The 144,179-nt window shown below is 40.6% G+C and overlaps 1 protein-coding gene and 1 pseudogene across 1 annotated transcript; one reads left to right on the top strand and one right to left on the bottom strand.

Moving 5' to 3' along the window:
* The first annotated feature begins 28,484 nt into the window (after positions 1–28,484).
* ANKRD55 (ankyrin repeat domain 55) lies at positions 28,485–119,074 on the top strand. Its single transcript, XM_061187808.1, has 11 exons — positions 28,485–28,542; positions 56,752–56,874; positions 63,489–63,619; positions 67,672–67,781; positions 77,261–77,321; positions 87,686–87,814; positions 99,486–99,670; positions 105,041–105,208; positions 108,398–109,038; positions 116,591–116,683; positions 118,953–119,074. Exons 1-11 carry the CDS (start codon positions 28,485–28,487, stop codon positions 119,072–119,074), a joined length of 1,821 nt encoding a protein of 606 aa, XP_061043791.1.
* On the bottom strand, positions 38,944–39,355 carry LOC133089506 (protein FAM104A-like; annotated as a pseudogene).
* Positions 119,075–144,179: the final 25,105 nt, after the last annotated feature.

The following is a 144,179-nucleotide window of genomic DNA, read 5'->3' as shown; positions in this document are numbered from 1 at the left end:
TTCCTTAAATTTTTAAAACTCTTCATCTGTTTCTCCTCTGGAGTGGTAGATATTTCTACTGTCATTATATTGTGTATGGATTTCATTTTGTTTGATTAGAAAATGAACCAAGAGAAGGTTTGAGGTTGTTACCTGTGTGGTTGGTTTTGATTTCTCTTGTTCTGGTCCTTTGGGTGACAAACACTAGGCCTTCCTCCTTTGTTTATAAGAAGCCCTTCAGCTACCTATCCTGGGTTGCCACCTGAGCCCATGTTTTCTCGTTGTCTCTCTGACAGAGCAAAAGCACCAGCCACAGCAACAAAGTAGGCAGAGGCCAAGCCCTAAATCTCTGTAGGAAGCCAGGGCAGTTAACAAAACCCCGGGCCAGCGGACCACAAAGCCCAGTCCATAATTAGGATGCTGCATCTATTGAGCACGCTTGAGTGTCCAATTCCATCCATTCACTTTGGTATTTCTATGGTACCTCTCACCATGGTACCTTGGTAATCTGACTCACGAATTAGACTAGACTGAAGCAAGCTGGGGGAAAGGCAGAGTGCTTGTAGGTGAGGAGCACGCCTTCCAGTGGGTTTATCCGAACAGACTGAGCAGTCTCTGCTGATTTCTGATCTTGCACTGAAAACCAACTACAGCTGTACATTACAGGTATTCCTCAAAGGAGATTTTTCTTTTTCAGTACTCTGTATTAAATTAATTTTTATGTTTGGATTGAGACCCGAATCCAATTGTTAATCCTTTTTGTGGAGGGAATCTTGTGTTGCCATTGCTAGCTCGGTCTTGTCTCCTCATTTTATACCATAACCCAAGTACGACTGCCCCAACCAAACAGGAACATTCTTGTCTCTCTATGTATTACCTTCAAAGACAAAATTCAGGGTTTCTTATCCCAAAGAACTGTTTTCTGCTCTTGTTTCCCACAGCCAGCAGAGGGACCCCAGGGTAAGGCTCAGACCCAGTGTGAGATCAAGCTACTTTATTGTGGTGAAAGATCCCCTAACTCTCTAGAGAAGTGACATTTCACCCTAGGGTTTCCCAGCACACATACAAAAGGCTTGAGAAATGGAGCTGAATCTCCTGAGACCACAGGTACAATCATCTTTATTTGGGGCTGAGAAGAGCTTTGCAACCATATCCACCCCTGGCAGGGAAAGAGAAAGCAGTTTAGTGCTTCTTTTGAGAATCCTGGAAACTAAAGGAGAAAAGCAGCAGAATCCTGGACCCGGGCCATTATTCATCACTGACATCACAAAACCCCAGAGCTGGGGTGTGGGGAAAGAAGATATTCGACTCAATCTCATTATACTCTCTTGGTAAACTGTACAAATATCCTATTCTTCATCAATATCATTTGGTCACTTGTCACATTTTTCTCCCTTTTCGTTTCTTTCCTATCCTACAGATAATGCCAAATTGTGTAGAAAATAATCTCTTTGCTTTAATAAAATGTATAGTACAGTTATACAGACTGCTGTATGGATTTTGAATGGCCAGTGTCTCATGATCAGAAAACTCTGTAGAGATTCTTGGCATGTGGCAATGGCATCTTCAACCAGTATCTACGTGGCTTTGCTAAAAGTTAACTTGAGGATCAGTTTTACTTCTTACTATAAGGTAAGACTGACTGAGCAATAACAAGTTGTGGTACACCTCTCTTGTTTAGGGAATGCACAAGGCAATGCCAGGGCCACAGAGAAACATAAAATATGGTCCCTGAGTACAAGAAGCTGACTGTCTTCCTAGGAGGAGGAGGCATAATCCAAAAAAGCAGTAAAGAAATATCAAGTAATGTATTTAATGATAATAATGGTAATCATAATAGCTACTGTGTATTGAGTCCTTACTCTGTTCCAGGTATTGTGCCAAACGCTTTATATACATTATCTCGTTAAATCCTCAAAACAGCTTTATGAAGTAGGACTATTATTCTTCTTATTTTAAGGGTAAGGAAACTGAGGCACACAAAGTTTAAATAACTTGGAGGATTTGATTCCAGGATGTTTGACACCAAAGACCATGTCTTTAACTATTCAGTGACCTATACTGCCTCCTAAGAGCAGTGGGGGTTCTAAGGGGGGAGATCAATGTGGGCTAGAGGAAGCCTTCTTGGAAGAGAGATCATGAAGAACGAGTGTGGTTCGGGGGGAAAGAGAAGAAGGAGAGGGAGTGAGAGCACACACAGGCAGAGATGTGAACATGCACAAGACAAGCTGGGGTTCCCAGAGTCAACCTGCTGCAGATGCTCTGTGCATGGACATGAGTGGGTGGGAAATGGTGGTCAGAGGGGAAAGCAGACTGAAGCTAGGTTATGGGAGGACCTCCTGGAATAATACCTTTAGAAACTTGGATTGAGGAAGGTAGAATTGGAGCCAGGACAGACAATAAGTATCAGTAGATCACTTCAGTGATTCTCCATGTTCAGTGATGAAGATAAGTACTTGAGCTGTGGGCAGGAAATGACAACCAGAGGTGAAATGTCCCCAGTGGGGTCTGCCTAAATTCTGGTTCCAGGCACTTTATATTCTAATCCCTATGAGAAAGTATCAACCATTAATATATTTTACAACTTTGCCCGGTCACCTAAAAATAATAACTATCTCTAACAGGTGCTTTACAAGTCCTTTTCATATGCCTTTCATTCTCACAACAAGTGAGCTTAAGAATTATCATCATCATCATCACCATCATCATTATCATCAGTGTGCTGCCAATGAGGAAACTGAGACTCAGAAAGCAAATGACTTACTAAGAGCCTCCCAAATAGGAAATGATCAAGTCAAAGCTCAAACCCAGATCATCTTACTTCAAGTAATTCACAAATGTACTCTACAAATACCCAGCACGGTGCCTAGTGTTGGGTGCCCAAAGGTAAGTAACTCATACCCTCTGCTTTAGGAAGCTCATAGCGATTAAGTGAATAAAACAATAGAATTGAGAACAATAGCTGACAATATCTGTCCTAAGCATCTTAACATTTGTAACTGGGATGAATGTGTATAAAATATATGAGAGCACCTTTCAAAAGTAAAAAGGTTAATTCAAATGCAGGTTATTTCATCCCTCACTTCATACATGAGAGCAGCTGAAAAGGGTCAGCTGCTCTTCCTACAGAGTGGGACCAAAAAGTGATGAGTCTGATTTCTACAGTTTTCCAGGAAAATCATTCTCACCCCTTTAGTCGCTTCCCCACAAGTAAAGAAGGCAAGCACTGAATGATACCAACCTGCCACCTGCTGGAGCAGAGCAGAACTAACCCAACTTTCCAGGGCAGCTTGGTGACAGGTGTGGGCCAGCAAACAACAGACAGCTCTTTCCTGCAAATCTTAGAGTGTGCATTGACACCTTGCAATGGCGCCCAGCCACTCCTTTTTTCAATAGACTAAGCTTGGTGAAAGAGAACACCAGGAAGCTTTCAGGAAAGGAAGTCATAAGAGAGTTGCAAAGAGTGGAGTCAGACAGACCTAAGCACAAATCTAATTTCTCCACTTACTAGTTGTGTCACTTTGAATGTTATTCAACCTCTCTAAACCTCATTTTCATTGTCTGTAAAATGAGATTACTGGCAATCAAATATATGTTGACTGAGAGAATGAATGAAGAGCATGCATGACTACATTTTTGTTGGCAGGATTAGAAAAAATATATGTAAAGCACCTATTGTATAATATAGCACCTGAGATATTATCAATACTGTAGACCTTACACCAAGGAAGAGAGACTGTTCTACCCACTTGACTGTATACACTTTGATAGGACTTGCCATCCATTAGTGTGCGTCTATGAGATACTCAGAGACTTTAAAAACAAGTCTTGGGGGAATTTTTGGAGAAATAATCTATGGATTATTGTATTTAATCCTTATAACAACCCTATAAACCAGATGCTATTATTCCCGCATGTTGCAGATAAAGAAAATGAGGTTCAGCAAATTTAAGTGTAGTGGACACCAGTGGTTGTTTACCCAATAACCTCCTTCCTTGTTGGCAGAGTTTAAATTTAATTCAAATGTCCATCCCTCCCCAGGTGGCTCTGGCTTGTACACAGATTCGAGAGGAACCCCATTCTCCTTGCTGGGGCTTGGCTTAGGTGGGAACAAGTGACCTAGTTATGTTCAATAATTCATGAGATGAGGTCTCCTGGAGGCCTTCTGGGAAAGGATTACTAGCTAATAAAAAGAGATAAGCAGGAAGAAAATTTTCTTTTTCTTCCATCAGATGTTGTGTCTGGATGTGACTCAGGGAACCAAGAAAAGTAGCTAAAGATGATACTGATACATAAAGATGACAGAGTAGAAAGATGGAAAGAAGATAACATCTTCGTGATGTTATCGAGACAATTAACCCAGTCTAAAGATGTTGTAACTTGCACTTCTTATTATTTAAGATAATAAGTTACTCTTCTTGTTTAAGCCTTTGAGACTTGGTTTCCATTTACTTGCAATCAAAAGCTTCTTAACAGATTCATTAAGTAACTTGGTGAAGGTCACAATCCAGTAAATGGCAAATCTAGCTCTTAAATTCCACACCCTCAGTCCAAGTCCCCTTGCTAACAACAGGCCTGGGATCACAGGACTGGGAACCCTGAGTAGCATCCGGACCCTAGGTGCCTTGGGAGAGTCACTGAGTAGAAGGGGAGGAGACACAGAAAACTGGATTGGATCATCCCTGGGATGACTCTTATAGCCACTCCTGTTCCCTATATCAATGTTCTTCCAGATCTGAGAAACCCACCACCTTAAGAATTTCTTATCTACTCTTTTCCTTTCCACTTCACCCCCCTACGTTGCTTGTACAAACTTTCTTGCCATACTTCTGAGTTCTTAAGAGTTAATTGTTTTAAGTAACTTTTATCTCAAAGTTTTAGGTCAGTTATGGTTATATGTGCTTTTCCTTTTAACCCCCATTGAGCCCTGTGAATTTGCCCAACTAAAGTCATGACAAGTTATTTTTTAAAATAATTTTCAGCAGAAAATGCTGGAGCCACATGTGGTTTCATGTTTTTCCCTTTGAAAATGAGTATGAAGAAGCATGAGTTTGATTCATTGTTATCAGGGTTAATCCTTTAAATTTAATTTTCATAATGTTTTCAAAGGTTAGAAAGTCATTTATATACTGCCTAAGCTTCATCCTGAATGAATAATAATTTATCTTTTCTTCTTTCCCCTTACATCCCACCCTAACCTCAGATCTTAGATGAATTGATGTATCTGAAAAAGGGATTTAGGGCAATTTTTGTTATATTTTTCCACAAAAATAGTCCTGCAGTACACAGCCATGATGGAATGGCTGACATCATACTAACCCTGACTTCAAAAACAACTTAGTGTCAGACAAAATACATAAAACAATTGTCTGAAGTCATTGGAGACAACAAACACAGACAAGACTTGAAGGAAAGGCCACATTTATCTGAGATATTTCCCTGAAGACATTTATAAATTGAAAAATGGGGGTATAGAAAACAACAGTCTTACTGGGCTGAAGAGGCAGAAGTCAGAGTTTGGAGTAGTTTAGAGTTTGCTACTAGAAAGCAAAGTCCTGGAAAAATGAGAACATCAGAGAAGGAACCTAAAATTCTGCATACACATTTCCCTAAAGTGATGGATGCCTAAGCTGAGCTTGCACAGGGTGAAACTAAAAGGCTGGGGGAATGGGGTGGGGGGGGGGTGGGGGGAGGAGAAGAAAGCACCTGGATAGCTAAAGAGCTGATCCAAGATTTCAGTAGTACCAGGGAAGCAGAAGTCATAATTAAAGCCTTGCTAAGGGGGAAGTATTTTGGTAAATATCCCAGGCTTTGAACTGAAACCTCAGAAGGGTCATGCCCTAAGAGTAAAAGCCATTCCTTAGGAATAAAAACCAATATATAAAAATAGGGGAAAATTGAAATAGATTAGCCCAAAAAAGCATAAAACCAAGTTTTCACAAGATTTGTCTATTTGCCTACAAGAAGAAAACAACCTTGGAAGAAAACATCAACTCAAGTCTATAAATTTTCATTTATGACATCTAGCAGTTAACCAAAAATTTCAAGGCATGCAAAAATATAATAAAAAATTTAAAAACTGAATTACTGAAATCCAAATGAAAAATATATTTAATGGAGAAAGATTTATAGGCAAGTTAGATATTGACATGAACTGACAGGGAGTTTAAAATAACCATGATTAATATGTTCAACAAAATGTAGGAAATGTTAGTCAAAGTAGAAGAAAAGTTGAAGAATTTCAACAGAGAAATAACTCTATTTTTAAAAAAGCAGGCCTAACACAACACTGTAAATCAACTATACTCCAATAAAAATTTTTTTTAAAAAATGAAGCAGGCAACTAGATAGTAAAATTTTGAAAGCACCAAAAGCATCAATTATGTCGAATAAATCAAATGAAAGATGACCAGAAATTCTACACTGAAATATACAGAAAATTGCTGAGGAAAGTAAAAGAAAACCTAAATAAATGAAGGAATATACCATGAACATGGAATTCAAAGATGTAAGATTTTTAAGATATCAGTTTTCTCCAATTCGTCTATAAATTCAAAGCAATCCCAATAAAGATCTCAGCAGTTTTTTTTAATTGGTGGAAATTGACAAGCTATTTGTAAAATTTGTATGGAAATACAAAGGACCTATTATAACTAAGGCAATCTTGAAGAGGAAAAACAAACCAAATATCAAAGCTAGACTAATTTTAAAGTGTGGTCTTGGTACAAGAATAGACAATAGACCATGGAATAGAATAGAGTTTAGAAATAGATCCATACGTATATGATCAATCACTTGATTTACGACGAAGACATTACAGAAATTCAGCGGAAGAAGGATGGTCTTTTCAATAAATTGTGCTGGCTCAAATGGATATCCATATGGGAAAAAAAGGAAACTTGACCCTTTTTCGCACCATACACAAAAATTAACTCAAGATGGATCATATACTTAAAAGTATAAAGTAAAACAATAAAGATTCTAGAAGAAAACCCAGGAAATATTTTCAGAACTTTGGGGTAGGCCACAGTTTCTTAAACAGAACACAACGAAATAATGATAAGTTGGATTTAATTGATAAATTAAGAAATTCCATTCAATGAACGACACTATTAAGAGAAAAGAAAAAGAAAACTTGAGACTGGCGCGTGCACATGCGCGCACACACACACACACACACACACACACACACACACACATACATACACACACCTGGCAAAGCATTTATATCTAGAAAATACTCTTCTTCAAAAATTCTACACAATTTTTTAAATTGGGCAAGAATCCTGAGCAGGTACTTCACAAAAGAGGATACCAAAATGGTCAGCATACAACTGAAAAGATTCTTGGCAACATTACTCATGAGGGAAATGCAAAGTAAACCACATCTTGATACCATATGTTGCTGGTAGTTCAGAAACATCAGTGTTTCTCCTAGAGAAAGCAATTGCAAAACCACAGCTCTGAATACCAGAAAGTGAGTTAGAGCAGGTGTCAATAATTATAAACAACCTAGTTGAATTTGAAGAGTTAGGTTTCTGTTAAAGATTTTCATCATGCAGTGTAATGAATTTTAATTCCCCATTGTCGTTATGTCAGTTACACTTGCCAGCCTAGTACAAAATGTGAAAAGCTATAACAGAAACCTCACTCTTGGGATTAAACATTACTGTTCACAATTATTGAAATATGTCCAAATTCACTTTTTGATATTCAAAGTTGTGGTTTTACCATTGCTTTTTCATGAAGGAATATTAGAGAGACAAGGCCACACAATCTTGCAGAATAACCTCTCCAAGGTGCAGGAATTTAGTCCCATGAGATGTGATAACATTGCAAGAATGTGTCTATTTAGTGAGCAGTGAGAAGGTCTGTTTATTACAGAGCATCAAGAAGAACTAGTATGTGGAAATACATAGCACAATGAAAATACATATGGAGGTTCCTTAAAAAACTAAAAATAGAACTACCACATGACCCAGCAATCCCACTACTGGACATATACCCTGATAAAACCATAATTCAAAAAGACACATGCACCTCAATGTTCATTGCAGCACTATTTACAATAGCCAGGACATAGAAGCAACCTAAATGTCCATCAACAGAGGAATGGATAAAGAAGATGTGGTACATATATACAATGGACTATTACTCAGCCATAAAAAGGAACGAAATTGGGTCATTTGTAGAGATGTGGATGCACCTAGAGTCTGTCATACAAAGTGAAGTAAGTCAGAAACAGAAAAACAAATATTGTATATTAATGCATATATGTGGAATCTAGAAAAATGGTACAGATGAACCTATTTGCAGGGCAGGAATAGAGACGCAGACATAGAGAACGGACATGTGGACATGGGGGGCAAGGGGAGGGTGGGATGAATTGGGAGATTAGGATTGACATATATACTACCATGTGTAAAATAGATAGCCAGTGGGAACCTGCTGAATAGCACAGGGAGATCAGCTTGGTGCTCTGTGGTGACCTAGATGGGTGGGATGGCGGAGGGTGTTGGGAGGGATGTCCAAGAGGGAGGGGTTATATGTATAAATATAGCTGATTCACTTCATTATACAGCAGAAACTAACACAACATTGTAAAGCAATTACACTCCAATTAAAAAGAAAATACGTAACATTTACACTCTCTGGGACGAGACATTGGGTTTGGAGAGCTCTGGAAATGAGAAGCAGTTTGCACTTACATCCACTTGGCTTCCTACAACTCTGGCCCCTCTGTGCCCACTGCACTTCTCCTCCATTGTCACTGGTTCTCAAAGTGGCGATCTGTATGATGTTATTATGACCTGATAACTTCAAAAAGAGACTTTTTCCATTACCATATAGCTGGAGACTACTTGTCAAGTTCATTAGTACTGTATAAGGCGACATGCATGGGACTGAGAAACTGAAGAGCCAGCAGAAGCATGGGTTAATTCATTGTGCATCATTTAGCAAGCCATTACTCTGTGCCTAACTGTAAAATGGCTTAACAATATCTGCTCCATCCTGGCACGTGCTACAACATGGTAAACTGTGAGGAACTTGTGCTAAGTGAAATAAGACAAATATTGCATTATTCCACTTTTACAACATACTTAAAGTGGTTAAATTTATAGAAAAAAAAAAGCAGAATGGTGGTTGCCAAGGACTGAGAGGAAGGGGAAGTGGGAGTTAATGTTTAATGGATATAGAGTTTAAGTTTTGCAAGATGAAAAAGTCCTGGAGATTTGTTACACAGCAGTGTGAGTATGCTTAACACTACTGAATTTTACACTTAAAAATGGTTAAGATAGTAAACTTTATATGTTTTTACTGCAATTAAAAATAAAAGAAAAATGTGATAAAAAAATATAATATCTGCTCCCTAGGGTCTCCAGACCACAAGTGATTTTTCCTTCCTTTAAACCACTTGAGTTCTTAATTTGGGGCTCAGGATCCCCTGAGGTGTTTTGAGGAGATGCTTGAAACTTGAATGGAAAACTATTTTCACTAACCTCTAACTGAATGTAGCATTTACTTCAGTCACAAATCACAGTGGCAGTAGATGTAATGTGACTGTCACCAATAGAAATCACAAATATTTTCATAGTTTCTTATAGATATCTCATAATACTGTTCATGCTCAGCCCTACTTCAAAATTACTGTAGTTATCAAAGCTACCACTAAATCATGCTATGTAATGTGTTAATACAGACGCTTATATACTACCATATTACAACATTTTAAAACTTTTTTTTTACTATATTGTTATATAATTGGTTTTCTTTGCAATTGTACGCTTGTTATTTTATGCATTTATCCTAATAAGGAGTCTATAGGTTTTACTAGATTGCCACAGAGGTCCCTGGCACCAAAAAAAAAAAAAGAAAGAAAAGATTAAGACTCTCACCATAGCCTGTTATTGACTTATTGTTTTGTCATGCTCATCATACAATGTGTCGCTGACATGTGTTATGTAAATGTCGAGACACCTCATCTGGACTGGAAGCCCCATCCTTCATAGAGCCTGGCTGAATATCTTGCATATAGTCAATGCTCAAAGTGTTTTTGTTGATTTATTAATAGTACGATTCAGAGCTTTGGTCTGGAGTTAGGCTACCTCTGTTCAAACTCTGACTCCTGAACCTTGGGCAAGTGACTTAACCCCTCCAAGCCTTAATATCCCCATCTGAAAATGGAGCTATTAATGCTACCTATCTCTTTGGGTTCTTGTGAGAATTAAATGAAACAATACTCATAAAGAGCCTAGCATAGCCTCTGTCCCATCATAAACTCTTAATACAAATTATCTGTTCTTTATAAACATATTATTATCCATGGGAGTTGTGAGTGAAATCATGAAAGCAAGATAGCAAGGGGGGATCATGGACATTAAAGGGAGGTGAAAGGTAGGGGAGAGGCAAAGATTTGGATTGGTTCCTTCAGAGATTATTCAGACTTAGGGGGCCAAGCAGAGCAATCAAGGCTTATAGGGCTGACTCGCACCTGGTGGTAAACAGATCTGTGTGTTCAAAAGTGTAATAAGTGATTTGTGTCCCCTCATATTGCCCAGCTCTTAAAGTCACAGGTCCTTGGCTAAGGTATCATCCCCAGAAGTCACCTGTGATAATAAACTAATGTTGATTTCCACTCACAGAGCAAGAGGCCATAGGGAGCAGTGGAGAAAGCAATGGCCTGTGTCAACACACCTCTGTGTTCTTGGTTTTCTCCCTTCTCAGAATGTGGGACTGTTTGCCCTTAAAGTTCCTTCTACTCTAAACCTCTGTAATCCTCTGAAGGAATCTGTGCTTATTTGAGAGGATGATTGTATCCACAGAGCTGGGTCTTAGAATACCTAACCACTGCCATCTGACTCACAGGTGCTGGCCTGGAAGGGTAAGTATACCTGTCCAAGGGGTAGGAAGGCTTCTGAGCACACAGGACTTGTTCTGGAAAGTGGTCCAGGGAGGTCAGAATGTGAGACTCATGAGCCAGCAGAAGAGGTGAATAAAATTGAAAATAGGACATCAGAAGATGGAAGATGGACAGGGGGCGACCAGAGACAGAATGTATACTTAATTTATACCTATCCATGCATACAAAATTGGATTTTTAAAAAGAAAAAATATTTCTCGTTTCTGATTATTGGGGGGGGTTAGGGGTGTAGTAGGTCATAGAATAGCAGCTCATTTACAAAGCACGTTGGGATAGTGAATCAGGCCAAGCACTCAACGAGTGCCCAATACCCACTTATTGATCAGTAGTCAATGAATGATCTTCTCCAAGTCAGCTATTTGGTTTTTCACTAAGAGAAGAACTTAAGAATTCTGATTTGGATCTCTATTTGCACATGGCAAGCATAGAATTTAATACACATGAGTCTGTCTCATGTAAACAGCACTTAAAGAGGCTGATTTCCTCTTGTGGAAATCTTCTATCATTGCCAGAAGGGGATTCAGAAATCACCAAAGCCACCTCTTGTTCCCATCAAATATTATTAGTAGGCTAATAATGAAAATCGCTTCCCTCATATCTCAGCCTATCAGGCAGATAGCTAAAGGCTTTCCCAGTGTGTTTTTTGTATCTTGAATTATAACAGAGAGAATATGACAATAAAATGACAGTGATACTCCTATGCCCGTAGAATTTCAGTTTGTTTATTTAACTGGGTGAAGGAAAGCTTTAGCCTGTTACCTGAAGAGTCAGAGATGAATTCAGATGTAGCCCTTGAAAACAAGTGTTTTGTCTCCCTAAACCTAGCCATGCCAAAAACTTCATGCTGCAAATTGAGTTCTCCTTTCCTCCTCATATCTCAGTTTTGGTTTCAATACAGTTTCTTTCCCTGAGGGAAAGAGAGGGAAATGTCAGAATATAAGCTCTGGAAGCTTAAATCCTGCTGATAGGTGAAATATTCCATCAAGCTAAACTTGCCTAAAGGCTGATCTATTGCTGCATGTGTAACTCCTTCAGCAAATTTCTCACAGACAAATAGGACAAATTAGGCCAAGGGAGGATTCAGGCATTGTTTCACCCAGAAACATATGAGTTGGGTCTGCATGATACCAAAAAGATGGTCATGTTAGGGACCCAAAGCCTGTCATCAAACAAGCTGTTTAACATAATGTAGATCAAATAAAATACACAATGGCTGACTAAAATTTTAATTTTCTGCTCTGTAAGCTTAATATAAATCTGTTCACCCCAGCACTATTTTCAGGGGGAAGAAAATAGATTTTTTAAAAGTTGTGTCTTACAAAAAGACTGTGAAATCAAAAAAGGGATTGCTGTTAACACACAGCATTTCAAAACTTATCTGGCAAAACCTCATGTGAAAACATCCTTTTGGACAGGATATAAAGGAAACCGCCAAACCCTTGATGTCATTAAATTGTTGATGCTGTATTCATGCACCGCAGTGTCGCCTCAACCAGCCAGGCAATAATCCAAACTTCCTTATTTTTCTTCCTACAAATAAAAGAAAAATGTTTTCTCTGATGATTACTGGTTTAGTTATCAACTCTCTGGTTCTGTTTGTAAAAGAAGGATGGTTAAGATAGCTTTTTGTTCTAATCTGGTTTATGCTTCTCTGGACAGTGAGATTTCTTTTTTTCAAGACATATGACAGGAAGAATTCAAGAGTTAAATTTCTCCCGAGAGGAAAAGGAGATTAGAGGCAGAGCTAGAGAGAGAAGAGATACATAAATGATACCTGAGAAATGCCAGACTGGCTTCAAGCAGGAGAGGATTCCATCTGAACCCCATTTCTCTATTTAAGGGTGGAATCTGGGTCCTGTGGCCAACTTCATCAGCCCTTCATCTCCCTGCCTTAATCTCCTTCAGAGAGAAAATCCTTTTAAAGCCCCTGGGTTTATTCATTCCAGCATGTAGAGGCCTGAGTTACAGGTCCAGACATCCAACCTCCGTTCAAGCTCTGTCAAGAGTCAGACCCAACCTGGACAGCTGGTGTATTAGCATAAAAATAAGAAGGCAAGAGTCCTGAGTGATTTGCTGAGCAAATAATTCATTTCAGTTAAGTACTGACAGAGTATCTGCCATGTGTACAGAAGAAGGAGAACTTGAGCCCAGGTCTTGTGACAGCAAAATTCACCATTATTTCCACCATACAACATTGCCATGACTAAACTGCCAAGGTCCCACCTCCACCCCTAAAATAATGCTGATGCCTAAGTGGTAAAAGCCCTGAGATTTGAGGAAAATATTATTTGAGCCTATATGTTTTTCATAGCAGCTGTTCTCAATCAACTCCCCCAGCCATTGGAAACCTAAGTGTGGTCACTGGTGAAGTAGATCCTAACAGGTCCGTCAGAACAAGTGCTTATCAGTGCTTATCTGCACAGCAGTGCCTGCGCTCAGCAGCTATAGAGCTGAAATTGGACCAAGGAGAGATAGGGTAGTCAGGAAGGAAAAAGCAAATGTAGGCTTTTTTTTTTTCCCAAAAGTATATCAGGAAAGGAAGAATAGACCTGTTTGAAGAAACATCACAATTTTGTTTTATATTGTGTTTGTTTTTAAGAATTGAAAGATGTGAGCATACATATAGGCTAGGAAAAAGAATCTTGAGAGAAAAGGATGAAGTTGCAAAAGAGATGGAATAATTGATGGAAATAATAATAGTAAATGTACAAGAGAATTACTATGGGTAAAGCATTGCTCTCAGAGCTTGACATATTTAAATCAATTTAATTCACTCCAAAATTTTATGAGAAACTTGCTAGTAGTATTCTGATTTTACAGATGAGGAAAATAAGGCATAGCTTAAACAATGTCAGGTTACAAGACTGGGGTTTAAACCCAGCATTCAGGCTCCAGAGTCCATACTCTTAATGGTTGTGCAAATCTGCTTCTCTAGGGAAAGTTTTTATGTAGGTTGAGGTGAACTAATGGTAGCCTAGCAGAAGGAAATAAGGAGAGCTAGGGGAAGGAACAGAGAAATTTAGAAGCATAGGAGAGAAAAGTTGAGGGCATTCACATTAGATGGCTATGCTGATTCTTAAGGTCCCTTATGTTCAAAATCAGGCTGTCAGCACAAACACACAGAAGGAAATCACCTCCTCACCTACTGTGACAGGGTTCATTTTCCAATTAATCTACCAGCTACAATTATTTAGACAAATGTGTGAAAACTTGTGACTGGGCCACAAATCTAGTCTATAGAACTCATATATATTCTGTTCCTACCTGTTCTGATTCAGGCATACTTATCATTGGACATATTTTGGAAAGACATTAATATCCTGGGATCTACCCTGAGATTGTTCAGTTTGTTCTCTGATGTTTCCTGTGGAGAGGATCAAAGCTGTTAGAGCTATGTATTCCAAAAGTTCTGAAAGTATGCTCAGTGTTTTCCTTGGAGAGGTGAAAGAGCAAGGTGTTGATCAATCATGGGATGTGGCAGAATATGGTCACACCTTTGAGAGACTCTAACTCTTGAGAAGAACTCAATTACAGAATTTTTTAAAGAAGGGGGCTGGCATGGAATATCCAGTGCTAAATGATGTGTTTCAAATGACAAGTGCTGGAGGAATTCAGAAAAGGTAGCTAAGATGGTAGTAACTTACATTTATTGAGCTCTTTTAGGTACTTTACACAGAGTGATATGCTGGTAAATCAGTGCTCAAAAAAAAAAAAAAAAAAAAAGAGGCCCCGACTTGTAGCATTTGCCAGTTCCCATGGTGTAAATACTCCTACCACAGCCAATTTCAAGCCATAGAATTCCTGACTGTCTCTCAGTCAGCCGGTAGGAGCCGGTAGGAGCCGACTCCAGCACACCATCATTTTGTTATCCCATTTCATCCTCACAACAACCTGTTAAGGTGGGTACCATTATTATCTCCAGTGTACATATTAGGAAAAATATTCAGAGGTTTCATAATTTGCACAGGTGCGCAGAGCTACAACGAAGCAGAGCTCTGAGGGAAGCTCAGACTGTGTGACTCTAATAACATCTAGCCATAGGCCTACCCCTTCTTTACCCTAAAAATAGCATGGAGATTCAAGGTGGTAATGGCCACCAGTCATTAACCAATCTCCACCTCTGGCTCACTTCTGTTACAGGTAGATTTTCTGAGACCCCTTGGGGACTGAGTTTATATTTCTAGGTTTTTACTGTTCAGTAGAGAATCTCTGGGTAAAAGCCCATAAGTGTATATTTTACTTAATATTTGAAAAATATTCTAGCCCCTTGCTACACAAAGGATAAACCAACTACCAGCATCATCTGGGTACTTGCTAGAAATCCAGAGTCTCTGGTTCCTACCCAGATCTACTAAATCAGAACCTGCATCTTAAGACAATCCCCAGGTGATATGTGTGCCTGTTAAAATTTAAGAAACTTTAGCCTACAGGATCATACTGGGGCTTTCATGTACCAAGAGTGTCTCACATTATATGCTGTTCTTCTTGCAGTTGGCAGGGATGGGCACTGATACAACAATACACTCGATCTTGTCCTGTCCCTTTTGTGGCTGTTAAGGGTACAGTCTATGGTCATAAAACAGAGTGACTCTATCGAGTGAGACTTCGGCCTCCTTAGCAACATTTCTAAGCAAACAGCCAGAGGTTTCTCTTCCATTAACCTGCTTAGTAACCTCAAATTTTGTTTTTCTAACTGTACAAGAAACTTTGGAGAGCCAAGTTCGACTAAATTTCTCACAAGGATTTCCTCTCAGAAAAATTAATGCAATGAAAATTATCTTCTAAACCCTCCAGAGTCTGCCAGGACGGGGAGGAGGGGAGCAGTGAGATTGCTGGAGCCAGGCCTCTATGACATGTGCCAATTTAATTCAAACCACAGGGCTTCATTTGAACTTGGCCAATAATTCATGAGTTGAAAATAGAAGGAAAGGGTATGTGGCCAAAGTTAGAACTTTTTAAAAGTATTTTTGAGATGTTCAGCAAATTCACCATCCACAGATATTTAAAAGCACTGTGGGTTGGGCTTGTATCAGATTTTCTTTTCTGTATTTTCCCAAATCCATTGCATTACTGAAGGAGTGGCCACAATCCAGATGCAACTGAATGTAAATCCTCACTCTTTCCAGTTGAGGTGGAAATCTAAAAACAAAACAAATGCAATTCAGAGAACGAAAAAATTTCAAAAATATCAACTCTAGATTTCAAAAGTAAAGACCAAAATTATTCTAATGTGTGGACACCTATGGTAAGAGCAATGTCTACCAGCTAATACTAGCTTAAATAGATTCAGCTGGAATAACAGGGTGAGGAACCCCTTTACATTTTTCATCTGGGCAAGGTAGGCTAGAAAACCTGCCTCTTAGAGAGGCAGGGAAGAGGGATAAAAGGAAGAGCATTCTCTCTGCCCAGTTATGGGGAGGGTCTTAACAGATGTTGGTCATTCAGAGATATTTCCTCAGGCTTCTGGTGACCAAGAATAGCATCCAAGGACTCTGAGATGCCAGAAGACCACAGAAGAAGGCCTCCTAAATCTCCCTAAACTGAAAGCTTCTTATGAATGGGGATCACATCTCTATTTCGGTTACCATCATATCCCCAGCACCATGACCATTGCCTGATACACAGTCAGCGCTCATTAAATATTTATCATATGACTGATGAATAAATAAAGTCATTGCTACAGATTAACCTGAGCATGGTAGAAATGCCTGATACTTACCAAATTCCCATCATGATATGCATGAAAATAAAAGTTTATAGTAGCCTGAAAACTAAAAATAAAAGGAAAACATAGGACAAAGTCAGAAATGGGGGTGTCTGCACTAACCAGGAATGGGATTGTGCAGACTGGGAAGGGGAGGAGGAAAGGAATACTCACTGTGGAGCCAGAAGGCTTCCATCACCTACTTCACCATTTTGCCAAAAGTTGGATTTGTCCATTTGGGCACTTGACATTTAGTGTTTAACAAACCAGTATCTGTTACTGGCTACTGACTATATGAGTAGCACTGTTTTGGCACTGTGAGAGACAGAAGACCTATCTTTCAGATCACACCTTCTGGGAACCTAAAACTTGGTGATGGACTCCTGGGTTATATAACAATGATGGTAACGATGAAAATAATGATAATGGCTTCTCTGGGTGCTTCAGTATTCCATGCTCTTCAGTGTGGCCATGCTTCCTTTCCTCCTCCTCTACCCTCTTTCAAACTGTGCCCCATCAATCCTGCTGAAAGTAAGGAATAAGGCTCAGCCAGTCAGCTAAACAGCCTTTCCTAAAGATCACTCCAAGATCCTATAAAATAGCACGGTACAATAGAAATAAAATGCAGGCCATGTGTGTAGTATTAATTTTTCTAGTAATCATATTCAAAAATAAGTAGAAAGAAACAGGTAAAATTAATTTTAGTGATATACTGTATTTAACACAATATGTCTAAAATATTATCATCATAATATATAATTAACATAAAATTTATTAAGGGGACATTTTGTATTATTTTTTTCATACTAAGTCTTCAAAATCCAGTATGTATTTTACACTTAAAGCACATCTCAATTTGGACTAGCCACATTTTAAATGCTCAATAGCCACATATATTAGCTGATAGCTACCTTATTGAACAGTACAGCTCTAGAAGCTCTGAAATGACCACTTAAAAGGATCCAATTAAAATCTCAAAAAAAAAGTCTTTGTAAGAGCACTAATCCTATTTATGAGGGCTCCACCCTCATGACCTAATTACCTCCCAAAGGCCACACCTCCAAATACCATTATACAGGGGACTAGGTTTCAACATATGAATTTCGGGGGAACACAAACATTCAGTCTATAGCAAGCACTGTGGAAACATGAAAAAACCTGAATTATTTAAAGCTGGTATTGATTAAAATGATAATTGAAATTAACATATCATGAATCTTAATGAAAAGTTTTAAATAAAGAAGATATTGACCAAACTACTTTGAGAATGCAAAGTACTGTTTAGTTATTGGCCTTTACGTCAATTTTAAAATAAGAAGGTTCAAAAAAATTATGTGCCAGTTACCATAAAATTTAAATTTAATCTACACTTACCTGTCACCTTAGCATTATAGAGTCTGCTTGATAATGGGAAAAGCAATAGAATATTGAAAGTTTTATTTTGATAGATCCAAGAACTTCTGACTTTACAACCTTTTATTTGTTATAAGAATTTACAGATTTTAGAAAATTTGTGGTAGAGAACTATATTTGTTCACTTAAAGTTGTAACCATGTTTGTTGTTTGTTTTTTTAAAAATAATTCTTTATTTATTTATTTATTTTTGGCTGTGTTGGGTCTTCGTTTCTGTGCGAGGGCTTTCTCCAGTTGCGGCAAGCGGGGGCCACTCTTCATCGCAGTGCGCGGGCCTCTCACTATCGCGGCCTCTCTTGTTGCGGAGCACAGGCTCCAGACGTGCAGGCTCAGTAGTTATGGCTCACGAGCCTAGTTGCTCCGCGGCATGTGGGATCTTCCCAGACCAGGGCTCAAACCCGTGTGCCCTGCATTGGCAGGCAGACTCTCAACCACTGCGCCACCAGGGAAACCAACCATGTTTGTTTTAAGAGATTGGTTTTTCTCGTGAGTCTTATGAATAATTAACCTACTAACCGATTTCTTTGGTCTACTTTTAAATAACCAGGAAGAAAGACTATGCATATCCTTCTAAAATCAGAAACAAACCTAAAGGCATTTTTCAGTAAAATAGTTAAGTGACTTCAACAGATTGCTTTAAAACCAATGCATAATCTCAGTTTTTCACAATAGCACTTTACATATATTACTGGGTTTTAACTCTTAAAACAACACTACGAGATTAGTATTTTTTAATCCTCGTTTATAACTGTGGTTAAGTAATTTGCTCAGTATCTCAAAGCTAGAAATGTGCTGAGCTGGAACTTAAACTCAGGGCTGTGTCATGTACAAGCCCCCATCACTGCCTTCATAGCCGCCATTTTGTTCCCACTTCCGTAACTTGAGCACGTTGCAGAGAAGCCTCTGGTTTCACCCGAATAAAATGTAGGACTACCTAAAACCTCTCTGTAAGTGTACACTAGGTTTACAACACTATCAGAATATCATTAAAACATAGCAGCACATCTGAAATTCTCAAATATATGGTTTCTTGTTTACATGGGAAAATGTCAAGGTCATCAGAAGTCCTCACCAGAAAGGTGTTAATAAGGAATTACCCCAATACGCGATGGTTAATTGGGTCCTAATGCAACATTGTCAGTGAACAAGTCATCAACTTTGGCAAGGAAAGTCCTTCAGTGAAGTCCTTCATTCACTAAATATTTATTGACACTTCCTCTGTGCTTCATTCTGAACTGGACTGGGGTCACAGAGTGGGCAAAGCAGACAAGGGCCCTGTCCTTAGGAAGTTTACCCTCTACTGGAGAAGTGTCTTAATTTGAGTTTTCCCAGAAGAAGATCCTGGGACAATGATTCCAATGCAAGTAGCTTATTGAGAAGTGCAGGAAATACCATGGGGTAGGAAAGGTGGGTGGGGAGATGCCATACAGGTAGGGAATGGCAGCCCATAAAAAGTGTGTTATTAAACCAGTTATCACAGGTGGCAGTGGAGCTTATTTCTTAAAGGGTAACATTGGGAAATGGTGTAAAACAGCACACCTCAGAATCATTACATCTAAAGGCAAGGCAGCTGGTGTCTATAGGCCAGCTCCCAAGAGTCACTGGTTGAGGGTTGCTGTGGGTCGGGGAAGGGGGTGATTAGCTCCCTGGCACTTCTGGCCTAGCCCCCAGAGCTGGCAAAGTGACCTTCTGTATTCTGGAAAAATGCCCTCAGACCAAGACACAGACACAGATATTTGAAATGAAGCACATTGAAAAGTCTGGGGAACAACAGCATAGACTACAGGGAGACAGATAATGAAGATATAATGAAGTACAAGTTAATTACAGATAGTGACAGTTACAAGAAGGGAAAAATGAGGACATTTTATTAACTGTAATTAGGGTTGGGCAGGGAGGCAACTGCTGCTTTACATGGAATATGGAGGTTGGGTAAGGCCTCTCTGAGCCGAGACCTGGATGGTAGGGAGAAGCCCGCCATGGGAAGAGTCAAAGGAAGAGGATTTAAACCAGCCCTGTGCCAGGTGTGGGCCACAGCTGGTGCCAGCCCAGGAACTGCTTGTCACCAGTTCGAGACAAAGTATGTTCAAAAACTGAGAGTACTTCTAAACGTAACCATTTAGAAATTGTTACAGCAATTAGACATTGCCACACCTCCAAGCCTGTGGTAATGGACTTGTCTCTGTGAACGTGGTGTAGACCACTTTGGGTGCTGTCAAACTGGTGTGGAAAGTCACACACAGTAGGATAGTGTTAAATACATGATATTTTAAGGTTAGTTCATGCACTATAATCTAAATGTGTATACAGAACTCAGAAAAATAAGCACTTATTTATTTTTCTTTCTTCTTTCCTCCCCCAACCCCCTTCCCTCTGGCAACCACCTGTTTGTTCTCTGTATCTGTGAGTCTGTTTCTATTTTGTTATGTTTGTTCATTTGTTTTTTAGATTCCACATATAAGTGAAATCAATACAGTATTTGTCTTTCTCTGTAGGACTTATTTCACTTAACATAATACCCTCCAGGTCCATCATGTTGTCTCAAATGACAAGAGTTCTTTTTTTTTTTTTTTAATTTATTTTTGACTGCGTTGGGTCTTCGTTGCTGCACTTAGGCTTTCTCTAGTTGCGGCGAATGGGGGCTATTCTTTGTTGCGGTGCACAGGCTCTAGGTGCGTGGGCTCAGTAGTTGTGGCTCGTGGGCTCTAGAGCGCAGGCTCAGTAGTTGTGGCACACGGGGTTATTTGCTCCGTGGCATGTGGGATCTTCCTGGACCAGGGCTCGAACCTGTGTCCCCTGCATTGGCAGGAGGATTCTTAACAACTGCACCACCAGGGAAGTCCTCAAATGACAAGAGTTCATTTTTATGGCTGGGTAATATTTCATTCTATATATACCACATCTTCTTTATCCATTCATCTATTGATGGACACTTAGGTAGTTTCCATATCTTGGCTATTGTAAATAATGCAGCAATGAACATAGGGGTACATGTATCTTTTCGAATTAGTGGGGTTTTTTTCCTTCAGATAAATACCCAGGAGTGGAATTGCTGGATCATATGGTAGCTCTATTTTTAATTTTTTGAGGAATCTCCATACTGTTTTCCACAGTAGCTGTACCAATTAACATTCCCACCAATAGTGCACAAGGGTTTCCTTTTCTCCACATCCTTCCCAACACTTGTTATCTGATGTCTTTTGGATAATAGCCACCCTGACAGGTGTGAGGTAATATCTCATTGTGGTTTTGATTTGCATTTCCCTGATGATTAGTTATGTTGTGCATCTTTTCATGTGGCTGTTGGCTATCTGTATATCTTCTTTGGGAAAATGCCTATTCAGATCCTCTGCCATTTTTTAAATAGGTTGTGTGATTTTTTTTTTTTTTTGATGTTAATTGAGTTGTATGAGTTCTTTGTATATTTTGGATATTAGCCACTTATCAGATATATCATTTGCAAGTATCTTCTCCCATACAGTAGGTGACCTTTTCCTTTTGTAGATAGTTTCCTTCACTGTGCAAAATTTTTAGTTTGATATAGTCACATTTGTTTATTTTTGCTTTGGTTTCCCTTGCCTGAGGAGAGATAGCCAAAAAAACATTAGTACAACCTTTGTCAAAGAGAGTACTACCTATGTTTTCTTCACACTTATTTATTTTTAAAACTTGCTATTTTCAATCATTTTAATTTTTAACAAGTGTGTTTTAAAACATATTTTAGGATAATATTATTAGTTAAATTATATAAGTAAAATTTATATTGTTTGTTCTTTCAGGTTTATTGAGGTATGATTTAGTAATCTTCTCCTTTTGGAGGGGTTTAGTTCTCTGAGTTTGTCAAGTGAATAGAGAGTGTATAACCATCACCACAATCAAGATAGAGAGTATTTCCATCACTCCAAAAGTTCTCTCTGGCCTCTTTGTAGTTTATTCCCTCCCTGCTGGAAAGCACTCCTCTGGTTTCTATCTCTGTATCTTTTGCCAGGATGCCTTATAAAGGGAATCATGCGGTATGTAGTCTTTTGTGTCTGGCTTCTTTCACTCAGTCAAGTGCATTTAAGATCCACTCATTTCTTGCATGTATCAGTGCTTCACTCCTTTTCATTGCTGAGTAGTATTCCATCATATAGATGTACCACAGTTTGTTCATTTACCGGTTGATGAACATTTGGGTTGTTTCCAGTTTGGGGTGATAATAAAGTTGCTATAAACATTCACATATAGGTATTTGTGAAAACATATGTTTTCATTTCTCTTAAGTAAATGCCAGGGAGTTGGATTGCTGGGCCATGTTTATGTTTAACTTTATAAGAAACAGCCAAACTGTTTTCCAAAATAGCTGGGTTATTTTGCATTCCCATCAGCAATGTGTCAGAGTTCTATCATCATCACCAGCACACAGTGTGTTTTTAGCTTTTTTAAAGTCATTCCAATAGGTGCATAGTGGTATTTCATTGTGATTTTAATTTATACTTTCCAATGAGTCATAATGCTGAGCATCTTTTCATAGACTTATTTGCCATCTATACATTTTCTTTGGTGACATGTCTGTTCAAATCTTTGTCCTTTTTAAAATTAGGGTTTTTTTATTACTAGGTTTTAATAATTCTTTGTGTATTCTGGATACCAATCCTTTATCAGATATGTTTTACAAATATTTTCTTCCTGTCTGTGGTTTGTCTTTTTGTTTTCTCACCAGCATCTCTTAAAGAACAAAAAGTTTTTAATTATGACAAAATACAATCACAGTGGCTGCTGTGATTGAGGAAGTAAATGTTTTATTTTATTAAATTTTAATTTAACTTAAATAGCAATATGTAGCTAGTGATTACCATATTGGACAGCACAGCATATTAATGCCTAAATGTACTTTCAATGAACAATGTGTACATTTTAAAAATTCTTTGGGCTTCCCTGGTGGCGCAGTGGTTGGGAGTCTGCCTGCCAATGTAGGGGACACGGGTTCGAGCCCTGGTCTGGGAAGATCCCACATGCCGCGGAGCAACTAGGCCCGTGAGCCACAACTACTGAGCCTGCGCGTCTGGAGCCTGTGCCCCGCAACAAGAGAGGCTGCGATAGTGAAAGGCCCGCGCACCGCGATGAAGAGTGGCCCCTGCTTGCCGCAGCTAGAGAAAGCCCTTGCACGAAACGAAGACCCAGCACAGCCATAAATAAATAAATAAATAAATAAATAAATAATCCTTCCCTCTACTAAAAATAAATAAATAAATAAATAAAATTCTTTGATTATTCTATGTTTTGATTACATTTTTTAATGTAACTTTATGCTTGTTTGAATCTAATAATAAAGATTGGGGGTTGCATTCTGTAAATCTTATTTTTTCTTTTTCAATTATTAATTTTCATTATATTTTATTAATGTATCAGTTCCATGATGCTTTGGAAATTTAAAAACCTGGTCCTTCACCACAGGTAGTCTGAGAAGCCCTGAACTAGACAGATGTTGTACATGGGCAAAGGCCTGTCTCCCTGACAGGGATATTCCTCATTGTTAACCCACAAAGTGGCATTCTAGAGAAGGAAGTGACAGATGGGGTAAAGGAATGAAAGACTATTTTAGAAAATGTGGTCAGAGAAAGCCTCTGTGAAATGGTGATGTTTGAACTGGGGAAAGAGCATTCCAAGTGGTGGGATAGAATAGCAAAGTTTTGGGAGTTTGGGAAAGGGCATGGCATGTCCAAGGAACAGAAAGGAGACCAGTGTGGCCGGATGTGAGAACGGAGGGAGGGTGGTGAGAGATGAGCTGGAGAGGCAGCACAGAGCCAGATTTTGCAGTCACACAGACCTTGTCCTCTCTTCCCCTCCTACGTTGTAGATAATAATTAATGAACCACAGGCACCTGGTATGTGTGAAAAGTGTGTGAATATGTCTGAATAAGGGCCTTATTCAAAACGCACTTGAGAAAAAACAACCAAATGTTATCTTACACTTGGCTTTGGCTGTCTAGAAAGAATTATCTCTATGTTTGCAGCCTGGGAAGTGGACTGAACAATAATAACTCTCACAAGAATTTAGGGGGTGGGGTCCCCATACCACAGATTAAGACACTGAGGCTCAAAAAGTTATATAATTTGCCCAAATCACACAGTTAACAAGAAATAGACTCAAACTCATGTCCTTTCCACTCTATTTGACTGTCTTTTTTCAAAATGAGTCCAAAACAGCCCTTTTACAAATGTGAAATTGTCTATATTTTAATTTGGTTTTGGTAATGATATAAATGGGCACAGAAATATAACAGTTATAGAGACTGCATCTATTTTGAGAAGTCCTCCTCTGTGTTAGTTTCTTGAAGCTTCTGTAACAAATTAGCACAAACTTGGTGGCTGAGAACAGAGAAATTTATTTTCTCACAATTCTGGAAACCAGAAGTTCAAAATCAAGGTGTCAACAGCACCATACTATCTCTGAAGGCTCAAGGGGCAATCTGTTCCTTGCCTCTTCCAGCTTCTCGTGGCTCCAAGTGTACCTTGGCTTGTGGCTGCATCATTCCAATCTCCGGTCACATGAACTCCACTTCACTATGTGTGTCTCTTATAAGGACACTTGTCATTGAATTTAAGGCCCACTCAGATAATCTAGGATGAGTTCAACTTGAGATCCTTAATTTGATTACATAGGCAAAGACCTCTTTTCCAAATAAGGTCACATTCACATGTTCTGAAAATTAAGATGTGGATGCATCTTTGGGGTGGAAGGGCACCACTGAACCCACCACACCCTCCCTGCGCTTCAGCCTGGAAGCTCTCCCCAAGCAGTCAGTTGGGGACTCATCAGGCTCAGCTCTCTTGATTCTCTTCTCCCAGGGATCTCTGGCCTGCACTGCCTGCTGTCTGAAAAATATCATTTCAAATGTTTTGCTTAGTTTTCTAGCTGTTTAAGCAGGAGGGTAAATCCAGTCCCTATTACTCCAGCATAGCCAGAAGCAGAAGCTGCACCAAAGTGAAGTTCATTGAGCATAGAGACCTTTCCTATTTTACTGACGGCTGCATCATCAGTGCCTATCAAAATGATTGGCGCATAGTAATCTTTCCATAGCAACTGATGAATTAATGAACAAATGCATTAAAAGGAGGTTAATCTATTGGGTTGGCGGAAAAGTGCCTTTGGTTTTTAAGTAAAAATAAAAGACACATTTTTCATTTTCACCAAGAACTTCATTGAACAACGTATTCACCCTTTTGTTCCACTACCTTCTGCCATTTTTCAGGCAACTTCATAATTCCATCTTCCCAAAACTTTTTAGCTTTTTTGAACAAAGAACTGTTCCAGGTGTCTTTTACAGTCTTCCAGGGAATTGAAAATTTTTCCATTAAGAGAATTTTGTAAAGAGCGAAATAAATGGAAATCCAAAGGTGCAACGTTTGGTGAATACGGCGGATGAATCAGAACTTCCCAGCCTGTAACAGTTTTTGCCTGGTCATCAAAGAAACATGCAGTCTTGCGTTATCCTGATGGAAGATTATGCGTTTTCTGTTGACTAATTCTGGATGCTTTTCTTCGAGTGCTGCTTTCAGTTGGTCTAATTGGGAGCAGCACTTGTTGGAATTAATCGTTTGGGTTCCCAGAAGGAGCTCATAATAGAGGAATCCCTTCCAACCCCACCATATACACAACATCACCTTTGGATGAAGACCGGCCTTTGGTGTGGTTGGTGGTGGCTCATTTCGCTTGCCCCATGATCTCTTCTGCTCCACATTATTGTACAGTATCCACTTTTCATCACCCGTGACAATTTGTTTCAAAAACAGAACGTTTTCGTTACGTTTTAGTAGAGAATTGCATGAGGAAATACGGTCAAGAAGGTTTTTTTCACTTGACTTAGGTGGAACCCAAACATCAAAGCGACTTACATAACCAAGCTGGGGCAAATGATTTTCAACGCTTGATTTGGGTATTTTGAGGATGTCGGCTATTTCCCGTGTGGTATAACGTTGATTGTTCTCAATTAATGTCTCAACTTGATCGCTATAAACTTCAATTTGTCTACCCAACCCTGGAGCATCGTCCAGCGAGAAATCTCCAGCACGAAACTTCGCAAACCACTTTTGACATGTTTGATCAGTCACAGCACCTTCTCCATATACTGGACAAATTTTTTTTCTTTTTTTTTTTTTTGCCTTTTTACCTTTCTTGAAATAATAAAGCATAATATGCCAAAAATGTTGCTTTTTTTCTTCCATCTTCAATATTAAAATGGCTACACAAAAATTCACCAACTTTGAGAGAGTGGCATGGACATATATACACTACCAAATGTAAAATAGATAGCTAGTGGGAAGCAGCTGCATAGCACAGGGAGATCAGCTCGGTGCTTTTTGACCACCTAGAGGGGTGGGATAGGGAGGGTAGGAGGGAGACGCAGAGGGAGGGGATATGGGGATATATGTATACGTATAGCTGATTCACTTTGTTATACAGTAGAAACTAACACACCATTGTAAAGCAATTATACTCCAATAAAGATGTTAAGAAAAAAATTCACCAACTTTGATGTCTTTTTTTAAATGCACACTGATATGAAAGCTATCACAATACAATCTAACAAAATTGTTTCAAATGACGTTAAAGACAACTAAGTGCTGCTAGAGCCATCTTACGGAAAAAAACGAACGAACCTTTTGGCCAACCCAATAAATCCTTGATTTTTCTCGTGTTTGGGACCAAGTGACCACAACTCCTTTTACCTCAGTCAGTTTGGGTGAGCTTAAGCCATCTCTCCTTAACTGAATATCTGCTAGTGTAAGCCAAAGTGTCTTCACCAATTCACTCTCGGCCTCCAAAGTCTGGCTTTCATGGTTAATGCAAAAAAAAAAAAAAAAAAAAAAAAAAAAGCACTGGGAAATTTAAGAAATGTACCTATGGAGCACATTTTGCGTAATGATTTATAGGAAGTAGGTTCTGCCCATGTTTTAAATAAAATGAACACAGGGTATTTGTGGGGGAAGGGCTGATATGAGGAAGGTAAGTGGGTCCTAGTATTGTCACAGGGAACTGAGGACAGACAGTCTGCTGATGGGGAAAATATGAGAGGCAAGAGATAAGAAAGAAGCCTGTCTATTGAAAAACACAGTCCATATCAGTAGATCAAAACAAATGTGACCATATACGAAGAAAAATGGTTTCTGCTTTTATTTCCATAGTCACACACTAATTAAGTCAAAAAAATTTATTATCATTATCAACAGCATTTACAAGATCATCTTCTATATGACTATTTGACTTATCCAAAAACCTGATTGTCTTGATTGTAGAGCTTTGTTTTGAATTTATTATATCAGATTTTTAATAACAAATATAAAACAACAGGCTTGTTATAATAAGCCTAAAAATACAGAGGTAGATAAAGAACAAGATAGAAATCTCCTACTTTAATTGCAATCCCCTGAGGTAGCCAATATTAACAGTATATCTTCATACATCTTCCTCTGTTCCTATGAACATACATGAACATATCTACATACACAGTGGGTGGTTGCTGGTTTTATAAAGATGTGAACAAATGAAATATATAACTTTTTTCATTTAATAATAGATTAGAGTCATCCTACCAGATAAATTCATATAGATTTACTTCAGAGTTTTAAATCTAGAGTATGAATTTACTACCATTTATTCAACTGCTCCTCAAATGATATACATTGGGGTGATTTGAGGTTTTTCCACCACGTATAATACTGCACTAAACACCCTTGTGATTGCACACTGTTTTAATTTTATCGCCATGGATATCTGAGCCCTGAAATCCAACCTTTCAAACGCTACTTCCTTCCCCCCATCCTCCCTGTCATTTGGAGAACAGAGCTGAAGGGAGACTAAAGATAAGCTATGAAAGCCGGTAATGACTCCATACAGCACATGGCCAGCAGCCTCCTGCTACAATATTTACGTGCTATTCCATTGAGATGGCACTCTGCTCACATGACCCAAATGCAGTTCTCACTCCACCAAGAACACAGCTGAATCCAAACTGCATTGGCAGCTTTGCACATGCTCCGTCTGGCCCTGTGAATCCTCACTCACCCATTGAGATTTCTTTTGGTTTAAAACAACACACCAGCTGCTGAGGCTCCGTTACCTCCAGTATTTTCCTGGCCCAGATCCAAGGCAGGTGGCCCTCTATGAAAACCGTTTTTCAAGGTTTGAGCTTTTTTTTTCTGTATTTGTTGGGGGATAGAGGGTGTATAATATTTACACGTGGGTATAGCTGATGAGTGAGACCATAAGAAGTAACTCTTTTTCCTGTCAGGTATTACAGGAATAACATTTACCTATTTCCATCATTTGCCTTGACAAAGACCGGCAGCTCTAATGCACATTTAATTCTCAAACAGAGGTCTTGGCAAGGGATGCTGTATCTGACTGTTGTGTTGACTGTAACGTGTAAGATGGTGTTTTCTCCTCTCTAGAGACCTGGATGCTTTTTGCCATCCTGATGGTAAATGATGAGACAGGCAACCATGGATTTCAGCACTCCATCTGTGTTTGATCAGCAAAAAGGTAAAAATGCTGCTTTAACTCACCCTTTGGTTCTTTGCATCTTTAGTCCAACGGTAGGGATTTGCAGTTGTACGGGGAGAGAGGGTAATTGTGTGTGTGTGTGTGTGTGTGTGGGTGTATGTGTGTGGGTGTGATGTGGGAAGAGGATTTCACATAGGAAACAAACCTGTTCTAAATGTTCACTTCTCATTTGATAAGCATTTAAAAGGGAAAAATAAGCTTATGGTCTATTAGTCTTGCTAAAGTGCTCCTACCTACAAATTTAAAAAATTGGGTTTCAAGCACACCAGCTATTTCAGATAGTATCATCTTTATTCTCATTAGCTTTTTGTTCAAATCTTTAAAATATATACATTACAATAAGTAACATAAACCCAATATCTCATTGCTATAGTTTCATAAATATCTCTTGATTCCCTTCAGGAATACATGTTGCCCAGATTTATGCTGTAGTTGATATATTATCTCATCCGAGGTTGTGTAACAACTTATCACTATGTTATTATTTGCAATGAAAGGATATATCTTTCTTACTCATAATTCCCAGTGTGGAAGTAATTTTCCACACAAAACGATTGCTGTAAAATTGATCATCCTTATAAAAAACATGTATTCAGCCATGCAGTCTGTGCATGTACATTTTGCATATGAAGTGTGTGCGTGTATGTACATATATGTGTATATATATACACCTGTGTAATTATGCATCTTTTCTCTGTAAGAACAGAAAATTTCCATTCTTTAAATGTAAGTAATATTTTAGAAGATTTTTTTAAAAAATATCTGTTATCTAAACCACTTTCAATACCCTCTGAGTATTCCTCAGAATCCTAAGATCCTTTGGTCATTTACCTGTTTTGGCTACACCGTGAAAATGGTGGTCTGTGAAAGCCTCATTAAGAAAATTCATTGCTTCTTTCCTTTTCCCTTTTCCTGCTCTAGGCCATAGTGTGTTTACTACATACCCTTCAAGCTACATCTGGTTTCATGGGTGAATTATTTCAGTTCAGTGCTTTGTCAAGTTACAGACTTACATTTAGATTTCTGAGTAACTACTGTGTGTGTGTGTGTGTGTGTGTGTGTGTGCGCGCATCTTCAGGATGTGCCAGTTTACACAGCATTGGGCTAGGAGCACCATAGAGAAAGTGATTGTTACAGTTGTGCCCACCACATCCTTTGTACAGTTTGTATCACTGACGGCAATCAGCAAAAGTGAAAATATGCTTAGATCCAAAGACCTCATACTGGCTAAAAAGTGACATTATTGAGCTATGCAATTCAAAGAGAAACACAATGGGTTTATTTTTTAAGACTAATTTGAGGGAGCTAGAACTGACTGCAGAGCACTAGCCCCTCGTAATGAATCCATCTGTTCCAGTGTTGTGTCTCCGAACAGGACTGAGCCCAAAACATAGTTAAAATATTAATTTATAATATTTATTTTCTTATAGTACCTTTCATGTGAGCAAGTCACAGCTATTTCTCCACCCTAGACCTGATTCTTCCCCTTATAAGTTAACCCTCTCCCTGACACCTCCATCTCTATTTCTCAATCATTTCTCTCTAGAGGTGCTGTGGTATGGTGGAAATAGCATGGGCAACATAGGTTAGAATGGCAGAATAACTACTTCTTAGCTGTGTGACCTTAGCAAGTTACCTGACCTCTCTGGGCCTTAATTGCCTCAGCAGTAAAATAAAGGAAAAGATGCTCACCTAGCAAGGTTGTTGTGAGACTCTAAAATAATGTAAAAAAAGCACCTGTCACATTGCCTGATATGCATTAAGTACTTTCAGACTGTGGCTGCTTTTGTTATTATCGTTGCTGTTATAATTATTACCACCCTCGACTGTGAGTTACTCAAATGTGAAAGATTATTCACCTTTCTATCTCTAGCTTGAATTTAGCAGTCCTCAGCAATGAGGACTCAGCAATACAAATGAGAGTTTAGTTAAGGCCAGTTGACTATACTACATTAATTATTTTCTTTAGAACTCTAGGGTACCATTTAGAGCAACCCCTAGAATAACAGTTAACTAAATGATACCTGAATAGTTCTATTATCACATTAACCCTTCCACCTTCTTAAAAGCATGAAAGGCCATAATAGGTTTAGACCATTGCATAGATTCTAAATACCATATTGTTGGGCAAAACCATGGTGAAGTGACTTTCTCTTGAAAAGTTGAGTATGGGTAGGGATTTAGTAGAGGATTTTCCTTGAATTCCTAGTATCTGGGGAATCAAAACTCTAGTGTCCACTAGCTTTACATGCAGATGTTGACAAAAGACATTACATCTGGAAAGATCTTAGAAGTCTTGTAAGACTGCTGCAACGGCATCGCCTTTATGGAATGTAGACATCGGCATTTAGGTACAACTTTGTGTCCTATTTTATTTTACCTTCAAAAGAAAGACACTATCAAAACCCAAGGAAGTCCATGGTGTTCTCCACAACTGGTTGGCATTTGACTACTTGTTTCAATTATGTATGGAAAGTCATTGACAGTGTGGATTGTTCCCGAGGTTGGCTTGATTTTTGTTTTTGTTTTTATTTTTGATTCTGAGTCATTGCATCCTCTACCAGCTGTTAATTCATCATGGGGGTGGGGGGGGAAGGAAATGTTGCATTGCTGTTCGTAAGCTTTTTTATTATTTTTTTATTATAATTATTAAAGACTTGGCTTTCTCCTCTCATCACTGTGAGATTACAGATCTACCTGAATGAAATGTAACATTGAAATGAAAAGAAAAGAAAAACTTGGCCACATATAAAAATCACCTAGACAGCTTTTGAAAATCCTGATGCCTGGATTCCACCACTGGATATTCCAGTTTATTTGGTGAGGGGCATGGCCAGACAAAGCTCCCCAGGAAGTTCTAATGTACAACAAAGATTGAGAACCGCTCATTCCATCCATCCCCCTAAGATCTCAAATGGGAAAAGTGAAGCACTGAGAGGTTAAAATGGGGGCCAATTTATGATCATAACACACAGCTAATTAGTAACAGAGGGGACTGAGACCCAGGTGTTCGCTATCCAGACAGCAGACTAAGAAGTTTCTTTCCGAGGGCAATCTCTGGTCTTAACAGCTACTTTGAGGCGGAGGTAGGGCTCAGGCAGCTCTGGCCTATGATTGCCCAGAGAATGGTCAGCAATGTGCACTTGGAAACTATGATGAATAACGACCTTCAGTTTGGCTCAAACCAGAACCAGGTGGATTTGGTAAGTCTGAGTCCCTCCAATTGCATTTTTCTATTTTTCTCTTTAGCAGAGGTAATAAGACAACCCCATGCCAGGGGCTTGGGGACAGATGGACATTTGCTCTAGTCCAGTCTCAGTCCTCATCCCAGTTGCATGGACTTGGACAAACTGGTTGATCTTCTCGTCTGTGAAATGTGGATAATATTATACATTCACAGCGTTGCTAGGAGGCTTAAAGATTGTGTTATCTTCCTGGCCAAGGGGATTCGGCCCGTGTCTCTGGCTTGCCCTGTGAAGCTGTGAGGGAGAAAGCCTGGGTCTGCAGAGCTCTCCACTCCGGCTTTGTGCTACTTGCTTTCACCACGGCAACATCTCTCTGGTCCCACGTGTTCTCCCTGGCTGTCTTCCCTCTCAAAGCCCACACGCAGGAAAGGACCTGTAGTAAAATCATTTACTACAGAACACAGAGGTTCCTACTGAAGTTGAGACTTCAGTTATGTAACCAAAGATCCCTGCATGAGGAGGAACCCAGGCCTCAGAGAGAAAATAGAAACGACAAGGGAGGTCCCAAGGGCCTCACCCAGCCCAGCCCTGCCCCAGCTCTCTAAGAAGGGTTTGAGCAGGCGGAGCAGCGTGTCTGCAGGCACCTCTGGGGGGTGTGGCCCACCCTCAAAGGTTTTTCTCTGGTAGAGCTGTTGAGAGAATTCGAGGAGGGGCTCGGCCCTCCAGCCCAGATTTATACAGAGCATCGTGTCCTAGAGCTGCTGTAACAAATTACCATAAACTGAGTGGCTTCAGACAAGAGAAATGCAATCTCTCACAGCTCTGGAAGCCAGAAGTATGAAATCAAGATGTCAGCAGTGGGTGTGCTCCTTCCGAAGGCTCTAGGGAAGAGTCCTTCCTTGTCTCCTCCAGCTTCTAACTGCTGTGGCTTCATCACCCCAATCCGCCTCCATCTTCACATGGCCTTTTCCTCTGCATGTGTGTCTGAGAACTCCCTCTGCCTCTCTCTTATAACAATACATGTGCTTGCATTTAGGGCCCACCCAGATACGCCAGGATAAGCTTGTACTCTCAAAATCCTTAACTCAATCTTTCAACATGTGAGGTGATATGCACTCTTTTGCCATATGAGGTCATAGTCACAGGTCCCAGGGACTAGAACATGGATATACCTTCAAGGCCACCATTCAGCCTGCTACTTGGCATGAAAAAAGATCAGATCTCAAGTTCCTTCTCAGAGGTATACAGCCTCATCGCTGGGTTTTTGGTAAAATCCATTCTCATTTAAGTCGGAAGAAAGGTTGGCATTTGGGAGGTGGGATGGAAAGGGCATAAGATAAAATGGCAAAACTGAGGTTCAAGCCTAAACCTGCCTGACTTCCAAACCCATCTTTTTTCTACTGCAATACTCTTCCTTGATCAACCATACATTTTAATGAAGAAATAAGACATTAACAAAAATTTAAATTAATGAAGCATATATTTTTACAATCAAGCTGTTATCCCTTGTATTGTGGATTTTTAAAGCTCCCACATGCAGATGTGCTGGTTTTAATTTCCCACTTTTCATCCAAAATGGGAACGCCAAACAAAAAGAACTTAGAGTGCACAGATATGCGCTTTGCTGAAAAAACAAAAGTTAAAATTCTGATGTGACAAAGGAAGAATGCCTCCAAAGGAAGAATAAGCAAATTTTCAAAGGGGTTTGGGAAGAGAGTAGAGAAAAGGCAGGCAAAGGAGACAGGAAAGGGAGGGGATGATTTGGGCTCAGCTGATTTTAGGCACAGACCTTGAATGGGATGAAACCCAGGAACACTGAGGAGAATTCTGTGCTTGATTTTCAGATTGATGGTCCAGATACAGGAAAATTAGCTGGCAGGTGACCATTCCAGAGGTTCAGAAGCAGATTATCTGTTGCCTGTGGGAAAATGCTCAGCCTTCTCCCTCTCTTGGTCAAGAAAGAGGAACAGAGGGAAGAAGTCACAGGAGAAGAATCCTTTTTCCAATTTTCTTGCCCACTCAAGACCTAACCCAGGCAAACACGTTGACTGGAAGCCTGCCCCTCGCCCTCCTCTGCCTCCTTCTTTGTGTTCTTTGTCCTCTTTCCAGCACACAGGAACTTCCCTTCCATCAGCCAACTCCTGGGAAAGGTTGTGACACACGAATCCACTCCCGGCCCCTCTTCTGGACCTAGCTAGAGGGAAGCCCCGGACTGATCTTATCCAAACAATTACCATTCACCGCCTTAGAGAACCGTGAAACCGAAAGTGATTCAGTGGATGGGGGTTGAGGGGAGTGGTGTCGTTGTCAGCATTCTCCACCATAGGACAACCGTAGTGTCCTCGGGAATGCGGCCTCTTGCCTGACTATGCATCACCAGAAGGAGAATCTGGGAGCGGTACGCAGAGGGAATGAAGGCGCATCTGGTGAGCCAGATCTCCTGAATCAACCCTGATGTTATGTCCCACAGCTCGGCTAGATCAACTTCAAAAGGCAAATCCTCAACTTAGCCCCTTGTCTGGAAGTCAGCTGGGTCGCCACACTGAGCTTTTCCTACCATCTCTATTCATTAACTCCATATTTCTTTAGTAATTATTAAACAACTGTGTTGATTAACTGATATCCATAGATTTTCCCTTTGAGGCAACCATTTGGATGCAAGGATATTTTAATGGAGCCTAAAGGAAGAACCACTAAACTTGTAGCTATTTTTATTCCCAAACAAGTAGAAAAACAAACCTCTCACCCATCCACAAATATAGGACAAGGTGAGGAGGTGAGGGTCTAGAGGCACTGAGGCCCAAGGTTGGTGTAAAAGATGGGTATGGGCTAGACACCGTATTGCGGAAAGACCACATCCACCCAGGAGTCATGTTTAGCCCACTTGTAAGCCTAATAAATAGGTCCGTGTGCTTAATAAGGGCCCTAAATTTGTTTTCTCTATGTAAAGTTTTAAAATGTCAGTTGCTTATTGATGAGGCCACTCTTGTTTTATTGGGTCCATTGGGGGAAGAAGTGAAGGGACAATGTTCCAGTCTACATGGGAACTATTTCCATTTCTAAAAGTATCCTCAGAATTTAAAAATATACACATATAACATTTAATAGCATTCTAATGCTTTTTTAACTTTTTGTTTGAAAGTAATTTCAAACTTAAAGAAACATTGTAAGATCAGTATAAAGAACACTGTCTTTTACCCAGATTCACCTGTTAACATTTTACCCCATTTGCTTTATTGTTAGCTCTTTCTCTGTGTCCATCTCTACATCTCTGTCTTTGTATCTCTCTGTTCCTCTATCTCTCTCTGCCTCTTTCTCTATATGTATGTATGTATATGCTTATTTGTGTTTGTGTGTGTGTGTATACATGTGTATGTACTTTTATCTCATCTGCCTGCATTCCAATTTTGTCTATTGATCCAATAATGTCTTTTATAGCATTTTACCCCCAGTACAGGATCCAGTCTAGGATTAGGTACTACATTTAGTTATCAGGCCTCTTTAGTCCCCTTTAACCTGGAACATTTCTTTAGACTTTCTTTGTCTTTTATGACATTGACATTTTTGAACTTACAGTCTCTCTCTTTTTTTAATACCAAGTTCCTCCTTATGGGTTTGTCTGACGCTCCCTCACAACTAGATTTAGATTATGCATTCCCAGACAGAACACCACATGGGCGATGTATCCATCTCAGGTTATCACAATATGGTTTACATTCTTTCAGATGGTAATTTGATGTTACAGGTGTTGCACTATTAGATATCAACTGGTTCTTACAGAGTTTTTTAAGTACTGGGGTTTCTTTCTAAATGTAAAATTAGCATCACCTTCTTCAAAATATTCAAGCAATACAAAAAAGAATTCAGTATAGAAAGTGGTGTATTCTCTTAACTAGCAAAGGGCTCTGTTCTTCAGAGTCTCTTAGCCCCAGCCTGTTCCCAGCTTCTCGGCTGCCAAGATAGACCCTAGCAACTCAACCTCCATGCGGGGATGGGGAGTAGCTTCCAAATGGAAACAGAGGAGATCAGGCCAAGAATAGTAACCAGTAGTAATAATCAGAAGAAGAGCGATAACTCTGGTTTATTAAGCAGCTCCCATTTATTAAGCCAGACACTGTGCAAAACTTTCACTCCTATCATCTCACTGGATCCTCAACACAGCCTGTGAGATAGATTCCATTTCTAGTCCATCTGAGGTTACATGACTTATCCAAGGCCACACAGGACAAAGGCAAAGCTCCCATTTTTAACTCTGGTTTCTGACCCCCAAGCCCTCCTCACACTCCTGTTCACCATGAAGTTATACTTTCTGGATTCTTATAACCCACCTCATCAACCCCTTCATGACTCCTAGCACAAAGGAAAATACAGGTGACGGCAGCTAGGTTTGCTAAAGTCTCCCCAGGGCTGAGCTTCCATTTGCAATGAGTTCTGCCCAGTAGGCTCAGCTTAGTGACAGGCTGACCTCTTCCATGGGTAGGAGTAGATCCAGTCTCCATGGCAACCTGCCTTTAGAGCAAAGAAAGACACCAGACTCCTAGGAGGAGGAGGAGGAAGCTAAAAGGGTAGGATCACACTGGAATTCGACCTGCGGAACTGATGTGATGGGAATTGGGAATTTGTAAGGTCAGGGCTTGGCTTCCACCACAGAAGCTTCTGAAGCCCGGTTCTTTATCATTTTCCTACTCAGCCTATTTGTTCTGTGCAGCAACAGGTTAACATTTCTCCAAGAGACATTTCAGAGGGCCCCGACCCTGTAATCAAGGTCACAAATAAATAGCAATTGATAAAGAGGAAAGAGAATTCTTTTAACCTTGACATCCTAAGCTTTGATCCGGGGTGACCCCAAGATCATTCCTCTGTTCTCTAACTCACAACAGTAAATCAGAACACAGTTTGGTGTTCAAAAAAAAAAACAAAAACAACAACAAAAACAAACCTTACTTTTAAGAATCATGAGAGGAACACCTGAAATTCATCTGAAATGACATTTTTATCCTTCTTACTTAGTGCTGTTCAAAAATGGTGTCCTAGAGTTTTGGTCACAAGTCAGCTGACTCAGCACGACCACCACGGAGAGGTCTCGGGATGGACTCACAGCTGTCTGGTTTCAGGTGGTCACTGCAGAAACCAGTCCAGATTCTGGAAGTCTTTTGTCTTAGAATAGTAGTAACTTGTAGAATTGAAAGGAACTCAGGGAATGTGTAATCCAGCTCCCTCACTTTTTACATGTGAACACTGAAACAGAGGGGTTAGCGGTGGTACAGTGTACTGGACTGTAATGGCCACTGGAGTCAAACCAAACAATGCAAGTCCCAATGCTGCCACTCTTTTTACCGACCTTTTCCAGTCAGGCCCCAGCATCGGTCCTTCTGCCGGTGTCACTGGAGCCAACAGAATGAGCCTGAGTTTGGTTCAGAAGTAAAGGGGAGTTTTCTTCTTTGCTCAAAGAATGGAGAACCGCGAGCTCACTCTCTACAGGACACGCTGTCCCCACAGGCTGTGGGCGGGGCTGCTTTATAGGATCTCGTGGGAGGGGCGGGGGAGGGGGCGGGGGAGGGGGCGGGGGGGTGGGGGGGGCGGAGCTCTCCCAGGGCAGGCACAGCCGCACCGCTCAGGCTCCAGAGCGCAGGGCCCGGAGCAGCGTCTCTGCCCACGGCCCGCGGCCATCTTGAATTGAGGCGGTGTGTGCAGCGGCGCTTCTGCCCGCGCCCAGAGCTGAGGTGTCTAGCACAGGCACTTCACACGAGGAGGAGCTCTGGTCTGAAGTGCCAAGTACCAGTCCGAGGCCTCTGCACGCGGCTCCCTGTGAGCAAGTGAAACCCGACTAATCACAAAGGAAAAAGAAAAAAGGTTCGACTGTATTTTATTACCCAGATTCTATTTTTCCATGAATTGTTAGTGGGCTATGCTGGTGACGCTTACTGTGTGACCCAGCTGTTTACCATCTCTATACCTCACTTTCCTACCTTGTAAATTAAGATGGTGCTATTACAAAGGATTGTTTATAAAGATTGAATTAAGGAATACATGCAAAGTACCTGCAACCACTGCTGGCCCATAGTAATCACTCGGTAACTGCTAGAGGGTGTTATAGGTTTGTTATAAAGATGGTTATAACACTCTTCAGAGGATGGTTAGAAAGATTCAATGACATAATACATACAAAGCACTTGGAACCATGCCTGGCCCAGAGTAACCACTTAGCAAGTGCTAGTGATTCTTATAGATGACTTACCTAAGGTCCTATGGACAACCGGTCTTCCCTGGTCAAGAGAACATCCATCCCTCAAGTTACCTCCCCCCCTGTAATGAATTCATAGCATAGCACTCCCTTTTTAAATTTTATTTTTTAATTTTTTATACAATTTTTAAAGGTTTATTTCCATTTACAGTTATTACAAAATATTGTCTATATTCCCCATGTGTGCCGTATATCCTTGAGCCTATCTTATATCCAATAGTTTGTACCTCCTACTGCCCCCCTCCTCCCCACCACCACCCCACTGTTAATCACTAGTTTGTTCTCTATACCTATGAGTCTGCTTCTTTTCTGTTGTATTCACTAGTTTGTTGTATTTTTAGATTCCACATATAAGTGATATCATACTGTCTTTCTCTGTCTGACTTATTTCAACTTCCAACTCCATCCATGTTGCTGCAAATGTCAACATTTCATTCCTTTTTATGGCTGAGTAGTCTTCCATTGTATATATACACCACATCTTCTTTATCCATTCATCTGTTGACAGACACTTAGGTTGCTTCTATATCTTGGCAATTGTAAGTAATGCTGCTATGGACATTGGGGTACATGTAGCTTTTTGAATTAGTGTTTTTGTTATATTCGGATATAAACCCAGGAGTGGAATTGCTTGGTCGTATGGTAACCCTGTTTTTAGTTTTTTGAGAAACCTCCATACAGTTTTCCACAGTGGCTGCACCAATTTACATTCCCACCAACAGTGTAGGTGGGTTTCCTTTTCTCTACATCCTTGACAACGTTTGTTACTTGTGTTCTTTTTGACGATGGCCATTCTGGCAGGTGCGAGGTGATGTCTCACTGTGGTTTTGATTTGCATTCCCTGATGATTAGCGATGTTGAGCATCTTTTCTTTTGTGTGTGTGTGTGTGTGTGTGTGTGCAATCGCTTTTATAAACAAATTTTAGGCTGGAACAAGGAGCTCCTGGTTCATCATGTTGGAGATTGTCCTTGCTGCTATAGGCTGTTGAAGTGTGCCTCCCTTATGATCTGGTTGATGTGGGAATAAGGACCTTGGCATAGCGCATACCCCTCATATAAGGACTGAGGGGTACTCTTGTTGAGTTCAGCAATGATCTGGTTTAAGCTGCTTTCTGATCCAATTACTCTCTCTGGGGAATTAACACTGCTGCTCCTGTCATTATCATTGCTTGAACATGCACACACTTTGGTTCCTCTTAGTGGTTCCTTCCTTATCGTTTTTCGTTGCATCCTGAGACTCCTGAAAAACAGGGTTTCTCTTACTCCTTTTGGACTGGGGAGAATGGTGATTGTCCTCTTTATTATCATTCCTTCTTCTTTTCTGCTTATTGTTCAGTGACTGTGTTTCTAATTCCAATAGCATGTCGGTAATTGGGTCTACATTCATATTTAGGACACAGAATACATTAGTACTGGCCTAAGTGGCCGTGGCAATATTGGCCAAAGAAGCAAAGCAGGATGATGGTGAGGACCAGAGATGGACCAGTACAGGCCAAAGTTGCCCTGTAAAAACATTCTGGCATGGCATACCTCCCTAGTCCTGGCCCCAAAACTCTAGAAACCTTGAGTATCTTTTCATGTACCTGTTGGCCATCTGCATTTCCTTTTTGGAAAAATGTCTATTTTTTTTTTTTTTTTGGCTGCGTTGGGTCTTCGTTGCTGCGTGCGGCCTTTCTCTAGTTGCAGTGAGTGGGCGCTACTCTTCATTGTGGTGCACATGCTTCTCATTGCAGTGGCTTCTCTCATTGCAGAGCACAGGCTCTAGGCACTTGGGCTTCAGTAGTTGTGGCACGCAGGCTCAGTAGTTGTGGCTCACAGGATCTAGAACACAGGCTCAGTAGTTGTGGTGCATAGGCTTAGTTGCTCTGCGGCATGTGGGATCTTCCCGGACCAGGGCTCAAACCCGTGTCCCCTGCATTGGCAGGTGGATTCTTAACCACTGCGCCACCAGGGAAGTCCCACCTGGGCTCTATATTCTGTTCCATTGATCTAGGTGTCTGTTTTTGATAGCACTGCTTTTTGTTTGGAAATTGGAAGGGGCAGAATTTGCCTAGCAAGAAAACCACATCAGAAAGAAAATAATTCCCAGAAAAGCTCACAGGTCTTGGAGAACTTCTACTTTCCCTTTCCTCTTTTTCTGGAGTTCTGTCCTCTCAGTCTGAGACTTGCCTTCTAGATATAACTCATCCCATTGCTTAAAAGCCAGCCTACCTGTTAGCTTCCACTTTCCATGCTAGTGCCAGGCAGGTTTCTAGACTTTCTGTGCTGTTCTGGGAATCGATCTAGTCTTGAAGCACAATCTTACTTTTTAAATTATTATAGTTTCATAATGTTTTACGATTTGATAGAGAAATCCTCCTTCAATACTTTTTTCAATTTTGGGATTTTTTTTTTTTCAATTTTTTTTTCCCTCTTTTTGTTTGTTTTTGCTTTTGGTGTAGTAATACATTCACACAATTTCAAGGTATAAAACAATGTACAGTGAAAAATCTCCCTTCACACCAACCCCTCCAGCCATCCAAATCCCCTCCTGGAAGCAAAACAATGTAAGCAGTTTCTTATATATCCTTACAAAGAGATTCTATGTATAGATAAGCAAATACTTAAGTATATTCTTTTTTTTCTTCTTTAAAGCATAAATTTATCCATTTGTTTTTACAAATGAAAGTCAATATCATTTTTCTGAGCCCGCCCCCCCCCCAAAAACTGTTGGAACTTTCACTGAAATGACATTAAACTTAAAAATGAATCTGTATAATAATTAAAATTAGTTATACTATTTAGTTCTCCTATCTGGAAACATGGCATGTATCTTCCTGAATCCAACTCTTTTCTTAGTTCCTTATTTAGATTCTGCATATTTATTACTGGGTATTTTATATTTTCATTTTAGTGAGTTATTTTCAATGTAAGGAGGAGTTAGTTTCCTCATATTATTTAATATAGAAGAACTATTTAGTTTCATACTTATTTTTAAGTCTGGCTAACTTATTAATTCTAATGGTTCTGTGGTTAATTCTCTTGTGCCATCCTGGTGCACAGGATGAAACCAGATGGACTGGTTTCAAATCCTGCTCTGCCATTTAATAGCTGTACAACTTAGGGGAAATTATTAAACCTCTCTGTGCTTCAATTCCCTCATCTGTAAATAGGGTAAAGATACTACCTACTTCATAAAATTGTTGAAATAAATAAATAGCTTAATTCAAAGGAAACTGTTAGGACAGTGCAAAGAACACGAGTAAAAGTTAGCTTTGATTAAACTTTGATAATTTTGCTCTTCCTTTATGATTATTATCTCATTTCTTTTTGCTTCATATATTACTGCATTAGACAAAATTTGTCTTCTTTCTTTCCCTATTTTTTCACTATTAGGTGTGGTGTTTGAAATTGATTAGAAATAAATGTAGTTAATCATATTGAGAATGACATCTTTTATTCCTAGTTGTTAGGCTTTTTTAAGGAACAGATATCAAATTTTATTAAATGCCTTTCTATTCTTTATTCATATATTCATATATTTCCCCTTTGTTCTACTGATGTGATATATTTTATTAATAGACACCAGAAAATCAAAACATCTATATTCTAGAATAAACTCTGTTCAGTCATGGTGTATTATTCTTTCAACATCCAACTTAATCTGATCTCGCAGAATTTAATTTAAAACTTAGAACTCTGAGTTTACAAATTGGGTCCATCTATAGGTGCCTGTATGCACATGTCTTTAGCAGTTTATGCTAGCTTAGAAAATAAATTAGAAAAATTTCATTCTCTTTCTGTGCTTCAGTATGAGAGCTATTTGTTCCTTGGTTATTTGACATTTATCTTAATATTTTAAAAGAATTCGCTCAACCTCATATTAGAATCTTTATACTGCTACCACTAACTTTAATTCTCTCCTTGGTGTACAAGCAGCTCCTCATAGATGCATTCCCAATTTTCAATTAATGTGCAGATTTTATTTTTGTTACAAATGAGTATAAACTCTAGCACAACGATGTCTCTCCAGCAGAGTGCTGAGCTGCACAGCTTGTGGAGAGTAGGATATAGGCTGCTGTGAGTAAGAGAAAATGGAATGTGGAATATTGTCCAGCACCAAGAAAGGTCACAGGTTCACTGGAATATATGAGGGTTTCACCACCTGAGTGAATGGGCAGTGATAGACAGTAGTGCACATTGGTCAGAGGGTTGAATCTGAGGCCTGACAGCCTGCAGCCTTATCTGAGTTTCACCACTTACTAACTGTGTGACTTTGAGTAAGTCACTTTCCTGCCCTGTGCCTCAGTTTCCCCATCCATAAAGTGGGAATAATTCTCATAAGGTGAGAATTAAATGAGTTGATTTCTGGAAAAGGTTTAGCACAGTACCTGGTGCATAATAAGCGTGGCATAATTGTTGACCATAATTATGATTGTTGTTCAGACAGTGACAGAGACCCCCCCAGAACAGTGGATGCTTTCATAGCTACTGGGAGACATTGTTGTGCCGTCAAAATGGTTGTATCAAACTTTTTGCTAACTTAAGGATTGTTCTGAGTTGAATTCCTTCAAATATGCTACCAAAAATTCTAGAATTCAAAACTGTGCAGGAAACACAAAAAAGCTAAGAACCTTGACTAGAGACAGACCACAAGACTCTACGGAATGTGATTGAGGTGCACTTTGGCCACATTCCCACATTCATGCGTATACCGCTGCAGAGAAGTTAGTTCTGGGATCCATGCTTTCCAAGCCACAGTTCCAGTGAATGGGCTGTAGGAGGAGCCTCCTCCAAGGTGTTATTGAGTTAGTACTATATGATAAGGTTGCCCTTACAAATTAGTGAAGAAAAGGAGAATTATACAATATTTGGGGAAAAAAAGTAATTGTGGCATACAAATATAAAGTTTAAAATTTCCATATTAGTTACAGCTAAATGTTAACACATAAGTATAAGGTTCCACGGGCAATGAATCATAAGTGCAATATCCATAGATTTTGTTGGTTTATTTTTCAAAAACCAACAAAACAAACTGAGAACTTAAGTGGCAAACAGGGAAAAATAACTGCAGCATAGATAGCAGATGAAGAGTTAGTGTCCTTAATGTATATAGAGCTCTTTCAAACCAGTTAGATAACGACAAATGCCTTGAAATAATATGTAAAGGATACCAACAAGTAATTCATGAAATGGCCATAAACATGTGAAAAAACTTCTCTCTTAGGAATAATAAAAGAAATGACCATTGGAAATGATATACTCTTTTCCTTCTTTCACATCAGCATTATTTTTAAAAAAACAATTAATCACAGTGTCATTAAGAATGAGGTGAAATGTATGCTCTCAAGCCCTGCTTGGGGAGGGTGTGTTGGGTCAACCTTTCTGGAGGGCAATTTGACAAAGAGTCAAATCTATTGATTCCCAAGTTCATTTCTAGGAATGTGTCCAAAGGAAATAAAGATGCACAGAAACACATATATGCAAGAATGTTATAGCATTATTTGGAATAGCTACAGAATTAATAATTCCCCCCAAAAGAGAAACAATTTAAATGTTCAATAGTAAGAGAATGATTAAATCAGTTGTGCTAATTCCAGTCAATGGGATTTTATGCCACATTTTATAAATAACATTTTCAAATCTTACCTTATGGCATCGGAAAATATTTGTGATCCAATATTAAGTGTTTGAAAAGGAGCAACAATCAAAATTATATGTACAGCATGATCTTTTTTTTGTAAAATGTAACTCCAGCACCATGCTAAGAACTATTAGTTACTGGTTGTTACAATATTAAAATACCTCTGTATCCTCAGATCAATAGAGATTATTCCAACCATTCCCCTGCCTCCAGTCTGATGGGGGACCTGAAAAGCCAGTCATTAGATCCTTTTAATATTACCCTTCATCTGGTCCCTTATTGTGGGAGGGGAATTTGGAGTGGGAGGAGAAACAGAGATTCACTTAATAAATGAGTAGCAAAATGGCCTTAGTGTTAGCCAAACTCACATAGGATCTCAGAAAATTTCAGTCATTTTCTTCAAGTTCTATGATTGTATTCTCATCCATAGAAGATCACAGTGTGGGAGATTTGAGATTTGCATTGCTACCTTGGTCAATGAATCCTGCCCCACCAGCAGCCATTGCCCCCAAGCTTCAGCCACAGGCAGGAGTCTACTGTCCTAGGGCGCTACCCACCCCAAGCTACAGCACCTTCCAGAACTCTCTCCCTCCTGTTCTATGCCTCCTGACCTCACAGCTTTTTGCACCTTTTAACCATTATGCTTGCTCCTTAGGAACTTGCCTTCTCTTTTATACAGCCTTTGGGTTGGGTTACCACTTATTTTCAGCCATGTCCATTTTGAGTGCAGGATAGGGGGCAGGAGACAGTTTAGATTTTAGAGGGGGAAGATGGAAAGGGCAGAGGCTCACAACTGCGCATTCTGAAGCAACTAGATCTTTCAGGTTTCCAAGCTTCCCCTCCTGCTGACACTTCTCCCCACTCCCATATTTACATTACACAGGCAGGTGGAGGAATGAGGGCTCCAGGATGGGTGGGAAGCAAGCCTAGAAATCAAGTATATACAACATACCAACATCTTAATAGTGATTATCTTTGAGTATATATTTTCTTCTTATCTGTATCTTCATAATTTTTGTAATCCAAAATGAAATAACGTATGAAATGACGGATCAATTAAATCAAAATATCTGGGGTTAGCACTTAGGTATCAGGGAGGTTTTTTTTTGGTTTTTGTTTTTTAACTCCCCAGATGGTTCTAATGTTTATCCAGTGTTGAGACCCAGGGATGTAGTCAACCTTGTTTTACAAAATAGAGAACTGAACCCAGAGTGGTTAATAGTAATACACTTGGCTAATATTTCTGTTGTTCAAAAAGAAAGTTCTTTATGAGATTCAGATTTAATTGAGAAGTCATTTCTGTTATCACCTTTTTTTTTGCATTTTTTAAATTGAAGTATAGTTGATTTACAATGTTGTGTTCATTTCTGCTGTACAGCAAAGAGACTCAGTTATACGTACATATACATTCTTTTTTATATTCTTTTCCATTACGGTTTATCTCAGGATATTGAATATAGTTCCCTGTGCTATACAGTAGGACCTTGTTGTTATCCATTCTATATGTAATAGGTTGCATCCACTAACCCCAAACTCCCAGTCCATCCCTGCCCCTCTCCCCCACCCGCCTTGGCAACCACAAGTGTGTTCTCTATGTCTGTGAGTCTGTTTCTGTTTTGTAGGTAAGTTCATTTGTGTCATATTTTAGATTCCACATATAAGTGATATCATATGGTATTTGTCTTTCTCTTTCTGACTTACTTCACTTAGTATGATAATCTCTAGTTGCATCTGTATTGCTACAAATGGCATCTTTATCCGTTCATCTGTCCATGGACATTTAGGTTGTTTCCATGTCTTGGCTAGTGAAAAGTGCTGCTATGAACACAGGGGTGAATATACCTTTTTGAATTATAGTTTTGTCCAGATATATGCCCAGGAGTGGGATTGTTGGATCCTATGGTAATTCTATGTTTAGTTTTCTGAGGAACCTCCATACTGTTTTCCATAGTGGCTCCACCAATTTACATTCCCACCAACAGTGTAGGAGGTTTTCCTTTTCTCCACACCCTCTCCAGCAATTGTTATTTGTAGACTTTTTAATGATGGCCATTCTGATCAGTGTGAGGTGGTACCTCATAGTTTTGATTTGCATTTCTCTAATAATTAGCGATGTTGAGCATCTTTTCATGTGCCTATTGGCCATCTGTATGTCTTCTTCAGAGAAATGTCTATTTAGATCTTCAGCCCATTTTTTGGTTGGGTTGTTTGTTTTTTTGTTGTTGAGTTGTATGAGCTGTTTGTATATTTTGGAAATTAAGCCCTTGTTGGTTGCACTGTTCGCAAATATGTTCTCCCATTCCGTAGGTTGTCTTCTCATTTTGTTTATGGTTTCCTTTGCTGTGTTGTCACTGTTTTAGACCTCACAATATTACATACTCACAGCTCTGATGATACATTTTAAATCAGCCTTACTTAACAATATATCCATAATCTATGAGAGTTGAGGGAAGCTATTCATTTACTTCAACTCTACTTGAAGTTGAAGTTCAACTTCAACTTCAAGTTGAACTTGAAGTTCAACTCTATCATGCTAGTGATATGCCTTATGAAATTATTTAAAGGAACAGAAGACTACTTCTTCTATCACTTTTCCTAATTCTATTCCCAAGGATTGGAAAGAATGAGACTTCATTTCGTATATGTACTCTTCAATTTGCCAGTTGGAAAAGAATATGCTAATTAAATCAATAAACATATTTATCAAGTATCTACAATGTATCCAACACTACTCTAACTTCTACTATCTAACGTTCGAGATTTTTTTTTCTGCAAAAAAAGCAAAGCCATACTGCCAGAATTCTAGTGGGGTCATAGGAAGGGTGATTATTCACCAGGTTGGGTTTTATTCTGTACCTTTTATAAAACAACAACTCCAATATAGTAAGAAGGGATTCCATTTCAATTACCTTAAGGAACCCATGAGACAGTCATGAAGAGGGAGAAAACAGAGTCAAGACAATGAAGACAGCCATGGAAGCCCAGCTGACAGGATGACTACAAAAGGAGAGATGCAAATCTAAAGGACTACAGAGAGATAGATTGGTTCAATCTCTGACACTTGGACAAGCCACCCAAATTGCATTTGTTTTCTTAAACTATTTTTAGGTGATCAAGGCACTTGGGGCAGTTTTACAAGTGGCCACAGTGGAGGGCCACTAGGAAGGATACCTTTTAAAGGACTCGAGGAAAACCCACTTCTCCAAATCCTTTTCAGCACAACAGTCATTGTTCATCAACAACAGGTGATTCATTATTTGGTTCTACACAGATAGGAGAAAGACACATAGAATATTAATCACAGAAGGAACCTTAGAGGTCAACCTTCTACTCAATACAGACATCTCCTCAAGAGCATCCCGAGATATGCTTGATCAGAACCTGCTTGGACATGGGTAGTGATGAGAAGCACACAGCTCACAATATAATCCCTTCTAGTTCTGAACAGCTCTAGTTATTAAAAATCTTAATTATTCCAATTTCTACCCACCAATACTAGTTCTTCCCTCTGGATCTACAGAAAACAATCCTAAACTCTCTTCCAGCTTTTCCAACAGCTGTCATGTCCAACTAAGTCTACTCTTCTGCAAACTAAACAAACCCCACTTCTTCACCTATTCCTCTCCTTCCAGAGTCCCCAGTTAAAATGGCAAATTCCTGACATGAACACTTCCCATTTCTTAAAAGTGAAAGAGGTGGGTGGTGTCATCCATTTGATCAAGAAGAAAGTAAGGAAGATCAAAGGAACAGTGTTCAAAATAACACTTGGCTTACTTTTTAATTTCCAAAGACTGGCTAGGCCAGCATAATCCTTCATAAAATCATTTAAGATTTATACTTGCCTACTTACCAAAGAACTTCTTGACACAATATTTTTAACATCAAGGAGATTTCCACAAGACTCCAATGGGTGAGAAAGCTATTGAACATGAATACTACATCAGTCAGTCAGTCCATTTATTGCACACATACTAAAGGTCCTATGCATTGAAGATTGAGTTCTTTTTAAGAATTAGTATTATTAAAATGAAAGTTCATTTTATGAAAATGCACTCTAGGGAGGCATCGTCACTGAAGTTTAACACAGACATGTTCCTTAGAACAGCAAATTCCATTTCCCAGCACTATCCCCTACCCCGTGTCCAGTAGAGATGCGAGCCATGGAATGTCATTCACAGGTCAGAAGAGTCACCCCGAGGAACACAGTGATGCTGAGATTCAAAGAAATACAGCATGTGTTTATGTTGCATCACAAGTTTGGTTATGAAGAAAGGTCTGATTGTGGCCAGATACTTACCCTTGAGATAATACTGTTGCAAGACTTCCTCCCCACAGAATGAAATCCCTTCTTTTCCACTCCCACGGCATGAAGGTTGCTTTGAGTATTTGTTCTCAGCTGGCACATGCAGAAAGCTTGGAGCTATTTTTCTCTTTAAAATGTTAGAAAGAAACTCTTTTTCCTCCTCCCATATGACTGGCACTTTATAAAACACTCTTAAAGCCTCAGCCAGTACACCCTGAGGGACTGTAGGAGAAAATGCGAGAAATAGCAAAATGTTTCAGCTCACAAAATCTCTACAGCCTGCTGAGCAAGGCAAAGGGTCTCTTTAAGGGGAAAGAAGACAGAGGTTCCTATCTATGTCAAAGTAGTAATGGTGATAATGTATTATTGTTGACATACTTTGAATACATTGTGCCAGGCATTGCACTTTATGTGGGTGAACTCATTTAGCTCTCAGAACAACCCTGTGAGGTAAATACTCTTCTTACCCATTTGACAAGAGAAGAATGAGAATAGAGAGGTTAAGTAACTTGCCCAAGATCACACAGCTATCAGGAAATTGGCAGTGCTAGGATTCAAACTCTGGAGGCTGGGCTCTTACTATTTTTCTATATTGCTTGCATGTATGCATGCTTTGTATCATATGATGTACATGATGAGTCACATGAAACTAATTTGCTTTCAATGCCAGCCAACTGTATCAATGACCTTAAACTTGTTCCTACATGACCAGAGTGTTCCAAACTGACTTTTAATTCTGTCCAGCAGAACTGGCACCATCCTGGCTCAGGGCCAAGGTCAAGGCCCAGAGAGACTCTTTATCACCAGTGGGTGGCAATATTGTTACATGGAGCCATCAGGGTGCAGTGAAGGCCTGGCATCTTCCTTAAAAGTGAAAAGACCTCACCACCTTATGGATAGATCATTCCAGGCAGCTCCCAAAACACAATTTCTCTACTGTCCCCAAAGCACCCAAGATAATCCTGAGGGAGGATAGAGTGATCTGGATTAGGAGAATGCCCAGGAACCTATTCATTTAAATCATTCTTCCTCTTGTCCTGCCATAATATCCCTGGTATATCTCAATCATAAATTACATACTTCTTTTCCCATTAGGGCATGTTTTTCTTAGGAACAGAGAGACTCTACAACGTTTGTACCTGCAATTTCACTAGCCCATGGTAGATGTTTGTTAAGTAAATGGATAAATGAATAAATTTCAGTTCTTCAGATGCAATCAATTCCACTCCAAAAAACAATGTAAGAAATATCTGTGGAATCTTCTGTAGTTGCCCAAAATGAATCCAGACTTCACTAGTGACTCTAGGCTGCATTCAGCCACCCAAGGATTCTCAGAATAGAATGAACCAAAGAAATCCTCCCAAGACCCTCTGATCTGGACTCTTGAAACTGCTGTACCCAATCTATCCTTACATTGACCTGGCTGTTCCACAACACAGTCTCAACTTAAGCAGAACAAATGCCAAGCTGACCTCTGGGTAATTTCAACAAAGTAGGCCCAGTAATTGATGCAGTCAAGGGCTTTCCCAAGGAACTCTGCAATAACCCAGAGACAGAACCACTATGTGAAGGAACCCATATTCGTGTAAAATGTGAGAAGCTTTGAAGAAGGTCCTCTAATCTAAAACATTTCTAGCAGCCTGTCATATTTCTGCAATCCTACTATTAAAAAGTTGGGCCCTTGGAATTAAGTTGATAATTTATGACACATCCAGAAAACCATTTACAAGGTTTTTAACCATGAAAAATGAGGGAAATAGATGATTTCCAAAAAGTCTATCCTTCCAATTTTTAGGTAAAAATTAATAAAAATTTAAAACATGTACCTGTTTAAAAAAAAAAAAATCTACTAGGGTATTTATAAAGGTCAGAATTTTTTAAATACATGTATGTTTTTCCTTTTTCAGCACTTTGTCAAGTATCAAGTACTTGTTTTCTCTATTACAGACACACAAAGCTCTGTCTACCCTTCTAGTAGTAACACATTAATGTAAAGCTAGTAAGGCACACTCCTCTCTCACCACTTAAAACTTGATTTATTTTGATGATTATAAAAAGTATATAAATTCTTTGTAGAGAATTGGGAAAATATAGAAAGTACTGAATAATATCTAAAAAATTATCTCTATTGATGTTTGATGCATCGTCTTCTTGTCTTTTATATTTTTCAGGTATACATATACATAGATAACTTTTTATAAAATATAATCTGCATCTGTTCACATGCTTCTTTCTTTCCTTTCCTTTCCTTTCTTTTCTTTCCTTTATGTCTGTTTTCCATTCTCTCTACTTTCAGTCTCTCTCCCTTGGTGAATTTTAGAATTTTTCTTTATGCATCCATAGATCCATATATCCATATATAAGTCTATCTGTTTAACTTTCACACAGTTAGAGAGGCAAAAGCCATTCAAACCATGCTCCTCCTCTAAAGATGAATAGAAAGAAAGATAAATAGATGATAAATAGATGGTAGATAGATAGATGATACCAGATAGATAGATAGGTAGATAGACAAAAAAAGTAGATAGATAATAGATAGCGAGATGGATAAGGAAAGAAGGAAGGAGAGAAGGAAGAATTTATGTATTGTTTGTTTGTATAGATCTTCTGCATATCTTAAATGGTTTTGTGACCTTTGATAGAAAAAAATTGTTCTTGCCTCTATTTTAGATTCCACCAGGACCATCAGTTATCCTTCTCCTCATTCTTGTTACTTCTACTTCACCCTTCATCATTTCTACAGAAATTCTTTGCACTATCTTAAGTTTAGGCCTAATTATTTGCATTGATTACAATTTAAATTGACTGTTTCTATACAACTTCTATGGAAGCTCCTTCATTTCCTATTTCCTAATCACTCTGTAGTTTAGTATGGTATCCTAGGGTTAGAAGAAACCCTGAAATACATTCTGTTTTGCCTCACACATCTTCCCTTCCCCATACCTTGTGCTTCACTCTGTGTCTGAATTCCTTCTGCAACACACTCCCTTGGTGACCACCTAGCCAAGACTGGCATCTTTTTTTATTTTTAAGATTTTTCTCTTTTTTTTGATGTGGGCTATTTTTAAAGTCTTTATTGAATTTGTTACAATAGTGCTTCTGTTTTATGTTTTGTTTTTTTGGCTGCGAGGCATGTGGGATCTTAGCTCCCTGACCAGGGATCGAACCCACAACCCCTGAATTGGAAGGTGAAGTCTTAACCACTGGACCACCAGGGAAGTCCCAAGATTGGCATCTTTAATTACAGGAAGTTCACGACCTCTTGAGGAGACCTAGGACATTTTTACAGTTCTCTGACCATTAAAATACTCTTCTGTCATTCTCACCCACTGCTATTTCTAACTGCTGGAATTTCACATAAAAGTTTAACCACAAACTTGGCTAAAAGCTCTTTGAAAAATAATCCTGTTTACAGTAGCATCAAAGAGAATAAAATACTTAGGAATAAAATTAACCAAGAAGGCAAAAGACTTATACACTGAAAACTACAAAACATTGTTGAAAGAAATTAAAGAAGACACCAATAAATGGAAAGATGTCTTGTGTTTCATGGATTGAAAGACAATATTGTTAAGACGTCAGTACTACCCAAAGAGATTTACAGATTTGATGCAATCCCTAACAAAATCCCAATGATGTTTTTGCAGAAATATAAAAATCCATCCTAAAATTCATATGGAATTTCAAGGGACCCAGATAGCCAAAAAAATCTTACAAAAGAAGAACAAAGTTGGAGGTCTCACACTTCCTGATTTCAAACCATACTACAAAGCTACAGCAATCAAAACAGTGTAGTACTGGCATAAAGACAAACATAGAGATCCATGGAATAGAACTGGGAGTCTAGAAATAATCTCTTATATCTATGGTCAACTTAGGGGGCAACTGAGGAGTCAACAAGGGTGCCAAGACCATTCAATGGGGGAAGAATTGTCTTTTCAGCAATAGTGCAGAAACAACTGGACAGCCACATGCAAAATGATGAAGTCAGACCCTTACCTTAACATCATCTACAAAAAATAGCTCAAAATGGATCAACGATCTAATCATAAGACCTAAAACTATAAAACTCTTAGAAGAAAACATAGGGGGAAAGCTACATGACATTGAATTTGGCAATAGAGTAAGTCCCCTACATACGAACCTTCAAGTTGCAAACTTTCAAAAATGCAAATGTGAGTTTGCATGTCCAATCACGTAAGTTAGTTCATGTGTCTGGCTCACATTGTCACGTGTGTGCATCCTCTACAAGTGGTTGTGCTTTTGTGTACCATACAGTACTGTATAAAGTTTAGTAGTACAGCATCCTTACTGCAAGCCCAGGATGTCTGGAAGCAAGTGTAAAAGCAGTGGTGATGTAGCTGGTACTACTGTACTTTTCAAGGTACTGTACTATAAGATTAAAAGTGTTTTCATTATTTTTTGTTTGTTTTTTATGTATTATTTGTGTGAAAAGTACTGTAAACCTATTACAGTACAGTACCATATAGCCAATTGTGTTTGTTGGGTACCTAGGCTAATTTTGTTGGACTTACAAACAAATTGGACTTACAAACACACTCTCAGAACAGAACTTGTTCATATGTAGGGGACTTACTGTAATTTCTTAGATGTGATGTCAAAAGCACAGACGACAAAAGATAGACAAATTGAACTACATCAAAGTTAAATGCTTTTATACATCGATACTATCAACAGAGCGATAAGGCAACCAACAGAATGGGAGAAAATGTATACAAATTATATATCTAATATAGAGTTAATATCCAGAATATATAAAGAATTTCTACAACTTAACAGAAAAACAAACAACCCCAGTTAAAAATGGGCAAAGGACTTAGACATTTCTCCAAAGAAGGTATACAAATGGCCAAAAAGCACATGAAAAGATGCTCAGCATCACTAATCATAGGGAAATGCAAATCAAAACCACAAGATATCACTTCACACCCATTAGGCTAGCTATTATTACAACAAACAAACACAAGAAGCAAAAACAGGAAATAACAAGTGTTGGTAAGGACATGGGGAAATTGGAACCCTTGTGCATTGTTGGTGAGAATATAAAATGTTGCAGCCACATTGGAAAACAGTACAGTGGTTCCTTAAAAAATTAAAAATAGAATTATCATGTGATCCAGCAATTTCACTTCTAAGTATATACTCGAAAGAGTCTGAAAGAGTTATTTGTATACCGATGTTTGCAGCAGCATTATTCACAATAGCCAAAAGGTGGAAACAACCCAAGTGTCCACCATTAGATGAATGAATAAACAAAATGTGGTACATACATACAACAGATTATCATTCAACCTTTAAAAAGAAGGAAATTCTGACACATGCTACAATGTGGATGAATCTCGAGGACATTACGCTAAGTGAAATAAGCCAGTAACAAAAGGACAAATACTATTGATTCCACTTAAATGAGATATCTAGAGTGGTCAAATTCATAGAGACAGAAAATGGAATGGTGGTTTCCAGGAGATGGAGGGGAGGGAGGAATGGGGAGTTTTTTGTCTAATGGATACAGAGTTCGAGTTCTGGAAGCTGAAAAGAGTTCTGAAGCTGAATAGTGGTGATGGTTGCACAACAATGTGAATGTACATCAAGCCACTGAACTCTACACTTAAAAATGATTAAAATGGCATATGTTATGTATATTTACCACAGTTTTTTTAATTAAAAAAACAAAAAAAAACCTCTTCAAATATCTGAAGGCAACCATGATGACCACACAGAGTAATCTTCAGAGTAAACAGATCTGTTTCCTTTCACTGTTCATCAGGTGACATGAAGTCCAGTCATACTCTGGTCACTCTCCTCGGAATGTTCTCCAGCTACCTATAGCACATTTAATCCATGGGCCATAGACCTCAACATGACACTGAGCAGTTAAGAATGGAAAAAGCCTATTATCTCCCTCAGTCTCATTACTAGACTATTATTACTGCAGCCAGAGATCCTACTAGTTTACTGTCACACTGTTAATTCCTATAGTGTTAATTGCCCAACTAAATCCCTACATGCTTTTTTAATGTGCCACCACTAAAATCTTCTGTTAGTTAGAACTCTTGCAGTGATTAAAAAGAAAAACAAACACATAAAATCTATGCAAACTGACCTAAGCAAAAAAAGAAATTTATTGGGACATGTAAATGTTCCAGAAATGGTGCTGGCTTAAGGTATGGCTTGATTCAGGAATTCAAATGATGTCATCAGGTCTCAATTATTTCTTTCTCTTAGCCCAGCTCTGCTCTTCTTGTGTTGTCTTCATTCATAAGCTCTCCACCCATAAGATGTCCCCCCCATAACTCCCAATTTCATGGGTGGTAGAACAAAACTTGTTCCCAGCAATCCCAAAATATCCAAAATATCATTGCCTTTTATGGGCTCTGATTGAGGCACATCCCTGAACCAATATCTGTGGCCAGGATAATGCTGGTGCTGAATGGCTAGTTCTAGGTCACATGTTCTGGCCCTGAGCAGGAATGTAGCCAACCCCCTGTGCTGAAAGTGGAGAGGAAGTGGTCCCTAGAGAATAATCAGGTTAAGGTCACCAGCAGGGTGAGGGGATATTGAGGAACAAAAACTACAGGTTCAACCACCCTTCACTTAGTTCAACTGGATATTTCACAGACTAAATGTTTATCCCTATTAAATACAATGTTATTAGAATCCTTCTGGCAAGTTGTTTGGAATTCTAATTCTATCAGGCAATGCATTCCTTGTTTCTCTCAGCTGTATGTACTCTACAGTCTGATGAATGTGCCTTACAGATTTTATTGCACGCAGTGATGAACAGGTTATAAACACGTTTATATATATTATATAAACACGTTGTATAAGATATAAACAGGCTATAAACACAGCATACCTTGTACCTCAGCCCACCACCAGGACCTTCCTTCTGAAGTGACATCACCAGCATCTATGGATGTGGTCATACAACCAGATACCAGGCCCATCTTTGTGCTTGGGTCTGGGCCCTATTTCTTGTGTCCAAAGATATTGTGAGCAATATTCACAAAATGTCTAGACTCCTGGGGGAGTTTCTAATAGAGAGTGAATGTTCTGTACAATCTATGGATCTTTTAGCTAGCCATCATCAGAGAGACTTTTTTCTCTACATGCCCCAGATTTCAAATGCTCTCTAAATTTGCACACTATCAGAAAAAAAAATGGTAACAGTAGTAGTACCAAAGTATATACAGCATTTACTACACACTATGCCCTGTCCTAAAAGCACATAGGATTAAATATTAACTCATTTACTCCTCACAGCAACCTTATGAGATGCATGGTTGTCATCATCATCATCTCCATTTTAAAGACAAGGAAACTAAGGCCCAGAGAGGGTAACTGGCCCAAATTTACATAGCTAGTTAGTACAAACTAGGAATTGAACCCCAGTGGTGTGGCTCCAGGGTCCTTACACTCACACAGAAGTGGCATTTGCCTTTCACATCCCTCACTGCTCACTTCCAGCCCTCAGACAAATGTAAAGGTGAGAAGGCTTTAAAAGCAACACCTACAGTAACAAACCTATCATGGATAAATTAGCGAGCAACTACTCACTTTACAACGGAGTTTGTTGTTGTAAGTGAATCATTTTTAATGACAAGCTTCTCCTGGGACAGGTCAACTGGTTAAAAAGTCATTGGTGACTTCCCAGAAATACTGGGACTGAGAAACAAAGCCCAACCCTTCCCAACCAAAGGGTTAGGACCACTGCCAACTAAAGATCAATTAGAACTGTAAAGTATCTCTAGCATAATGCCTACACTAGTAGAAAAACACAATTTTAAAAACTTTTCTTGTGCACATATATTTTCCCTGAACCATGGCCATGTGTGGGAGAAATTAAGTAGAGGGGCTCGGCCCAGCACCTCACAAGGGGTGTTCCTGTAAACAAAGCTTGTCTCCCAGCCCTTCCATTGCTCCCCTGGGGTCACTTGACCCACAGTTCTCTTGTCACCTTTGGTAATACTATTAGTTGGTTCAATCATGCACAAAGGTATGATACAGGTGGCTACCAAATTCAAAGGACTTGCATACAGCTCTTTCTTCTGGGAACACCATGTCATGAAACCTCAGGTGGTTCAAATGAAGGGCTTCTGTGATGGGACTACATACAGAGATGAGGCAGGGTTGAAAGGACAATGTTTGTTACCACAGGGAGCCCAGTGAGGGCTGGTTCCGGGGAGGAGGACCCTCCTGGTGGGAGAGAAGCAGTTACTGCTAGACCCTGAACTAGGGGAAAGCAGGAGGAAATGCCCCATCTCTCTTCTCCTCACCACTCTCCTACCAGTGCCTCCCACGGACACTGAGGGCCAGGGGGCCTGGGTGATGTGGTCAGCAAGGTTAGCCTTCAGGGTTCAGAGCAAGAGGAAAAGGGTAGAGAGTCCAACTAGAGAACAGAGAATAAGGAGCACAATATCTCCTTCAAAGGTGGGTAAACTGAGTCATTGAAAGGGAAAGTAACATATTTCAGATCAAAAAGGAAACCCTGAACCAAGATACGGGCTCCACTTCCCAATCTGGTCTCACTGATTTCATGTAGTCCAAATACTTTGAGAGAATCATTAAATCTCAGTGGATACCTAATCCCTCAGGCTCCTTCCCAATATATGGTGATGCTACAACACAGCCCACAGTGGCCCACCTTTCTTCAGAAGTGGTAAGGTGCATGTGATCAGGATGACTCAGCCTTCTGCCTGGATTCACCAGAGAGATTTTCATGAATCACTTGTGTGGGTGACGCTTTGGGTGTTGTTATTCTTTCAGTGAATTCTCTCCACACGGTAAGTTTGTCTCTGTTTGATTCATGAAGGTGATTCATCTGAAGAAGTTGACCTGACCATGGTTTATCAGGCAGCATCTAACGGAGATGTCAATGCTTTGACTGCCGTGATTCGGGAAGACCCTTCCATCCTAGAATGCTGTGACAGTGAAGGTGAGCTATTTATGTATTTTGAATCCTGCAGAATGGTCTGATCTATCCTTTTAGAGATGGCCTCCAGAGGTGAACAATGTTAATAAAATTATATTTGACAAACTACTTTGTTACTGGAGGGTCAAGGAATATCCTGCCTGTAGCCGTGTGCAGGTTCCTCAGCATTTTATTTAATGAGAGTCATGGACACAAATCTTCAAATTCTTTTACATCACCTCTTCTCATGAAGTTGTTTGGTTTGAGTTTGTCTTCAACTTCTTTGTATGAGTGACTCAAGTAGATAGGCCAATTAGTTGAAGTTAGAAAATGGGTATGAAAAGAGGAGGCTATTTTTGGTAGCAGTGGATGTTGGGAAAGTGCGGCTATTAAAGCCAGAGAGCAAGGATTTCTGCTTCTGGGAAGATGGAGTAGAAGTAGTACTTTTTTCTTTATTCCTTCTGCTAAATACAACTAAAAATCCTGAACATTGTATATAGCATAAGCATAAGAACACTCTGGAAGGTGGAGAGAAAATGACAGACTAGCTAGGACCATGGGACCCAAGGAATGACACAGTGGTGAGTTTCCTGGTCTTCCTTTTTGCCTCATACTTCCCAGACTTGGAGCTGAAGAAGCTGACAACATAGGAATGCCAGTGGACAGAGGTCAAAAAAGCCCCCAACAAAAGCCTGCTCTCTAGCCAAAGAACAAAGAAAGGGACTGCATAGCAAGACAGAAAACTTTTAGACAATAATGAGTCTATTCCATCAAACACTACCACCAAAAAAAACAAAAAACAAAAAACTATGACTCCAACCCCACTCATTCCAGCAAAGACCAAGCATGGAGCCTGGGCCTCCACCTTCACATGGTAATGCAGTCTCCATATCCCCACTGCTGAGGCAGTGTCAGAGGAATCCTTCTTGAGAATTAGGACTCTCACCACCACGCAGTAAGGAAAAGTCTTCTCCCTTAGATGTCAATGAAGGCTAAGTAGGGGACTTAGACTTCTAATCCCACCTGGCAATAATGAAGTGGCACCCCCCCCCCTTCACTTACCCTTTGGAGCAGTATCAGAGAAAACCAGTTAAAATAGAGGATTTAAGTAAGATTTAGGCAACTCATAATGCAATACCCCAAATGTCCAAGTTTCGGTAGAAAATCACTTGACATACCAAGTATCAGTAAGACCTCAAACTGAATGGAAAAAGACCATCAATAGATGCCAACACTGAGATGACAGATGTTAGAATTATCTGGCAAAGATCTTCAAGTAGCCGTGAAAAAAATGCTTCAATGAGCAATTACAAATATGCTTGAAACAAATGAAAAATTAGAAAGGCTCAGCAAAGAAATACAGATATAAAGAAGAACCAAATGGAAAATTTTAAAACTGAAAAATACAATAATTACAATTAAAAACTCAATGGCTAAGCTCAGCAGCAGAATGAGGAAGCAGAGGAAAGGATCAATGAACTTGAAAATAGAACAATAGAAATGAAACAAATCTGAACAACTGAAAGAAAACAGGGTTAACAAATGAAGATGAAGACAAAGAAGAAGAAGGAGGAGAAGAAAAAGGGGGAGGAGGAGAAGAGGAAGAAGAGGAAGAAGTGGCAGCCTCAAGGACCTATGGAACTATAACAAAGGATTTAGCATTGGTTTCTCTATCCTAGTATTTCTAGGAAGTCATTAATGATTTTTAACCAGTTGACCTGTCCCAAGAGGAGCTGGGATTCCCTTATCATGACAATAAAATGTTTTGTAAAGTATGTGGGTACTCCCTAATTTATCCATGGTAGTTTTTTGTTTGTTCGTTTTTTAAAGCAGAATTACTTGTACATCTGCCTTGGGGTTAGAAGTTGGAAATGAGAAAAGTCAAAGGTTAAACACCACTTGTGTGATAAATACAAGAGTCAGACTGATTGCATTCAATCCTGGCTGGTACTAAGTGATTATGAATGGAAACAAAGATACAACATATCAAAATTTGTGGCACATATCTAAAGCAATGCTAAGAGGGAAATTTATGGCACTAAATACATTCATTAGAAAAGAGGAAAAGTATTGGTCAATAATCTAAGTTCTCACCTCAAGAACCTAGAAAAAGTAGAGTAAAATAAACCCAAAGCAAACAGAAGGAAAGAAGTAATAAAGAGAAGAATAGAAATCAATGAAATTGAAAGCAGAAAATAGAGAAAATCAATGAAACAAGGAACTAATTCTTTGAAAAGATCAATAAAATTGACAAACCTCTAGCAATAATGACAAAAAGAAAATGTAAGAAGACACAAATTATCACTGTCAGGAATGACCCTGCAGATAATAAGAAAATACAACAAGCAACTCTGCACACATAATTTGAGTATTTAGATGAAATGGATCAATTCCTCAAAAAAGATAAACTACCACAGTTCATCCAATAGGAAACATTATTTGAATAGTCCTATAACTATTAAGGAACTTAAATTCATAATTTTAAAATTCCCAGAAAAAGACATCATCAGGCCTAGATGATTCCACTGGAAACTTCTACAAACTTTTAAATAAAATTCATATCAACTCTGCATAATCTCTTCCAGAAAAGATAAGAGGAGGAAAGTTTTCCTGGTTATGATTATGAAGCTAGTATTACTCTGATATCAAAATGTGACAAAGATGATACAAAAAATAAACCTACAGACCAATACTCCACATGAATACAGATACAGACAGACATCCTTAGCAAAATATCAGCAAATAGAATTCAGTAATATATAAAAAGAATTATACACCATGACCAAGTGTGGTTTGTTCTAGGAATGTAAGTCTATTTCAGTACTTGAAACTCAATCTGTGTAATCCATCATATTAACCAGCTACAGAAGAAAAATCACATGATCATATCAATGGATGCAGAAAAAGCATTTGACAAAACTTAGCACACATTCATGATTAAAAACTCTCAGAAAATAGGAATAGAGGGGAACTTCCTCAATCTGATAAAGCGTATCTACAAAAAAACTCTAGAGCTAACATTTTACTTACTGGTGAAAGACTGAATGCTTTGCCCCTAAGATGGGCAAGAAAGCAAAAATGCCCTCTCTCTCTCATATTCAGCATAGTACTTAGCCAGTGCAAAAAGGCAAGAAAAGGAAATAAAAAATAAAAAGCATACATATTGAAAAAGAAAAATAAAACTGTTCCTTTTTTGCACAGCTTGATTGTCTACATAGAATATACTAAGGAACGTACCCAAAACTCCTGCAACTAGGTAATTGAGCAAGGTCACAGGACACAAGATCAATACACAAAAACAAATTTATTTCTATATATTAGAAATGGACACATGGACACCAAAATTAAAACCACAATACCAAGTAAAATCACTCAATAAAGAATATTTAGGTGTCAATAAAACAAAATACATACAAGACTTGTATACTGTAAACTACAAAATGCTGATGAAAGAAATCAAAGATCTAAATAAATGGAGAAATATACCATGTTCACAGATTAGAAGATTCAATATAGTAAACATGCAATGCTCTCCAAATTCTTATACAGGTTTAATGCAATTTCTATCAGACTGCAGCAAGATTTTTTTTTTGTGGATATAGACAAGATTATCTAAAATTTATATAGAAAACAAAGAAACTAAGATAGTTAAAACAATTTTGAAAAAGAAGAATAAAGTGGGAGAGAATCAGTCTACCCAATTTCAAGACTTACTATATAGCTACAGAAATCAAGACTATGTAGTATGGGCTGACGGATAGACACATAGATCAATGGGAAAGAACAGAGAACTCAGACTCACACAAATATGCTCAACTGATATTTGACAAAGGTGCAAATGTAATTTAGTGGAAGAAAGCCTCTTCAACAAATGGTGCTGGAGCAATTCAACACCCATAAGCAAAATAAATAAATAAATAAAGAGGAAGGGAGGGAAGGAGGGAGGGAGGGAAGAAGGAAGGAAGGAAAGGAAGGAAGGAAGGGAGGGAGGGAGGGAGAGAGGGAGGGAGGAAGGAAGGGGGGAGGGAGGGAGGGAAATAAGGGAAAAGAGGGAGAGGGAAAGAGAGAAGAGAAGAAAGAGGAGGGGAGAGAGAGAAAAATTTTGCCACTATTTAAGACAGAGCACTTCATTGCTGCTTTTACCCAGTACAGACACCTGGAAGAATATTAGAAGGGAGAAATTTGGAGAGAAACTGGGTTGCTGGCTGCAATCTTTCAATAAGAACAGTAGTCCTGGAATTTATCCATTCTCAGGGATCACTGAGGTCATAGTTTGCAGTTCACCTGGAGAAGAATTATAACCTCTACATGAATCTCCAACCAAAAGACATCTAAACAAGTCTCAGCTGGGAAAGGGATATGTCTGATATCGGTTTCTTCACCTGAAGGAGTGTGAAGCACCTACCTGGATTCTGCCTCACCAGTATGGCTTGTTCCAACAGCCCTGCGAAGTTAATCAGAATGTGTAATTTCATCTCTGTTTTTATTCAGGAAGAAAACACATGAAAAACCAAATGTGGCCTATATTGATTCCAAAAACAGAAAAGTATTTCAGTAAAAGTGGCCCCTTTTAGCAAGAATTTGTACAACCCAAGGCTAGGCTACCATCACTGCCCTATATCACTTACCACCTCCAATAAATGTGTGCTGCACCTGTCTGCCTGGCTGGCATTGCTTTCCAAAGATACTTCCAGATTCTGCATTGTTCAAACCAAGTCAGGATAAACCTGCCTGTTATGTCCCAAATTATGCTGATCCCAAGGTAGTAATAAGCAAATTTTATCATCTGCACAAAATGTTTTAATCAACCAATTACAGCAAAATTAAAAAAGATTTAATAGGGTGTGAAAAATACATAGTTTATATAAATGTAGCAACAATCATCATCTCTCTTCAGCTCAACAGCTGAGTTTGTGTTGAGGGTAGTTCATCTGTAAAGAGCATAATAAATGAACAGGCAAATAAAGTCTACTCATAAATTTCACAAGTCAAACATTTGTTTTTCATAACATGTTATATTTATTTTATTTTTTTAAACATCTTTATTGGAGTATAATTGCTTTACAATGGTGTGTTAGTTTCTGCAGTATAACAAAGTGAATCAGCTATACATATACATATATCCCCTTATCCCCTCCCTCTTGCGTCTCCCTCCCACCCTTCCTATCCCACCCCTCTAGGTGGACACAAAGCACCGAGCTGATCTCCCTGTGCTATGCGGCTGCTTCCCACTAGCTATCTATTTTACATTTGGTAGTGTATATATGACAATACCACTGTCTCACTTCGTCCCAGCTTACCCTTCCCCCTACCCATGTCCTCAAGTCCATTCTCTACGTCTGTGTCTTTATTCCTGTCCTGCCCCTAGGTTCATCAGAACCATTTTTTTTTTTAGTTTCCATATATCTGTGTTAGCATATGGAATTTGTTTTTCTCTTTCTGACTTACTTCACTCTGTATGACAGACTCTAGGTCCATCCACCTCACTACAAATAACTCAATTTCATTTCTTTTCATGGCTGAGTAATATTCCATTGTATATATGTGCCACATCTTCTTTATCCATTCATCTGTCGATGGACACTTAGGTTGCTTCCATGACCTGGCTATTGTATATAGTGCTGCAATGAACATTGTGGTACATGACTCTTTTTGAATTATGGTTTTCTCAGTGTATATGCACAGTAGTGGGATTGCTGGGTTGTATGGTAGTTCTATTTTTAGTTTTTAAGGAACCTCCATGCTGTTCTCCATAGTGGCTGTATGAATTCACATTCCCACCAACAGTGCAAGAAGGTTCCCTTTTCTCCACACCCTCTCCAGCATTTATTGTTTGTAGATTTTTTGATGACAGCCATTCTGACTAGTGTGAGGTGATACCTCATTGTAGTTTTGATTTGCATTTCTCTAATGATTAGTGATGTTGAGCATCCTTTCATGTGTTTGTTGGCAATCTGTATATCTTCTTTGGAGAAATGTCTATTTAGGTCTTCTGCCCAATTTTGGATTGGGTTGTTTGTTGTTTTGATATTGAGCTGCATGAGCTGCTTGTATATTTTGGAGATTAATCCTTTGTCAGTTGCTTCATTTGCAAATATTTTCTCCCATTCTGAGGGTTGTCTTTTCATCTTGTTTATAGTTTCCTTTGCTGTGCAAAAGGTTTTAAGTTTCATTAGGTCCCATTTGTTTATTTTTGTTTTTATTTCCATTACTCTAGGAGTTGGGTCAAAAAGGATCTTGCTGTGATTTATGTCAAAGAGTGTTCTTCCTATGTTTTCCTCCAAGAGTTTTATAGTGTCTGGCCTTACATTTAGGTCTTTAATCCATTTTGAGTTTATTTTTGTGTATGGTATTAGGAAGTGTTCTAATTTCATTCTTTTACATGTAGCTGTCCAGTTTTCCCAGCACCACTTATTGAAGAGGCTGTCTTTTCTCCATTGTATATTCTTGCCTCTTTTATCAAAGATAAGGTGACCATATGTATGTGGGTTTATCTCTGGGCATTCTATCCTGTTCCATTGATCTATATTTCTGTTTTTTGTGCCAGTACCATGCTGTCTTGATCACTGTAGCTTTGTAGTACAGTCTGAAGTCACAAGTCAAACATTCTTAAAAGCTGTTGAAATGTCTCGTTCTAGGATGTACACCCTTAATGCATGCAGTTTCTGGACGTCAAGTGGACACAGTGAAGCTGCTGTTGAAGATGGGAGCCAATATTAACATGCAGGACGCTTATGGCCGCACAAGTCTATGCCTGGCAACCTATCTGGTACCAACTGTGTCTGTGATGGCTGTCAAAGAGTGAGGTGGACTAAATGTGTTGTTAGGGGGCCCCACTTGCAGAAGAGTGTTCTTGGATTTGTGCATCTGGCCAACAGAAATAGAACTTTAATGTTTTGCTTTAATCATCTCCAACATTTATATAACGACTTAGAGTTGGTTTCATGGATTTAAGTCATTCTGGATCTTCCTAACAATCCTCTAAGTTAGAGGTGATATTGCCATGAGAGAAATATTCTTTTCCATCTTAATTGCATCAGAATTTCCATTGGGGCATTTCTCAGCACACTTGGTACTCCTTCTAAGAATGCCCTCTGTTAATACCCTCAGTGGGTGGTAACACTTGAAGCTGCAGTTAACCTCTTTGGGGTAGGATTAGTTGAGTGGAAGCTGAAGGATGAGCAAAGTAGAGAACAATGAGAACTGGGAAGAGTGGTGAGTAGGGAGTAGGGGAGAAATACCAGTCTCTTAAGGGACAACACCAAGCATAGGATTCAACCCCCAATCAGTGCCTAACTTAAAAATTATATAGAGCCAGTCCTCAACACAAGAGATTTCAGTCTGGCATTTCCCAATATTAGCACAAGCTTGGTAAAGTCTTACTGAAAATCTTCAAACCTCTCTCCTCTCAAATCTTCCCTGTAATCCTTTCGGGAGACTCCAGGGCTATCTTGAGTCCACGTCAAACAAGTCCTCCTTGGTGCCACACGAAGGTCATCATTCTCCCTCCTCTCCAACGTGGCTCCTGGAAATCTTCATCATAACCACTGTTGCTGCCAATGCAGCTTCTTGCATTTGCTGTTGCTGCCCGTTGACAGTGGTGGATTCACCCACGGTGTCCTGAAGCTTTCCTGGACAAGTAGAGCACTTCCCTTCCCCAAACACCACACCTTCGTGCTTGCAATAAAGCATTGCCCAGTCCTCACAGAGATTTTCTTTAGACACTACTCTTTCATTTCTTATTTGCATGCCCTCTTTCTCTAGGACTCACACATGAAACTGGGAAGAATTTTTCAAAGTGTTGGGGTGCTTGTTTCAAATGTGTGTTCCTGGATTACACCCTAGACCTCCTGAGTCAGACACTCCGGGAGCAGGACAGGGGTTATGGGTGGAGAGAGAAGCGCCTGCATGTTAAACAAATCTCCCCAACAATTTTTATGCCCATTCAAGTTTGAAACACACTGATCTGTGAGTACTAGGTGAAGTCCAGTGTCTCAGACAGACTTACGATGGCCCTCCCAGTCCTCCTCCCTTCTGGCACATGCCCTAATAACTGTTCTTGCTTTAGGGATTTTTGGTGTCTGAGATGAGGAAAAGAGAAAATTTGGATCAGGGGATGGAGGAAGGGAATAGAGATGGTTTCTAAATTTAACTGCCACTAGCATACAGAAGAGAGTGAAACCAAGTTACACTTCTTTCAAATTTCTTGGGCTAGACAGCACTTAAGGGACTGGGAAGAAGTTCTCTTCTAGATCACAGTGAACAGTGAGCCTAGCGAGGTGCCACCGTTGCATACAACTCTTTCTAGGAACGCATTCTAAGGAGCTGCATAGGGAAGTACGCAGGCATGACAGCATGGGCATTACCCTCTTACTGTTGACCCCACCTCTGTCTGGCAGCCCAAGGCAGGGCCCCTCACTGGCTCTCCTGAGGATCCCTGGGAAGGTGAGAGTAGGTGGTATCTTAGTGATTACACAGTGAAGCCCACCACTCCCTCTGGCAATGTTTGAATTCAAGTATTAAAGAGGAACTAGGCAAAGGGAGCACTCAGAAACTGTCTCAGTCACAGCTTCAAGCTCAACATACAAATAAACTTACCATAGATGTGTGATCCTAGGCAAATTTCTTCACCTCCTTATGCCTCTTTCCTCATTTGTAAAATGTAGTAAAAATAATACCCTAAGTTTATCACTGTTGAAGGAGAACTACATGCAGAATCACCCAGAACATAGTAGGTCCAAAACATATTTGTTGGTTCTGAATAGTGACCATGGGTTTCAGATGTAGTCAATGGTTTTCTGATTTCTTTTCTGAAGAAAAAAAAGAAAACCACAGGGGCTTCCCTGGTGGCGCAGTGGTTGAGAATCTGCCTGCCAATGCAGGGGACACGGGTTCAAGCCCTGGTTTGGGAAGATCCCACATGCCGCGGAGCAACTAGGCCCATGAGCCACAATTACTGAGCCTGCGCGTCTGGAGCCTGTGCTCCGCAACAAGAGAGGCCGCAATAGTGAGAGGCCCGCGCACCGCAATGAAGAGTGGCCCCCACTTGCCGCAACTAGAGAAAGCCCTTGCACAGAAACGAAGACACAACACAGCCAAAAATAAATAAAAAAATTAAAAAAAAAAAAATTAAAAAAAAAAAAAAAAGAAAACCACATACACACATAGTTCCAGGAAATGTTGCAAAATGATAAAAATGTTTCAAACCCTTCCCCATCAGAAGATTTGTTTTTCAAAAACTGTAAAACTTTGGCCACTCAAAAATTTGGCAACTCTGAAATTTGTCCAGCATGCCTTTCTTTTGGGTCTCCTGGCCATATTTTTCCCTTTTCATCAGAAAACTTGATGACGGGCATTAGGAACTAAAACCAGATTTAATACATTAGTAAACTATGAATTATTTGCTTCTACTTAAGACAGATATTATTGGTCAGTTCTACAAAGCCATATTCAATTTTAGAACCTATGAATTTTAATGTGCTTTTGTAGAAAGATTTTTTTTTGCAGACTTTTCAGAACCAAAAGGTCTTTTCTTATGATTATCTTTTTTTCTCCTCCATGCATTTAGTAACATTTTTATTGCTTCCAGTACTGCATAGGAAAATCTTCAGTAATCTTTCTCTTGTTACTGGGTAATCTTGAGGCTTAACTATACAGGAATGGAAGAAGGCAGGAAAAAATAGAGCTTTATTATATTATTCTTCATAATAATAACTTCAGTTACTCATAAGTTATTATTATACTCATATACTTCATATACTTATAAGTATACTTATATACTTCATTTACTTATAAGTTTACTTTTAATTAGATGAGTAACCCAAATGATTCTGGATGAATGTAGGAGGTGTTCTCCTTGGCATGTGAGCCAAACTCAGTTATCAGCAGGGTTGGGTCAGTTGCTTAAAGTATTAACAAACAGAAAGGGAGGACTAGCCTGCAGTTATATTTTCCCTTTGAAATAGGAGAGACAGTGGAGAAATGACCCAGCTGTGAGTGCTAACCAAGGAGGGACAAGCATCAGATGCGGCAATATCAGGTCTCAATCTGGTGAATTAGTAGACAACAGGGAGTTCACAGGAAGTTTCTTGGGGAATTCATAGGGGGATAAAACACAACAATGGGGAGCCCTTAGAGGGTGCTGGTGATAGCCCCATATTCAGCAGCAGAAAGATCAGTCAACAGGGAGGCAGGGTCCCAGCCATTGGAGTAGGGCTTAGTTTAGAATTCCAGGCATCAGGAAGGGGACTGACTAGAATAAGCAAGATATTATCTTTGTGGTTACTAGAAAAAGAACTTGGAAAAGAGGACGAAGGACCATTTATCAGATATAGATGAACTGAGGCATAGAGTGGAGGCTGGGACTCAAGAATGACATAGGAGCCCAGTTTTGGAATTGGACACTGACATCCAGGTCAGACCATTGACGAGCATGATTTGGAGCTAAGCCCATAGAATAAGGGTCTAGAGCTGATTAATCACCCCCATCACATGCCACATTTGGCTCTAGGAACTGGGTATAAAAGTGGAGTGCCAGCAAGTGGCCCTAGAAATGCGGAGGCAGATGCAGAAGAGTCTAGGAATCAGTCTGCATCTTACAGGGTAAAGGTCCCAGAAAACTCAGGAATCCACACCTCAAGACCTTCAGCCCTCTGTTGTCTAAATGGGAGTTATGGTCCTTAACCAACCACTTCAGGTCCAATAGAACATGTTTTTAGCCAAACCAAAGAAGAAAGAGAAAGAAAACTAGAGAAAGTTTGTTGGACTCTGTTACTATGTTATGCGAGATTGTGTTATATAACTATGCTTTTGCTCTTCCAGGGTTGGCTGGAAGGCTGTGTGAGTCTACTAAGAAATGGTGCCAAGCACAATATCCCTGATAAAAATGGCCGTCTGCCACTGCACGCTGCCACCGCTGAGCCCGATGTGAGGTACGTAGCCAGGTTCACACGACGCTCAAGTTGGGAGGCACCCAACTTGGATTAGAAGGTCATCTAATCCAATCCATGTGGCAAATAAAAACAAAATCCATCCATTTTTTTGGTATTTGCAGGAGACAGGACCCCATCTCAGTGAATCAAAATATCCTGGAACAATCTCAACTCTAGTCTCAATCCCAATTTTACTTCGATAAAACCCTTTTCTCCTAGTCTCTGATTTAAGAAGAAATGCTGTTTGTCATCATCTGAATTTCATATATTCATTCATTCAATTAATCAGTCAATTATTAACTCAATAACTATTTATTGAGTGCTTATTATGGACCAACCACTGCTCTAGGCCCTAGAGTTGCCCAGTGAGCAAGACAGTGTCTCTGACCTCACAGAGCTTACTTTCTAGTGAAGGAGTTAAGTGGCACACTAGTAAACCAATAAATAGGATAATTTCAAATAGTGACGAGTGCTGTGATGGAAACCAAACAGGGTAAGAGAAGGTTAATGTATGAACCCAGAGTCATGCCAACATTTATGGGCTGGAAGGAGGCAAAGACCCAGCAAAGGAGACTGAGACAGGGGGACCAGTGGGTGAGAAGGAAAACCAGAAGTGTGTGCTGCTGGAGACCATGCAAAGAAAGCCCTCAAATAGTTGGATGATTGAGATCACCTTTTTGTAAGACGATTGAGCAACAAAGGAAAAAGCTTTGTCCAGACCAAGTGTAGCTCCCCCAGGCCTCTGTATCCAAGTGGCCTGGGTCCCCAGTCTTTCGAAAGCCCCTTCTGGCAGCTTGATGACAGCACACTTCCCACTGTGGAATCAGCAAGGTTCTGTTCCAGGCACTTCCTGAACCTCTGCTGACAGAGCAGGCCTCTGACAGGAACTTCACACTCCCCAGAGCTAGGCTGCAGGCCAGCAGCACGGTGGGTGCATTCTGCTGCCTCCTTCAGACCCTGTGTTCAGAAGTAAACTGAAGCCATGCGGGGGTTGAGGAGACCAAGGCCCCTTCCAGGTTGAGAGGTAATAGGATTTCTTCATTTCAGTGTGTTTACACTGAAGTTAAAGGACTTGGGAAATTCCAGGACTATTCCCAACCAAGCCTTGCCTCTTATTATCATTGGATCATATCCAGGAATAATAGAAAACTAGGATTTACTCAAAGCCCAACAAAACAAGGAAGTTTAGAGAAGAAACAGCAAGCCCAGAGCTAACAATCAGTAGACATCATAAAAAAATGACCACCTTCTGATGAAAAAAGAGTGACTTTTGTAGACAACCCACAAAAATATTTAGTCACAAAATCATATTGTCTTCCCAAGAGTGATCTTTAGAAAATACATTTTAAACGTACCTTTTAAGACTATTCTGCCCCAATTTACTCCACTTAGATGATTTTTACCTGCCTCACTCAGAGTAGTCATTTCAAAATCTACCTGATTCTGGAAAATGAACACCTGCTTTAGTTATGGTAATCATAGCTGTTGTAACAAGTAAAACCCAAAGCTTCAGCATTTTAACATAATAGAAGTTTAGTCCAATGTAGGTTTCCTGGATGGGGGCAGGGGGCCTCCCCTCCACAGGTAATTCAGGGAGGCAAGCTTGTGGCTTCATCATCTCCTAGCATCACAGAATCCTTTTTGTTCAGCCTGCAGATAGGGTAAGAGGAGCTTAGATAAGCCTCACTTGTTTCTTTCAAATCTCAGCCTGTAAATGACACAATTCACTTCTGCTCACATTCCATTAATAAGGATGAGTCATTTGGCCATAAAGAGCGACGGGGAATATAGTCCCTGACCAAGAATCCACCTCCCGGCGATGACTCCAATCCAAGAAAGGGGGGCAAGAATTTTGGTGAAAACCTGGCTCTGCCATTAAACCATTGCACCTGAGGGGTGAACTAAGCCTTGGCAGTCAAAATCACACTCAAGATCAATTTGGTCAATAGATTAGGCTCATCATCTGAAATCACTACAATAATATATTAAAAACTAATCTAAGTGTACTTCCTCTTTTGTGGACTTATTAGACTATATCTTATTATGCCCAGCAGTGCCCCTAGACTCTCAAGGATTTACATTACATCACTGTAACTGAGATAACACAGAGCTGTGGCTTCCCCTTCTCGTGAAATTGTCCCAAATGACCCAGTCACCACCTTAGGATGAGCTGAAGCCAGAAAAATAAACATCCTCTGTGTGCTGATGATATAGTTTTATTGTCCTAAATGGACAGTTAGCTAATTCTGGAAGACAAAGTCTGCTTTAGTTATGGTAATGCTAGCTGCTGTAACTAGTAAAACCCAAAGGTTAAGATTAAATATTCCAAAACCAAAATTGTCATACCTGTTAAATGTTCTCCAAAAATGAATTGGGGTAAACCTTAACAACTGTCGACTGAAAAAAAAAAAAAAAAATGCACGACGTGAGAGTTGTGAGTTAAGTTTTATTTGGGGCAAAATGAGGACTTATAGCCCAGGAGAGAGCATTTCAGATAGCTCTGAGAAACTGCTGCAGAGGGGTAGGGGGGAAGGTCAGTATATATGTGATTTCAGTAAAGGCGGAGTACATGCAATCAAGCACACATTTTTGCAGAAGGTTGCTGCTAGTCACGAGGAGCAGATGTCACCATGAAAGATTTTAGTGCTTTTCTAGATATGAGGAGATGCAAGAATTGGGCTCATAAAATCTCCTGAAAATATCTAACTATCTGAAGGCCAGTTCTGCCAGTTTTTCCCACAGTACAGAGTGCCTCATTCCTGATCTCCACCCTGAACTCCTTTCAGGGGGTGTTGAAGGTCAGCAGTCTCAGCAGCTTGTGATTTAATCCTTGTAGGGGTAGACGGCAAGTGCCAACCTTCAGTTTGACACAACCCATACAGCAAATCAACTGGCTTTGTTACCTAGAGAACATTTCAAAACTAGCTTGATGGAAAGGATTCCTTATGGAATTACGTTGCTTAAAATTAGATATTTTATCATTGTTTTATTGAGAAATTTTATGGCCGTGGCAGAGTTTGATAACATCTGCATTAAATCCTTCAAGCCGAAACTAACCGCACCGGAGAAGTTGGGCTTCAGTTGCCCATTTGTTTGTGTGTCTGCATGAACTCAGAATCGTTTTCTGAGAAAAAAAAATCTTGGTCTATCTTGTGGGCACTTTCTAATCCTAAAATCATAATGCAGAAGGGAGTGACCTTCCATTAGGCCATGCATACCTGTTTGACTATTTAATTTTCCTAAGTGGATACAACTTTAGGCCAGCTTGTCTGACCATTAAAGCATATAGGTCTGTAGTGACAAAAAGGATGATGACGACAAACAGCACTGATTATTTATCATGTTCTGAGCAAAGTTCTTAGTGCTTTCCATGTACTATCTCATCTAATCTTTACCACACCTCTATGGTGTGATAGGTATCACATATGTGATGTGATATGTAATATTTCTATCCCCATTTTATAGATGAGAAAACTAAGGCATCCAGAAGAAAACTAATTGCCTAGTGCATGTGTGAAGATAAGTAACCTGCCCAATGGGTCTGCTGTGCTCCTGGAGTCCACTGCTGTGGACCCTGTTGAATTTATTTTAATGGCCACATTTTATCATTAAGCCCTCAGTCTACACTGAGAGGCCTTATAAGAAACAGCCATACAAAACTCCTTATTGTCTGATTGTCAGGAAATTTTTTTTTTGTTACAGTGTCCAAAAAAATCTTTTCTGAAAAACCACAAGAAAAATTTCTACTAAAGGAGGAATTCCTGTGCTTCTCCTGATAAATTATTTTTTATTTTTACTGTGTGGACACTGTGACTTATGATCATGTTTCTCTCTTTGCATATTTAGAAAACTCAAAGCCCAATTTGTGTCTCACCTCTGGCATGCACATAGGACCATAATTATGTGTTCTTTATCCTGCCCTCATTTTCTCTTTGCCTAGTTTTTTCACTTGTGATCTTGTTTTACTATATGTATCTGAAAACCACCTAAAATCCTGTTTTTGGATTGAGGTAAAGGGTGGCCAGGAGTGCCAGCTCAGGAGTCAGACTGACTGGGTATGAATCTGGCTCCATATCTTACAGACCATATTATCTTGGGCAAGTTAACATGTCAAGGTTCAGCTAGCTTTCTTTTCTAGAAAGTAGGAATAATACAGTACTTACCTCATAGGTAAGTAGGCAAAAGTAAATGAGAAAATATGTGGAAAGCACTGAACACTGTCAATTGTCCATGTTCAGTAAGTGTTAGTGGTGATGATGAGGGTGATGATATCGATGATGATGATGATGGAAGATAGAAATAAAGTACCGTAGATCAGCACTAAAGAATGAAACCCTGCTACGGCCATCCACCAGCTCTCACCCTGGCCTTCTTCACCTTAGCACACACAGGTCCACAAAAAATATATCTGCACACACAGGTGCATGCCCACACAGTCCTGCACCCACTGACATGAGCACACATTTACTGCGAAGGTCATCAGGGTATGAACAACGCTCCCATTTGTATTAACCTTGGGACATTGTAGAGCATTGCAAGATTTTAGAACCCAATGAACATTAGACTCAACCATTCAGTGTACATGCATCTATATTTTTCCTCTAATCATAAGCATATGTACCAGCCACATTGTGGCCTTGTACTCAGGTATTCATACTCCTTTTAAAATCCACTAACTCCTATATTTCCAAACAGCACACTCCTTCCACTCGGTGCTTCCTGGAGACTAGAGTGAAGTCTCAAACTGAAGCTGCTTATAAACAAGCCAAGGGGACACTTCAGTTAGCCCTTTGCCTCCAGAGAAATTTTGGTTTCTCTGATGGAAACAACTCACTAGCAAACCAACCAGTGGCAATATAAAGCCTTAGCTAAGCTACAGCTCTGCGGGAAATCTAAGCTGCTGCCGGGATGAAGAACCTATAATTAAGAACATGAAGGCAAGCTGGATGTACAAAAGCAAAGGAGCACAGGTTTCATCTCACGAGTCCCCTTCCTGCTTTGAATGCTCTGCTTCTCAGCAGGTCCGAGTTTTCTCCCTTTCAGCTCCCCATTGCTTTTCTTGCTTCCTTGGCTGGGACATTCAGAGGGCGTCCATGTGAAAGAGGGGGCATGATCATTAAGACAAAGCTCCAAAGAGCATGCAGTTGTGTTTGTACAACACTGCGCATGCTAGAGTTGCAAGGCAAGCAGCGATTTCCTCTGAAAGCAGCCACAGGGCTCTCTGAAAGTCTTTTTTTATGGTCTCCATGGTTACCAGCAGATTTTTTTTTTTTTTTCCTTCCAGAGTGCCAGCAGCTCTGCCTCTTTTCATTGCTCTTGACTACAGCCAGAGGGAGGAAGGAAATCATTTCTTTGGGGTCCTATTCTCTAGTTTCCAGGTGATGCATTCCAACCTGCAGTGGATGTTTCACTGAAGCATACTCTCACATCCAGGCAGCTTCAGGGACAGGAGAGCAGATGACTGGCTTGGGGACCCTTTTTCCCAGCCATCCCGGCTGAGCCAGCTCCAGGACTGTGAGCCCAAGGGGCCAGCAAAACAGAGAAGCTCAAGGAGACAACCCTCCCCCCTTTCCGGGATACATCTAGCTGAGCTCTCTCTGGCCTCCCAATCACCTAATGGCAATCACGGGACCCCAGAATATAAAGGGTGGGAGCCTTTTAAGAAATTAATCATAATATAGAATTTATTATAGTATGTAAAGTCCATGTTAAGTGCTTTATATGCTTTGACCCATTTAAAGTTACAACAAATCTTTAAGAAGTAGGGTTGTTGTCATGTTTATTTTACAGATAAGAAAATGTAGGCACTGAGAGTTTTATAACTTGTCCGAGATCTGGCTGATTGGTGAGGGAGCAGGGCTTCTAATAGAGGCAGTCTGGCTCCAGCCTCCGTGCTCTTATCACTCACCACTCTGCCTGTCTGGGAAAGCTGCTGCTGGGGACCTGTGCCTGCTGTCCTGGCAGCTGGGATGAGGTGAGCCTTATGCTGTGGCCTGGAGATCTGAGAGCAGAGTTTTAGCTGGTGCTAATAGGAAATTGGGCTGGGGAGTTATGGGAGAAATACTCCTGGGTCACCTTAGCACAAAACAGGAGCTCTGAGAAAACAAAACTAAGAAGTCTGCAAGTCCGCTGTTAATTAAGACAGATGTGGGACAAGTATCTTGCAGATTACCTCTGAACCACGGAACAGTATAGAAGCACCAGGCTGGAAAGCAGACACCTGGTTTCTCGTCCAGGCTGGACAACCAAGGCAACGTGTGATGGCCTTGGCAAGCCGTGTAGTGCATCAGGTCATTTGCTCTCATAAAATGAGAGAAAGAGAGAGAGAGAATACTCATCTGTAAATTTGTACCAGCTTTAAAGATCGATGAGTCTCAGTGACTTAGGAATCAAATGGAGGCAAACAGTATAGGTTGGCATATATCACTCAGGGTCGTGACAGGGAAGACATGAAATAGTAAACGAGATGACTAAGAAAGTTTAATGAAAGACTATTTGAAATTAACCAGCAAGAGATGGTGACAATCTGCCACCCCCACTCCCCTCCAAAAGCAGGAAAATGTTCCACCCCGAGGCCACAAGAGGTGAGGAAGGAAGCTGTTACTGGAACCTGCTGAGAGCTGGGCGGTAGTTGTAATTGTAGTGTAGGAGAGGGGCCACCTGGCAGGAGCCAAGGCCTTTAGTAGAGGAAAAAAATCATTGTCAGGAAGGGAAGTGGCTTCTCTCCTTCCTCCTGCTGGTTCTCCCACTGACCAAACCCAGTGGGAGGTCAGAGGGCAAGGGACCTGGATGATGAAGTTATTGGAGGTCAGCCTCAGAGTAGGACACTGCAGGGCAGAGACTGGATCTGAGAGACAAACAGAGGACTATCCAGCACAGGGCTCACCCTGTGACCCTTGGAGGCTCACCTAGGATGTGAGAAGAGGTCTTGATCTCCCCACCCCCGCTCTCATCTGGTTAGAGCCAACTCCCCCCAGTGTGATCACGCTGCTCTGGAGGAGCCCCAGAAGATCCTGTCCGACTACAGATGATCTCAGTCTGCTCAGGGTTAGCCGAGGATAACCAGGTTGGATCACCACTGACCTCCTGCTCACTCTCGCTCTCCCTCCCCCAGCACTTCGGACCCAATGTGCCCTAGAGATTAGACAATGGCCATTAATGATAGAGAGAGAGGGGGGGAAAGAGAGAGAGAGAGAAAGAGAGAGAAAGGAAAGGGAAGGGAAAAGAAGAGGAGAGGGCAGGGTAGGGGAGGAGAGGAGAAAGAGGAGAGAGAGAGAAAGAGAGAAGGAAAGAGAGAAAGAAGAAAGATAGTCACCCGTTACCCTCCCCCCCATAAAGCAGCTATAAGGGAAAATATAAAAAATAGCATTAACCAAAATACAATTATTTTTGTAGCATCTTCCCACCTGACGGAGAAATTCTAGAATTCAGAAAGGGTAAAGAGATGTGCTGTTTACAGTCATAGCCACTGTTCCTTTAAAATCTGTATACTAGGAGTTTTACACCTGTTATGTTATTTAACCCTCACCACCACCACCGCTGTTATTATCCTTGTTAGAGAAGTGAGGATACAGAAGCTCAGAGAGGTCATGCAGTGGTGAGGCCAGAATTAAATCACAGCAGTATCCTGGCTCCCCAAAAAACAGTGATAAGACTAGATTTAAAACCTAGGCTTCCTGGTTATATTACCCCCACTGAAGAAGTCCACCCCCATTTAAGTTCTCTTTGTAACACAGTATGATCAATCCCTCTGATTAATATTAAGCAATTTAATACTTAGGACTTTAGATGTCATCTCAGCTGAGAGACAATGGAAATCTGATTCAGGAGGAGGCTAAGCCATTTTATTTTTCAAATAATTCTTCCAAAATAATTGCCGAATTTTTTCATTGTCCGCCCATAGACAATCCTTTATCATCTTGGTGAGTATATTAGTTTGCTGGGGTGACTGTAACAAAATACCACAGGTTGGGTGGCTTAAACAACAGAAATTTATTTTTTCACAGTTCTGAAGGCTGCTGCTGGAAGGCCAACATCAAGGTGTCAGGAGGGTTGGTTTCCTCTGAGACTCTCTCCTTGGCTTGCAGATTGCCATCCTCTTGCTGCCTCTTCACATGGTGTTTCCACTGTAAGCGTGTGCCTCTGGTGTCACTCTGTGTGTCCTAATCTCCTCGTTTTATGAGAACACCAGTCAAATGGGATTAAGGCCCGCTGTAATCCTTCATTTTAACTTAATTACCTCTTTAAAGGCTCTATCTCCAAATACAGTCACATTCTAAGGCATTGGGGGGTTAGAGCTTCAACATATACATTTGGGAGGGACACAATTCTTTCTATAACAATGAGTATCCATTGATTTATTCATTCAGCACCTTTCTCAGTGGTTTCCAAATCTGATTGTTTACCAGAATTTTCTGAACAGCTTATTTAAACGGTAGAAGCTACGCTTCTCTCCAGAACTCCTGCGTCAGAAACCTTGAATATACAGCCCAGGTAAAAAAAAAAAAATCTCCCCAGGGAATTCTGAGATGGAGCCAGGGTTAAAAGTTCTAGGGTTAAGTATTGTAGAAATAACACTTACTGTGTTCTAGGCATGCTTTAAATGCTGTATGCATATTAACTCATTTAATCCTCATGCTGATCTATAAGGTAGGCACTTTTTATTACCCCATTTTATAGATGAGGATGCATAGGCACAGAGGAGTGAAGTTACTTGCCTGTGGTCACAGAGCTGGTCAGTGACAGGACTGGGATGTGAACCCAGGTAGTCTGGCTCCAGAGTCTGGGCTCCTAACCACTATACTGACAGGACTGGGATGTGAACCCAGGTAGTCTGGCTCCAGAGTCTGGGCTCCTAACCACTATACTCAACTGCTTCTCTCCCACAGATGGAGTACTGACCTCAGTCAACCAAGTATTGGGCCCAAGTGGGATAAGAACTTGAACTTGAGAATCATTGGCACTTGTTTCACACTGATAACTGCCATTGCATGCTTAGGTATTTGTGCGTTTTAGAAAGAATAAGCGAAGTTGTAAATGCTGACTGCCTCCAGGTATAACCTGTACATTTAGAAGGCATGACACATGTACCTAGTGGTGAAGCAATTTGAAAGCACTCTATAAGTTTATGTAAAATGAATAAAAAATAAGCACTGGAGGACTTTGCTTCTTAGAGTGAACACAAAGGGATACAGTTCTGGTGAGTAAGATAAGCATGAGGATTCGCTTTCTCCGTTCTCTTTGGCCGCTCCAGAAGCACTAAGATAGAGAGGGGGTGGGAGAAGAGATAGAGGTCTTCCTCCTACCTGCCTTCTTGTGCCTTCTTACCTATCACACTGGCTTTTTTTCCGTGGATCTTTCCCCTAGTAAATGCAAAGGGTGTATGGTCATTTGGAGGCCTTCAACAGACTGTATTTCTAATGTCATGTTCTCATTCAGATTCTGTTCTTTTAAGCCACTTCTCCTGTTTTTCTTTACAGACTCTTAACAGTCCTGGTACAACAGTCAAACCTCAACGAGATTAATCACCAGGACAGTGAGGTGAGCCTGCCCTCTCAAGGAACAGTTGGCATTGCGCATGTTAGGGTGGGAATAAGGGCTTTTCTGAACCACAGTGCTTCCTCTCTTAAAGGTGCAAGGAGGGGATGGAGCAGTTTTGTGTTCCTACCCTGAGAGGGAAGCCTGTGTCTCCACTATGAATTCTCAGGCAGAAATGTATCCCTCTGTGGGTGTGGGTAGCTTTTAATAGGGAAGGATTTATTGCATTAAGTATTTATGCATTTATCATACCACTGAAATTTTGTAATTTCTCTTTGGACATTGAGAAATAAATATTGCTCTTTCCTGTCTCCCCGAGTACCAGAAACTTCGAAGGCTGCCGACGCTCTCTCTTTGAGTGAAAGATGACAGATAGATAGTAATTCTAGGCTCCCTGCTCCAGAAGCCACATTATTAATGCCAGTGATCACAACTGCTGTTTGCTTTACGTTGCAAGGCAATCCTGTACAAGGCTTCCAGCAAGACAGCACAGCACTCCCAACTCAGTTCCTGAGGGAGGGTGGATCAGACCAGGCAGAGCCGCCCCAAAGCAGCTGAGAGTCTTTTATCTACTTAACTCTTCTAAAACCCAGGTCTGATCTTTATTAGCCAGCCTGATTTCTGTAATAGCTTCTTAAAACTGATTTAAATACCTGATTTTTAATGGATTTTTTTTTTAAAGTAAGCTTGGCTTGACTGCACTAAGAATGTCTGATAACTTTAAGAAAGTCTGATAGCATTGAAAGTGCATATGCCTCAAGATGCCAAATAACACTATTTTCAAGACAAACTGGCCATAGACAACAGGATGGGAGGAAGCCCCCTAACAGGCGCTGGGCCCCCTACCCCATATTTCTCCTGGGCTGGGCTCCTCATCTTTCTTGAGCCTTCTGAACAAAGGCCTCCTTCCAACGGGCTTGGCAGTAATGACCACACCAAAAAGCCCCTACATCACAGCCTGGGTCTGAGGTTGGACATCTCCCTGACTTGGTGGGCACATGCTGCTTTCACCCCCCATGTCTTCACTGGTTTAAAGCAAAACCTCAGATGAGAGAATATTGCACTGTTCTAAACTTCTGCTTTAAAAACGAGAACCAGAGATGAGAAAGTACACTCTGGTCACTCTGCCCATGGTGTGAAATCAGGGAGCTTGGGGGCTTGCAGGTTATGTCAGCTGATCAAGAACTTCTAGATTTTGGGCAACTTGCCAACCACTTCTTCCACCTCCAGCTCCTACCTTCACTCCCCCCACTAACTGGGACTTATTAGAAAGGGGACAAATTCAGTCATTCACACCCTAAAGCTAAATTCCTCTTATAGACATCCAACTCTGTCCCCTCCTCAGTGGAGCTGAACATCCCCTAGCAAAGTGACAGTTCCCTACTTTTTCCCACCCTGGGAGGCCCCTGACTGGTGGAGACAATGAATGTAGACAAAAATCTTTCTAACGGTGGTAATTGTAACACTTTTCAGATAATATGTGGTAAATATTGGAGAAATCTCTAGTTCCTTCTCATGCAAAGCAACCTCTCAGAGAAGATTCCTCCTGCTCTTACACCAGCATTGGCATTTCTGAGCAGGAGCCTCAAAAAGGACACTTCCCCCCAGTGTCGCAGCTTCCTCTTCGCCCCATGTCACAGCATGTTTGAAATCCATCTGAAGCCAACTACTAAGTCTTGCCTGTGTGTTTCATTAACATATATATTGCTAGTGTGAGCCAATCCACATAAATTTGCAAGGGCTAATTTGCCCTTTGCCATTGGACAAAGGACAGTTCTGAAATGGAAAGAACACGGCCCAGGCTTTCTTTGTCGTTTGTTACCTTGGAGGAGTTCCTGCATTTGGCTTCTCGGGGTTCTGAATAAGCAGTCGCTTACTGAACCCCGCCCCTCCCACAATCACTTTTCCAATGACTTCCAAGCACAATGTAGTCTCCATCATATATGAGGGGGTAACAGTTAAAGCACACACACACTCTACATCTGCTAAATAACAGGAAGCAAAAAACAGCAAAGGCAAAAGAAATCAGGGAAAAGGTAAGCTATTGCTGGCAGAACATTATGGTTTCCTAATGACAAGAGGAAAGAGCAAGACATAACCCCTACATAGTGTGAATAAAATTATTTTCCAATAACTGAAGGACTCCCCAGCTTATCACAATAATGGTTAAAGGTTAAATGGTCAATTAATAGAAATCTAACTTCATTAAGAGACATATTAGATTGTTAACTGAAACTAAAGAATGGAGAGAGGGAGAGAGGAAGGAAAAAATCTGTTTCTGAAGCCATCCTCTAATTGCTTACATAAAAAAACCATGATATGTGCCGCTTTATATCAGAGAGATGAATATCACTCTAGAGGCTGTCCTGATCTGAACTCAGTGACTTAAAACATTTTTTGTGTTGTTAGTTTTTACTTGTATAAGTAATACATGAACACATTTGCTTCTTTAAAAATTTAAATATTACAAGTAATACTAGAAGTCCATGATTACTTCCACCCCACCACCTTAGCCCCCAATTGCTATTTGATGTGTCTCTTTCCCAGTCTTTTGTCTATTTACACTATGTGTGTATATATATATAGACACATAGGCACTATGGAGTATAACATGAAAGATATCTCATGTTATATGTTGTTCTGCAACTTTGATTTTCACTCAAGAATATGTCTTAGAGTGTCTTGGATATGTTGATGCATATAAATCTGGCTCATTCCTTTTAATGGCTTCATAATGTTTCACACTATGAAAATACATCCTTATATTTTCTGTTCCCCTATGAATGAATATTTAGGTTGTCTCCAATTTTTCACTATCACAAACACTACTCTGAAGGGTGTTTGTATAAGCTTCCTTGAGTATTTTATACGAACATTTCTCTAGAAGAAAAATTGTTGGGCAGTAGAGAGTGTACATTTGTGTGTATGGGAGGGGTTCTATTCTTTTTTTTAATTGAAATATAGTTGATTAACCATATTGTGTTAGTTTCGGGTATATAGCGTAGTGATTCAGTACTTTTGCAGATTATATTCCATTATAGGTTACTACAAGGGTATAATCCCCTACGCTATATAGTATATCCTTGTTGCGTATCTATTTTATATATAGTAGTTTGTATCTGTTAATCCTGTTCCCCTGATTTGTCCTTCTCCCCCCCCCATTGGTAACCACAAATTTGTTTTCTATATCTGTGAGTCTGTTTCTGTTTTGTATATACATTCTTTTCTATTATTTTTTAGATTCCACATATAAGTGATATCACATAGTATTTGTCTTTCTCAGTCTGACTTATTTCACTAAGTATAATATTCTGTAGGTTCATCCACATTGCTGCAAATGGCAATATTTCATTCTTTTTATGGCTGAGTAATATTCCGTTGTATATATATACACACAACATCATCTTAATCCAATCATCTATTGATGGGAACTTGGGTAGCTTCCATGTCTTGGCTGTTGTAAATAATGCTGCTATGAACATTGGGGTGCATGTGTCATTTCAAATCAGTGTTTTCATTTTTTATGGATATATACCCAGGAATGGAACTGCTGGATCATATGATAGTTCTATTTTTAGTTTTTTAAGGAACCTCTATACTGTTTTCCACAGCAGCTGCACCAGTTTACATTCCCACCAACATTGCATGAGGGTTCCCTATTTTTATTTTTAATATGCATGCCTGGTTGTTCTTCAAAACGACTGCATCAATTTATAGCTCCACCCATAGTGTAAAAGGGTGTTTATCACTGTTTGCCTATTGTTGGATTTCCTTGTTATTGTTTTAATTTGCATTTCCCTTATAGCCAATGAGATCGAGCATAATTTCATAGGTGCAATGGTCATTTTTAGATCTCCTGTGACTTGCCTGTTTAGGTCCTTTGTCCGTTCATCTGTTGTGTTACTTGTAATTTTCTCACAGATTCATAGGAGTTTATTTTATATTCTGAACATTAGTCCTTTGTCTGCTGTTGGATTGCAAATATTTTTTCATAGTCTGTTCCTTACTTTAGAACTGCTTGTGATGTCTTTTCCTGTACAGAAATTTTAAAATATGATATAATCAAAATGATCATTCTTGTCCATTGTTGCTTTGCTTTTGGTATCTTTTTAAAGAAGGCCTTCCCTACCCCTAGGGACATAACTACGCTATGCTAAATTTTCTTTTAGTTTGTTACAAGATTTTTTTTTAATATATGGTTCCATTTCTGAACTCTTTGTTCTCATTCCAATGATCTGTTTGTTTTTCCTGTTTCATTAACCACACTGCTTAGTTATAAAGTGACTTATTTAGAAGCTATTCACACTGTAAAGTTTAACACTGTGGGAAAGGCAAGATGGGTCAGATGGGTTAGATTGTCCTTTGTGCCTTTATTCTTCTGGACCTCAGGGGAATCAATGACAAAGAGAGAGGCTTGTCTACTGCAGCTACAGAGAGTTAAGTTGCTAAATTCCTGGAACCTAACCTCTCCTGCTTTCATTTTAGCTTTGACAGGAAGAGCACCCCATCAAGAGTGGGTATGAAATGTTGGCATCTGGGTTAGAACTTTGAATGCATTTATCCAGAAAAGCACTGTTATGCATGGTATTTAGGATAGATTGTTGATCCTATATTAAATGCACATTCTGATATAAGTAGATTTTTGTGAGTGGCCTAACAATCCAAACTTCCATTACAACAGCACTCTCAGAAAATAAATCCAAGTTGCAAAAACAGATGTGAATCTTTGGATATAATTCTTAGCACTAAAATCCACTTACAACATTCCTAAGATACAAGCATAAGCAGAGATTATGCACTATAAAGGCAAAATCAATAGAAATAGTCCCTGACCCTAGAAATCTTTTTATTTTACAGTTGGCAAAAGGTAAAATAATAAAGCAAAAAAATTTTAATGCACCAGAGTTTTTATCCTAAAAATGAACACCTTAACAAATGGAGTAGAGTCACTACTACTTAGGAGCCCTTACTTCCCTCTCTCCCCCGACCCTCCTTTCCCCATAAGTTTCTAGGGGCAGTATTTTTTATCTTTGTGTCCCTAGAATCTAGTTCAGTAACTTACACATAGTAGAGTCCCCCAGAAAATACATGTTTAGATAAATAGAGAATTACATTATTAAATTCAAGAAAAAGTCATATAATTTTATTTTATTGGCCTTTTCTCTCTTTGTTTTGTTGACCCAACTCAATGACCCATTTTATTTACCAGACTTGACTCCAGGTGACTTTTAGTTATTTCCAAAATCTCCTCTCAAAAAAATAAGATTTTATATTATTCTAGATCTTAAAAAATGTACTGTAGATTCTAGGGCAGGGGTCCTTGTCCATTTTCATGACATGGACACATCTGGTATGTTGGGGAAGCCTATGGATCCCTTCTCAGAAAAATGTTTCAAATTACATAAAATAAAATATATAGAATTAAAAAAAGTATATTGAATAACAGATATCAAACTATTTTAAAGAACAAATTTGCAATATTAATATGCAAGCTTTTTTTGCTAATGCACTACTAATCTTTGTGATCTATAACTGTAAGGTTTTTCCCAAATAAATTTGAAGAAAATGGCTTTCATTACAGCACTTCTAACCATCTAGGTTTTTTTAGAATCTTTTAAAGTACATCATTTATTCCAATCTTTTGTATACAGAAGACCCTCTATAACTTTTGTGAGAGGTAGTCACAAAATTAATAATGTGTGAATATTAAAATGTCAAACAGAGCCAAACTGGACTTCTGTGAAATTCTAGATCCTTCAGATGATCTAGAATTGTTTTGCTGATCTTTCAAACACCTGCTAAAATTCTACCCCCAGTGCACCAAGGCGAGGGGTGAACCAAGCGCCCAGCCACATCACACATTTCTCTCTCTGTGTCTTTCAGCGTCTGCAAGAGCTGGTCTAAAAGTGCAATTCTGAAACATGAAAACTGCTAAGCACTTCATCAGATTTCTGCTTCATAAAACATAAAAGTTACAGTGGTTTTGGAAAAAAAGAAAAAAAGTCTGAGAAGCTAATAGGACTTGAAAGCCCTTAACTGAAATGTTGGTGGCACAGGCTCAAGGCACAGAATTACTCATCTGTACAAGAGCCTGTTCCAAAACAGCCCCGCTATGCACCCAACAGTCACCACACACAGTCCTATCAGCTATCTCGAAATGGATCCTAAGTCAACCAAAACTTAACATTTCCCTCCAAAACATTCTAGAGAGCTATGTTCTTAAATGAATGTAAGTTACTCTTCACTGTTTGAGCCAATACTCCTTCTTTTTCAACTAAGTGGAATTCTACTGTTACAAGAGTCATCTGGGTGTTTGTTGTAATATATCTTCAGGTAGCTCCTAGATTTTCAGCCCTTAGATTCTTTGAAGGCCCAGTTGAGTCCTCAGGGACTCAATGAGGAGCCTCACAGTTTGGACACAGGTGGCTGGCTTGCGTTCGACAGACTCTAGTACCTTACACTCCCCATGAATTCAAGGGAGCCTGGATAACCTGCACTTCGCTAATTAATTCTTCCTATGAACACTTCTTGAACACCTAATGTGTGCTTGGGCATATCACAGTGAATGAGCCACAGCCTCTGCCTTTAAGTGCATCACAGCTTAATCTTAGTCCCTATCACAGCTCAGTGCAAATGCCAATTGCCCAAGCCTGAAGTCTGCCCCGTAAATGGCCACCAGAGTCTTAACATAACACAACTAGGATGTGTTAGCTGTGTTAATAGAAGCTGAAGGAAGGAGGAGGCAGTTGTAGGAAAAAGTTCCTAAACAAAGTGTGTTGTGCAATACAAAGGGCTGCACTTGAGCTGATTCTAAAAGTTTTGGTTTTCATATTACTAACTCTAAGAGGATGTATTTGTATTTCTCATTACCCCAATTGAAAAAAACAGCAACAGGAAGTTTCCCTTGACTTGAGTGAATGTTTGAAACCTGTTTATATTGTAATATAAATACACAAATTTATGTTATATAACATATTATTATTTAGAGAAGTAATGGAGTATTTCAAGTCTTGATTTGGGGCCACTCAGAGGATCAACAGTTATTTATAACACTGATCCCAAATTCCAGGGTAGGGGAGGAGTGGGGGGAGAATATGTATATTTCAATACCTTACAAAAATAAATATCTGCCAGCTGCACTTTTAGAAGAAAACTAGAGGTGATGCCAAATGAAACAAATAATAATAAAGGGTGGCAACCCTTATGCTACTGAGAATCACCGTTCTAGAAAGTGAGAAGACCCTGAATCTAGCTAAAATCACAAAGAAAAAAATTGTCCAGCAGCTGAGCTCATTTCCAAAATGAAAGTCTACTAGCTTGATGTGTGGAACAAGCATCTTCCTCCAGAGTTAGAGAGACCTGGATTTGAATCCCACCTTTGCCTTGTACCCAGTCAGTGGCCTTAGGGAAATTATTGGGTTGGCCAAAAAGTTCATTAGGGTTTTTCCATAACCCGAACGAACTTTTTGGCCAACCCAATATTTAACCTGCGTTTCAGTTTCCTCACCTGTAAAATGGGTCTAAAAATACCTATCTCTTAGGATTGTTGTAAAGATTCAGTGAAGTGAATAAAGTTCTTGGCACCAAGTAGATATATGAAAAATGGTAGTGCTCCTCCCCACCATTTACCAAAGCATGCAGGAGGTGGGGGGTTTTGTTTTGTTTTGTTGTCTTTTCTTTTGTTTTTTCCAGCAGGGGGTTAGGGAGGGGTGTTTGAAGAGAATAACTCTTAAAGCCTAGAAGCTATATTTAGGAGACAAGGATTAACAGTGCATAATGACAGTTTAATTCACAATTTCACACTGAATTCTCATATTGCTAAATCTATATCTCTGCATGTAGTGATTGCCATCTACCTCATTTGGAGTGCTCATCAGGAATTCTAACAGGTTTCAATTGAACAGTTGGTAACAATGATCATATCAGACAAGTTCATTTTCTATAAAGAAGTCATGTTCTGTCTTTCTTTCTTGTGTGAATGATTTTAGAAAGCAAAGCCAAATTTTACAAAAGCAAAAAATTCAATCAAGAACAGTAAGAAGTCACTCATTTAATAAGCCTTTACTTAGTATCCACAATGTGCCTGGCACTGTTCTAGGCTCCAGGGATTCAGACAGGCAGACAAGGGCCCTGCCTTCTTGAAGCTTACACCCCAGTGACTTCAAAATTGTCTCCAATGTCTTTAACCCTGGATACAGGTGGCACTTCATAAGGAAGCCAATGATTCTGAAGCAAATGGGACTCAGCACTGGGAATAATCCTTGCACAGTAAAAAGAATCTGATTCCCTGGAGTCCAGATGTCTAATTCCAGTGGGCCAAATTAAAAAATGAAGAGGACCCATTGAAATGCTGTGAGCTATTCTGAATCCCAAGTAATATTCAGCTGTTGGAATAAGAACAAGATGTTCCACTGTTTTTAGACCAGCATTCTTTTCCATATGGAACCAATTTCTTGAACTATCCTTAAGAGTATCTGGAGGCTCAGTGTTATGTGATACTTGAAACTTGAAAGCAGACCATAAAGTAATGATTTAGAATATGGAACTGGTCAAGGGGGGTTAACATTCTAATCTCACGGCCCCACAAACATCACACCCTAGATTCAGCTCGATCATAGACTTGTGAACTTCCCTAGAGCTCAGCTTCCTCTTCCACAAAATGGGAAGGACAGTGGCACCTGTCAGAGTTGGCTAACTGCTATAGCAAACAATTCGAAATCTCAGTGGCCTGACATAATAAAAGCTTAATTCCTGCTTGCTTCATAGCCCAATGCTGGTTGATGAGGTCACCCTGTCCGACCTCATCAGTCAGGGTCCTGAGTTGATTAATCACATGATTCCAGCACATTCTTGAGCCTTGTCCTCCTCCACATTCCATTGTCAGGTGAGGAGAAGAAAATATGTCAAAGACGACATAGGTTTTGTTTTCTAGACAGACCTTGGAGGGGTAGGGGCTTCCATCCGTCCATCCTTTCTGTCCACACTGCAATGGTCAGGACTCAGTCTCGTGGCTACATGTATCTGCTGGGAGGCTGGGGAGTGTAGACTGACTATGCGCCCTGGAGGGAGAGGAAGTAGAGTTTGGTGAGCACGTAGTGGACTTCACCACAATGCTAAATCCAAAAAGCGTTTGGAGGATTAAGTGAGATAATATACATAAGAACTCATAAAGATCTCTAGATCAATACATATTAATTCTGGAATAATATTAGTTCTGCACTCCTAGCTAGGCTGAGGCCCATCTCCTCCACTCAGCTCATCTTGGATGAGCAGAGAAGGCCAAGGCGGTGACATTATCTTTATGTTACCTGCAGAGACAGCTCCAAAAAGGGAAAGGTACCTGCGTCCTTTGCTCCCTTTACCAGGCATCTTAATCTAGAATCATTTTAGATACATTTCATATTATTGAGAGCCATCGTCAAGGAGAAGAGGCCATCTTTTCATAGTACACTCCCAAATAATACTGGTTCTTTTTGGCAAATGTTTCCCAGAAGAAGCTTATCTTATTATTAAATGATGCCTAGAGTGTGTGACCTTAAGCTCTGAAAGAAGGTGGGATTCACCAGATTGACTCATCCAGATCTGTTCTCCAAGCTGCCACAGAGTGATTTCTTCTAAACAATGTAAATCAGATCATGTCAACATCTGCTTAAAATCCCCCACTGTCTTTCTGTTGAGTTTAGAATAAAATCCAAATGTCTTATACAGGGTATTCCCCATCCCACGCTCCCAGGATCAGCCCTGCCTCTCTCCAACCTCATCTCACATCTTTCTCCTCCTCTCCCTATTCATTCATTCTTTCATTCATTCATTCAACAGCTATTTATTTAGCCTTGGTTCAGTCCCTGGGAATACCGTAGTAAAATAGACAGTGCCCCTGCCCTGGTGGCGGGAGATGGCATCCCAGCGTGACTGATCACGGGTGCCGGCCTTAGTGACTTGTTGCTCGCTGGTCTCTTCCCACAGTTCACCCCGGCTCACAGAAGCCCATGTAGAACAGTTCCTACCCCTGTGGTGGTTACTCTCTCACAGCACCCCAAGTACATTCTTTATAGCATTCAACAATCTGGAAAATCCTTTTGCTTGTTTGAGTGCGTTTATTATCTATCTTCCTCTACCACAGTGTAATTCCCATGAGGACAGGATCTTATTTATCTTATTCACTGTAGTATCCTTAACACCTGTTTGCCTGGCACCAAGTAGAAGCCCAATAAGTATCTGTTGAATGAATGGCTCAAGGAACGAATGAACTGACAGGCGGCAACCAGCACATCTGGTGACGCCCTCAGGCCTGAGGAGAAAGTGTGCTCCGTTTTCCTTCCTGATATCCTGTGCTCATCTGTGTCCCTCTGATTGTGGTTTCGTAGGGAATGACACCACTCCACTGGGCAGCTTTCCACAACCGGCCTCAACACACCCAAATGCTGCTGAAGAAGGGGGCAGACCCCACCCTTGTGGATAAAGACTTTAAAACGGCTCTCCACTGGGCTGTGCAGGTGAGAAGTTAGCCAGTGGGCTTGTCTCAAGTATAAATGGTGTAAAGCAATGTTAACAATTCTGAGTATGTCAGACCTGAAAGATGGAATTTTCAAAGGTACAGTCCCAGCATTGATGTGGCCTTTATATGTACAACAGAGCAAGTAAGATACATGCTGCCCTCTTCCCTTCATTCATATCCAGAGCAGCAACAGCAAACCTGCCACTTTGGAGGATTTGGGTACATCAGTTGCTGAGAAGAAATCCTGCCAAGGTAAAGAGGGGGAGGAGTTACAGAATATCACCCATCTCGGCTGTTACACACACACACACGCACACACACACTCACACATACACCTCTCTCACTCTCTCTTTCTCCATCTCAATGATTGCTGCTGGCTCACAGTGTACCAGGATAACCCTTCAAAGAATTATTAGGAAAGTCCCTTCAAAGTCTTTGGACCATGACTCTCTTCTTCCTTCCAAATCCTCTGAAGCAGAGTAATTCCAGGTGACCCTGAACAATGGTGCTCTGAACAATGAAAATTGTGGCTCATAACCCTACCTCACTATCCCAAAAGGGAATCTGTATCAGTACACATGACCAGAGAAATCAGAAATCTACAGTCCAAGGGGGGGAAAACTGGGACTTCCCGGTGGTCCAGTGGTTAAGACTCCACCTTCCAATGCGGGGGGTGCGGGTTCGATCCCTGGTCTGGGGTTCCACGTGCTGTGCAGTGCAGTGCAGCCAAAAATTTAAAAAAAACACAAAACCCAAAGTGGGGAAAACTGAGACTAAGGTGAAAGAATGACCATACCTAACACTTATTGAAGTGTTTTCTAAGGAAATCATTCAAGGGGAATGATTAACTAAGAGTTATCTATTCTGTCCTTGAAAGGAGAGCGATACTATGCATCCTTTCAACAAACTTGCTAGCCCATTCTGTCTTTTCATGCCTAACCTAGACATCCCCACTGTTTATTTCTATCAGCCCAATAAGTGCACCCTTGCTGAGCTGCTGCCAGGGTCCCTGTGATTCTGCATGCCCTGATGGTGGTTTCACTCAGGTGTTTTCACATGCCACACACAGCAGAGAAGGGCACCTGGCACTTTCAGGGTTGACATGTGTGCCTGAGATAAGGGCAAAACAGAAGTGATTTGGAAACTACTCTGTTTTTGTTCCTACAAACTTGGCTTCAGTTACCCTGTAGCAGGGCCAGCCCTGCAAAACTGTGAAGTGAACAAAGCATGTTTTTGTCATCCTCACCTGCCCTGAGCACCCTCCTCCATACTTTCAGTATCTAATCAGCTGCCCTGTCCCCCTCATGCCGGTCCCTGCCCAGAGCCCAGTCCTCTGGCTGGTCAGGGGTCACCACTGGAGCAGTGGCCCCAGGGCAGCCTGGCTGGGCAACCAAGATGTATCCCACATGAGTTGGCTCTCAGCTGAGGTGAGAGTGGTATCGGAATCAAGCATTTTCTGTATATTCACTCCCATCGCCCCTGTTTTCTGATTTCATAGATCTGGGATGGGGCTCATGCAGGTGCATTTTGAAAAATCTCCCCGGGGAATTCTGACTGATATGCCTCCTCTGCTCCACCTTCCTCTACCACAGCCCAGTTTAGAGCTGCTGCTTGGGAGACGGCTTTGCAGTCGAATCATCAACAGTGCTTGTAAAACAACAGATTCCCAGACCCCACTCCAGACCTTCTGAGTTGGGCTCTTCATGGGTGGGAACCCTTGTTTTGATCCTCCAAGAGGCAATTTGGCAAAATCCAAAGAAAAATGTGCTCAACTCAGAAGATGTGAGTTTGCATTAACAGAGCTGGCTTTGTTCTGAGAGGAGTCACCTAAACCTGCTTGGCTTAACTATAGGTGTATCTTTGGGGCATGAATGAGACCGTGCGTGTGACAGTGATATGTAATATTCTTTGTAATTGGAAGAGATTATCGTTTTTATTATGGCTCCCAATTTCCTCCATGAAAGCTTAGTTATCATACCCACATCTACATACTGTATTCTTTCTCTCTACTAAATGTTATAGCTTTTAACCTGCTACATTGATTTCAGTCCTGTCTGCACATTAGAATCATCTGAAGAGCTTTTAGACAATACTGATACCCAAGCCCCACACCCTTAGATTTTCAGTCAGTTTGTCTGGGGTGGAGCCTAGGTGTCAGTAATTTTTAAAGTTTTCCCTTCCTCCAGGAGATTGTAATGTCCAGCTGGGGTTGAAAACTACTATGATAAATGAATTCGTATTAATGGATCCTAAAACCTTAGCTACTCCTACCTAAGATATTTACATTTTGACCATGATTTTGTATAATAAGCATAATGCCTCACACATTTGTATACTCAATAGCTTAATAAATATTTCATGAGAAAAAAAACAAATTTCATGAGCACCTATTCTGCATCTGGCATTGCGGGGGGAAAGATTAAGAAGACAGGTTCCTTCTAGGACCCCTACAATTGTATGTAATATTGCACATGCTTATATGTGAGGATGTTAGCATACAATTTTCTGAGGGAGGTGTTTACAGTTTCTTTAACTCTTCAATGAGGATCTGTAACTAACCCCCCCCCCAAAAGGTTAAGAATCACCCTCTGGAGGAACTGTACACCCTCTCCCTCCCTGTGGTTAGCAGTAAAATTCAGAAGTGGTGTGTTCTGCCCTTTACTCTGCAAAGAAGCCTGAGGGTAATTCCGAATGTCAGCTGCAACCAGGATTATACTTGCCTCCGTTAGCCTTCTTCTTCATTTATAACTCAGGGCCAGCACTGTGCTCCTCATAAAGTTTTTCCACATGAATGAGTCTATTTCCCATTGTCATTAATTCCTTTCACTGAACTTCCTGCTTTTCTCTTGGACTATATGAGACCGTATTTAAAGCTATAGCACTTTGAACTAATAAAGCTTCTGTATTTGACCCAGGCAACCAAAGCAGTAAAGATTTGAGACATTGGGCCCGAAAAGTAAACTAAGTTTGACTTCTGCCCCCATTTCTTGGGTCCCTTGGTAGCTGGTGGTGCCTTCCTGTGGGCCCATTGCCCTCGTTCGCCTCCCCCATCTGCCCAGGAGACCCGGTTGCGTGGCTCTCTCTGGGCTAACACTGAGCAGCACGCTGTCCCTATCTGCATCCAGTCTCCCTTGATGTAATCTCAGTCCCTTCGGGGCATGTTCTTGCCTATCTGTGATGACACTAGCTTATCAGGAGTCTACACAGGTATCTCTCGGACTCATCTTCCTCTCACTCCTCAACACTGCAGAAATTTAGTCATTAATCTTTTTCTCATTCTCCTTTCCTCAGAAAGCCCATCGGTTCCTAAGGCTTCGACTATCATTCTACTCAGAATTTCCTCAGATCAAAATCCAGCTCTGACCTCTCTCTTGAACGTTAAACTCACATTTCCAGCTCTACCAGGCATCTTCCCATAATTTCCCATGGACACGTCAAACTCAGCATGTTCAAACTGAATCCATGATCTCTCCTTCCCGTCACATTCCCATCCACCCAGTAGCCCAAGCCAAAGGCCATCATGTGGCCCATGGACACTGCTTCCTTATCATCCTTCATGTGTAATTGGTTATCAAGACCTCTCGATTCCACCTCCTCAGGTCTCACATCTCCGTCTCCTCCTTTCTATCCCCACTGTATAGATGAGGGCCCCAGCAGGAAACAACCCACTCAGATGGGATTATTTGAGCATGGATTCATAAAGAGGCTATTTACACACAACAGCAGGTTGCCATTAGGGCATCTGGGAGGGCATGGGAGGGAATGGTTACTAAGACACAGCAAAAGCTGTAGCTGTAGGAAAGGGCCTAGGACGGAAACTGTAGCCTTTGATGGAATAGTCAAACTGTGGCCTAGCAGGGAGGGAACTAGAAGATAAATGCCCCAATCACTCTTTCCTCCTACATCCATCTCCTGTCAGTACCACTCACTGGCCAATCCCAACCAGAAGCCAAAGGGCAAAGGGGCCCATTTGATGCAATTCATACATGCTAAAGGGTAAAGAGCAGGATGAAAAAAGATGGAGAGTTAACCGGGAAGAACAAATGGAGACAATTTAGTACACCTATCATCAGTGCCTTAGATCAAGCTTCCCCTATCTCTCACCTGAACAGTTTCAGTATCTGTATTCCTACTTTCAGCCCTTTCCTTCTCCAATCTATTCTCACATTGCACCAAGTGCTCTTTCTACAAATCACAAAGGAATGCACTAACATAACTGTTGCTACACCAAAACAATTATGGTCACTGCTGGTTCTTGGCTCAAAAACCTTCACCAAGTGCCATTTTCTAGTAAAGAACAAACTCCTTGCCTTGCACTTACTGCCATGAACAACCTCTCTGCAACCCACCCCACTCCCTGCCCTTTCCTCTTCAAGACATATAGGCTTTACTCCAATCATACTAGAATATTAATAATCCCCTCAATACATCGTAAAGATTCATCCTGTCTTCCCCTTGGTCATGTTCTTCCCTTTTGGTGAAATACTTCTTTCTTCTTGCACTCCCTGCATCATCCCTTCTAACTGCAGAATTTATACTTGTTCTTCCTTATTTCTCAAGGCCCAACTAAGTTCACCCTCTTTGTTGAGCTCCCTTTCAGAATTGTTCCCTCCGTCTAGCACTTCCTTACTTCTATTACTGGTGTTAACGATCGGTGGGGTGCCTGTGTCTCCTCTTCTAGACTATGTGCTTAAGGGCAATGTGCCTTACTCATCCAGATGTCTCTCAAGACCCAGAACAGATCTTTGTGAATCTTTGTGAACACCAAAAAGGTGTTCACTGAATTCAGTTCAATAAGTTTATCCATCCCAAGCCAGTGGGAATAGTGGCTTATTGGGTTCTTTCTGTGAGATACCATTTTCAGCTTAACTGAAACTTCCAGGAATGCAATACCTTAGTATCTTTTTTTTTTTTTTGGCTGCACTGGGTCTTTGTGGCTGCGTGTGGGCTTTCTCTAGTTGTGGCGAGCGGGGGATACTCTTCGTTGCAGTGCACAGGCTTCTCGTTGCGGTGGTTTCTCTTGCTGCAGAGCATGGGATCTAGGCACATGGGCTTCAGTAGTTGTGGCGCACAGGCTCAGTAGTTGTGGCTTGCGGGCTCTAGAGCACAGGCTCAGTAGTTGTGGCGCACGGGCTTAGTTGTTCTGCCGCATGTGGGATCTTCCCAGACCAGGGATCGAACCCGTGTCCCCTGCATTGGCAGCCTCCTTAACCAGTGCACCACCAGGGAAGTCCATGTGCCTTAGTCCATGTGGCATAGTGTCAAGGAGTTTTTTCTAATGATAGGAATTCTAGGATAGATATGATGGCAGGTCAGTGAGAAGGGCAAGTATCTACTGCCCCTCAAATCTCACCTCTAGCTCCTTCCTCCTAATCCTAGAAAATGTGTTTATTTGGAATCTTCCTCAGCAGTACTCTTCTTTCAGTGCATTTTTCAAGGGAGGTTAGAAAGAAAAGAACTGCAGTAATATAAAACTATTTCATGTTTGTTCATTCAGTATGTGGTTATGTGGTTAAGGAAATTATACACACACACATACACATACCCTTGGAGCTCTTGAATATAACCATCAACCCCAGTGCCTGAGACTGATTTGGTCCAGCATGGACTCCTCCTCCTTCCCGTGGTGGCCAAGATCTGTGGTCAACTGTTTGAACTGTATCAAAATCCTATAAGTATACTTTAAATATATTCAGAATGCCAGAGGATAATTATAAATGTCATAGACCAGTGGATCCGGGTCATAGATGGAAGAGCCTTAGAACTGGAAAGGACCACACAAGTCATTTAGTCCAACCCCTCAGTTCACAGGTGGTGAAACTAGTGCACATGGAGGTTATCATTACCCAAACACACCCCACGCCTGCAGAGACTCAGGCCACACGCCTCCCAGTGCTTGATAAGAGGAAAACTACAAAGCCACATAAGCCCAGAGTAAACAAAGAGAAAGTCAAATTTACGAAATCAACCCCATTACCCTGGGAGCAAAGACTGAGCTGTCTTGAAGGGTAGCCTAAGTTAAAGTGGCCTGCATGTGTCAGCTCCCCAGTGCTTGGTTGCAGAGAAGAAGGGGACGAGGTAGACAGAGAAAAAACAGGAACTCACCTAGGAGTAAACACAAGTGAGGAAAGAAGCGAAAAGAGAGTGAAAGGCGGGAGATAGTGAGAAAAAGAGAGGGAAGCTAAGAAAAGGATGAGTAAAATTCTATTTCGTTTGGCTTTGCCCAGAGTTGGTCAGGCTTGTTTTTTTTTAATTTATTTATTTATTTATTTATTTATTTATGCATTGTTCAGCAAATATTTATTATGAGTTACTCTTTGCTAGACTCCATTTCAACAGAAAGATTCCCAGTCATAGGTGTGCCAAGGGCAATGCAGAGATGTCCTAGAGACTGTCACCTTGCCAGACAGCTAGAAGCAGAAGCTAGACACTGTCTACACACTAACACAGCAGGGAAGGAGGTTTCGTGGGGGGCTTTTCCATATTAATCATTAGAGCACCTGTGAAATGAAGTAGTTCAGCAGCTGAGGGTCACCATGCCTCACTGCCCCACCCCCCCATTTCTATCTTCCACTAGCTCTCCAGGAGAGTCAGCCCCAGGCTTTGGGATACAGCAGCCTCTGGAGTCAGGCCAAGCAGAAAGCCTGGGTCCAAAGGGGCTAACTGTAAAGATGGTCCTGACTCCAAGCCAGGATATTGGGCCCCTTTGTCCTCTAGTTAGCCCCAAACCCTCAACTCTCAAGTGTTCACGCTATACAAACTAGTAAAACTTCCCCTCCAGCTCCTTTCCAGTCTAACACATCTGGCTCCAGCTGAACTTACGGGCCAGTGTTCTCATAGCACAAAACCACCCAGCCCTTTAAAAGGGCCATGTGACCTAAAACCCTTGCATCTGCTTTGTACAGTCACTGTCATGAGACAAACAGACCCCTATCTCCAAGAGAAGGATGGAGATTGGAGTTCCCTCCCTGAAGAACCCACCATAGAATTAATGCTGCCAACACGTTAACAAATAAACAACTAGTCCTAAATCTTGCATTAAGACTCCTTGGAAGATCACCTAGAATAAAAAGAGTCTACAATCGGGACTTCCCTGGTGGCGTAGTGGTTAAGAATCCGCCTGCCAATGCAGGGGACACAGGTTCGAGCCCTGGTCCGGGAAGATCCCACCTGCCTCAGAGCAACTAAGCCTGTGCGCCACAACTACTGAGCCTGCACTCTACAGCCTGTGAGCCACAACTACTGAGCCTGCGTGCCACAAGTACTGAAGCCCGCATGCCTAGAGCCCATGCTCCACCGCAGTGAGAAGCCCGCTCACCGCAACAAAGAGTAGCCCCCGCTCTCCGCAACTAGAGAAAGCCCGTGCGCAGCAACGAAGACCCAACGCAGCGAAAAATAAATAAATAAATGAATAAGAGTCTACAATCAAGATACTGGAATCTTGTTTTTTATCAGTCTCCTATAGCAAAATTACTGAACGTTAATTCAACTTTCTTCTTGGCAAGCCTTCTTGTGAATTCCCCTCCCTCATGAGGTATAAAGAGAAAATGACTAGGACTCAGTAGTTCCCAGCAGTTTTCAGAGTACATGAAGGCACTTTATGGATTACCCATGGACACAAAGAACAAAAATGCAGCAAAAATAAATAAATCCACAGTCTCATTTGGCCACCCAGTGTAGAATTCTAGAGCTCCATAATAAGATCTATACAATATTCTTCCCCTATTGAATGATATTCCCACCAAACGGAAACCCACTCTCCATTCTTCCTAAGGGCCCTTCTGGCCAACATCCCATTTCTTCTCTCCTGGTGCTTCCTGCTGTCTGTGACCAAGACTTCCCAGGCCTGGAGACTCCCTTTGACTGACACTCAGCCCATTTTGCCAAGAAGGGAATACTGTTACCAGGAGACCACTGAGCCAGGGCCTCAGCTCACAAACTAGTACTCTCCAGGGCTCTCTCAAATTCTTGTGAGGGTGCAGCATGGCAACCCTCCTAGGAGAGGATTTTAAAGCACCTAATGTTGAAAGAAGGTCTCAGTTGGCAAAGCGCACTTCATTGCTACTGATGTCGCTGATCCCAAGAGCAGTTTTCGCTTAAATTCCTCCCATATGAACATGCAGGATCAAATAAATAGACCGTACTTTTAACTGGAGACAAAATGGTGTAGTGGTGAAGTACGAGGGCTCTGCAGACAGTCAGTCCTGGCTTTGCCACCTCTTGGCTGTGACAGTGGGCAACTTAATCCCTCTGTGCCTCCAGTTTCTCCTCTACAATATGGGGATGATAAGAGTACCTACCTCATGAAGTTGTTGTCAGGATTAAATGAGTTAGAACATGGAAATGCAGTGCTGGGCACAGAACGTTCACTCGGTAAACATTGCTATCACCATTACTCCTGGGAGGATATTCTTATAAAGAAAAAAAAAAAAAAGGCAATGATAATATTGTAAGTAAGGGCCAGGTTTAGAGACAAAGGAATTGTCTGGAAGATTCAGGACAAAAGGCATTTTGGAGGAAAAGTGTAAGGGGGTGGAATTTCTCTTATCCAGAAAAGCCGTGTAAGACTCCAGCTTGCAAGAGAAATGCTGAGTGGGACCGTGGTCAGGAACTCAGAAGAGGCCCACTGAGATGTGCTGGGCCGCGGCCTCTATCTCAGCTGGCTGCTTCCAGAACGGCTCCTCTGTGGGTCAGGCAAGGAGAGAGGAAGGCAGTGTGTAAGAAGTGGGTTTTGTTTTTTCCATCTGTGCTTGACACTCCATCCCACACGGAGGGAGAAGCGTGACAGAGTGTTTTGCTGTTTGAATCACTGTGGCAACCTGAATTCCTTTGCTCTTCCAGGAAACCATAAACAAAATCAATTCATTGAGCGGACACTCTTTTTTGCTTCTGTTTTCCTTCTCCAATGGCTAGTGCTTCTTAAAAGGGGAGAGGGGTCTCTTGATTGTTTTAAATATACCATATTTCAGACCCCTCAAAATATGTTTACGTAACATCAGGTGAAAGAACCTTAGAAAAGCTGATAAAGCAGGCACGAACGCTTAGATGTGTTCACTGTAGCCACCTTTTGATGACAGGCATGCCATAGAACTAAAGTCGTTGATCGAATTATTTAAAAGTCATTGTGAGACAAAGGAAGAATGGAGGGAGAAAGAGGATGTAAGGGAGAAGGTAAGAAGGAAAAAGGTTGCAGGCAGGGCCCACTTTATGGGCATGTGACCAGTAAAGCCACAGGTGCCCCACACTCAGAAGGGAGCTCTGTGCTGGGGGTATAATGCTCTGTGGCCATCTGAAAAGTCTCAGTAATTCTATCGTTGAATTTGTGTTTTGTGTGTGAAGTCTAATAGGACAGTGGAGCCTCAGCTCACACAGTCCCACCTCCCTGCTGCCCTGGGACAGATGCTCAGGCCCCAGCTCCTCAGTCCCCTGGCAGGGGTCTGGGCACAGACTCAGGGAGGGTCAGGATTGAGCACGCGCTGAGTTGCAAGATGGGGCCCCAGGCACCTGTGAGGGTTTGCACTCACCGTGAGAATGCCCAGCCCAAGGGAGCGTGACACTAAATAGCAAATAAAAATCGCAGTGACAGGTCCAGAGAGACACCATGGAAGAAGGGAATACATTATTCCTCTGCCATGTGAGCAGGGGGCTCCACATTTTCCCTGGGCCCCATAAATTATGTAGCTGGCCCTGGTTGTAACACTTAAAACCCACTCAGCACTCTTCCTGGGGCTCAAAGTTGAGAGCTTTGAGTGCCCTGAGCCTTTGGTCCTGCAAGAGGTTGCAGAACTTGTATCAGCTGCGGTCCCCTGATACAGTGGGAGCACACTCGAGGGTTCACTGTGTAACGGTTCCCTGTGAAGCCACGCTGAGTAACGAGATATCCGGCGAGTCCTCAGTGCAAACACGGAGAGGGGAGGGAAAGGAAAAGGAAAAGCAAAAATGAAAGGGTGGTGTTCCACAGAATTGTGCAAACTGACTCAGAGGTTCTAAAAGACAACCCTGGGGTCAAATAAACTGGGATAATAAAGTGGGAGGAATGCCAAAAGAAATGTTACATGGGGAAATTTATTAGGAGGTGGCTGTCAAATAGCACTTGGAATGTATTAGAATTGCAGCTTTAAAAAAGTTCAACACTCTCAGCTGATTCACTTTGTTATAAAGCAGAAACTAACACACCATTGTAAAGCAATTATACTCCAATAAAGATGTTAAAAAAAAAAAAAGTTCAACACTCTTTCTGCCCAGGACCCTGAGCCCGCACGTGACCTGGCTCCTGGCCCCCAGAACTAGTGCGTGTCTCTGCTGTTTCTTTAACCTGCTCCTCATGCCTCCTAGAGACCTCCATTCTTCCCATAAGACCTGCTGCGTGGAGATGCAGGGTCTATATGGAGTCATTGAGAACATTAAAATGCTGATGAATTATTTGGACTGTTTTATAATCTTTACACAGATATCAGGAGAAATCTGAAAGATAAGACTTTCCACTGTGTGAGATAAAACTAGAATTTATTTTATTGGCCATTGAGGATTTATTGTCATCTAAAATTGCAAATGCTTATGCAGTGTTTTTTGTATTTTTCAGTCCAATGAAAGGTAATATGCACAGCATTTACTTACTCATTTGTTCAAGCTGAAGAGATGTAGGATGCTCTCAAGAAAGAGCTGGTGACTTTTAAGGCTGGGACAGGTTACTAAAAAGAGTGTAGAATAGCCTCCCTTCAAAGGTAAGATAAGGGCTTCCCTGGTGGTGCAGTGGTTGAGAATCCGCCTGCCAATGCAGGGGACGTGGATTCGATCCCTGGCCCTGGAAAGTCCCACGTGCCACAGAGCAACTAAGCCCATGCGCCGCAACTACTGAGCCTGTGCTCTAGAGCCCATGTGCCACAACTACTGAAGCCTGTGTGCCTAGAGCCCGTGCTCCGCAACAAGAGAAGCCACTGCAATGAGAAGCCGCGCACCGCAATGAAGAGTAGCCCCCACTCGCCGAAACTAGAGAAAGCCCATGTGTAGCAATGAAGACCCACAGAGCCAAAAAAAAAAAAAGATAAGATAAAAACTTATTATACACCTACACAGAAAGAGGGACCCAGTTTAGATGGTTGCCTGAAGTTCTTTCCTTTTCCTACTTATTTGTTTTTATTTCTTTTTATCAATTAGCTACTAAATTATGACCCACTTCTTTTCACAAAGGATTTTTGACAATTAAATTACATGCAATTTATAGCAATTTGACCATTACCAGATCATTCTGATCATCATTACGTCACTAGTTAGTACTCGTCATAGTCATTTCGTTAATGTTAAAATTAACTCTGCCAGCTTCTCAGGGGTTAACCTCTACAGCAAGTGGGGGAAACAAAACGAATATATTTAATGAGGAAGTCATCTAGGTGGCCCACCCATTGTGCTAGCTCTGATGTCAGTCAATTACACCTGTATTTAAGTCCTCCTTAGTTCACTGATTATGGAAGACAATTTAGCTCTTACAGGAGACAAAAATCCCTGCAGTGACTTGAGACAAGTGGAAATTTGTTTGTGGGTTTGATAAAATGAATTTTCTTTTTTCGTTGTTTTGAATTTTTTTGCTTTGAATTTTTATCTTAATTTGCATAGACAGGGAAGAGCACTGGATTTGTACATAATGAGCTTTCTTTGACTCTGTTTTCCAGAGTGGAAATAGAATTCTGTGTTCCATCATTCTGAGCCATCACCAGGGTCCGTCCATAATCAACTACGACGATGAGAGTGGGAAGACGTGTGTGCACATCGCCGCAGCAGCAGGTTTCAGTGACATCATCAACGAGCTGGCAAGATTCCCTGAGTGCAACCTTCAGGCTCTGGATGTGGACGACAGGTATCCATGGCAACTCGGAAATGTGGGGAACTACCAGTCATCTTTTCCAAATTTTAATCTCAAAATAAAGAAGATGTTTAAGGAGTTATCCTATATGACTATATCCTTACTGCCAGTAATATTTATACATACGCTTGTGACAATAAAAGCTGCTCTATTTTAGTCAGGGCAGGAAAAATCATTGTTATGAAGAGAAACGCCATGACTGTACAGTATTGTCAGACTTTCCACTTTTTGCTAACCGTTCTCAGTGTTCTCAGAAGGCCTTCTGTATTATCAGCTTCCTGCTATAGGCGCTTTTTGTTCTTAACAGTAAGTCTTGATTCTTTTCCTTCGTTCCTGGATTATGTCATAAAGTCAACAAGCTCTTGTTATCCAGAGAAGAGCATAATAGAGGCTTTGTGTTCAGAACTAGATGTGACCTTATCAGGGTTCTGTTTTGGGTTTCTTCAGTCATTAAAGATGTATTTGCATAGAAAAGGAAGCTGAGTCCAGAAAGGTAAAGAGACTTGTCTCAGAGGTATTTAGCAACTAAGTGAAAACTTGTACCCTTGACTTCTAAACAGAGCTTTTCACCTACATGCCCTTCATCCATAATCAACTATTAGAACTTTTCAATTACAATGTGTATCTAACCTTTCTTTCAGTTAGGCATAGACTCAATGGAAATATAAGAATAATATAACAACAAATAAGACTATTGAAAACGAGTATAAGGCTTGTACACTACGTATAGTTTTGTTTACCTCTTTCTATTGAAGTGCAAATCTAGCCACCTACTTATCATGATTTTAGATGCCCCAAGAAGCACTTCCTAATTCCTGATACCTGAAATCCTTATAACACAGGGGGAAAAAAATCTTGGGTTCCATGTAAGTCTCAGAAGCTGGAGATGGTTAACATGATGACTTTAATTAAAATTAAGGTATAAATCATTGAAAGTAGACCTTTTCCTAAGAGCAGATGTTGAACTTGAGCAGGTAAGAAAGTAATAGGACTTAGTTACATGAGGAGGAAAGGTGAATGATCCAAAAAGAGAAGAAAAGAACACATCTAGGAAAAGAGGGCTAGAAAAAAGTTTGCCTACTTCAAAATACTTGTAGAACCAGCTCTGAATAGAGTATTTCCCATTTTGCATTGTCACATGCTTAGCAGAGAAAATTTAGTTCCCCCAGCCTCAGGGAAGAAAGAAAAACCAAGGGCAGAAAGAAAATGCAAAAGATTGGGTCCTACAAGGGTTCAAAGTGAAGTAAAATCTCAAGAAAGGTCTAGTTCCTGCTCCAAAGTTCAGCTCATGTGTTGCATGCACTAATCAAATCCTGCTCTTCATTTTGTTTCAGTTTCTGCATCCTGCATTGTGTAGCTGTGCCTTCACATTGAAACTGTAAGCTTGTATTAGTATAGAATTTTTTAAAATTTTCATAGGTTTAAGTACTTAATGCATTTGCAACAACTGTGACTTCCCTTTCCTTCTTTTTTTTTCCCCCAGTGGAGAGAAAGTTTTTGAGGAAAGAGAAGAAAAATGAGGCAATGATTTAAAAAAAAAACAAAAACAAAAACGAGGATGAGGGAAATATGGGGAAACTAGTCATCCTAGATATTAAAACACATCATAAATCTGTGACATTTAAAACACAGTGGTACTAGCCTAAGATTGATGGCACAGAACACATAACTCATAAATAGCTTATGTAGCTTAAATGTCCCAAATTTCATCAGTCTATGAGGTCATACTTTCCTTTAGTACCCAAGTCATTTATTTTCAGGAAGGAGAGTCTTTTATCAAACTCTCCTCCCTACACATATCTGGGAATTATCGAGAGAATGTTTGCATGTTCCATAAATCGTTCCTTGGCTTCTCTTCAACCAACACTGCATTCTTATGCCCATCATTTCCTGCCATTCAGAGACCACCTCATCAGCCCACTGCTTGTCTGTGATGAATTTCTTCTGAATCATGGGCCCTGGTTCTCCACCTCCTCACTGTGATAGCTGAGTCCAGCCAGCTATGTTTGTAGGACTATCCTGAAGCTTAGAGATAAGAAAGGAACTACAGCTTAGATAACTTGAAATTGGATGCTACATATTGCCCATGAAGGCTCTATGTGTATTAGTTAGAAGTTATCTATGCTTCTCCTGTTTCTCTGCAAAATAATTTTTTTCCCTGTGTCCTTCTGGACCTCTTCTTCCATGTTGATGGCCAGAAGGATTAAAACAGTCACTCTTAGCAATTGTTGTGAAGGAGTATTTCACAATGCTCCAGAGAGAATTGTCACGTGTTGGTAAACCTGACTACATTGATGTCCAGCCCTCCGTCTACTGAATTTATGGGCAATATATTCTCTAAGCAGGAAGGCATAATATGGCTGGTGCCTCATCTTGTTTCATAATAAATATTGTTTGGAGACCTCACTCACACAGAATGGAATGAATCATATCTGCTACATGTTCAAATAGGCAGTGTGATTGATGACTATGTTGAAAAAATATACGGTCCTATTAAGGGTTCTCAAATTTCTGCCCATATCATAACATGAGGAAAAGGATGCCTGATTGACAGAGGACACGATTTACCATGGGGACTGTGGTCTCACTGCTGACATGGCTACTCTCCGAATACTAAGGCCCAAGCCCCTTCACAGATGCCCGGCCCGCAGGCTGCCTCCACGTCTGAGAGACCTCTTGGCTCTCCCAGGGGTGGCCTTCTGCCAGCGGTCAAGCCCCAGAGTAAAGCCAAGAAGAAGCCTTCCATGCCCTCCTTTCCTGCCTCAGGACTGATCCTTTCCCAGAGTGACTGACAGGAAGAGTAGCCACTCTCTTCACAGGAAACCCCATTCACAGGCATGTCCTCTTTCACTGTGCCCCTCCTTAGCCTCCCAGGGTCCCACTGCCCAGGCACACCACACAGACATCCCCCACCACCCATTTCCCAGCATCTCTGCCAAGGAAGCAAGGTTCGGGTCCCCTTTGCTCTTGGGTCCAGTGGTCCTTTATGCTCTTATCACCTTCTTATCCCATCTGCCTTGGTAGTTCTTTCTACAGCTGGGGAACTAATTTGCTCCAAATCTGCTCTCAGTTCTGGGCTTGGCTTTTGGAAACAAAGACACTGACTATTTCTCTTATCCACCCTGCTATATCCCTCCCCGGAGGTTGAGCATAAAATCAACCATATCCTTAAATAAGGAAAGAGGAAGGGTAGAAAAGTACATATATGGGTCAGGATCTCAAAATATGATCCCACTGCACTAATAAATGGTGTTGAGAAAAGTTGGCTATGTAACTGGAAAAATGGTCAGATTGGCTCCACACCTCACCACACATATCAAAATACACATACAGACACATGTGCAGTTTTTTTTTTAATCCAAATAAATCTAGAAGAAAATATTGGTTTCCTTTTTATTTACATTCAGTAAAATTTACTCTTTTTTTTTGACATATAGTTCTATGAATTTTAACACATGCATAGATTCATGTAACCACCACAAGCAAGATTCAAGACAATTCTGTCACCTCCAACATCAACTCAGGTTGTCCTTTTGTAGTCAAGGCCTCCCCTATCTCTAAGCTCTGGCAACCACTGATTAGTTCTGTCTCTTGGGTTTTGCCTTTTCCAGAATGTTATATAAATGGGAATATACAGTATATAATCTTTTGAGATTGATTTATTTCACTTGGTAGAATGACTTGAGATTCATCTGTGTTCCATATATCAGTAGGCTGTTCTTTTTATTGCTGAGTAGGATTCAATTTTGTGGATGAACTATAGTTTGTTTGTCCATTCACCCATTGAAGGACATTGGGTTGTTTACAGCTTTTGGCAATTATGAATAACGCTGCTATAAACATTTGTGTATAAGTTTTTGTGTGAACATAAATTTTCATTTCTTTAGCTATATATCTAGAAATGAGATTGCTTGGTCCTATGGTAAGTATGTTTAACTTTAGAAGGAACTGACAAACTATTTTCTGGTGTGACTGTTTCCATTTTGTATTCCCACCAAAAATGTATAAAAGTTCAGGTTGCCCTGAATCTTCATCAGCCTTTGCTATTGCCAGGTTTGGGGTTTGGTTTTTTTTTCAATTTTTTTTTTTAATTGAAGTATAGTTGATTTACAATGTTGTACCAATCTCTGCTGTACAGCAAAGTGACTCAGTTATACACACACACAGACACACACACACACACACACACACACACAGACACAGACACACAGATATATATACATTCTTTTTATTGTTTCTTAATTTTAGCCATTTGAATAAATATGTAGTTGTATCCCATTGTGTTTTAATTTGCATTTCTCTAATGAAAAATGTTATTGAGCACCTTTTCATGTGCTTATTTACCATTTATGCATCTTCTTTGATAAAGTGTTCAGATCTTTTGCTAATTTATTTTAATTGGCTTGCGTATTTTTTTATTCAGTTTTGGAATACTTTACATATTCTGAATACAAACTCTCTGTTGAATGTGCTGTTTGCAAATATATTCTCCCAGTTTCTGGCTTTTTTTTTTTTTTTTCTTCCTTAAGAAAATAATAGTTTTGCCATTTAACAAGGTTTAAATACTGATGAATATTCATCCACCTTCTGGCTGATGAAGGACTTTCTAAAACATAAAATCATGAAACAAACCAAAAATGAAGAGGTAAATAAATGTGATTATTCCTTAAAATTTTTTATGGAAAAATCACTAAAAAATTAAAAGCTAAGTAACAAATTAGAGAAAATGTTTTCATAAACATAACCTAGAAAAAAATTGATACCTTAAATATTTTAAAAGCCCATATAAATTAGTAAGAACAACTAATAATCTAATAGAAAAATGGGCATAGGGCATTAAGAATCATTTCAATGAAGAAACTCAAATGGCAAATAAACATATATTTCAGAAGTTCTTCCCCACTATTAATTAAAGAAATGCAGAAGAAAGCAACACTGAAGTACCATTTTGCCTACCAAGTTGGCAAAGATCTTTAAAGATGGTGATAATACAATATTGGGAAGGAGTAGGGACACAGCTGGTAGGAGGAGAGATTGAGCCAGTTTTTTTGGAAGGCAGTTTGGCACTATGTATAAAGAGCCTTATGATTGTTCATACCCTTTGACCCACTACTTCCTCTTCTAGGAAATTCTCAGAAAGACCAAAGCAGGTGGAAGGCCACAGAATATCAGAATTAGAGGAGAGGCCCTTACACACATACACCATCATCCTGAAGCCCCATTTAATGCATACCATTTCCACACTGGAAATAGCAACAAGTCTTTCCTGCCACGACCCAACTTCAAGCAGGAGCTGTTGCCAGCTAAGTAACCTGTACCATTCATGTGCTCAGACACTTACGTTGTTCCCCTGTGGTCCCCCAGGACACCTCTGCACTGGGCTGCAGCTGCAGGAAAGGCAGACTGTGTGCAGTCACTGCTGGAGCTGGGCATAGACAGCAACCTGCGAGACATCAGTGAGAGCACACCCCTGGCCTACGCCCTGTACTGCGGCCACACGGCCTGTGTCAAGCTCCTCTCCCAAGAGAGCAGGTGAGCGCACCAGGAGGCACTCATTTTTTCTTCCTCTCAAAGATTTCTAAAATTGGATGAAATTGTTTAAACTGCCAAAACTAGCAGAAAACCAGCAATAACTTAATAATCGTGTTTGCCGTTATCTAACATGTAATGACATGTCCTTGACGCTGTGGAGCAAAATGATAGTAGTAAGCCTGAATCCATCAGCCTAATATTCACTGAACTCTAATCTCTTCTTTCCTTTTTCTCCCTTTCCTCGTCCCTTTATGCCATATACTATTTATTTATTTATTTATTTATTTATTTATTTATTTATTTCTGGCTGCATTGAGTCTTCGTTGCTGCGCGTAGGCTTTCTGTAGTTGCGGTGAGTGGGGACTACTCTTCATTGCGGTGCGCGGGCTTCTCACTGCGGTGGCTTCTCTTGTTGCGGAGCATGGGTTCTAGGCGCGTGGGCTTCAGTAGTTGCAGCACGCGGGCTCAGTAGTTCCGGCACGCAGGCCCTAGAGTATGCCATATACCCTTAATTGCTCTTTTGCCTAAATCAGCATTTCTCCAGCTTTTTGTTCTCAGGACCCTTTTACACTCTCAAAAATTATGGAAGACCCTAAAGAGCTTTTGTTTATGTGAGTTACACCTATCAATATTTATGGCATTAGAAATTAAAACTGAGAAACTTTTGAAAAAATATTTTGTTATCAATTTAAAGTAATAACCCATTACATTTACGGGTTAACATTAATACCATATTTTTAGTTAAAAAATAACCCATTCTTCAAAACAAACCAAAAAAATGTAACGAGAAGAGCAGTTGTGTTCTACTTTGCTCTTTGAGTCTCTTTGATATCGTTATAGAAGCTTAATAGAATACAGCTGCATTCCCACATCTGCTTCTGCATTCAGTCCATTGCAATATGGTTGTTTTGACTGAAGTGTATGAAAACAATCTGGCCTCACATAGATATGTAGGTGAAAAAGGGAGGAATATTTCAAGAACCTTTTCAGATAACTGTGGATACTTTTCCTTTGATACTACACCAAAACTTGACAAGTAGTAGTTTCCTAAAGCTTAGTGGCAATGTGCACTCTGTCACCATATCAGTGAAGTTTTTGAATTCTGTTACATTAAAATCCATTCATCTCTCTAGCACTTTAAATGTGTCTTACATCTATGCATGATGTTATAATATCTTGCATTGGTCATTTGGAAAATATTGGTTTACTTAGTTATGAAGATCTTCCAAATAGTACATTTCATTATACAATACCAGAAAAAAAATCACATTTGTTAATATCACCACTGATCTCATCAGAAAAGCCTCTATGTATCAGGAAGCTGTCAAGCTCACAGTGTGCAAACAAATTTTCCAAGATTCTAATTTTTGCTTGAAAGCTAGATTTTTGTCATTGGCAACAATTAATGTCAATTGTTTACCTTGAAATGACAGGCTCACTTTGTTCATTTTTGAGAAATCAAATGCCCAACTCCAAATAACCACAGCTTGTCTATAAGCCATAAAAATCATGTTTCATGAAAAAAGTGCCTAGTTCAGCTAGCAACTCAAACAACGGCACAAATGTTTTACCTCAAAACAACCATCGTACTTCAGTATATAGTAGAATTGCTTATGACTACTTCCTATTTTATCGAAAAAATGTATCTCAAGGATCAATATTTAGTAAAATTAATAACATTTACTGGACATTATTAAGTTTAATGGCAATTTTCTCAATGAAAGTCTATTGTTGTTACTACCTTGATTTGTGCCAAGGAGCCCACAGTTTCACCCACTTGCTCTCTTGCACCCTTGGTGTAAAAAGCAGACCAGTGAAAAAAACAACATCTTGATATTATTATGAATATAGGTTAAACCTCATGAAACTTCTGAAGACTGTCAGGGCCCTCACCTCCAGGTTCAGTGGACCATACTTTGAGACCCACTGGCCAAAATCACAACCTTAAGAGGAGGAGGAGATTGTTTGTAGAAGATGCTGAAGTAGCATCAGTTAACACAGGGGCATATTCTGTACTGGGAAACTTGAAAGAATGCTAGAGATCTCCTGGGGTTCTCTCTGGTAGTATCAGGAGTCCAGAAGTTGTGTTTAATACTTCAAAAAGCCTATTGGAAGGTGAAAGGAGGATAAAAATATATCACAGGAATAAAGATTCAATTATACACTGTGTGACCTGCAGAAAAAAAACAAAAATAAAAGCCATTCATTATATGCAGCCAAATGAGGGGTGATTTTTTCAAATTACATATTACAATATCTCACTCCAAAGATTAATGTTGCAATCTGGCTTTTAGGGCATGAACACGGTCAGGTTTCATCATTAACTCGTACCACAGAAAGCATTAAATCAATTGTGGCCTCAGAAGAGAACAACACAGAATTTTCCAAGGAACAAAAACAGAATAGTGCCTCAGGGAAACTCTCCGCACAAGAAGAGCCAGCCGGACAGCTGCTGACCGTTTTTTCCTTTAGAAATTGCGTGCTCATTGGGCATTTCTCATTTTCTTCTTCTGCCACGCCCAACCTCTGGCATACACACTTCCTCTTCTGCAGCTGAAGCCCAGACAAAAGCTTCTCTCCTCGGCTTCCTTTAGTACACTTTTTCAATAGGAAATTTAGTAAAAGCTCAACAAGAAACAACACACAAACAGCGTAAAATGGGCAGGCTTCCTAAGGTGGATACTATCAGAGCTCTGCCCAGATCTCCTGGGATCCCTTTCAGAGAAAGCCTAAAATCACACTCCCCCGACATCTGCAACCTCCACCCTGCTGCTGCTAGTTGAAGCCTGAACTCCACATTTGGCCTTCATCTCTTTGACTTAAAGCTTGCACTCCTACTGACTGTCCTTAAGAAGTGAGAACAGTAATACTTTGAGGTATTTTCAGCTTACTTGATCCCTGGGAGAAAACAAATTTTGAAAGGATAGTTCCTGAGGGAGCAGGTGAAATCTAACTAAGAAATGTTCTAACTGGACAGAGAACTGACCATGGCAAGGAAGAGGATGGCCAAGGAGGTTGTGAGTAGCTCTTGCACATCACCTTTGACTTGAGAGGGCTTCAAGTGTCTTTGGATGATCTCAGACAACCTGCTCAGGTGGATGGAATAGAGGGAGGTCTATTGTGTGGTTACTGCTGGTGTCTCCACTTCCTGCCCTCACATAGCATCCTTGTTATTTTATATTCCCATAGAACAGAGCCTACTCGACCCCTTCCTTCCCAGAAGAGTAGACCCCAGAAGAAGGAGGGACGATTCAGCATGCTCAATCAAATCTTCTGCAGGAACAAAAAAGAAGAGCAGAGGGCCTATCAGAAAGATCACAGCAGGGACTGGCACAGGGGGGAGCCCACCTCGGAAGTTGATGACATCATCACCACCTTTGACAGCAACGTGGATACCAACTGCCAAGAACAGCCTGGTGATCGGGTGGCTATGGTTGACTTTAAGAAGAGGACCTCAGAGAATTCAAAATATCACTTGCCAGAAAAGAAGCCCCTGGCCCATAAAGGGCTTCCACCAATCAGAACGCAGAGTCTCCCACCCATCACCCTAGGCCATAACTTCCTGACAGCCTCCCAGGGGGCCACTTCCCATGCTGGCCTGAGCTCTGGTACTCATCATGCTGCCCAGCAATCTCAGAAAAGCCGAAGTGAGCAGGATTTATTGAATAACAGAACTGGCTGCCAGGTATTGCTCGATAACCAGGTGTTCTATAAAGCTTGGACTGTGTCTTCTTCTGATAAGCTGCTAGACAGGTTGCTTACCAGCAGATCCAGTCACCAGGAGGTGTCATGGCCGCCACATCTTCCTCATCTACATAATCCTTCATCAGGTAATGTCCCTGCTTCCTTCTTTCTCATTTCTGACAGATTCTATACAAGAAATGTGTCATGCAGTCCTGGGTTAGGAACTGGAGTGACAGTAGGTAGCCTAGAGGACAGGGTCAGAATGGAAATGGGTGATTAGGCTACCTTTTTCCCTTGAGTCTACTGGATTCAGGATTTCCAGGCTATGGAAACAGTCTGCTTTTCCACCTTGAGAGCAATCATCAAGTAAAAGTATGTGCCTTCTCATCTTCTCTCATCACAGCAGATATGTGTGGTGACTGGCAGATTAGAGCAGGCATATTACTATTTCCACTAGCAAGTATTCTTAAGCAGGGATACTTGACAATATCACCTACGAGGGGTTGATTTGTTTGTGTAATAGTTTGTTTTTAGATCATGTGTTCAATGACCACTCCAGGACTACTGAACCAAGATCTTGGTGAGGCAAAAGGGAAAATGGCAATGCCTTCTATGTATACGTGTAGAAAGAGAACACATTCGCACATGTGTGGCTCAGGTCTCCATACACACCAAAGGGTTACATGGCAATTCTCCCTCCTGCCTCTTGCCCCAGCTACCGAGTGCCCCTCATCCAAAGCTATGTTATTAATTTTTTGTTTACCTTCCAGAGATATTTTATACATATTTAAATATATATGTATATTTACATTTTAAATAAGTGTATCACACTAAAGAATCTATATTTTTATACACATGCAAGCAATATATACGTACCTATTTTCCCGTTTAACATTTGTGTTAAACAAATGTATCACACTAAAATTTTTATTTATTTTTTTAATGGCCCCCAGGTGATTCTGATGTATACCAGAGACTAAGAACTATCGTTCTAAGGCAGAGGCTGCAAAACAGCTTCCAAAATCAGTTCATTACTAATTCAGTAATCAAGTGAATTAATTACTAATATTTAAAAATCATGAAGTTTTACATAAAAATTTAAAACTCTAGCTTCTCTTGAGGAATCGAAAAGTCTGGCAACACTGAACCCAAATTTCACTTGGCAATAATTGCCTGGATCTGAGTAACCACTATCCCCATAGACATCACTTGGACATCACTGTCCCCAGTTCAACCCAGTCTGCATCACTCTCCAGTATCTCTCCGTGGAGTGTCAGTTGTTCTTATCAACAAGTTTCTGTTGTTGTTTTTCTTATAGTAGGGTTAAGAGGAAAAATGATATATTGCTTGAACCCATATTTCTTTCAGAAGTAGAAAAATGAAAGCCCAAGAGGGCTATGTATATTTTAAGAAGTAGAGGAGCACAGTATATCTTCGGAAATAAGGAATATTCCTTCCCATTTAATATGCAGCATGAGTCTGGCTCTCCTCACTCATCTTCATGTGCCTGATGTCTGAAACCTATGAGGTAGAGTATGGCTTCCCTCATACATATTTATATGTTTTTAAGCACAGGATAGATAGGAATAAACACATGAAGGCTATTTCCTGAGAAAAACTTCCCTCAAGATTTTACTTCCTCCATTAAGCACTGAAGCGTGGGTAGTTTTTCCTTGTGTTCTGCAGAAAGGTGAGGAAGAAAAGATATTGATCTACTGTCTTTGACACTTTGGTGGCCTCCAGGGCCTTGACTCAGCCTGCTTTCTGGAGTTAGTCCTGTCTTGGCTAGTATCTTCTTTTTTGAAAATTTTTTGAAACTTGTGAAAGTCTTGTTCTTTGTCTGTTCCCAGGACAGCCTTGAGCTGTCTTTTCTATATCAGTTAGGATTGGGTTCATCTGCCTGTAACAGAAATCCAAAGTAACAGTGGCTTAAACAGCATAGAAGTTTATTGCTCTCATATGAAAGTAGTCGAAGGTGATGGTTCCCAGGTGCTTGGTGAATCCATGATCACCAGAGACCCAGGCTCCTTCCATCTGTATGCTCTACAACTTAACCTATGCCTTTCATCCTTTGGATCATTTCACATTTCATAATATCTGACAGAGCAGGAGGAAGGAAGGGGGGGGTGGAAATGGATGTCCGCCAGCTGAATTAGCGCCCATTAATAAGTTATCTCCCATAAATTCCACAGTCTGCTTCCATTTCGTTGGCCAGAACTTTAGTCACATGATCATGCCTATCTGCACGGGAGACTGGGAATTGGATCCTTTTAACTGGGTACATGACCGTCCCTCCAAAATTGGATTTTTGTTTCTAGGAGGAAAAAGAGAATAGATATTGGATAGAGAACTAGTAGATTCTGTCACATGTGCCATCTAAAACCTTCTATATTATTTAAAATAAAAGGAAATTCAATAAATTGGTTTGAGGATTTGTTTCACTTTTCCAATGAAGTAACTTGAAAAGTCCTATGGGGCAGAAAAGCAGAAAAGGAGAAGCAGAATTCTCCAAGGGAATGTCAAATAATTAGCCATGCCTGTACCAAAGCATTTATTTTTTTCAACCAATGTTTTTGAATGCTGATAATAACTAGGAGCCATTCTAGGTAACTGAGTCATGACAAGATAAACTCCCAAGAATCTTCAGCCTATCAATGAACTTTAAGGTACATGGATTTGCTAAACTGATTATACAACTCACTTTAAATTGATTTTCTTCTCATGTTTAGATACAAAATCATAAGAGTTTTAAACGGAAAGGACCTTAGTTCTTTCACTCATTCTTTAATGGATAATGTCTTTAAAGGATAATGTTTATTATCCTGATTTATGAAGAGGCAGCATATCCAGTGGTTAAGAAAGGTATTCTTTTTTTTTTTTTTTTTGGCTGCACCACACGGCTTATGGGATTTAGTTCCCTGACCAGGAATCAAACCTGGGACCACGGCAGTGAAAGAGCCAGCTCCTAACCACTGGACTGCCAGGGAATTGCCCCAAGAGAGGGATTCTAAAGTCACACTATCTGGGTTCAAATTCTGACTCTCTCATTTACTTGCTGTTACTGAATCTCTCTGAGCCGTTGTTTCTTCATGTCAAAAATGGGAGGAAATACCTAACATGTAGGGCTGTGAGTTGCTGTTAAGATTAAACAAATTGATACATATAAAATACTTAGAACAGTGATTGAGCATAGTACTATACACACATACACATTTGTGGGTTTTTTTTTTTTAAACTATGTGCCAGGCCCTATGCTAAGCACTATGCCTTAGAGACAAGCTACAGATGACCTTTGTTTAAAAGATGATGACATTTAAGTAAATGTGCTAGTCAGCTGCCTTTTGCTCTCAGATCTAGTCTCTTCCCTCCAACTCTACTTTGTATCTCAGGAAACTACACTTCCCAGGCTCCCTTGCAGCTGCTTCCAGGTACTTTTGGCCAAGTACCAAGAGGCACTGGCAAAAGAGTAAGAGCAGGAGAAAGAGGAAAACAAGTGTAGTTCTACACAGTGTCCCTCTGCTTCCTACGGATTCTCCAACAGGGGTTCCAATTCCTCCCACTTCCTCCACAAAGCCCCTCACTCTGTGGTTCTGGCTCCCACTAGCTTCTGAGCCTTGGTAATACCAACTCTTCCCCTTATCACTTCAGCCTAGAAGTGGTTGCATCTTCCTGCTGTGGTTAATCTCTGGATTGTCCTTCTACCCTGTCCTCTGGCTTCTCACCTTTTCTACCAACCAGTATAACCACCTTTCTGTATGAAATTCCCTCTGTTTCAAAGGCCTAAAGAAGTCTCTGTTTTCCTGAATGAGCCCTGATTGATAAGGCAAGACATGTCATCTCTCTCGGCTACAGTTTTCCTACCCTCTGGATACAGAGTCTGGGACCATTTTGTTTCATGAGGCCCTTGCCAGTTATAATTTACATGGCCTAGAATCTGCCCAGTCTTACAACTAATTGTTCTGAATATGTCACTAAGGACGGATTCAGAACTTGCACCCAGACCTCCTAAATAGGAAGTTATCCCATGGCAATGTACATATTTCTCTCTTTAAGTCTCAAAGTCCAGTTTGTTAGTATGCTTACCAAATTACCTACAACGTGATTTTCTTAAAAATTACACTGTACTCCCCAAAATAAAAAGATTTCTCTCTGCCTTATAGATTTTATTTTTGTGAATATTTTTAACCCAATTTGAGGTGTTGTTTTTAGAACTACTGAAGCTTCCAGAGTACAGTTGGGAGGGTTCACTTAAGGGGTTTAAGTTGTTAGTCTAGGCAGGTTGAAACTCAGTAGATTTCTACATTGAGCTCCCATACTTGATTTGAAACCTAAAGTAGTAAAGCAATTGGATACTATAAATCATACCACAGCACCACTGGCTCGAACTTGGATGGTCCCTTTACTTTGGATTTTCTCTTTTCCCGCCCTGGGTTTAGTAGAAATAATATGGGCTAGCAGTGATTGCTACCGTTTGAATTCCTGGCAGCTAATGTCCTGTGCTTACATCAGCAGCCCTGAACATTTAGCTGTAATGATTATTGCTTAACATTTATTGAGACCTGTCAGTGGGCTAGATGGAGAGAGATGCAGGATGAGGCACTTAACTTAATGAGGAAATTTGGAGCACATCAGCTTAATTCATTGAGAGCAGCTTTCAGAGAAAATTGAACAGAAAACTCTGTGGTGTTTGCTACCAGCCTGGTTATTTGCAAGCTATCACAAGGAAGCTAAGAAAGTGTTTGCTTCCTTTCTCCCTCAAGAGAGAACTTTCTTCTCCAGAATTTTCTAGAGTATCCCAGCAACAACGCACTCTCCTCCTCAGGTCTGATAGTAGGTAGGTCTGATGCTGTGACCACCTCTGTTTAAACCCATCAGAAGCTTTGCATCTTAACAGGACAAAGGCCAGATTCTTTAGCTGGTAAACAAAGTCCTCCCAACGTGGCCTGGCCTCACTTCCCATTCTCAACTTCTGCACCTCCCGTCTCAAATCCTTTCCTCCCACCCCCCATCCCCTTGAACAGTTCCTTGAATATCTCTCAGTTCCTAGACAACTACATACGTTTTTACTCTATGACGTCTTTGCCCATGTTATTTTTACTTTCCATCCACTGTGTGTTTGACAGATTCCTACAATCTTTTAAGAACCAGCCCAAAACTTGCCTCCTATGTAGAAGTTACCCTGACTGCTGTAGGAGGTGTGACCCATTTTTACTATCCATCATAAAAGAATATCTCTGCCTTGTTAAGCCTCCTCTGGGGCAGTGAACCACATACTTCCCCTTCAACAGCACTGCAGGAGAGGAATTTTTATCCCCATTTTAGAGATGAAGAAATTGAGGAGTAGAGTGGTTAGCCCACCGGCCTAAGGTCACAGAGCTAGCTAGGAAGTAGCAGAGCAGATGTTCAAGTGAGGTCTATGGGATTCAAGACACATTGACCTCTCTGGACCCTTCTTTCTTCTTTGATACCCTCACAGCACTACTCATGGCCTTCAAAAGTACAACTTTACCTGTCTCTCTTTCCGTCAGCCCCTCCTGAGCACCTTGCCTTCTGTTTGTACTCTAGGCTCTGGAATACAGTGAGTTTGCAATAGATGAGTGCTGAATTATTATTAATCTTCATTCACTTCTGTTTCCTCATTTAACAATGAAAACGTTTCCTGCCTTTTTATTCTAAGACAGTGGTCCTCAACCCTGTCCCCACAGGCTGGACACTCCCTGAAGGTGCCTACAGCACAGATAAGAGAACTTTGGACTATGCACATTCTGCCTTGTCCTTTAAAACTGAGCAAAATGCCAGTGTGGAAAAAAGTTTAACTCTCCTCCCACCTCCTCCCAAATCACTGCTGAAGTCCTTCTCTGCCACTTCTCCCATCCTATCAATATTGCTTTGGCCCCTAAGGAGGCAGGATAGTGTGCATTTTAGGTCCAGAGCCTGGGTGACACTTCCCATCATGTGATCTTGCAGACAATTTAGAACTTCTCCAAGCCACAGTGTCCTCATTTGTAAAATGGGGATGATAATAGTACCTATCTCACGAGGGAAGGTGATTGTTAGGATTAAATGAGATTATGCCTACAGCAGTTAGTCCAGTCCTTGACAATAGTAAGTACTCAATATGCATTATCCATAATTATCATTATTTCATTTTTGGTTTTGCAAATTTCTGCTCGAGTGTTAATGGATGAATAATCAGGTATGAGCTGATATGGGTTTTATTGTAATTCTACTTAGGAATGTTTTCTTTTTAATAATGGCTTGTGAGGTTATTTAACCTTCAAAGTTCAAAGGAATAAAAATATAATGGCAAAATGTCCACCAAGGAGACTAGAAATTTTGCTTAATATTCATCAAATGACATCAAATAACACTGCTCAGATGACTGCCCCTACAAATCTACCACTGAACTCACCGAAGCAGATGGGAGGTGGATCATGGCTAATGCTTTTTTTCCCCCTATTCTAAGGACTGCTTTACCCAAACGGAAGACTTAAACCCTCTGAGAGTTGCTGTAGTGATTCTGGTTCCTACTAGACTACTAAACAAAAGATCAAATGAATACATGCCCCACTGTCCAGGAGATCATGTTAAACATGCCACAGAATAACACTGTAATAATTGCTAATGTTTATTGTTTAGTCTATAAGCTAAATGCTTTACCTTTGTTCTCCTAATCTTTATGACAACTGAAAAAGACAGATAAAATTATTTTCAGCATTTTACATATGAGGAAATAGAGATTTAGAGACAGAACATCACTTGCCCAAGTTGGGAATTAAGCCTAATCCTGTCTGACCCCAGAGCCCAAACTCCTATTTATTATACCATTTAGTCAACTTGTTAAATGGACTTAACTTTTATGTAGTCCCTTCTATTTTCAGGTATTTGGAACATCCATCTCTTGTAATCAGTCATGTGCTAATAAATGTTTAATAGGTGGCTCTTCAGAGAAAAATCAGTACTTGCTGATTTCCCTGATGTAAATACTCCCACCATGGCTGATGTCAAGCCACCGAGTATGATGTCAACCAGCTCACAAAATTCCTGAAAATTTAAGAGCTCTTATGCATAGCTCCAGCATAACTCTACTGGTCATCTAAATTAGATCATCCAGATCTCCCAAGTGCTTTCACTCAGCTCCCATCTTCTAGATCAGTGAGTCTCAATCCTGGATTCACATTAGAATCACCTGGGAGCTGACAAAAATCTGGCATCCTATCCCAGCCCCAGAGATACTCATTTATTTGGTGTGGTGTTTAGCCAGAGTAGCATCTTTTTTTAACTCCTCAGATAATTTCTCTGTGCAGCCAGGACTAAGAAACACAGCTCTAGAAGAATATATCCTACTCATCACCCACTCATTCAACCCAGATTGACCAGTATGTGATACACTAACACCCTATGTTATTTTTCAAACTTTCAAGTTTTGTAGAGTACATGGCCAACTGTGCTTGTTTATAAAATTTTATTTAAATAGTTTACTCAAGAAATGATTTCTGATACCTTTTCCTTTCGTTAAAACGGTGACTGGCATGTGATAGAAACTGAATATGGTATAGCTATTAGTATTTTGTAGTTGTTGTTAACATCATAAATTTCATGATCTATAACAACTTTTATGATTCTTTTATCCATTGGATTTTATAATATGCACTTGGTTGAATCTCATATGATTGATGCAAATATGTTTGTCCCCAGGACAAAATTTTCAGCATCTCTCCCCAAACAGACCTAAAATCTGGGATCTTCCTTTCACCCGGAACAACCTGGCTCCCCTACCAGACCAAAAATGTAAGTATTTTGAATCTTCCTCAGCTTCCTTTGCAAAGGTTAACACTGTTAACACGTCTAGACAGGGCTAAATGTTATTTTGGTTTACTTTCATTTTTTTCAAGAGAACATCAGGTGCCAAACCCTGTAAATTACAGGAAAATAGAATAGAGACAGTCTTTAAAGCTTCATCCAACATGATAATGCTTGTTTAAAAAAATACTCCCTCCCTTGAGGAATTTTTGTGTTTGGACTATAAAAACAGTAACAGAAGTTTATTTTGCTATGTACTATTTAATGTCTTTAATGCTTTAAAAATTCTTCTCTTAAGACTGGCTTCCTGACATTGTTTTCCTTACTATGTTGGACAGATAGAAATGTGTCTTACCTCTGCACTCACAGGCTATGCATTCCTAAGCAGAAAGGAATAATCAAGTAGATGCTGTTCATCAGTTTTACTTTTAGCATTATTTTATACAAAACTTCTCACAATATAAACTGTTAATATATTCTATTCACCAAGTGATCAAGTTTGCCTGTGCCTAAGTATTATCTGGGGTGCTTGTTATAAAGGGGATTCCTGAGCCCCACGCCTAGAAATTCTGAGTTTGTAAATCCTTATATCTATACTCTGAGGCAGTAGAGATGAGAAAACTGAGTTCAGAGAGGTCACATAACTTGCCCAGTATTTAGGTAGTAAGTAGCAGAGCCAGAAGCAAAATTATAGGATACTGAGTCAGCTGTCACATGAAACAGGTAATACCTATTGGATTTTTTTTTGGCTGCGTTGGGTCTTCGTTGTTGCGCATGGGCTTTCTCTAGTTTCGACGAGCAGGGGCTACTCTTCATTGCGGTGCGCGGGCTTCTCATTGCGGTGGCTTCTCTTGTTGCGGAGCACGGGCTCCAGGCACGCGGGCTTCAGTAGTTGTGGCACGCAAGCTCAGGAGTTGTGGCTCACGGGCTCCAGAATGCAGGCTCAGCAGCTGTGGTGCACGGGCCCAGTTGTTCCACGGCATGTGGGATCCTCCCGGACCAGGGCTCGAACCCGTGTCCCCTGCATTGGCAGGCGGACTCTCAACCACTGCGCCACCAGGGAAGCCCCTACTCATTGGATTTTAATTTCCTTCCTTCCTGTTCTTCCTATCCCAACCCACTCCTTTATAACATATACTCAAGCACTTGTGTGCACATACACACACACACACACACACACACACACACACTCTCTCTCTCTCTCTCTCCACATCTTCTTAATTGCAGAGGTTAGGTGATTTAGAAGCTGCCCTATTTAAGACAAGTTCCTTAACCTTTCTGTACTTCAGTTTCTTCACTTAGCTTATAAGAGTAGTGCAACCTGATAAGACTGTTGAGAGGATTAAATGAGATAATGTACATAAAACCCTTTGCAGCTGTTTGCACAGAGTAAATATCCAATATATCTTTTCTGCCCCAGGCTACAGTTCAAATGGGACAAAGCAAGAGTTCTAGAACCCTTTAGGTAAAAACAAAGAACCCTGCAGTCTTAGTACAACTCTGTTTTCTTTCAGATAAGGAAAGGGAGAGGTAGAGATTTGTCCAAAGTCACACACAGAGTTAGTAGCACAAACTAAGATCTCTGCCTTGACAGATTATTTCCTTTGCCCTTACTAATTTGTCTAAAGGGAGAGTTTTGGATGGTGTGAATTCAATCATTGAATGAAATTCAAGTCTGACCTTGTCTTTAAGCAGAAATGTAGTCACAAATACATCTAATTAAGGGAAGAATCACTCAGCCTTGAATCCTGGTGTGGCTTGGGGAAGCCAAAGTAACGGGATTTTCTTTGGCAGAACCCAGGGGCTTTGCTTTTCACAGTTAAATTTAAGGAGATGGGAAGATAAAGATCTTTGATCAACTGTAGCTCTATGAAAAAGAAGTGGAAAGGTACAGTGCTTTTCCTAAAAGAAACCTGAGAACCTTTTGACTTTTGCATAAAAGCACAGTACAAACGTCTTGGGGCTTATTTAGAGCCTTGTGCTGACCTGGCCATCAAGGGCTACGCCACCCAAGGAAAAGAAGGCTCTGCTAGGCACGAACAGCCTGATCATGTTTTGATCAAACTTGGCCCCGCCTTGTATTTGTGTATATTTGGCATCCCTGACTACACAGGTAAGCCTGAATAGATAGATAGATATACATGGCTTAGAAGGGCCTCCATTCCTTCAGAAATAACACAGTTCTCCTGCCATCATTCCTTGTGAGACTCTGAGAGATGCAAACCTTGAAAGTTTTTCATTCTATTCTTTCCTCCAGTTCTATCTGGAGAACCTCTACGGACAAACCGAGTGCTTCCTGCTATCCCAAGCCAGCGGGGACACAGCCCACCAGCTGAAGAGAGTGAAAACTCTGCCAGTTCCACCAGTGATGAAAATTAATCAGTGACTGTGGGTCACTGATAGTAAAAATATAGATTATATATATTTTCAACTGTCGAAGGATAAGATTACTTTGTAAGAACAAAGACTAATTTAGTAAATTGCATTCTGTAAGCCATTCATGGTTTTACAACTCAAAATTCTTTGTTCCAAATAGCACTTAGAATCTTTGTGCATATATTGTAAGTCTGTGAGTTTCCATGACCTCTACATGCCAAAATAAAAAGTCACGACATGTTATCATCAGGGAAACTTAGCTGTGTTTGGTTTGCTTTGTGGCATGTTTGCTGGTCTTTTTGAATGATTTTATGTTGTTAAAAAATGTATACTTTGCTGAATAAAGAAGAAAGCACATTCCATACATGTTTTTTACATTTATTGCAATTCTACTTTGGACTAAGAAAACTTAATTAAAATTAAAATAGTAAATTTCTTTAATCAGTCAGTGTTTATGGCTTTTAAGTGTACAATCATCTGCAAAGTATTTTCTAACATTGTTAAGTCCTGGCTAGAGCCCAAATCACTTAACAATGTTTATGTATCTTCTTTGTTATTTGATTATTTCCACCTATTGTCACTTTCAGATATGATTGATTGCTCTGATACTGAGAAGATCATGTGAGTTGGAAAGGTCTACATCCTGCCCTAACAGAATGAAATAGACATTCCTCATACATTCCTCAAATACTCTACGTATTTAATCATTCTTTTTTCTGTTTCAAAATAAAGGTCTCTGCCTACTCAAGACATTCCCATACTTATGACATAGCAAACTTTGAAAGACTACTACTAACTGCAGATCTCCTTACTAAGATGTTTGTGTATTGTTTGGATTGATTGAAAGTTCAAGGTTTAGCCATATAAGATCATAGTCACTCCATGTTATTTCTAAGCCTGCATGTTATTCAGCAAATATCTCAAGTATAACATTACCATTTTATGTTAGTATTATTTATTTAGGGAGGTCAGACTGTGCCATTAACTAAATAGAAGCTCCTCTGAGGCCAAATCACAGTTATTTGGCTTTGCACTTCTAGAAATGTGTACAATACCTAGAACATACTTAGCCACTCATTCAGCTAATTTTGTTTTTAGGAAAGAAGGAAGGGAAGGAAGTAGGGAGATAGGGAGTTGGCAAGGTAGAGAGATGTAAGAAGTGATAATGGAAGAAGTTACTAGTCCACAGTCTCATTTTGCTATTGATAGTTATCTGAATCGGGGATTATAAAAGGGAAAGCCTAAGGATCAACCTCCCAAGCTAGACAGTAGCTAGAGGCAGAGCAAATCCTGGTGCAAATGGAAGAGCTCTCAGGACATAGATTCTGAAGGGTCTCTTTTCTTTTTTTTCTTTCTTTCTTCCTTTTTTTTTTTTTTTGTGGGCTATTTTTATCTTTGAAGAATCATTCTTTGTAAGTATCAGTTAGGCTGTTCAGTTATGTCACCTAGCTACTTCTGAATCCATGTCCATCCACAAGTAGATACCTGGCCCTACACTGCCTAGACTAGCTGGGATAGCTTAGCATCTGCTTCAGTAACAAACCCCAAAATCTCATTGGCTAACACAATTATTTTTCTCATTCACGATGCATGTCCCATTTCCAACTGGCAGAGTTGGCTGATGTAGATTCCATTTCAACTTGTACTTCCTTGGTCACCGAAATAGAGAAAATCAGAGGTGAGTCTCATTACTTCCTCTCACATTTTATTTGCCAAATTAAGTCATATGGACATGCCTAACTTCAAAGGGGATAGAGAAATGCAATCCTTCCGTTTGTGTCAGGAAAGGGGAGAATTAGAATATTTATGAATTATTCAAAAGATTAGCACACTAACAAAAGCTCAGACCCTAAGAGATCACCAAGTGGATAGCTAAGAGGTCAAAGCAATAAATCAAAACAAAACAAAACACCCCTGTATAAAACCCACTATTCCCCCAACACTTGCAGTTATATGTACGCACACAGAATCTTCTAATGTTGGGCCTTTCCATCCAAGTTGATTTAACAATCTTTGCTTAGCTACGAAAATGTAATGTACTGCCCACTACCACCTCTTTAAATAGAGCAGCTATCCTTTTGTCTCTAGGTAAAGTTGCTTGTTTGGGGTAGAGTCTTCCTCGGCCAATATTTTACTGACCAAATCAGAGGTATTCACCAAGTTGTGCCCAACTTTAAAAAATTTTCAAGCAACTTTTTCTTCTAAAATGATTTTTTGTATTGTTCTTTTACCACTTATATTTCCCTTCATTGCTAAGGACCATAACTTTGCATACATGATTTCATTTGGATCTTTACATCAACCTGTATCCCCCAAGTACAGACAAGGAACCAACTCAGAGAGTGATAAGTAATTTGCCCAATGCAACACAGCTAATACAGGCATACCTTGGTGATATTGCAGATCCAGCTCTAGACCACCACAATAAAGTGAATATTGCTCTCATTTTTCCTAGTCTATGGACCACTAGCAATTACAAGGTGATTTACCATTCACCGTTAATAAAATTTATGCTAGGGATTTATTAACAAGATATTTCCTGTTTTTTACATATTAATGTGATAGCTACCTTTGTCCTTCTGGTGACAGCTATGCCAGAAGAACACGCTGACTGGAAACTCTTCGGCTTTTGATACAATTTATTCATTGACTTCCCAGATCTGGCCTCTGGAGATGTCCTGGAACTCACTCAGCTGCCCGAAAGACCAAGGTTGGGCTAAAATGGAGGTCAGAATGGGAAGGTATTCACTTTGAAGAACAGTAGTTTTGATAGCGACCTACAGTTTGTTGACAGTCTTCACCTACCAGTATTAATATTTCTATCTCAACGTCTAGGAAACATGTGGTTCTGATAGAATTTCCTGATTTTAAAATATCATTTTCCCCTGAAAGCAATAAGAATGTCTAGCTACTGCATGTGAGAGCTGCTATCATGTTCCTTTAATTTCGTTTTTGACTTGAGTGTTGTATTTCATGCTAAGGTTAAATATGTTCCTTCTTAATTACCCCATTTAAGCCCATGGTGGATTCCAAAGGGTTATTTTCAAAAGACCACTTTTAAAATGCCAGGATACACTTGCTTAGAGACATGCATCAGTACACTCAAAGAGTAGGGGCAAAATCAAAATCAATGGTTATGTTTGTCTTTCTGGGAGGCACTATATTTCTAATCAGTCACTTGGCGTGGGTTTCTAAAATCATATTGTGTGTCAAGCTGTGACCTAATAGAGTTGGAAGGGATAATAAGCTGGAGTCACAGGAGTTTATTTATATCGGCTTAATTCTAGGAAGATGAGAGCCTTGGAGTTAAGTGTTTACCGGAAGAAATTACTGAAGGGAACTAAGGAAAATGAGGGGAAAAAAACTGTACCTTCCAAAAACTCTGGTTTAGCACAAATTACTGGGTTGGTGGGCTCTTCCTACAAATATTAACTGTAGCTCCACTTTGCCTGGATGGCAGATAGTCTGAATAAATAAATCCAGAAAGGAGGCTATGCCAAAGGTATACCACACCTATGAAATTTCTGGAGCAGGAATACAGTTGTTGGGGAATTATGTATGTGGACCATGGGACTAGAGAGACTTCATTGCTAAGCCCTGCTCTGCCATTTGTATTGTATTGAACCAAACACTAACTGTATTTGAAAGTATAACTTATTCAAGCTGCTGAGCTAGATGACAAGAGCAGTTTCTGAAAATATGTAAGAAAAGAACAATAAACGGAAGGTGAAGCCAATCAACATTATAGTTTACAGCTAGAAGGAAGCTATGAGAGGAGTTTTTGCAGATCTATATGATGAAACCAAGCAAGCCTTTGAATTCAAGAAAAGCTGAAAACCAAGGCACTGTTCTCACATGTCTAAGTAGTTTACTCTAAGATACCTATCCCAGTGTTCTCCGAAAAAATGACTTGGGGCAAGCGGGGAGTGGAGGGCAAGGGGCATGTAATACAAAGAAAAAATGAATTGAAAACATTTAGGGTCTCTTCCCTCCCTTGAATCTCTAGTCCCTGAGAGCTAGCCCATTAAATCTCTATCATAGGGAGTTTAGCAATCACTGTCTTCCCTTTGCCACATCCTGTCTTCACCTATGGATGAAGATGCAAGCTTCCATAAAGCCCTTTGTATGATTCTAATAAAGGCTTATAAAGTGAATAAGATTTTGCTTTCATGGGTGTGCTGGAGCTAGGTCTTACCTGCTTGCAAGATTTGATTATTGAATCTAATATTCAGGAGTTTTGTGAACATTGGTGGCTTGGCACTGGCCATGGTGGGAACATTTACACCATGAAAATTGGCAAACACTACAAATCAGTGCTTTCTTTTATTTGAGATCTAGTTTACCAGCACACCAATAGATGTAACATTTGGGAGGAAAGCTTTCAGGATTAAGAGCACTTAAAAAAATTTTTTTTCTGCAAAATGCTTTCTTGTTTCTGTTTGGTTCACGACTTGGGAGCGAGCTTCAGGGTGGTTTAAAAGCTGCCTACTGACTGCAGGGAAAGGCTCAGGCAGAAGCTTTGACACCAGAGGAATGACAAAGGGGCCCCTCCAGAAGAAGGCCACTGGGCTCCAGAGGCTCCTAGTTGTATTTGAGGGTGAGTCTTTCCAAGAGACACTCATCCAGCCCATCCTGGGGGCTGGCCAGCCTGTGAGGTTTGTCAGGTGGTTGCCCATCTTCTTGATGAGTTTCCCCTCCTCATCTAGGAATTGGCTCTTCAGGGAGTCAGAGAGATGGGAGCGGATCCAAAAGGGCCTGGTTCATGTTCTTCTCCAGGACCATGGCAGCTTCCATGGCGTCTAGGGCTTTGCTCCTCTTGGGATGGCTTCTGCACCTCCTGGAAGAGGGTGCGGCTGCAGTGTTGGTTTTGCATCCTCAGGAGACACTTGGGGGCCTCAGCTTTTCCTCAGCCAACTCACAGAAGAAGTGGTCTCCAGAGCCACGTAATTGCGGTCAAAATAGATGCCCAGAGAGAGGTAAGTGTAGGAGACCTGCAGACGCAGGTTGACCAGGCCATTGACGGCAGCCTCCAGCTCGGTGGAATAATTCTCACACATCTGGGAACTCATGGTTGATTCACATGCAATAGGAAACTAAGCTCAAAACACAGCGTTGGTTGACCTTGGAGGCAGAGGATGGCCGGGAAGATGGTTCAGAAGGTTGTGACTGGAAAAGAGGTTGGAGGGTGGTCAGAGGCTGGAACAAGGCACATCCCAAACACTGCTGAAGCAGGAGACAGGCTGCAGGACTGCACGGTGCACTGCAGTAATATTTTTAAAAGATACCCCTTTGCTAACACTGATTCTGAGGAACAGGACTCATGCCTGTCTCAAGAGTAACCATGACTTGCCTAGGTTTTACTATACTAAATTGTAACCTTTCATGAGATATAATTTAATCCAAGGGTTAATGAAACCAGGTCATATATGCATGCATGACTCAACACTGCAGTCAGAATGGGATTCCCCTCAGAGTTCACCTTGAGCCAAATCACACCCGAATGTGTACTCTTGGATGAATGCTGTTTCTCCCTGTTGCCTTGTGAGCCTAATTAACAGTTCACAGCTCAATTCAGTCAGTTTTTCTGTTCAGATGGCCCAGTCTTAATGTAGGCAGCACTCTCTGTGACTTCACGTCTGATCTTGTTACCACCCCACACCCTATAACACTCAGGAAATGCATGTGTCCTCCTTAACTGCCCTCCTAGCTAAGAAATAAACATGAACCCATGGTAAGGGATGAAAGGCAGAAAATGGGTGTGACAGTGCCATTCCTTAGGCCAGCTTTCCCAGAGTCAAGGGGATAAACAAGCCTTTATTTATTCATGAGCCAGGCAAAGTATATATCTTTTGTGCAGGAATGGATAGATACGGGTTTGAATTACTCGGCTAGTTGCATAACCAATCACTATTGGTTGGTAAGGAGAAAGGTTGCTTTAAACCACATGACCCAAGAACTCAGACACCACTCAGATAGGCAGGAAGGCTCCTTAAGTATCCAGTTCTAATGTTGAGATCTGGAAACTATCTCCTTTTCTGGCATCTTCTCTCCGTCCTTGCCTTAGCTTGCTGTGGATCAGCAGTCATTCATTCTTTCAGCAGACGTTCATTGATGCTTGCACTGGGGTAGATGTTGCAGGAAAAAAGAACATAGAAAGGATATAACAAGTTTATATGAGGTTAAGTGATAAGGATTTTCCTATATTTCTTAGAGAAAAAAAGTCATTATTTAAGCTATATATTCTCTGTTTTGGCTCTTTATCTTTTTGTGATTTAAAGCCAGTAAATTATCTTTTAATAAAACAAAATATTAAGTCTCAAAATTATTTCTCTACTTTTATTCCTCCACTCTAAGTTGTAGTCCCAGAGCCACTCTCTCAGAGCCTAAAAGTAGATAAATAAAAAGACTCTAGACATGAACAAATTGGAAAAACAATTGAAATGATAATCCAGAGTATCAACATTGTACCTCTTCAAGATCCTGACACTCAAAACCAGAGTCTTTTTGTAGGTGGTACAGGTCAGAGTATGAGGAAATCTGTACTGGTTCTTATAAAGTGGTAACCTTACTGGTTAGGCAAAAAGGAAATCTTAACATATTTGACAAACCTGCCCCAGTATCGAAAGTGTTAGCATCGCTAACTTTTTCTTTCTCAAAATGATACTTCATGCTAATTTGACCTCATTTCTTCATCAGTAGACCTATTCAGGAAGGGAGAGCCAACTTCTGAGACTCTGTAGGAAGTGGAGAAGAGGATGGGGGTGGGGCGTGATGAAGCTGATCCGTTCACCAGCCAGTCCCACAGCCAGTCAGGAGGGAAGATTACAGTTTCTCAGGGTGGAGGGGCAGGAGGAACATGATCCAGCAATTTTCCTTTATGGGAATGACACTAGCAGAAAGTGAGAGGCGTTGATGGTACTCCTAAGGCACAACATTTTAATGGATTATCCATTACTTTCTTTGTCCTCACTCAAACCTTTTAACACAACTGTTCACAAGAAGAAAAACAAACTGATTTCCGTGTTCTCATTTCTCTTAACCATTTTCCCATCCTGTGGCTGTGCTCTTGAACTCTGGAAGGGGGAGAAGGAAGGAAAGAGGCCTGGACCTATCAACTTTCAAAGCAGTTCCCAGTGATAGAGAATTGGCTACGTGTAGCCCAGACCCAAATATGTGCACACAGACATGGAGCATCAGGTAAAAATAATCCACCTCTTGCTATGTTTTCAGTGAAATGCTGGTTCTTATAAGAAACTTAAAACAAAACATAAAGAAGCTTCTCAGGTGTGTTTTATCTTTAACATTTGAAAGTTAACTTTACAAACCATAATAATTTAATAGAATGTAATGTTTTGCTCTGATTTTTTGTTGTTGTTGTTGCTTTAAAATTTCACCAATGTGGGGAGATAGGAATTGACATATACACACTACTATATATAAAATAGATAACTAATAAGAACCTACTGTATAGCACAGGGAACTCTACTCAATACTCTGTAATGACCTATATGGGAATAGAATCTAAAAAAGAATAGACATATGTATATGTATAACTGATTCACTTTGCTGTACAGCAGAAACTAACACAACATTGTAAATCAACTGTACTCCAATAAAAATTAATTAAAAAAAAAAGCAGGAAGACGGCAAGCATCAAGATATTTCAAAGAAAAACAAAATGAAACTAATAGGATTGATGTGTTTGATTTATATCAAGAGGACATTTATAATTGTAGAGGAGATTTGGGGGACTTAATCTGTGATAGGTACATGGAAGACAAAGCAACTAAGAAAATGGGACAAGAATTAACTCCAAGAAGGGGTGGGGTGTTGTTACAAGAAGTAGAATGTGATCATGGTCTACGCCTGACTTTGTGAATAATATTTATATTATTATCATGTAACAGCAAATATTGTTTTAACCAACTATAGTTTAATTACCATAAGGTGAGGATAGGAAACTATTGTGCAGAAAAGAGATAAATCCTCATCATTAAGACTCGGAAGTCAATAGATAAGGTCTAAAATTGAAAATATCAAGAAATAGCAATGTAAGGTTTACATTTAGAAATATCATTAAATATTCATTAAATAGTAATGAAACCGTACAACTCAGGTTGGGACTTGAACCCACGGTCTTTTCATTGAGATCACACACCTGGTCTCAGGACTTAATGAAGCTCAGGTTCTTAATGTCTCGTTACAGAAAGAATTCAGTGAGAGACAAAGTGATAGGTAAGAAGTGGATTTATTTAGAGAGAAACACACTCCACAGACACAATGTGGGCCATCTCAGAAGGCGAGAGGCCCTGAAATATGGGGTGGTTAGTTTTTATGAGCTGGGTAATTTCATAGGCTAACCAGGGGGAGCATTATTCCAACTATTTTGGGGAAGGGGTGGGGATTTCCAGGAATTCGGCCACTGCCCATTTTTTGACCTTTTATGGTTGGCCTCAGAACTGTCATGGCGCTGGTGGGTGTGTCATTTAGCATGCTAATGTGTTACAATGAGCATAAAATGAGGCTCGAGGTCCACTGGAAGTGGAACCTTCCGCCATCTTGGACCTAGTTGGTTCTAATCCGTTTTTTGTCATGTCCTATGGCTATGTCATTCTTTCAAAGGTTGTGCCCTGCCCCCTTCCCTCCTGTTTCAGTAACAGCAAAACCTAAAATAATTGAAAGTGGCTGCCTTTGGGGTGTGAGAATTCAGTGTGTGAGTGTAAGAGTGTGACATTGGGCTTCATTTGAAGCTTTGAGGTATTATATGACATTTTAAGTTATGTACATGATTAAAACTTTTTCATACGTTAAGTTCTTCTAAAACATCTTTTACAAGCTCTGAGGATGGGAAATCTAGATTTGAATACAGTCCCACACTTAACCAGCTGTGTGAATGGGGATGGTTGTTACTTAATCTCACTGCTCTGCTTTCTTCTTGGGTGGAGATAAAAATAGTAGCTACCTCACGGCATTGTTATGTATGAGATAAAATTAGTCAATGCATGTAAAGCACTTAACAGTGCATGGAACAAAGAAAACAACTAATAAATGCTGGCTGCTACTATCTTATTCCAGCTGTAGTGCCTTGGGTTCCACTTAGTAAAGCTTTATATTGTATTTAATACAGGTTGGGCAAATGAGCTGTCATTATTTTTCTATTTTATTGTGTGCTAAATTTCATGAGTTTTTTTCTTCTAAATAATTTAAGGATTATTTTATCTTCCCCACAAGAAAAAAAATTTTTCACCAATGTGCACATGTGAGTAATTGCCTTTTTTAAATTAAACTGAATCTGAAGAATGTGTCTTCTTGACAGTTTTTAAAAGAAAATGAATAATATGATGAAGAAGACTGGCCATTTGGATCTAAGACATATGCTTTTATAAAATATGCTAGTCCTTCGAACATTACTAGTGTCCTTTTAGGTGCAAAGAAAAACACTTATTAATAATGACTTTACTCTTTTAATTAAAAATCCATAAAAAATAGTGGTAGAAAATAGTCTTTAATAAATAAATGTTCCCTTGTTCTCATTTACCATTTACCCATTCCCTTCTGCTGCTAACAGTTAAGCAAAAAAGTTGTGAACACCCATTATGTGCACTGTTCCAGGTGAGGGAGCTACAGCTACAAATAAAACAAAACGCCTACTCTCATAAAGCTCACTGTCTATGAGGATACCAACCAAAATTCTCCAGATTGCTTTTATATAGGTAAAGCAATTATGAAATCTGTTAATTATCTCAGTTTCTATTTTCTGACTTTGTCCTATCAGTATCCCAGAAACTGCATAAAATCTGATTCCCAATTACTGGCGTTGCTGCTGCTAATAGCCCAGATTCTGCTGGGTTTCATTTCCTATGAGAATTGATACAATAAAAGCAGGGGAAATAGAAAACCAGAGGGGACCACTCCACTTAATTTAGAGCCATTCTTTAAATGGGCAATAAAGACAAGGTTTCATTAGGAGGAACTTTTCAGGAGGTGTTTGATGGCAGGCAGGGGACTGGAGGCCAGAGTGGGGCATAAATAAAGAAGACTTTTACAGCTTGAGGGTACATGATGGAGGAGAAAGAAATAAAAATCAGGAACAGAAATAGCCACCCAAACTTGCAGCCAAGAAGAGAACAAAAAAGAAAAGGAGAAGCAGAGGGAGGTCAGTAGAGGACCTTGAACGTGTTAGAAAATGACATTTGTAGTTGAAGTCACAGTAAGAGAAAGGAGAAACATTACAGCTGATGTTTGCATCCTCTTGCATCCTCTTATCAGACCTGGTCTAAGTGCTTCCCATTCATGATAAACATCAAATATCCCTCAGGCATTTACCATGTGCAGCCACTGTTCTAAGTTCAGTACATACTTACAGGAGTCATCTCGTTTAACCCTCACAACAGCCCTAAAAGGTAAATACCATTATTATGCCCATTTGACAAAGAAGGTCACACAGCTACAAATGGCAGGGCCAGAATTCCGGTGCAGACAGTCTGGCTAGACTCTAGAACCTGGGGTCATAGCCCCCACACACACTGCTTCCCGCAGGAGGATCGGTGGGCTGCTGCTGAGACTGCCGTGCTCCCCAGGACCATAGTCTCCTCTGCTTCCTGGGCACGTGCTGGATGACCTCTCCCAGCCCCTTGCAGTGGGGCGAGGCCGGGGCTGATCCTGAACATGAGTGGCTGTGATGTGCTGACTTCCCTAAAACCTCTCATAGGGTCATTCACGCTGGCTCTATTCCCTCGCCAGGAGAAAGATGCAAAAGACCCAGTGGAGAGCTCTGAGGCCCAGAAGATGGTGGAACCACTTGCTGGAAGTGATCTGACTCCAATTGCCAAAGACCCAATTGCACTTTAATGTTTTCAAGAAATAACCTTTCTAGTCTCAAATTACTGCGATTTCGGAGTTGTTTTAACAGTAGTTATTACCTACCCTGATTAATACAATACAATGGCTGAGGTCAGTAGTGGTTCTATTATAAAGTGATTTTATTAGTTTCCTTTAAAGCAAACAGGTAGTCATAAGAGAAAAAAATGGGAGATAATTAAAATACCAATGAGAATAAACTGATGGGCAGTCATTCAATTAATTCAGTCATTTTATTGTATCATGTTCTAAGGGCAGGAAGCTTTTTGCTGTTAAGATCTCTTTTTTCTGGAGAAGTTCCTCATCCTCTATAACTATAAAGGAAAATGTCAGCAAAACCACAGAGTGGTTATTGGCTTTGCTTATAGAGCTAAAGCCTCTGCAGAATTCTTGGTGACCAGCAACCTAAGCAGTGGGAACCTGTGTGCTCTTGCAGGCCAGGGAGGCTCATTAGCCCAGAGCTGGGACAAGCTGAGTCTCCTACTAGAGTCAACCTGAAACTGTGCTGGGGGATCCCCGAAGCTGAAACAGAGATCTTTGTGTTCAAGCCTGCTTCTCCTTCAATCCCCAGGCCATTGAGATGCTGAACTCCTGGGTTCTATCAGTGCATATCGCCCAAGAGATTTCTCCAAGGAAGTTCCATACACTTATCACTGCTCTCAGGGTCTGTCTGAATATGCAAGGCCCTGAGACACACACAGCTCCAGGCAATGGCCTCTCTGCTCTGAGACTTGAACCACTCAGTCACTGCTGCTACTTCAAAACAACTGGGGGCCTAAGAAGAGAAGGGGAGTGGTATTAGCATCTTTAGGGCTCTATCAACCATGGAATGCTTGCCAAGCTGCAGTAGAAGTGCCCACCTCCTGCCAATCATATTCTACACAGGATAAGTGGTTCCTGAGTGGTAAGGGAGAGGCAATTTGGTGATGTTAAATGGAGAACACAGAAGAAAATGAGATTAATGGACTGTGGCCATTGCCTACTCCTCTATTTTCCTGCCTAAAGCTCCTTGAAAGATCCCTCTGGATTTGTCTCTGCCATTGGGGTCGGGAGAAAAACCCAGGGATGCAGAGCCAAGACTCTATGGAAAGACTGACATCTTGGAAGCCTACAAGCCTAAATCCCTGGACCAAGCATTCTGTGAAGGTGAATTGGAATGATCTTGTCTAAAACAAGGGCAATCTTTGGACTCTGTGTCTTTGGCCTCCCAGGCTTGGCTCTTGGTCAGGTACTGCAGTTGTTTAAGCTGGCAGATCCCCAGTCAAATTTTTTTTAAAAAGCGGTCAGCCTTATGTTCTCTTCAGAAGCAATGAGCCAACTGGTATCCTGAGTTCCTCCCCAACACCAGAGGTTACTTCATTCTGCTTTACAATAGTCTAATGCATATCCCTAAGAGATAAGTGTTATTTATTGCAATATCTTCCGTGAGTGGCTGTCAATACCATAAAGTCATAGAGAACTTTGGAACTGAAAGAGATCCTAATGAAACAATTTTCCTCATTATGAACTGAGTGTTTTGGACTAGAACATCTCTAAATATCCTTCCAACTGTACAAGTCTATGATTATGTGTCTGTGATATGTGTGTATGGATGTACACACATACACATAAAAAGAGGTCATAAAGTATCAAGCTGAATTTTTTTTTAGCAAACATTCCAAAATGTATATGTGACCCATTTTTTGAAGAAATCAGTTTCAACAGAGTGTGAACGTGAAAGCAGTTTTAATCTTGTCCACCACTCCATAGTAAACATGGACCATTTTTTCAGGCCCCAGGTAAAATCTCAAGCAGGTCCCATAGGTGTTCAAGGCCCAAGAACAGTCTGTCATTTTAAAAGTTCAGAACAGTTGATATTGAAACTCCAACCTAATTCTTAATCTAAATTTCTAGATCAAGTTGTCTTCAGGCTTGAAAGCCTGCAGCAGAGAACTGGCTGTCATTGACTACTTCTGTCCTCCTTTATCCAACTCCCTAGCAAATGTTTTAGACCCCCCAGGGTCAGACCCAGGGAGAGAGAGTGGATGAGGGAACAAAGGTGCAGTCTTTCAAAGCTGATAGAGTTGCGCTCTGGCCTCTGCCCTCTGGGTGCTAGCTGTGGAATAGCTGCCTCTTCCCCCAATGGAATTTCTTAAAGTTTATCTCACTCAGTCTCCCTTGCTGTGTCTCCCCATCTGCCCCAAGATTCTGACTGCCTGCCTTTCTATTGGGGTCCTATCTCTATGCTAGGAAGTTCTCTTGGGCAAGATCCATTTGTCTTGGTCCTTGTGGGCTGCTATAACAAAAGGCCACAGACTAGGTGGCTTAGAAACCACAAAAATTTATTTCTCACAGTTTTGGAGGAGGCTGGAAATCTGAGATCAGGGTGCCAGCATGGTTGGGTGAGGGCCCTCTTCTGAGTTGCAGCCTACTGACCTCTGACTGTGTCCTCACATGATGGAAGGAGGCAGGGAGCTCTGTGGGATTTCTTTTACAAGAGCTCAAATCCCATGCATGAGGCTTCACTCTCCTGACCTAATTACTAATCACCTCCCAAAGGCCCCACTTACTAATACCATCACCCTTGACTAGGTCATGGGAGTGGAGCCCTCATGAATGGGATCAGTGCCCTTATAAAAGCGACTCCAGAGAGCTCCCTTGCCCCATCCACCATGTGAGGACACAGGGAGAAGATAGCCGTCTGTGATCCGGGAAGCTGGCCCTCGCCAAAACTGTTGGCACCTTGATCTTGAACTTCCCAGCCTCATACCCGTGAGAAATAAATTTCTACTGTTATAAGCCACCCAGGTCTATGGTACTTTTTATAGCAGCTCAAGTGGACTAAGACAGCACTTTTTCTCCCCAGTGTGAATGGTGGCTTGAGGGAGCATTAAATAATGCAATTTCTTCTCCATGAAGATGAAATGGAATAACTTAATCCAGGAACGCCTGGCTACTCCTATTAGGTCTTTGCAAACTGTTCTATGACAAATGTGGGTAAAGACTCCTGGGATGGCAACTGCAAGTTGATATGTAAGATACATTATATTTTTCAGCCCCTGCCAGATATGCTCAAAATCTCAGACATGTAAATATCTGTTTGCTCCAGGAAACCAACAAAAATTCCACTAACTCATTAGTAATGACTTCTTTGTGCCCCACAATGACCTCCTTTTTCCCAGTACGTATTAACAATTGCACTCCTACAAGCTAACCAAAAGATAGCTTATTAGTTCACTATTCATTTAATTATTAGAGATGGGAAACATGTGGTCCAGCTCAACAAGCTTAAAAACAATCTCTAAACAAGCACATTTTTAAGCAGTGATGATTTGGCATTAATATTCCCAGGCATCTAATGAATGGCTATATGCATATGGTCAAAATATATCATGGATAATCCATCACCCTGAGGTCACTGTTGCTTAAAGTCAGTGATTAGTCCTTGGGGGTTTTATACACCAGTCCCTATAAGAATGATCTCAGTTTTAATCACCAATGGAATAAAAGAAAAGAAAAAAAGAAAGTGAACTTATTTAAATGTCATTTCAGTGGAAGATTAAGGAAGTGGTTTGGCTTCTTTCCCTAACCCTGAAAAATTGCATGACACATGGTAAACGCTCAACGAATGTTATTCTTGTTGACGAAAGAAGCGTGAGGACAATCATCTTAGTGTTCTCAGGACAGACCATGTCATTGAAACACTCTTGCCCACAAGCATTGGTTGGAATCACAGTCATTTATTCAGCAACTATTTGTGCCAGCATTGTGCAAGGTGTTGGACATGGTACACTTAACCAGACACGGTGCTGCCCTCAAGGTGCTTATAACAATTAGCAAAACAAGAAAGGAGACAGGCACTGACAATAGAGTGTGGTAAGATTTTTGGTGGAGGTATTCTATTGGCTCTGGGAGTACCCGAAAATCAGAAAAGGCTTTAATTAGGGATTAAAGAGGCAAGAGACCAGAGAGGCGCACAAAGAACACAAGATGAAGGTCCTTGAAGGTCATGTGGAGAAATCTGGACTCTGTCCTAAAGATAATGAGACACCATCAAAGTGGTGTAAAGTAAGGAAAGGAGGTTGCATGTGCCCTGATATGAATGTGTAGGAAGAGCTCTGGCTGCAATATGAAGAATGGAAGAAAGAGGGCAAAAATGGAGTCAGCGAGACTAGTTAGGAGGCTGCTGCATTAACCAGGTGAGAGATACCATAACTCAAATTAACATAGGGACATTGGGAATAGAAAGAAATAAATGGATTTTAAATATTCAAGATGTAAAATTGATGGGTCTTGGTGATGGATGGTTGTGGGGAATGTGGCAGAAGGAGGAGCCAAGGGTGACGGATGTCAGGATTCTGACCAGGCCAACTCCAGCATGACGTTGCTGTTCACTGAGAAAGGGAGCACAGAGGGGGAATGGGCTAAGGGATGGAGACGATGAGTTCAGTTTAGGAAGTTCCCAGTTTAAAATGCTGGTAGGATATCCATGTGGAGATGACAAGTACAACATTGAATTTTCTATGGATTCTACAATGAACAGATAAACAGAAATGGAACACACAAAGGATTCTAAGAAACTGGTGGAAAAGATGAATATCACTAAAACCAAGGGAAGACAGTTTCAAGGAGATAGTGGTCACTAGTATCAGATGCTGCTTAAAACTCCAATCAGATACTGCTGGGAAAGCAGTCTTAAAATTTAGCAACAGGGTTATTAGTGATCTTGGCAGGAACGGTAGCAGAGGAATGTCGGGACAGAGGCCAGATTTCAAGGAGAATTTCAGAGTGGAGGGTAAGGAAGTGGTGATGGTGAGCATAGGCACCTGTTTCAATACACTTGACTGAAGACAAAAGGAACCGATAAGGAAGTAGGTGGATGTTTTAAAATGTAGGTTTCATTATTATTCCAGTAATATGGGACCAACAGATCAGGAGATGACTGCCATTGAAAGGATAGTTTGTTACTCAACTGTCTTCAAGAGGAGGGGGGCCAGGCCACGCAGGGTCCCACAGGGAAGCACCAGGAGGAAGAAAGAGAGGGGGAAACACGGGCGGGAGATTTGATTATGGTTTTCACAGGAAGGCAAGGCAAGGCAGGGAAAGTAGGTTTAGGACTGGCTAGTTGGAATAATTTTAGCAGACGCTGCAGCATAGGGACTACTTGTAGTCCTCTGGTATCTGGCTCTGGGGTGATTAGGGCAGGAGGATAGTGGGCCAAGTGTAAGAACCCTGTGAGAGCCCATAAAGCAGGTAGTTGGGGTGTGGGCTCCGGAATTGGTTAGTTTGCATAGGAAAAATACACTCTCCGGTGAGTTTTGTTATATCTCTGGGAATTAGCTAACCCTGTGGGAGTGCAGGGGGGACAGGGAAAGCCTTCCCTGGCCAGCAAGGCTTCAAGTGCCAGAGCATCAAGAATACAGAAGTATGAAAATATTGTTAATACACTGGAAAAGAATGTAGAAGCTGGGGAGAATGTTATTTTTAGGATAGGAGATATTTGGACTTGTTTAAATGCTGATGAAATGAATTGGTAGCAAGTGAGGCAGCAGGAGAAAGAAGGGACGTGCCATGGAGCAGAGTCTATCAGACTGTAAGAGAAATATAGAGCCTTACAACTGACCTTGGCAATGAGCAATCACTTCAACTATGGTGGAAGGAAAGGAGGAAAAGATAGGCATCCCTGCAGGTAAGTGTGTGGCAAGAATTTGAGGGAGTTTCTCTCTGGTGGCTTTTATTTTCTCTTATAAAGTAGAAGAAAGATTCCCCAACAGAAGACTGATTTAAAATATATATACGTGGAGAGAGAGAGAGATGCCAACCTTACAGTCAAAAATTTTCTCTGATAGTGGTTTCACTTGTAAGTAAAAATGAACACAAAACAAAACTTTTCATTAAATTGTTCTCTTTTCTTCCTTTAACAGTTGGGTCTTAACCCCCAGCCTCCAACTGTAGGCCCAGGAGATGCCTTAGCCAAGCTCCAGTGAGCAGAGTGGGGAAAAGCCCAGCTATTGACAACTCCTGGGCACCGCCTCCTTCATAGGTATGATTGCTGTGTGCCCAGTGAGCCTTCAATCACTGGAACATTGGGGAAGGACAGAGAAGGGAGGGTTTTCTGAAGCCCAAGAAGAACTGGTGCCCCAGGAAATGATTACTGAAGAAGTGGGGGCTGACCTCAGAGAAGCAAAGGCTAAAGAGAAGGAAAAAAAAAACCCTGAAGATAGAGGTCCAGAAAGGGCCAGTGCAATTCACTTAGACAACCAGATCAACTTCCTGACACTCACACAGCAGGTTATCGGGAACTTGAAGATGCTAACTCCCATCTCTCTCCCTCCCTCTCCCCACAGCCCCCTGTTTGTTTAACAAATCTTTAGACCATTTTCTGTATTCATTGGCTTCATATAAAGCATTAATCTGCTTTCGAGCCCAAGTGATGACTTCCTGTTACTTAGTTGGCTTCATAATATACTCCCAGAAAGCTGAAGCTGTTTCAGACTCCCAGACCTTACTTCCCACTGCAGCTTCACACAGGAAGGGGAATTTCCACCCCACACAGCTGACACCAGCAGGCTGCAGGGCCCTCTGCACACACAGGTGATCCAGATCCGTCCCCGATTGTGCATGAGGAGGGCCCTCACATAAAAGCAATTTTCAAGGTTCCAGCTTTCCTTGCTGTTCTTCGGAATCTGCTTTCCAAACCAACCACATAACAAAGTGGAGGGCAAGTTATTTGCCAAAAAAGCCAGGCCTCCCACTGGATCTTGAGGAGGGAGCACAGAAGTTTCTCCCTCTCCTGCTCTCTGCCCCTACTCTGGGGATCGGGTTTCTGTGTATCACAAAGAGGGGAGTCCTTGAGAGGTTACCTGATCTCTCACCAACACCCTCCCCCCGAACCCACTCTCTCCCTAAGCTGTTGCAAAAAAGAGAGGCTCAGACCTGCTTTAGTAAAACCACTAGAGAAAAAGATTTCATAAACTTCCGCAACGACTATTTCAAAACTTAATGTTCTGATTTTGCCAGAGAGTGGAGTGTGTGTGTGTGTGTGTGTGTGTGTGTGTGGCTGTGTGTGTGTGTGTGTGTGTGTTGGGGGGCGTGGGGCAGGGAAGGGAGCATCACAGCAGAAAGGGAAACCAAGAAACAGAATTATGAAGAGGAAGAGCCAGAAAACGAAAAGGTTTAACTGACCTCCAAATTGAGAATTTTGTGTAAAATTATAAAGTCCTCCCTTTCCTCCCCTTTGTTACCTATCAAGGATTTTACCACATTCAGGAAGAATAAAACGGGACCTACTCCACCACTAGAAATGTAGTTGTTGGAGAGTTTTTTCCTCATTAAAAAAATAAACACAACTAGAAATCCCATGAGCCAAAGTAAGCAGCTAGATATTCATATCAGGCTGGCAGGAATTGTCCCTTTGGGGTTTCCAGCCCACACCCCCTGCTGCCATGACTCTCCTCCATTTCTCTCTTCACCTAAAGAGGGATCAACACTTTCAGGAATCCTCTGTGTGCCTGAATTTTCATGTTCTCTGAGTGCCCGTGGCCTAGGGCCTCCAATTTAAACACACAGCTGTTCCCAGCCTCCCACCGACTCCATTCTCTCCCTGCCCAAGCCGCCCACCACCTCCCACCTCCACCCCACCCTCTGAAATGGAAAATAGATCCTGCTCTTCCTGGGTGATTTGCTGGAGCATCTCAGCCAAGAAAACTCTCTAATGGCTTTATGGCAGAGACTAAATCCCTCACATTTCTCTGTCAAATCAGTGGAAACGTCTTTCTCTGTTGCCAGCGGGAGCAGCCAGAGTGAAAGATTTTCTGCCTGGAGACAGACCATCTGTCTGGGGCAAGAGAGTAGGGGTGGCACTGCTGGACCTTACATCACTTAGAAAACAGGTTCTTTTTCTGGGATGAATTTAAGAGGTTTATTGACTTCGCGGAAGTTGGAGGATAGAGTTTAACTTCACTCCAAAATGGTGGCTGCCGGTTGCTACTACTAATAATGAAGACGCAGAGTCCCAAGATCAAAGGCTTTCTCCCCAGCATGTTTAATGGGCGCCAGGCTTCCAAGTGGCTGCTGGCAGCTGAAGGGAGAGCTGTGCAGGTCCCTGCTTCACTGGAAGGCTCACACCAGCTGACAGCAAGGACGGGAGAGGGACATCCAAGCAGAAGATGCGAGAGCACAGGTAAGTCTTGAGTCTTACTGCCCTAAGGATTTGTGCTTAGGTGATGAGAGCAAAGAAGACAACGGGACTGGCAGGTCCCCGACGTGGAGACTCCTGCAGCGGTGGCTGTGATTCTTCCTTAGGTCAGCTTGCCTCGGAAGTCTGGGAAAGTTAAACAGCACCATGAAAGTGGGACTTCCAACAGAATTGGCTGGATTTCTTCAACAAGTCAATAAACATGGGAAAGAGGGGAAGGGACTGTTGAAAGTTAAAAGAAGTTCAGGGACATAACAATTGACTGTCTCCAATTGGTTGGTTAGGGACCTAACAACGTATAGTCCCTGAGTGGATTCTAGTTTGAATAAACGAGTTGTAAAAAAAAGTCTGGGGACAATGGTGACATTTGGGAACTATTGTTTATTTTATTAGGTGTGATAATATGAATATGTGTGATAATGGTATCATAGTTCTGTCCGGAAATGTCCTGGGAATTCCCTGGTGGTCCAGTGGTTAGGACTCTGCACTTTCACTGCCGAGGGCTTGGGTTCAATCCCTGGTTGGGGAACTAAGATCCCACAAGCCATACAGCACAGCCAAAAAAATAAAGTCTTTATTTTTAGAAGTGTATACATGAGTATTTAGGGGTAAAATGTTATTAAATCTGAAATTTACTTTGAAATAGTTGAGCAAAAAAGAGCAGGTGAAGTAAATATGGCAAGGTGTAAGCAATTAGTAAAACTAGGTAAATCTGGCTAAATGGGTATTCACTATGTACCGTACCATTTTTCTGTTCATATGAAGACGTATGAAAGTGTAAAAATGTGAAAGAGCTTAGGAAGATAAGAAGAGGAAAAACTCCCCATGCAGGTCAATTATTCCCCAAAACACTGCTTGCAGGGACTGTGGGTAAGGATGAATGAAACCCAGTTGTTACGGTAACAGCCCAGGGTGAAAGGCAGACAAGTAGACAGACCAGACAGATCAATGTGTCAGGTGCTGCGGCAGCGAGGGAGGAGTGTGGTCTCAGGTAGGGTGGGAACTGGGAATTCGTATGTGAGGGGTCGGGAGCCTCCTAAAGGGAATGACACTTGGGCTGAGGCTTGATAAATGGGAAGGCTTACCGGGCAGAGAAGTTACAGGACTGGGCTTCCTGCTCTAGCAAGAAAGCACTCTCAGATTTGGGGGGGCAGGGGTCGTGAGACTGGGTGGAAAGGGGGGTATGGGGAAGGGAATTGTCAGAGGACATGGCCCTTTAAGCCCATTCTGGCAATATGCCCCTGAGAAGGGGAAAGAAAGTTTAACTGAGGGTCTTGGGGTAGGGGGTCGAGAAAGCCATTTCTCAGAAAAGCCAGAGATGGGTCACAACAAGGCAAGACAGCTTTAAGGAGACATAGAAACTATCAGGCAGCCCCAAAGGTCGAGGCAAGGGCTGGTAGCCTTCCCCAGCAAATTTTCATCACCCATCCTGGTGTCCTGCTTTTCTGACCTAGAGGCCCTGTGCTCAAGCTCCAGGAGTCTGTTCTGCTTTCAGAGTGCTCCAAAGTAGACTTCTACCCCTGCCTTGGGTTCCAGGGGACAAATATTCTCAAATAACACTTACTCCTCCTTAAATTTAACTAATCCACTCATTGTGGTACCCTGACCTAACAGGAGGCAGACAAGAGCAGTAAGTAACTGGGGGCACCCCAAAATCAGCAGGTTAAATATGTCCCTGCAGGCCTGAGCAGTGGTCCCCACAGCCCAGCAAAGTGGCCCAAAGTGGCTGATGAGCCAGCATCCAATTGCTTCCAAAGGAATAGAAGGGTCTGGAGAGCAGCTACTGTGCTTGGTAAAGGAAAGAGGCCAGAAATTATTCAGAAGACCTTTTTTTCTAATAGACTTAGGGCTGTTGGAATATTATTACAGAGTGAGAGGTTTGGGAGGAAACTTGGAGAATGTCTAACCTGATGTTCCAACCAGCAGGGATCCCTTTTACTTCGAAGTTTATGCTAAGCTGACCTACCAGAGTGTGTTGCTGTCAGTTTCTTAAGCAAAGGCCTCACCTGTGATTAGGGTTAATTTTCAAGTTGAGGCCATGCCACTGGAAAGAGAAAAGGCAAACCAATACAAAACAAAAACAACCTCATTTCACACACAGATCTTTTTTCACTGTGGAAAGTAGTTTTCAAATTTATTTACCCAGTACTAGCAAGTGAACTAATGGGATCTGAAGTTTTCCTGGCTAGGGACCAACTTTGTCCTTAGATACAAGGTTCGGTGTTGTAGCATCTTAAACTGCAGTTAGATTCCAAAAGTAGAAAATGTGTAAGCTCAGATTAAAACTCTTTAATTTCCCTAAAAGTAGGATATATTGTTGGATTATCTTCTAACATTTGAACCCAGTTCAGTGTCCTCAGTTGAACACCAGATAAAATAGTCAACTTGTAGAGGCTGTGTTGTATTTAAACACAAAAAATAAACAACAAAACCCAGCAAGACACAGTAGAAGCAATAGAACCACATTCAGAAAGAAGGTACATCACACTCTGAGAAGCCCTTGGAATGGAGACCCATCCAGGGAAGGCAGGCCGCAGCCTCCTGGTGCATATGGCCTCTCTAAATCACTGCCCTCTCTAAGTTGACTTTCTCCTCTCACTTTTTCTAGCGCACAGTGATACGATTTTTCAGAAGTTAAATATGCTGATGACGTAATTCCAGAGAGAAGTTTAAAGAGTTCAATTTTCATTAGTCCATCTTCTTGTTATATTTTGTAAGATCTCATTAGGATTTCTACAGCTGCTCACATGGAGCTAAAATTTTTCTTTATAATAAAAAAAAGTTACCATTCATCAGGCACTTGCTAAGCATTATGACCAAGCATTAAAAATAGAGTCTTTGCTCTCCAGGAGTGGACAGCAAAGTTGAAAGAGAAGAATCAATAGGAGGCTGAATTGCCAGAGAATAATACAGGACGATTTGCTAGCTGATATCATCTTGGCTTGTGATGAGAAGTGTTGAGAGGCTTTCCTGAGCTGGGAGGCAAGGGCCTCAATCAGACCATCGTGACTGAATCTGACCTCTGCCACTTGTTAGCTGTGTGACTTTCTAAGTAAGTCTCAGTTTCACTTCTGTTAAATGAGGATAATAATAGCACATGCCTCGTAGGGCTCTATGAGGATTAAATAAGATCATGTGTGTAAGTGCCTGGCATACGGAAAGTATTCAATAAATACTGCTATTATAATTATTATTATGAGCAGGGCCCTGAAGGATGGGTAGGATTTAGACAGGCAGGTGAAGGAAAGAGAGAGTAGAGTCCAGGCTTTGAGGCCCTCTGGAGTGAAGATAACGGGAAGCAGTGATGAAACTGATGTGAGTTCTGATCCTGGTTCTCCTGTTTTCTTGTGATTTGGGGTGATTACACTCTGTGCTTCAGTTTCCTCATCTATTAATAATGATGATAATCGTAGTTACCACATAGGGTTGTAGTGAGGATTAAACGAAATAATATATTTTAAATGCTCAGCACAATAACTTGGAAGGCAAACAAAAGAGACTGGTGAGGCTGGTGGACTCTGGGGGAAAGATTAGGGAACAAGAATGGAAGGAAGACTTACCTCAGACTTACTTAATCTATGCTCTTCAATTTCTTTTAAATTTTTTAGTGGGTGGAGATTACCAATTTTAAAAAAATGTAATCTCAAAAAACATATGCAAAAAGAGATCAGTACAGGGCTTCCCTGGTGGCACAGTAGTTAAGAATCTGCCTGCCAATGCAAGGGACACGGGTTCGAGCCCTGGCCCGGGAAGATCCCACATGCCGCGGAGTAACTAAGCCCGTGCACCACAACTACTGAGCCTGCGCTCTAGAGCCCGCGAGCCGCAACTACTGAGCCTACGTGCCACAACTACTGAAGCCTGTACGCCTAGAGCCCGTGCTCCGCAACAAGAGAAGCCACGACAATGAGAAGCCTGCACACCACAACGAAGAGTAACCCCCGCTCACCACAACTAAAGAAAGCCCACGCACAGCAACGAAGACCCAACACAGCCAAAAATAAAAAAGTAAATAAATAAATTAATTAAAAAAAAAAAAAAGATCAGTACAGAGCCTGGTACCTAGTAAATACAAAAAAAAGGGAACCATTATTATTATTGCTACAATAATTGTTATTATTGCTACATGTATTCCACATGGAATAAGACCACATTCTTTCTCATCCTGCTAAAAAGAAAGAGTACAGAAGAATTTCAAGATATAGTCAAAATCTCAATATTTTGAAAAATAAGATTTGCAAAACAAATGTCAAAATCATGTTTAGCCTTCTGAAGGAAACAGTTTTCAAGTACTTAAAGTATTTTGGCAGCATATATTTAGATAAGAACAATTAATTAATCTCATCATAATTTTTTTTCATTTAGGCATTTAAGCAATCCCAGGAGGATTTCTACTTGTTTTCTCAGCTATTTAACTGTTAAGGAATAGGCCTGAAAATAATAAGTTTATGTTTACTTTAAAAATGAATGTATTATTTCTGTTTTTATCCAAATCAGACCTCTTCAACACTATTCTGAGTTACTGAGAGCTCATTGTAGTTTTATGCTTCAAAACAGTCTGTCTGTGTTTCTTCTCCATACTTTGAGCTTGAATTTATCTCTGCTTTCTTTCTCTTTTTTTCTTTTTTCTTTTTTTTTTTTTGCCTTCTTGTGCATTGTTTCCCATTCTGTTCCTCTCAGAGTCTCCTATAAAACACATTGGTGGATCAGCTTGGTATGTTCACATTGGCAGCCCTGTGGCCTTCTAAGCAAAGATGTCAATTCTATAAAAGGGTTCCCCAATTTCTGCAGAGACCCATGGGCCAGAAGGTTAAATATCAGCCCTGAGAATCCCAGGCTTTGCTTTCCAGCCTTGGCTCGTAGCCCTGCCTCCCCTGTGTACTCAGACTCACCTAGTTTCCCATCACACACAACCTTCCAGGGACCTGGAGGGGATCACTGCCATGAAGCAGCCGCCAGGAGCTCAGTTATGGCAAGGCGCCATGGCCATGTAGGGGGAATCTTCCTGTGTTAAACTGATTGCTGACTTCTGAAAAAATCTGACCACTTTACATTTTGTATTAATCATCGGAGAGCCTTGCCTTCCTTCAGATAAACTCAGCCTATGACTCTTTCCTCTTACTACAGGAAATCTATTGTGTAGCAAATATGCTAACACTGCTTAAATCCCAGAGTAAAATTACAAGAAGTGAGAGGAAACACTCTCAGCAAAACCAACATCATTTTATAAGTAATTCTATTTTTTCTCCAAGTCATAGGCAGTATTTTTCTACAAGTAAATTTTACTTTTTACTTTTCAGATTAGAGATTGTTTTTCCATCTGGCTTTTCTACTTTCAAATTCATTTGTTACAAAACTGAAGTCAGAATTCTCACAGCTCGTCAGTGGCAACTTGATTTTAGCTCTTCATCCAAGAAATGAAAGTAAAATTGATTTGAAGAGAGGACAAGATGTACAGAAAATACATTCAGAGATATCAGACTTTCCCAGCTTCCTGCTGTTTGCCACAGAGCAGAGCAGATCTCACATTCCTTCTCTTTGGCCCCAAAACACTTCTCTGGAAATTCTCTTGCATGACAGCCAAAGATACCCATATTTAGAGCATGACCTGTAAGTGAGGGCAAAGGATCACTTTTAAAAGAACAAGTCTGGGAGCTATTATTTTTTCCAGATGGATATGAAGTCATTTTCAAATAAAGGCATTGATTTCTTTGGGGTCTTGTCAGTGACAGTTCAAAGTTTGCATTATCAGAGGAAGGGAGAAGCTGAATCTTCCAGGAAAAGATGATGGACTTAGTGATGGGAACTGAGGACAAGATTTTCTATAAAGCCATGAATTAACGAAGGTTAAGCTGCAGGGCCCCTTACTTGCAGAGGCCCCTGTGAGTGCTGGGGGTTAGCTGCTGGTGGGAAAGGGAAGAAGCATTTCCATGTAAGCATTTCTGGTAAATTGCCTAATCTCAGAAGGAAAGAACTCAAATCTCCACAGCTCTAGTAATTTGTTGTGATTTATTTTCCTCTTTCTGTATGTTTATTTTCATACCCATTTTTTCATAATTTTATCTTATTTTC

The sequence above is a fragment of the Eubalaena glacialis genome, chromosome 4, assembly GCF_028564815.1.
Source record: "Eubalaena glacialis isolate mEubGla1 chromosome 4, mEubGla1.1.hap2.+ XY, whole genome shotgun sequence".
NCBI classification, from domain to species: Eukaryota; Metazoa; Chordata; class Mammalia; order Artiodactyla; family Balaenidae; genus Eubalaena; species Eubalaena glacialis.
Note: the sequence above shows the minus strand (reverse complement) of the source record. Positions and strands in the feature narration are given on the sequence as shown.

What these genes read in the sequence shown, in the direction of transcription:
- ANKRD55 (XM_061187808.1), top strand. Translation starts at nt 28,485, where the DNA reads ATGATGAGACAGGCAACCATGGATTTCAGCACTCCATCTGTGTTTGAT. An exon ending in GCTCTGGATGTGGACGACAG is followed by an intron (nt 99,671 to 105,040) that starts GTATCCATGGCA and finishes GTGGTCCCCCAG; the next exon opens with GACACCTCTGCACTGGGCTG. An exon ending in CTCCTCTCCCAAGAGAGCAG is followed by an intron (nt 105,209 to 108,397) that starts GTGAGCGCACCA and finishes ATATTCCCATAG; the next exon opens with AACAGAGCCTACTCGACCCC.